This window comes from Parasteatoda tepidariorum, chromosome 5 (genome assembly GCF_982258835.1).
Source record: "Parasteatoda tepidariorum strain Cologne lab strain chromosome 5, Ptep-v5.0, whole genome shotgun sequence".
Lineage (NCBI taxonomy): Eukaryota > Metazoa > Arthropoda > Arachnida > Araneae > Theridiidae > Parasteatoda > Parasteatoda tepidariorum.
This window is the reverse complement of record NC_141759.1, coordinates 60,853,564-60,997,742: the sequence shown is the minus strand read 5'-3', so window position 1 is coordinate 60,997,742 and position 144,179 is coordinate 60,853,564. Positions and strand designations below refer to the sequence as shown.

Genomic DNA, 144,179 nt, shown 5'->3' with positions numbered 1-144,179 from the left:
TCACTGTTAAAATGAAGCAAAAAGAAGTTAATGTGTCTATAGATAGAACAAAGCCCTATTTTTCGGACAATTCTACAGAATCTGAAAAGACTTCAGGAACACCTTTACTGGTTGAGAAGAATTTTGGGCCTATTTCATCGTCTACAATTTCTAAAGCTGCTACAAAGCAAGGCAATGGAAACAAAAGAGTGAAGCTTGTTATTCACCCCAAGTGACTAGATCTGGACGTACAGTGCGCATTCCAGCACGTTACACATGAGGTTCTTCATCGTTCGAGTAACTCACTAGGGGGGGGAGTGCTGTGGTGCGCAAGAGCAATAACATAACAAGCATTTATATTTAGTTTTATGAAAAATAAAAACAACGTTGCTAAGACAACGCAATAATAATAATTACTATATTGACGTTCCAGACATTGGGATGTAAAAGTATTAATGGATTTATATATTTTATATTAACTTGTAAATAGCTGTGTATATTAAATGTTGTGATGTCTCCAATTTACTTCGTTTTTATTTATCCAAAATCGCACATAGTAGGAAGAGAGAAAACCTTCCCTTACACATGTACAAAGTGATGCATGCAGTAAAAATAATTTGTTACAACAATAAACCTTTACTTTTAAATGTTATCTTTTTAAAAAATTATTCCTCAGAAAAATTATTTATGTTCTCATATAGATATTAATAGAATCATAACGGAAATAAAATGATATGAGATCTTTCATACTATTTGTCAAATAAATTTGACGTAAGCCTTTAATTTAAAGAAATAAATATTGAACGTGAAAAGTGGGGTTAGTAAATATTATTTATTTATAGTACATTTATGCACATTACATTTGCTTATTATTTATTATAGTACATTCATAGTTGTTATTTATAGTACAAGGAGTTTGAGTGAATAATTTCAACTTTCGCCGAAAAAAACTTTTTTATATTAAGAAACGACAATTATTGTGGTTGGTGAGCGGCAGCGAAAAGGGCACTTAGCACCTAAGGATTATATCTAATTATTATGTAAACATATAATTTTTATTAGATTAAAACAACATCTGTGTATACAATAAACCATTAATTTGAAAGGAGTAAAGAAATTTGTAAAAAATTTTTATGTTTGAAGCATTTTAATTTCAAAATAAAATTATGGTTCCATGATTTTTATAAATCTTTATTACATAAAATATTATTGTGCAATCTTGATGCACTTAATAAACGTATAATTAATATAATAATAACGATAAATTTGGCAGTAACAAAAAGCAAATGATAAAAAAAAATCCGGTTTTTAAAATATTTTTAAGAAAATTGTTTCGCGTATTTTACACCAAGATATGCAGAGGAGAGGGGTGCAGACGTATTATATGAAACTACAGTAGACAAAAGAAGTATTCTTGCTTTTATGATGAAAATTTGATTGAGATCTTGACAGTTCGGGGAAACAAGTGTTTCACATATTTTACTATATAGCTTTATTTTGGTTAGTGTTAGTAATTTATTTTTATGAAAGGTTATCTTTGTTGTTGTTGTAAATTCAATCAATTTTAAAAAACGAAATCTATAAACTTTAAATACACACACACACACACACACACACACACACATATATATATATATATATATATATATATATATATATATATATATATATATATATATATATATATATATATATATATATATATATGTAATATAAAAATTAAATACTTTTGTATTAATAAAAGAATTAAAACTCTTTCGTTTTCATGAAATGTCTTTGTTAAAGAATAAGCGTAGAGAGATTCTATTTTGGGAATTCAAGGCTGAAAACATACCATTGAAATATAAATAGATTTATATTTCAAAGGAAGAGTTATTTTTAGAATCGTTCCCTCGTTCTCTTCCATATAAGGAAGCAGAAATGATTTTCCTTAATGCGTAAGGTTACAAGGAATGTACGAAGTGTGCCTTTTTACCTCAAATCTGTGTTGGTATAAAACGTAAGAACGCATAGTTTTGCGTGTCCTTTTCATCATGATTTGATCCTGATAAGCTGTTCCGGAATTGTCCGGAGTCTTGTCCACGCCCCCTCCTTTGCAGGAGTGGGGACGGGAACTGTTATCAATACCAGCCTACCTTTAAATAAACCTGTTTAGAACGTATGATGGCTTAAGACTGCAATTATTTCAAGCTAAATACAACACTGATAACAGGGTTGTAGCCCTGTTATTACAAGTCGACCGGATTATTACAAGTCGGCAGCATAGTTGCTTGCTGAGGAAACCTTTGGAGGATACTTAAGATTTTCTATCTCTGGAACTAAGCGTAACGGAGGCTGACTGCTTCGTTGAAATTTTCCCAATTCCATCAGCCCCGGAGGAGAAAAAAATCGGCATTGAAAAAAAACGTTGAAGGAAGGAAGGGCGATTTTCCACCCGTACTACTTGTACCTCGTTGCGCCTGAAATGCTGATGTAGTGTGGAAGGAAGGGCGATTTTCTCTCGCCGTTTTCAGAAGAGGCGTTGGCTGGAGATTGTCCCCTGAAACCAGTGAAAGTATCCCATCCAATGACCCTACAGTTCCTTAGTGCCTCTAAGTTGGATGAAGCATCATCCATGGTACAGATTCGACACCGAGTGATCATACAATTCTTACTACTTAAGATGTGAAAAAAAAAGTGAATGTGCGCGAATCTTAATCATGAATATTCATGAATTACTACGATTTAAGTGCGCGAAAAAAAAAGTGATAAATTTTTTTTTCTCTCTTCAACGAAACAGAGGACGGTCAAAGAAAAAGTGTGGGAAATGGAAAGGATTTACTGTAGATATATTTTTTTTCTCTCATTTTTTTCTCTCATTTTTTTTTCTCAATGTTATGATTAAATATTTTAGTAATATTAGATATGAGTAGTAATCTAAATATTTTATTTTGAATAATGGAATAGAGTATTATTATGATTAGATTGCATTTCTAGTGTTTATATTGTTTTTTTTTAAAATTATGATATAATACTGTTTTTATAGTGCATTTAGAATGTTTTTGAAAAAAAAAATGTGGTTCAAACGTCAATTAAACTAGTGACGGCAAACTAAATTAAGTTTTTAAACTGTTGTTTCCAAATGATTTTTCTAGATTTAACCTCGCAAAATTCAAAATTTTTCAGAACTTTCTTTTCAACCTAACGATGAAGAGTTTTCAAAAAATTTTAAAGAAATTTGTACTTCTTTTACTTCTTCGGACTTGGTCAAAACTAAATATTCCTATTTAAAAAATGTGAAAACTTATGTGTTACCCAAACAAACGGACAGTTAATACTTTACAAAATTTGTGAGACTCCCTTATTACGATAGGCCAAATTTTTAACTCAGCAAAGTTTTATACTTGATACTGATTTACCATATGCTTTAGTAGGGTTGTAGACTTTCAGGGATTTTTGTTTTTTATTGATTGTGTCGGGCCAGTTGTTATTCTATTTGGTAAGACACTGATCATCTCTGCTAATTCTAAAAGTGACAACTTATCTTTGCACATTAAACAGCAGAATTCTCAAAATGTTAAGGTTAAAAATGGTGAAAAAGATGTTTCAAAAAAAGTAAACATCGAAAAAGAAAAGAATGATGTTTCAAGAAAAAAAAGTAAACATCGAAAAAATGAATGTTAAGGATGTTTCAGTAAAAGTAAACATCAAAAAATAGAAAGAAAGAATGTCCAAACAGTTCAAATGATTCGAAGATAGATGTAGGTAATGGATGCGTTCATTATCAGGATAATATCGACGAAAAAATATGTAAAGGGTAACAATAACAATAACAAAAGCAAAAACAAAAAATAAAATAAAAATGGGAAAAAGAAAGAATGACCAAGAAACTAATTACAAAATAAACAAAAAGAAATTTAAGTAAACAAAATTTTGAAAAAGTACACGTATCAAAGCTTAGGAAATATCACAAACCACAAATGTTGAAATTAAATTCTGAATAAATGACACTTGTTGTCCAGTTCGTTTCCATAAAAAGTTGTATATTCTTGTGAGAAAAATTTTTTTGAAAATTTTAGTAGATTAGTTTTATGAATATGCTTAATTTTTCTTTCTGTTTAATTGACTAAACAGATAATTTGCATAATCATGTTTTTCATATTTTTGTCTTTGTAAATAATTGTTTTTTTCTTCTTCACATAACTGAAAAAATGTTGTTTATAGTAAGGAAAAAAGGACAGTCGTACCAACCTAAAAATTTTAAATTTAATGTATTCTAAATTTTTTTATTTTAGCTTACCAAAACTTTTTTTGGGGGAGATGTAATACAAAAATTAAATACTTTTGTATCAATAAAAGAATTAAAACTCTTTCGTTTTCATGAAATGTCTTTGTTAAAGAATAAGCGTAGAGAGATTCTATTTTGGGAATTCAAGGCTGAAAACATACCATTGAAATATAAATAGATTTATATTTCAAAGGAAGAGTTATTTTTAAAATCGTTCCCTCGTTCTCTTCCATATAAGGAAGCAGAAATGATTTTCCTTAATGCGTAAGGTTACAAGGAATGTACGAAGTGTGCCTTTTTACCTCAAATCTGTGTTGGTATAAAACGTAAGAACGCATAGTTTTGCGTGTCCTTTTCATCATGATTTGATCCTGATAAGCTGTTCCGGAATTGTCCGGAGTCTTGTCCACACCCCTCCTTTGCAGGAGTGGGGACGGGAACTGTTATCAATACCAGCCTACCTTTAAATAAACCTGTTTAGAACGTATGATGGCTTAAGACTGCAATTATTTCAAGCTAAATACAACACTGATAACAGGGTTGTAGCCCTGTTATTACAAGTCGACCGGATTATTACAAGTCGGCAGCATAGTTGCTTGCTGAGGAAACCTTTGGAGGATACTTAAGATTTTCTATCTCTGGAACTAAGCGTAACGGAGGCTGACTGCTTCGTTGAAATTTTCCCAATTCCATCAGCCCCGGAGGAGAAAAAAATCGGCATTGAAAAATAACGTTGAAGGAAGGAAGGGCGATTTTTCACCCGTACTACTTGTACCTCGTTGCGCCTGAAATGCTGATGTAGTGTGGAAGGAAGGGCGATTTTCTCTCGCCGTTTTCAGAAGAGGCGTTGGCTGGAGATTGTCCCCTGAAACCAGTGAAAGTATCCCATCCGATGACCCTACAGTTCCTTAGTGCCTCTAAGTTGGATGAAGCATCATCCATGGTAGAGATTCGACACCGAGTGATCATACAATTCTTACTACTTAAGATGTGAAAAAAAAAGTGAATGTGCGCGAATCTTAATCATGAATATTCATGAATTACTACGATTTAAGTGCGCGAAAAAAAAAGTGATAAATTTTTTTTTCTCTCTTCAACGAAACAGAGGACGGTCAAAGAAAAAGTGTGGGAAATGGAAAGGATTTACTGTAGATATATTTTTTTTTCTCTCATTTTTTTTTCTCAATGTTATGATTAAATATTTTAGTAATATTAGATATGAGTAGTAATCTAAATATTTTATTTTGAATAATGGAATAGAGTATTATTATGATTAGATTGCATTTCTAGTGTTTATATTGTTTTTTTTTAAAATTATGATATAATACTGTTTTTATAGTGCATTTAGAATGTTTTTGAAAAAAAAAATGTGGTTCAAACGTCAATTAAACTAGTGACGGCAAACTAAATTAAGTTTTTAAACTTTTGTTTCCAAATGATTTTTCTAGATTTAACCTCACAAAATTCAAAATTTTTCAGAACTTTCTTTTCAACCTAACGATGAAGAGTTTTCAAAAAAACTTAAAGAAATTTGTACTTCTTTTACTTCTTCGGACTTGGTCAAAACTAAATATTCCTATTTAAAAAATGTGAAAACTTATGTGTTACCCAAACAAACGGACAGTTAATACTTTACAAAATTTGTGAGACTCCCTTATTACGATAGGCCAAATTTTTAACTCAGCAAAGTTTTATACCTGATACTGATTTACCATATGCTTTAGTAGGGTTGTAGACTTTCAGGGATTTTTGTTTTTTATTGATTGTGTCGGGCCAGTTGTTATTCTATTTGGTAAGACACTGATCATCTCTGCTAATTCTAAAAGTGACAACTTATCTTTGCACATTAAACAGCAGAATTCTCAAAATGTTAAGGTTAAAAATGGTGAAAAAGATGTTTAAAAAAAAGTAAACATCGAAAAAGAAAAGAATGATGTTTCAAGAAAAAAAAGTAAACATCGAAAAAATGAATGTTAAGGATGTTTCAGTAAAAGTAAACATCAAAAAATAGAAAGAAAGAATGTCCAAACAGTTCAAATGATTCGAAGATAGATGTAGGTAATGGATGCGTTCATTATCAGGATAATATCGACGAAAAAATATGTAAAGGGTAACAATAACAATAACAAAAGCAAAAACAAAAAATAAAATAAAAATGGGAAAAAGAAAGAATGACCAAGAAACTAATTACAAAATAAACAAAAAGAAATTTAAGTAAACAAAATTTTGAAAAAGTACACGTATCAAAGCTTAGGAAATATCACAAACCACAAATGTTGAAATTAAATTCTGAATAAATGACACTTGTTGTCCAGTTCGTTTCCATAAAAAGTTGTATATTCTTGTGAGAAAAATTTTTTTGAAAATTTTAGTAGATTAGTTTTATGAATATGCTTAATTTTTCTTTCTGTTTAATTGACTAAACAGATAATTTGCATAATCATGTTTTTCATATTTTTGTCTTTGTAAATAATTGTTTTTTTCTTCTTCACATAACTGAAAAAATGTTGTTTATAGTAAGGAAAAAAGGACAGTCGTACCAACCTAAAAATTTTAAATTTAATGTATTCTAAATTTTTTTATTTTGGCTTACCAAAACTTTTTTTGGGGGGGATGTAATACAAAAATTAAATACTTTTGTATCAATAAAAGAATTAAAACTCTTTCGTTTTCATGAAATGTCTTTGTTAAAGAATAAGCGTAGAGAGATTCTATTTTGGGAATTCAAGGTTGAAAACATACCATTGAAATATAAATAGATTTATATTTCAAAGGAAGAGTTATTTTTAGAATCGTTCCCTCGTTCTCTTCCATATAAGGAAGCAGAAATGATTTTCCTTAATGCGTAAGGTTACAAGGAATGTACGAAGTGTGCCTTTTTACCTCAAATCTGTGTTGGTATAAAACGTAAAAACGCATAGTTTTGCGTGTCCTTTTCATCATGATTTGATCCTGATAAGCTGTTCCGGAATTGTCCGGAGTCTTGTCCACGCCCCCTCCTTTGCAGGAGTGGGGACGGGAACTGTTATCAATACCAGCCTACCTTTAAATAAACCTGTTTAGAACGTATGATGGCTTAAGACTGCAATTATTTCAAGCTAAATACAACACTGATAACAGGGTTGTAGCCCTGTTATTACAAGTCGACCGGATTATTACAAGTCGGCAGCATAGTTGCTTGCTGAGGAAACCTTTGGAGGATACTTAAGATTTTCTATCTCTGGAACTAAGCGTAACGGAGGCTGACTGCTTCGTTGAAATTTTCCCAATTCCATCAGCCCCGGAGGAGAAAAAAATCGGCATTGAAAAAAAACGTTGAAGGAAGGAAGGGCGATTTTTCACCCGTACTACTTGTACCTCGTTGCGCCTGAAATGCTGATGTAGTGTGGAAGGAAGGGCGATTTTCTCTCGCCGTTTTCAGAAGAGGCGTTGGCTGGAGATTGTCCCCTGAAACCAGTGAAAGTATCCCATCCGATGACCCTACAGTTCCTTTGTGCCTCTAAGTTGGATGAAGCATCATCCATGGTAGAGATTCGACACCGAGTGATCATACAATTCTTACTACTTAAGATGTGAAAAAAAAGTGAATGTGCGCGAATCTTAATCATGAATATTCATGAATTACTACGATTTAAGTGCGCGAAAAAAAAAGTGATAAATTTTTTTTTCTCTCTTCAACGAAACAGAGGACGGTCAAAGAAAAAGTGTGGGAAATGGAAAGGATTTACTGTAGATATATTTTTTTTTCTCTCATTTTTTTTTTCTCAATGTTATGATTAAATATTTTAGTAATATTAGATATGAGTAGTAATCTAAATATTTTATTTTGAATAATGGAATAGAGTATTATTATGATTAGATTGCATTTCTAGTGTTTATATTGTTTTTTTTAAAATTATGATATAATACTGTTTTTATAGTGCATTTAGAATGTTTTTGAAAAAAAAAATGTGGTTCAAACGTCAATTAAACTAGTGACGGCAAACTAAATTAGGTTTTTAAACTTTTGTTTCCAAATGATTTTTCTAGATTTAACCTCGCAAAATTCAAAATTTTTCAGAACTTTCTTTTCAACCTAACGATGAAGAGTTTTCAAAAAAACTTAAAGAAATTTGTACTTCTTTTACTTCTTCGGACTTGGTCAAAACTAAATATTCCTATTTAAAAAATGTGAAAACTTATGTGTTACCCAAACAAACGGACAGTTAATACTTTACAAAATTTGTGAGACTCCCTTATTACGATAGGCCAAATTTTTAACTCAGCAAAGTTTTATACCTGATACTGATTTACCATATGCTTTAGTAGGGTTGTAGACTTTCAGGGATTTTTGTTTTTTATTGATTGTGTCGGGCCAGTTGTTATTCTATTTGGTAAGACACTGATCATCTCTGCTAATTCTAAAAGTGACAACTTATCTTTGCACATTAAACAGCAGAATTCTCAAAATGTTAAGGTTAAAAATGGTGAAAAAGATGTTTCAAAAAAAGTAAACATCGAAAAAGAAAAGAATGATGTTTCAAGAAAAAAAAGTAAACATCGAAAAAATGAATGTTAAGGATGTTTCAGTAAAAGTAAACATCAAAAAATAGAAAGAAAGAATGTCCAAACAGTTCAAATGATTCGAAGATAGATGTAAGTAATGGATGCGTTCATTATCAGGATAATATCGACGAAAAAATATGTAAAGGGTAACAATAACAATAACAAAAGCAAAAACAAAAAATAAAATAAAAATGGGAAAAAGAAAGAATGACCAAGAAACTAATTACAAAATAAACAAAAAGAAATTTAAGTAAACAAAATTTTGAAAAAGTACACGTATCAAAGCTTAGGAAATATCACAAACCACAAATGTTGAAATTAAATTCTGAATAAATGACACTTGTTGTCCAGTTCGTTTCCATAAAAAGTTGTATATTCTTGTGAGAAAAATTTTTTTGAAAATTTTAGTAGATTAGTTTTATGAATATGCTTAATTTTTCTTTCTGTTTAATTGACTATAAACAGATAATTTGCATAATCATGTTTTTCATATTTTTGTCTTTGTAAATAATTGTTTTTTTCTTCTTCACATAACTGAAAAAATGTTGTTTATAGTAAGGAAAAAAGGACAGTCGTACCAACCTAAAAATTTTAAATTTAATGTATTCTAAATTTTTTTATTTTGGCTTACCAAAACTTTTTTTGGGGGAGATGTAATACAAAAATTAAATACTTTTGTATCAATAAAAGAATTAAAACTCTTTCGTTTTCATGAAATGTCTTTGTTAAAAAATAAGCGTAGAGAGATTCTATTTTGGGAATTCAAGGCTGAAAACATACCATTGAAATATAAATAGATTTATATTTCAAAGGAAGAGTTATTTTTAGAATCGTTCCCTCGTTCTCTTCCATATAAGGAAGCAGAAATGGTTTTCCTTAATGCGTAAGGTTACAAGGAATGTACGAAGTGTGCCTTTTTACCTCAAATCTGTGTTGGTATAAAACGTAAGAACGCATAGTTTTGCGTGTCCTTTTCATCATGATTTGATCCTGATAAGCTGTTCCGGAATTGTCCGGAGTCTTGTTCACGCCCCCTCCTTTGCAGGAGTGGGGACGGGAACTGTTATCAATACCAGCCTACCTTTAAATAAACCTGTTTAGAACGTATGATGGCTTAAGACTGCAATTATTTCAAGCTAAATACAACACTGATAACAGGGTTGTAGCCCTGTTATTACAAGTCGACCGGATTATTACAAGTCGGCAGCATAGTTGCTTGCTGAGGAAACCTTTGGAGGATACTTAAGATTTTCTATCTCTGGAACTAAGCGTAACGGAGGCTGACTGCTTCGTTGAAATTTTCCCAATTCCATCAGCCCCGGAGGAGAAAAAAATCGGCATTGAAAAAAAACGTTGAAGGAAGGAAGGGCGATTTTCCACCCGTACTACTTGTACCTCGTTGCGCCTGAAATGCTGATGTAGTGTGGAAGGAAGGGCGATTTTCTCTCGCCGTTTTCAGAAGAGGCGTTGGCTGGAGATTGTCCCCTGAAACCAGTGAAAGTATCCCATCCGATGACCCTACAGTTCCTTAGTGCCTCTAAGTTGGATGAAGCATCATCCATGGTAGAGATTCGACACCGAGTGATCATACAATTCTTACTACTTAAGATGTGAAAAAAAAAGTGAATGTGCGCGAATCTTAATCATGAATACTCATGAATTACTACGATTTAAGTGCGCGAAAAAAAAAGTGATAAATTTTTTTTTCTCTCTTCAACGAAACAGAGGACGGTCAAAGAAAAAGTGTGGCAAATGGAAAGGATTTACTGTAGATATATTTTTTTTTCTCTCATTTTTTTTTCTCAATGTTATGATTAAATATTTTAGTAATATTAGATATGAGTAGTAATCTAAATATTTTATTTTGAATAATGGAATAGAGTATTATTATGATTAGATTGCATTTCTAGTGTTTATATTGTTTTTTTTAAAATTATGATATAATACTGTTTTTATAGTGCATTTAGAATGTTTTTGAACAAAAAAAATGTGGTTCAAACGTCAATTAAACTAGTGACGGCAAACTAAATTAAGTTTTTAAACTTTTGTTTCCAAATGATTTTTCTAGATTTAACCTCGCAAAATTCAAAATTTTTCAGAACTTTCTTTTCAACCTAACGATGAAGAGTTTTCAAAAAATTTTAAAGAAATTTGTACTTCTTTTACTTCTTCGGACTTGGTCAAAACTAAATATTCCTATTTAAAAAATGTGAAAACTTATGTGTTACCCAAACAAACGGACAGTTAATACTTTACAAAATTTGTGAGACTCCCTTATTACGATTGGCCAAATTTTTAACTCAGCAAAGTTTTATACCTGATACTGATTTACCATATGCTTTAGTAGGGTTGTAGACTTTCAGGGATTTTTGTTTTTTATTGATTGTGTCGGGCCAGTTGTTATTCTATTTGGTAAGACACTGATCATCTCTGCTAATTCTAAAAGTGACAACTTATCTTTGCACATTAAACAGCAGAATTCTCAAAATGTTAAGGTTAAAAATGGTGAAAAAGATGTTTAAAAAAAAGTAAACATCGAAAAAGAAAAGAATGATGTTTCAAGAAAAAAAAGTAAACATCGAAAAAATGAATGTTAAGGATGTTTCAGTAAAAGTAAACATCAAAAAATAGAAAGAAAGAATGTCCAAACAGTTCAAATGATTCGAAGATAGATGTAGGTAATGGATGCGTTCATTATCAGGATAATATCGACGAAAAAATATGTAAAGGGTAACAATAACAATAACAAAAGCAAAAACAAAAAATAAAATAAAAATGGGAAAAAGAAAGAATGACCAAGAAACTAATTACAAAATAAACAAAAAGAAATTTAAGTAAACAAAATTTTGAAAAAGTACACGTATCAAAGCTTAGGAAATATCACAAACCACAAATGTTGAAATTAAATTCTGAATAAATGACACTTGTTGTCCAGTTCGTTTCCATAAAAAGTTGTATATTCTTGTGAGAAACATTTTTTTGAAAATTTTAGTAGATTAGTTTTATGAATATGCTTAATTTTTCTTTCTGTTTAATTGACTTAACAGATAATTTGCATAATCATGTTTTTCATATTTTTGTCTTTGTAAATAATTGTTTTTTTCTTCTTCACATAACTGAAAAAATGTTGTTTATAGTAAGGAAAAAAGGACAGTCGTACCAACCTAAAAATTTTAAATTTAATGTATTCTAAATTTTTTTATTTTGGCTTACCAAAACTTTTTTTGGGGGAGATGTAATACAAAAATTAAATACTTTTGTATCAATAAAAGAATTAAAACTCTTTCGTTTTCATGAAATGTCTTTGTTAAAGAATAAGCGTAGAGAGATTCTATTTTGGGAATTCAAGGCTGAAAACATACCATTGAAATATAAATAGATTTATATTTCAAAGGAAGAGTTATTTTTAGAATCGTTCCCTCGTTCTCTTCCATATAAGGAAGCAGAAATGATTTTCCTTAATGCGTAAGATTACGAGGAATGTACGAAGTGTGCCTTTTTACCTCAAATCTGTGTTGGTATAAAACGTAAGAACGCATAGTTTTGCGTGTCCTTTTCATCATGATTTGATCCTGATAAGCTGTTCCGGAATTGTCCGGAGTCTTGTCCACGCCCCCTCCTTTGCAGGAGTGGGGACGGGAACTGTTATCAATCCCCTTATGCTTCCCCTGTAACTTTAGTCTTTAAAAAAGATGAAAATAAAAAGAGTCGTTTATGTGTTGACTTTAGAAAATTAAATCAAATTACAAAAACAGATTCTGAACCTCTACCTTTAATACAGTCTTTAATTGAAAAATTATCTAATAGTTGTTATTATTCTAAAATAGATTTATCACAGGGATATCATCATGTTCGTATTCATCCTGATGACACTGAGAAATTAGCATTCGCTACTCACAATGGTCTATTTGAATACTTAAGATTACCTTTTGGCTGGAAGAATGCGCCAAGCATCTTTCAACGTAAAATTCGTAGAATTTTAAATAAACATAAAATTAAATTTGCTACAAACTACTTTGATGATATCATTATATTTTCTAATTCTTATGATGAACATTTAACCCATCTTAAAAAGATTTTTGATATTTGTAAACAAGAAAACTTGAAATTAAAACTTTCAAAATGTTCATTTTTGCAAAAGCAAATAGAATTTTTAGGATATGAAATAAGCAATGGAATTGTGTCACCCGATAACCATAATATTGAGGTTATTAAAAATTTAATGCCCCCAAAAAATGTAAAATCATTGCAAAGATTTCTTGGATCAATAAATGTTTACAATAAATTTATTGCTAGTTATGCAAGTATTCGACATCCTTTAAATAACTTGTTAAAGAAAGATGTAAAATGGGTGTGATCAGAAAAATGTCAACAATCTTTTGAACTTTTAAAAAATGCTATTATTTGTGAACCAATTTTGAAAACTTTTAATCCTAATCATGAATGTCATCTTTTTGTTGATGCATCGTTAGTTGGAATTGGTGCTGTGTTAAAACAGACAGATGAATGTGGTGTATTGCATCCTGTAGCTTTTCATTCTCGTTCCTTAAGGGACTATGAAAAAAACTATGCAATTACAGAACTTGAATGTCTTGCTAGTGTAGATTCTTTAAATAAATTCCATCATTATCTTTTTGGCCAAAAATTCACCATACATACTGACCATGCTGCTTTAGTTTGGCTAAAAAATGTTAAAAATTTAAAAGGTAGATTATTTAGATGGTCATTATTGTTAAGTATGTATGAATATGATATTAAATACACAAAAGGTTCTACTAATTTTGAAGCAGATTGGTTTTCGAGAGATGCAACACATTCACTTGTCAAAATTGATTGTAACAATAATAATGTTCATGTTTCACATTTGTTAAAATTGGATGAAATTGTTGAAGCTCAAAGGAAAGATAACTTACTAGGTAATTTTGTTGATGTCAATAATGTTTTATGTGTACGTAAGAAAAATTTTACTAAAATAGTTGTTCCATTTTCGTTAAGATTAGAACTTCTGCAAATTGCTCATGATAAATTTAATCATCCAGGAGTGCAAAAGATGATAAACTTGATAACCCCTGTTTATTATTGGAATAACATAACTTCAGATATAACAAAATTTTGTAAACATTGTCATACGTGCCAATTAAATAAAAAACCGCGACAAAAAAGATTTGGATTATTACAATCCTTACCCCCTCCCCTGTTAATCAGTCTTTTGACTTGCTAGCAATAGATTGTTGGTGGATTGAAATACTATAATTCAACAAAAAAATATTTAACTTTAACTATTGACCCCCTCACAAGATACATTTGGGCTTTTGCATCAAAATCCATTACAAAGAACAATTTACATCAGAAACCTATACAAATTTTTTACATCAAATTTTTCAAAATCAAATTCCTAAATTCTTGTTGAGCGATAGAAACGCTGCCTTTACTTCTTCTCACTTTAAAAATTTTTTGAAGCATAATAAAATTCAACAATTATTGACAACTGCACATCATCCGCAGTCTAATGGCAAGGTAGAACGCCTTGGTCAAAAAATAATTACGAGTTTAAAATGTAAAATCAATGAAAAACCTACTAAAACTCCCTGGCCTACTTTGTTAAACGATATAGTTAATACTTATAACTTAACTCCCCATTCTGTAACAAAATTTCCACCTGCATACCTCATGCATGGTAGACTCCCCTATGAAAATCCCTTAAATGAAGGATTCTATCCACCTGTTGAGGAAGCTAAAAAAATAGCAATTCAAAGAACCGAAGAATATCATGAAAGAAATAAAATCTATTATGATGCTAGATTTTTAGATATAGATTTTAAAACGGATGAATTAGTTATGTTTGAAGAATTTACTTATCCTAATACGAGGAAGTTGTCACCTCCTTTTAGTAGACCGTATAAAATTCTTCAAAAAATTTCAGAAACTAATTACAAAATAAACAAAAAGAATAATTTAAGTAAACAAAATTTTGAAATAGTACATATTTCAAAGCTTAGGAAATATCACAATCCACAAATGTTGAAATTAAATCATGAATAAATGACACTTGTTGTCCAGTTCGTTTTGCATAAAAATTTTGTATATTTTTGTGTGAAAAATTTTTTTTGAAAATTTTAGTAGAATAGTTTATAAACATGTTTCATTTTTTTGCTGTTTAGTTGACTAAACAGATAATTTGCATAATCATGTTTTTCATATTTTTGTCATTGTAAAAAATTGTTTTTTTCTTCTTCACATAATTGAAAAAATGTTGTTTGTAGTAGGGAAAAAGGAACAGTCGTACCAACCTAAAAATTTTAAATTTAAGGTATTCTAAATTACAAACTTTTTTTGGGGGGGGGGATGTAATACAAAAATTAAATACTTTTGTATTAATAAAAGAATTAAAACTCTTTCGTTTTCATAAAATGTCTTTGTTAAAGAATAAGCGTAGAGAGATTCTATTTTGGGAATTCAAGGCTTTAAACATACCATTGAAACATAAATAGATTTATATTTCAGAGGAAGAGTTATTTTTAGAATCGTTCGCTTTTTCACTTCCATATAAGGAAGCAGAAATGATTTTCCTTAATGCGTAAGGTTACAAGGAATGTACGAAATGTGCCTTTTTACCTCAAATCTGTGTTGGTATAAAACGTTAGAACGCATAGTTTTGCGTGTCCTAGGGAAATCTTTCATACGGACAGACTGCTCGACACACCCGTGCGAGATGAAAGATTTCGCGGCGGACGTCGCGAGATTCAGTGCTACAAGAGTCAAGGCTTCGGCCACACACAGAAAAACTGCACCGGACAAGTTGCGTGCATGAAATGTGCAGGAGCACATTGGACATATCTTAGCAGTAAGCCAATCAGCGAGCCTCCAGTCTGCATCAACTGCCACGGCGATCACCCGGCCTGTTTTTCAGGCTGCGGTGCCAGAAAAAGGAGGAAAACACCACCCAAGAACAGGAAACACAGGAGTGCTGCCGACTCTGCCTCTAGATTTCTTCGAATCGTCAAGGAGTTACAAGAACTATTGAAGGACTCAGAATTAGTCAACCTGATACAATCCCTTCTCCCATCAACCAAGGACTAGAGTGGAGAAACTACATGATGAAATACATCCCATATCTTCACGTCACATAGTCACAGTCGCCTTAGGGCAAATTCTAATCCGATGAAGGAGTGAGATGCCCGCTTGCGCGGGCAGGTACTCCGCATCACTTCATATCAAGCCAAGTTTTGCGTGTACTTTTCATCATGATTTGATCCTGATAAGCTGTTCCAGAATTGTCAGAAGTCTTGTCCATTCCCCTCCCGTAGGGAGTGTGGACGTCAACTGTTATCAATACCAGCCTACATTTAAATAAACCTGTTTAGAACGTGTGATGGCTTAAGACTGCAATTATTTTAAGCTAAATGCAACACTGATAACAGGGTTGTAGCCCTGTTATTACATATATATATATATATATATATATATATATATATATATATATATATATATATATATATATATATATATATATATATATATATATATATATATATATATATATATATATATATATATATATATATATATATTCGAACTAAATTCATTAATAGGACTTACTCATGTGTCTAAATAAATAAGTGTTTTACCATAGTACCATAGTTACCTCTAAGCTTTCACTTTAGATGATATATCAGACAAGTAAATCATCATCAGCGGATGTTATTTTAAATCAACTTTGGTACCCATGAACTATATTCCCTCCTAACGCTATATTCAAGCCTCAAAAATTGATCGAAAACATAAGTAACCAATCAGAAGCTAGCATTCTAATCACATGGCAATCGAACGCTCCTAGAAAATATATACGAGTACTCTACGTATATTTCATTTGAATCTTTATTTTAGACCAGTACGTTTAATTAACACGCTAAGTGTTGTAATTCATAGATCAGGTTCAACAAATGAAGAAAATCATTATTTATTTTTAATGAAAAAAGTCATATTATGGATTTTTTTTAAGATTTAAAGCTTTCTAATTACTTTCATTTTTATGCTTAAAAGAAAAATAGCGTTTTACTAGAATTCAATATCCTAAAATTGCGAAAATGTAATGACACTTGGTAATGATGTAAAAAATATCTTTATGAAGATATGGTAAGACAATTACAAATAGCCTAATTTGATACTTTCAGGTGTTGGCTGCCATTTCAATTTTAAAATATCACGACTAAATGATTTTAAATCAAAATATAGATACTTAAATGGTTACTATACATTATGACGAGGACGAATTTCTTATTTTTAAAGGATGGAGAATTTTAAGAATTAATTTCCGAATGAAATAATTAGTTACCTGTCTTTATTAATTTGAAGAGAATTAATGGAAACAGCGCATATTTTATTGAATCAAAAAAATAGCCGGATAATATTGAGAACGAGAAGTTATGAAACATTGTTTTTTCAGGGACACTTACTGCTCCGATTTCAGCAGAACTTTTTATGAATTGGTAACGAATTAAATAGCAAAACTTGTAGAACAAAGATAATTATACCCATTTTTTAAATGAATCACCACGAGATGACGGCAATGACGTTGTTTTGCAAATGATACTTGAAATTTTTGATATGTAGTGGAGGAGAAGTTACTTAAAATGTAATATACTGAACAAAAAATAGCTTAACTTTCATTATCATTCCAAATTTTTTTATAAAGTGGAGCAAGTTACAAACATAACTTTAGTCATAACTACTCGTTCGGCCACAAGAAAGAAAAGAACAAGTTGAAGATAATATACTTGTGTTTCGAATTAGACTGATTGTGTCAGCAATTAGAAACTCGTTTATGTATTTGAGCCTAAACTAATTTTTTTTTAAAAAAACGTTTATGTATTTGAGCCTAAAATAATTTTTTTTAATAAAACGTTTTTGTATTTGAGCCTAAAATAATTTTTTTATTAAAGCGTTTATATATTTGAGCCTAAAATAATTTTTTTTAATAAAACGTTTATGTATTTGAGCCTAAAATATTTTTTTTAATAAAACGTTTATGTATTTGAGCCTAAAATAATTTTTTTTTAAAAAATTAAGTAATTACGTTGCGAATTAACGTTTGTCGTGATTTTTTTTTATTCTTAACTACTGCAGTGTAAAATTTATTCAGCAACTTCGTAATAAATTAGTAGCATTTTAGAAAAATGGGGGTTGACGATATGGGGGTTAACGATATGCTCATTAACAAAACTTAATAAAATATAATTTTTGAAATGTTTTTATAGTAAGGCTTAAATATTATGAAAACAGTTAGACATATTTAAAATTTGGTAACTTTTAAATTTTCATGATAACGAAATCAATTTTATTTTAACATTGTCGTTAAACATTAACCCTAGCTTATGAGTATTTATAATACTAGCATATATATATATATATATATATATATATATATATATATATATATATATATATATATATATATATATATATATATATATATATATATATATATATATATATATATATATATATATATATATATACTAGCTGACCCGGCAAACGTTGTTTTGCCATATGAATTATTTCTTATTTCTAGAGTATGAAAATATATCTTATTTATTGTAAGTGTGTGCGTATGTGGTATATGAGTGGGAGAGGCATGGAGCGCTGTGAACGATGACGGAATGTGAAAATAACAATAGACCAAATAATTTTTTTTTTATTTATTGTAAATTTTTTATAAATTATATATACAACGAATTCTGAAAATATTAGTCAACAATATTAATCTCTTAGTGCAATGGAGTGTACAATAATTTTTGTCATTCCATCTTTAGCTAACACAAATAAACTGGATGGTTTGCCCACTCGAGAGCTTGCCACGTATGTTCGTGTGAAAAACATGAAGGGCTCAAATCTACGACACAAACAGACATTGTTTAGCCTAGTCATTGCAAGTGCCAATCTAATGGGGAACTGGAAGCGTTTAAATTGAATTGGCACATAAGTGGGTATAATAGGGATTCGTGGAAGAAACCCCGGAATTTGTCATTTAAAATAATAACTTCGATAACGTTGTTCATTAATTTTTCAACGACTAATCGCGCGACGTTGCACAGCCGTGGTGGGTTCAAATTACGAAGCAAAATATCCGGAGATCCAGATTTGAGTACTAAATTATGCGGTGGTATGCCTAGTAAATCCAATTAGTTTAAAACTGCTGGAAAATTTGCAGCTTCAATGGGATCGCAAACTGCATCAACGGATTTATATGTCACCAAGTTACCTGGCAATAACTGTTGTATCCTCAGATTCATTTCGTTGACGTCCACATTTTTTGCTGCTAAAATCGCCCTTTCTGCCAGCCATTCATGATGAATGTATTGTGCGTGTGCATCAAGAAATATTAGGTTAATGAGAGCATCTTGTGAATCAATAATTGTGCAGAAATCGTCCGGTAATTTTGTGCATCCAGTTTCATCCTTTTAGTAACTTTTCCACCACCGATTTCTAACAATTGTTTTGAGAATGTTTGAGCAGATAGATTTTGAAGCATTTGGACACGTTTATTTACTTTTAGTTGAACTTTTTCAACATTACGCCACAGTGGAGATGATTTCAAGTGAGCATTGATCTCATCAGCGTACGTTGAACGCGGAATGACGGGAAGTGCTTGTCTGAAATCACCTGAAAGGACTAACAGAGTGCCGCCAAATAATTTGTCATTATTTTTATATCTTTCAATGTTCTGTTCAACGACTCAAGTGAATGTTTGCGTGCCGTAGTGATAGATCCCAGTTAATAATTTTACAGTGCTTCAACACTGTGGCCATAGACGATTACTTTTTTAAGTTGCACACTGCATCTGGATTGTTTTGAATATTAAGTGGCAACTTAAATACTGAATGAGCTGTTCTGTCTACATCCAATAAAGCTTCCGCAATGCCAGATAATGAAACGGCCAACGCTATGCCATTATTTGATCGTATTTCAGCGAGAATTAGCGAAATAATAAATGTTTTGCCAATTCCACCTGGTGCATCCAAAAAAAATCCACCCTGTCCTGCCGAAACCGCGAGCAATAGTGCGGTTATAAATGTTCCTTTGTTCCCCATTCATTAGTGGAACATTGCGAGTAACAATTGCTGTCATTTTTATCGTATTGTATTGAACTTCACGATTCATGTCAGTGCTTAATAAATCAGATGCACTTCGATTTGGCGAAGGCATGCCAAAATGACTGAGTGGCAAGTTGGCAATAATAATGCAAAGATCCTCAATAGCAATCAGTGCAACATAGCATCGCTGAATGCTATCGTTAGATCGTTGCAATGCGTGCGATGTTGATACCGTATATCATCAGTCATTGAATCTTCGTGATTATCCCATAACGTTTCTACACGGTTTCAATTCAAGCATACATTCCCTCTGGTTGTCGTCTTCCAGCAAGCCGAGTGCAAGGCATGCATCTTTATACGTTGGATGCTGATGTCCATCGACTTTACGTATATCTTGAAATGACAATGAGCCGTTGACATTAACCAGCAACAGTCGAAAATAAAAGCACTCAGTCTGCCTTGGAGTGACTGTAAATATTCTCCCCAAGGCGTTTGATTTGAATAATAGCGGGACATGCATCAACCGGACATGCATCAACTTGCTTGCGGGGTATCCATTTTTTTTGTTAGAGCCCAATTGAAATAATGTGGTACTTCTGAGTAGAGTAATGTCCATGCAAAGGCACCAAAAGCATCCGCACGATTACACAATTCAAAAAAATTCGGTGAGTGTAGTTTTTGGTGGATTTATAGCTCGGTCAATCGCTGTCTCGTTCGTGAAATATAGGCTCTGACCGTTTTCAAGATGGACGGCTAAATGAATAACGGTTGGATCCCGTTCATGAATTGGGAATCCAAAGATACGCCAAATAGCTTCATTGGAGCTGATGTACCGGTCAATTTGGTACAACGTTATTTCGTCGTTGTTATTCACTGGAAGAGCAGTCACATTGGTTTTTTTCAACTCGAAATACTGCCATATCACTGCCTTTATTCACATACTTGCAAATATATTTGATGCTCATCTTTTAAGGACGAGCATAAGTATTAGAGTTTAATATGACTTGTTGCAACGTGCTTGGCTATTGTTTTTTAATTGGGTATACTATAGCCTGCGTCACGGGTTGTGTTATTCCTACTAAATTTAACCCATGAACGGCATTTTCTGCGAGCCTAACTTCAAGCCACAAATAAACAAACGAAGTGTTTGATCGTTTAAATAGCTGCTCGCCAGATTTTATTGCATTATAAAGAAAAGTAATTGATATTCGATTTTTGATTAACAATTGATTTATGTGGATAGAGGCATAGAATTTAGCATTGCGTCATGGTAAATGTTATTCCTACTAAGTGGAAATAGTTGTGTTTTTTTTATATTATACCCAATTGGGTATAATATGAAAAAAAACACAACTACTTCCACCTTACTAGGAATAACATTTACCTTTTAGTTTAATTAATAAACTGAGTTTTAAATATGTTTACTAAATTCGTAAACTTAGGTAAAACAACAAAATAAATTATTTCCAAAGGAACTAGACTAATACAATTCCAGCCTGGCGAGTAACGACTTATAACAAGACACATCGTTTGATGCTTACTTGTTGCTAGAAATCAGGTTCGCAGAAAATGCTGCTTACTAGTAAATTTAGTAGGAATAACACAATCTGTGACGTAGGCTATAGTATACCCAATTGTTATGTTTCTATGTCTAGCTTGTATACGAATACGTTTAGATAAAGATATATTTAAAATATACGTTAAATTTGTCCAAAAAATGAAAAAAAATTAGTTATAAACATATTCTCAGACCTACTGAATATACATATAAATTTTCATCAAAATCGGTTTAAGCACTAAAACTGTGACAAGAGATTTATATATATATATATATATATATATATATATATATATATATATATATATATACTGTGTTTAAAATATTTGAAATTTAGCTGCAGAACATTTATATTATTGTCAGAACAAAATATTGAAATCAATGCAGAAAAGAATCTTATTTAAAATTTTGTCTGTAAGGTCCTGTATATTTTTGCGAAAACAAGTTTTTCAAATGTATAACATAGTTTTTTTATGGCTAATTCATTAATACTAGAAACTTGAAACCAGCGTATGCTCATTTTTCTGAATTTTTTTATTTTTTTTTTTTATGAAAAGCTCTGTTTGTAACGTTTACTTACTTATTTTACTTACTATTTATGCTCATTTCGCATTATCTATAATCAGGGACATACAGGCAATGGAATTGTTTTAAACAAAAATCTATTTTATTATAACAACGTTTTGAAAAGAGTAATTGATTTCAGTCCAATTTTGATCATGTATAATTTAGGTAAAAAAAATTATATTTTTACGTCTCATTCTAGTATGCAATTATATGTTTGTGCAAAATTAATTGAGATAAAACATAACATTTACAAGTTTTTTTGGTTTTAAAATTAAAATGTTTGTAAATCTTTTGGCTAAAATTAGGGGTTTAGTACTTAACACCTTTAAATAATTATGGAATTATAGAGAACATCCGATGTGTCCATGCAAAGTTATTTTTGCATTATAAGAAATTACTGACAACTTTCATAATATTGAATGCTTTCCTGTGTTCACTCCCTGGAAAAATTTCTATGTTGCATTTGGGTTTTGTTTCAGGTGTTTCGTTAAGTAAAGTTTCAGATACTAAAAGAACAAAATTATTTGAGTATTTATCCATTTAATTTCAGTGAAAAAAGAGGTGGAAGAAGAGCTTGAAGTAAGTAATTTGAATATTTTTAAATAATGTTCTTTGTTGTGTAAATATATATAAAACAAGACAATTTAAAAATCAGTAATTTTATTTTAGGATTTTAAGGGGAAAAAATATTTTTTTAAAGTTAAAATTTCCACTCATCTCAAATATAAATTTCTTACTATATATAAAATTCTAAAGATGGTGTCGCAGTTTTCCATTGTTGTCGGTGCATTTTTATTGACCAGAAAATCACGTGGTGTGATCCAGTTTTTCCTCATTCGTCTCCTTATTGTTTTGGTTGTAGTCAGCATAAAATTAATAAAAGTCATGCTTTTCTATAAATATTTTTGAATCCCTAACTTAAAGTTATTTTCCTGTACTGCTATTATTACGCTTTTAATTCAAGAGTTTAAAACTAAGAGAATTGCTGTTTTTTTATTAGTATTATAATGTAAATCTGCCTTACATTTTAAGATAAAGTTATTTAGAAAGGTGGTCTAACAATTATTATTTTTGAGCAAATAACATTAATATACTGTTATAAATTACAGTTAAAGAGATCTGTTAAATGATTTAGAACTTAAGGATCAGCTTCATGCACAATGAGATGCAGGCAAAAAAAAAGTATTTAATGTATCCTACCGTTTGGTAAGTGAAAATATTAAATTAAGGATGTGAACTCATCAAATTTGTTTCAACAATATAACGTTATAACAACATAAATGTTATTTAAAAAAATGATTACTTAGAAAAATCAGTTCTGTTTACCATTAGATCTAAATATCTAATATATATAATTCTCTTACGTGGCTCCCAAATTTTGGCTGTATTTCTTTTCCGCCGGTGGCAACGTTTGCTTTGTTTTGCTTACGCTACTATTTCTGTTACACGGCGAATCGACCCATGATTGCCGCTAAAAATGTCACACGCCAAATCTATCTGAGGTGACTCAACATATAGCGCTTTTAAAGACGGAAACTGAAATAACCAGAGAGCATCAGCTGCGGCAATCTCATACTATTAAGCTAGGCAGAAGTGAGTAGTCTTTGTCGATAGATCTCTATTTTAGTATTTTGTCGAAAGTGCTTTTTTTCACGAATTTATATATTACGAATATATTTGACGATTTTTGATTTACATCACGAATTATACTATAGCACATTTCTAATAGGTTTAACGCATTACATGTCATTTATTTGAATTCAAATTTATTTTAATTTTTTTTTTTTTTAATTTAAACGACTTAAAACTCATCATGCACCACAAAGTATAGCATGAGGTAATAATTTATTTTAATGACTTAGTATTTACTAAAAAGATGTAATTTTTTTATATGGATTTGAATGATTGTTTCGAATTCTTAGAATTGTGTGCATTTGCAATGTACCTAAGTTAGTAGCGAGCGAAGCGATCTTGGTACGCGAAGCAAACCATATAAGATTGCGTAGCAATTTTCGGAGGTTGGCGAGCGTTAGCGAGCAGGGGCCGCAGCCCACTAGTAACTTTATAATTATATAGTGTAGTTTTTATTACACACTGGTGTAAGAAATTAAGAAAATTAGCAGACTTGGTCGATTATCTCTAGAACTACTGGTCCGATTTTAATGAAATTTAATGTGTACATACATTGATACAATACAAAACAAATAACCATTCAAAAATTGAACTGCGCAAGCATGATCATGCGTAACACTCGTTGGAGTCGGAAGGTATGAAACAGCAGTTGCAGAACAAACAACAACAGAAAATGGGTTAATAGGGGGTATGGTCCCCCCCTTACAGAGATACAGGCCTTGTAGCATGATTCATACTTGAAATAAGGCAGTTTATCATTTCCGGTGGCAATCGGTTACAACGTGGTTTTCATTCTCTGAATGGTTCTTGGAGGGGGGTAGCGAGTTGCAATTGCACTCCAGAGCAATTCTCTCTCTAGAAATTCATAAACAAGAATAGCTCTAAGTAAGTGGCCTCGCATTATCGTCCATAAAAATGAACTCAGGGCCTGAAAAAGCGAACATATGGCTCAAAGACCTCATTCCTATACCTTACACCGGTCACAGAGCCTCTTTCAAAGACATGGAGAGGTGTGCGGCCATCCAACACGATGCCTGCCCAGATCATTAAACCTGCTCCGCCATAATGGTAGATTTCGCGAACATTGGAGGGTAGGTAGCGGAATGTAGGTAGGTCTCCATATGAACTTACGGCGAGAGTCGGTGTTTAGTCCTAACCGGGACTCATCAGTGAAGAGAACGGTCGTCCATTGATCCATACTCTAATCTCCATGCTCTCTGCACCATGCTGAACGAACTCTCCTGTTCGTAGAAGTGTGCGGGACGCAAACAGCAGGTCTTCTTGCAAACAACCCTCTCTCATGAAGTCGTTAGGAAACAGTCACCCTTGATACACGGGTTTCAGTGGCTGCATGCAAGTTACGAAAGAGCTGAGAAGCTGTAGCACTTCTGTTATTCCTCGCTATAATGGACAAATGGCGATCTTCTCTGGCCGTCGTGGCTCTTGGACGATCTTGCCCAGGCTTTCCGGTATTCTGGAATTGTTTCCATAAGTTACATACGACGCTGGGTGTACAATTGATTTCTCTACAAATCTGGACCTGAGATGGGCCTGCTTCTAGCCTACCTACAATTCGCCACCTCATTCCATCTTCTAAATGTTGAAGGTTAAGGTCCATCTTCTAAATGTTGAAGATTTAACCTATTACTGCAAAATATCACAAGAAATTCGCCGAGGTGTGCTAGCGAATGAAATGCTTCTTAACTTACGCGCACTTATAAAGCCTGTTTCTTTACTGGCTCCGCCTACACACCCGTGTCCGCTTACGTACAAGATGTATTTGATGTACAAGATTTGCATTTTTGTCTCGAAGCTGTGGTTTTACATTCAGTTCAGTGCTTTTCAAGAAATTCATTGAAATATGCAAATTCATTTAATATATTTCATCAGTGTATACAATTTTGGAATATGAATTATGTATGATAATTGCGAAATTACAAATGGCTAGAGAAAAATAAGATGTGACTAAAGTTAATAAATTTGGCCAGATTGTTTAAATTGGTTAGTTTCTAAGTAAAAAAAATTAGGAATACATTTCAAATTAAAAACAAACACTTGGAAATGATTAATGATATAAAATTTATCAAAAAACTCGTTGTATAAAAAACAGAAAAAATTATCTATAAAAGCTAAGTAACTCAAGTATTATTTCTTAATTAAATTTGAAATATTTTTTCTAAAAATTAACTGGTCACAAAATAAACTTTGGAATAAGAGGGAGGAAAATGGATAGTAGCAGAATTCGGTAATAAATTTTAATGTAGTATTTCTCTATTTCTGAGTAAATACTGCCTTGAGTGACATTATAAAACTTTTGTTCCTTGTTTTACTGCTTCACAACAGTACAGGAAATGAAGTAAAATTATATTGCAGAATTATTCTACTACCAGCTAAATCCCCTTGCTTACTCCAAAAATAAAACACAACGTAAGATAATACCAGAAAATACAAAATCTAATATTATATGACATCAAAACCAATGCAAAATAATGTTATGGTAATATTAGTTTGTTTAGAATCTAATGTTACATAATGCAGAGAAAACAATGGCCTTTCGTATCCTTCTAATCTTAGAAAAGTGTGCAAGATAACGTTAGATTTAATTGGTTTTCTGATGTTATCTAATATAAGGTGCTACTTGGAAACATTTAAAGTTTGAGTGAAATACAATTTCTAGTACATTGTATGGAATTAAAGCAGAACTCTTTAAAAGAAACTGAACATTTATGAAACTTTTTTCAGAACTTAAGAGCAAGAAAAATTGTTTAACTGAACCTTAATGTACTTGTTTAAATCATGCATTTCAGCGTTTTAAATAAACTTAATTTTATGAAAACTGAAATAGCAAAAAGTAACATTTTCTACCACCTTACCCACTAATATTTGAAGTTTGAGTGAAATACAATTTCCAGTGGTATTAAATTAAAACCAACTGAATATTTATTAAATTTTTATCAGAATTTTATCAGGAATTTTTTTTACTGAACTTTAATATATCTCTCTTAATCGTGCATTTTACATTAAATTAAATTATTTCATACACTGAAGATTTTAAAAATTAACAGGCAACCTATTTCAACTAATTATTTGTTATAAATTGGGCTTAGTTGTCAAGTTATAGCTAATGATTCCATTATTAAGTTTCATAGTATCCCCTTTACTTACATTAAAAAGAACAAATTGGAAAAATATCTGACCAGAATGTTTAAAGTCAGATTAAAATAGGCAACAAGTTTTTTGTTGCATTTAAACAAGTATTTGATCTTATCTAATTCGTCCGTAGAGGTTTCAAATCTGGAATCATTTTTGTTTCGTAACGCTACTGTTTTTTTTAATGATTTTTTTTTGTCTGAATGTACAAGTTTATAAAAACGTATAGGTGTATATACATACATATAAACTTGTCTCCGTTTTTAAAATATAATAAAGACACAAAACAAATGATGACCAGAATGTATTGCATCATAAGCTATAATGTATAATTATTTGCTTGTTACTACCACTCCCTATGTAGCAGAGATTAGGGATCACTTAATATTCACTCGAAGGAATTTTAAACAATCCTGTTTAGGAAAATATTATTAAATTGCATAAAAACTGCTGCTTGTTCAGAAGAACAGATTGCAGATTTGAAATTAACGACGCGAAAATATCTAAGATCCGTTCATAAATATCCTGCGAAACAAAACAAAACATTTGTTCCCCAGTGTTATATGTAACTTAAATATTATTTGATTCATTTAAAAAAAACTCATTTTACATCAAATTAATAGTAAGTGGGAAAAAATGTGATTTCAAAGTCATGGATAATTTAAATTCTGATTGATATTTCTATTAAGCATCGTAAATGTGAAATTTTTTTTAAACAAAAACAATTATGCACATTCATCTATTTCATACGGAAGATTTAAATCATCCTGAATAGAATATATTTAATTATTTTTAAAAAAATTATTTTTTTCAAACCTATCAAGAAAGTAAAATAACATTACATACAATACGATTGATGATCACAATCTTTATTTTATGATTTAAGTATAGTTGCCAACATTGATGATTTTGTCAAGCATTTATTAAATAATATTTTTGGCAAAAGTCTTAAAAATATAAAACTACTCAATGCAAAATAAAGATTTCTTCAAAAATAATCCCTCCAAAAATTACATTTTGCGATTCAACTGACAGAGCATTAAAGACGCGAAGCTCTCTCTGTAAATGAGTTAATAGCATGAAGGGTTTCAAGTTAATAATAAATGAGTCTTTATTTTCAAAAGTCAATTTGAGGTTAAAAGGTTGCTTTTTTTATTTATACTTTCTTATGATTTTAATAATTATGGTTGTATTTCGATGTTTCCTCAAATTATCGTTAGAATCCTTTCAGCACCACCGGGCATATATGTCCCACAGACGTAAACATCACTGAGACATACTTGTCCCATTTAAAAAATCTGGTAGGACACATGTATCCCATCCAAGCCTCAAACTAACATTTTTTATTTTATTCTGGCAGAATATTGAAGTTTTGCCTTATTTTTGATATATTAAAGTCGTAAATTGTCTTTTTATTAGAAAAGATAAACTAGTTTTGATAGGGCTTAAAACATCACCCAAATTCATAACCTTTTGCTAATATTAGGTTCATTCAATCAAAAACTCTTAAGAGCATCGGACTCAGGAGTGAAAGCGAGACGGAAAAGAGGAAAGGCTGGTAGTAAAACCTTTTCAGTTATAGTTAGTTCTTGGGAGGAGTTTACTTATTCTTTTTTTAAATTATTCAACAATATCTACCTTATCTTGGAAAAGAAGCAGTTTAATATATATGCTAAAATTGTAAAAGAAATCTTGATAGTTACAGATATTTTATTTTTTTCGAAGAAAGAAAGGCTGGGATGAAATGTCAGTTTTTTCTCTTTTCCGTCTTGCCATATAAAGGCTTTCAGCCATGATCGGATTTCTACCTTTTTCCCAAAATGACATGGCAATAAATAATTTTAGAAAATACTTTATAAGTCTTTTTTATTTCCTAAAGTAGTATCCATCTGTGGCATCCATCCTCCAAACGCTTTTTCAAGCTCAGCAGCAGCTAACAATGTTAGCATATCATTTCCTTTCTTACCAACAATTTGTATTCCTAGAGGCAAACCATGCTTGTCGAATCCTATTGGACACTGAGTTACTGGCAGCCCTAATATATTGAATATACCTGTAAAACTAGAACCTCCATAGCAAACAAGTGATTCATTATGGTACGGAGCTGTATGCGGAAACGTTGGAAACAAAAACAGAGAATTTTCGTCCAGCAATCTTTCAAATTCATTCTCCAATTCCCTGTTCCAATTATCACATTGAGATATAAGATTTATGTCGTCGGATGAAATCCATTTTCCAAAACAGGCAGGTAGAATGAAATAAAATGTGAACTGACATTTTCTACATAGCAGTTTAATCAATTCATGTATTCCATTTAAATTCTTCATTTTTCCTTCTGTTGCAATTTCTACTAAGTTGGGAACACGGCTATAGTAAGAATTTAGTATTATTGCCATTGATTGGTTTATAAGTGGTACTTTGATTTCTTTCACTTTCGTGCCATATTTTGTGTTGAAATGCAATGCCGCCTGCAAGGGAATTTGCAAACTTGTAAGAAAAAAGCTTTAGATTAAATATTATCAAAAGATACATAATAAAATATTTTGAGATTTTGTTTTTTAAATAAATAAAAAAAAGATATTGTCAACAATGATTATGATTTATCAAAAATTATGGAAATGTTAACTAAGCATAAATGAAATTTATACAAGGTATGAATTAGATACCATGAGAAAAAAATCAGTACGATATTATAAAAAATATCGCATAGTATGTCTAACATAATTCAAAACATAACTTATTAGTGTTCAATTTAAGTTAATTAAAAATTCGGCATAAAATCTAATATATATAATTCTCTTACGTGCCTCCCAAATTTTGGCTGTATTTCTTTTCCGCCGGTGGCAACGTTTGCTTTGACGGCGAATCGACCAATGATTGCCGCTAAAAATGTCACATGCCAAATCTAGCTGAGGTGGCTCAACATGTAGCGCTTTTAAAAACGGAAACTGAAATAACCAGAGAGCATCAGCTGCGGCAATCTCATACTATTAAGCTAGGCAGAAGTGAGTAGTCTTTGTCGATAGATCTCTATTTTAGTATTTTGTCGAAAGCGCTTTTTTTTACGAATTTATATATTACGAATTTATTTGACGATTTTTGATTTATATCACGAATTATACTATAGCACATTTCTAATAGGTTTAACGAATTACATGTCATTTATTTGAATTCAAATGACTTAGTATTCACTAAAAAGATGTAATTTTTTAAAAAAAGAAAGTTTTTATATGGATTTGAATGATTGTTTTAAATTCTTAGAATTTTGTGCCTTTGCAATGTACCTAAGTTAGTAGCGAGCGAAGCGAGCTTGGTTTGCGAGGCAAACCATATAAGATTGCATAGCAATTTTTGGGATTTGGCGATCGTTAGTGAGCAGGGGGCACAGCCCACTAGTATGTTTATAAAGAGCTAAGAATCATATCAATATTTTATTATAGAATGCCAAATAATGCAGCACCAATACGAGCAATTTTTATTTGTAATAAACGGGCGAAGAGTGTCTGAATAAGTGTTGAATTAATGTCTTCTATCGAGAAAATCATGTTTCATAACAGATTTAAAAAAATTATGAGATTTTAATAATAGAAATAAAAGAGAGATTATTGTTAATACTGTTCAATAATCTTTGAAATTGCAAGTCAAACTTTACATAACAAAACGTATATCCTGATATTTGCTTTTTAGTTTAATAAATTTAATTTTAATTGATTTGACTAAGACTCCACGAATCAAGAATTTTAAACAGCTGAAAGATCTATTGCTAGAGACAGGAGGCGTTGGAGGGATATGCTAGAGGCCATAAGTGCCCAAAGGCACGTAGAGGATAAGTAAGTAAGTAAGAAAGAAACACCTATATTCTGAAAGCAGTAAAAATTATGAAGTCAGTGGAGACAAAACGGGCAATATTTTCACGCTAAAACCGCGATGGCTCAGGGGATAGAACGTTCTAATGAAAGGACCCAAGTTCGCATAACAGCGATGAATTTCTGATGTGAATTCTGATCCCAGCTCGCACTGAACACAGTGCTGACTTATAATATCCTTAGTGGTAGACGGATCATGGGATAGAATCCTTTGGCCGTCGGGCTAATCGCCGGAGGCTTTCGTGATTTTCCTCTCCTTGCAATCCAAATGTGATTTAATTTCATCAAAAAGAGTTTGTCCCAATGCTTGTTCAAGGAGTTTCCTTGCATTCTGGGTTGGTTTCAAAATTACAACGCTACGGAGTTGAACATGTTGAACATTGATAGTCGCAAACTTAGAATCGGGTCGGCTGTTCAAGTCCGGTAATAAAATAAAAAATTTTCATGCCGTGAACCAAAAAAATTCCATCTGTAATTGCGCTTACAAACTCGAACTGTTCAACGAAGTTCATTCAAAAAAGGTTGAAATTAAAAAAGGATAGAAGTAAGGACACACAAGCGATATTATCACAGTAAAATTCCTAAGTAAAGAAAGTAATTATCACGGCACATTTTATCGACAAAACTATCTTTTTCCGTCAGAATAAGTGATTAAGTTTATGCTGAAAAAAGCACTTGCTGACCCTAAAACAAGCAAAATCGTGGGTTAATTTGAATTTAAGGAATTATGAGTATGGACAGTGGATGTAATTGAATGATTACAAGGAAATAACAACAGTTAGAATTTTAAAGTTCCATTTTGATAGAATATATCTATCCTTATCGGGTTTTCTTGTAGGTCTAAGAAAAATTCAGCAAGATTATTAAAAGAGGATTCATTGACTGATTTTATTGATTGCTGATACTGAAACAAATAAAATAGTGGATTACTTTGAACTCAAGGAGTAATGAGTTTTGACAATGGATGTAATTGAATGATTACAAGGAAATAACAACAGTTAGAATTTTAAAGTTCCATTTTGATACAATATATCTATCCTTATCGGGTTTTCTTGTAGGTCTAAGAAATATTTAGCAAGATTATTAAAAGAGGATTCATTGACTGATTTTATTGATTGCTGATACTGAAACAAATAAAATAGTGGATTACTTTGAACTCAAGGAGTAATGAGTTTTGACAATGTATGTAATTGAATGATTACAAGGAAATAACAACAGTTAGAATTTTAAAGTTCCATTTTGATACAATATATCTATCCTTATCGGGTTTTCTTGTAGGTCTAAGAAATATTCAGCAAGATTATTAAAAGAGGATTCATTGACTGATTTTATTGATTGCTGATACTGAAACAAATAAAATAGTGGATTACTTTGAACTCAAGGAGTAATGATTTAAGACAGTGGATGTAATTGAATGATTACAAGGAAATAACAACAGTTAGAATTTTAAAGTTCCATTTTGATACAATATATCTATCCTTATCGGGTTTTCTTGTAGGTCTAAGAAATATTCAGCAAGATTATTAAAAGAGGATTCATTGACTGATTTTATTGATTGCTGATACTGAAACAAATAAAATAGTGGATTACTTTGAACTCAAGGAGTAATGAGTTTTGACAATGGATGTAATTGAATGACTACAAGGAAATAACAACAGTTAGAATTTTAAAGTTCCATTTTGATACAATATATCTATCCTTATCGGGTTTTCTTGTAGGTCTAAGAAATATTCAGCAAGATTATTAAAAGAGGATTCATTGACTGATTTCATTGATTGCTGATACTGAAACAAATAAAATAGTGGATTACTTTGAACTCAAGGAGTAATGATTTAAGACAGTGGATGTAATGGAATGATTAATCGGAAATGACAACAATAAAATTTTGAAATTCCATTTTGATGTAATTTATCCGTCATTATCAGGTTATCAATAGACCTGAGAAATATTCAATGAAATTATTGAAAAAGGATTCATTGATTGCAAATTTTCTTTACATTTCTTTATATCTTCATTTTTCAAAATTTAATTTCCTTAAATAAAAAGAAATACCTATTATTCTCAGTAAAACATCTTTTATCCATTATTAAATAATATCTTTAAAAGAATACGTTTTCTTGGCTATTCTTCTGAAATTCCCTAATGCACGAGTGTTTACAAATGCTTTTATAAAATAATTTTATTTAATTTTATGTTTCAAATGTTCTGCGAAAAAAAAGCGTAATTTTAAATTATTTTGTCTCTCATACTTTAAATATCTTTAAAAAGAATAGAAATGAGTACAACTTGTTTTTAGTGTTATTTTTCTATTATTTATATTGTAGTTGCAGCAAGTATTTTCATTCAAATAATTTTGAAATATAGTTATCGAAGATATGAATTAAAAATAATAAGCAAATTATAGTTATTAAAATTAAATTTGTTATTACAAGCAAATTATAGTTATTAAAACTATAATTTGTTAATTATAACTGTAAGTATCAAATTATAGTTTTAAAATACTTTTAGAAATAAGTACTTACGTTTCGTACTGCTTGCTCTATTTTATTTTCCGTATTAAATATCCAGGCATGTTCTATCTTCCTCTGGTAATAAATTTTTAGGTTTTTGAAATCAACCTGTATGGAAAATTAAGGATTGTTAGCTTAATATAAGTCATTAGTTATAAAAGAGAAGTAAAAGACGAATAAATAAAACGTTTTTTTTATTCGTCCATTTTTTTAATGACTTCACTCACTTAAAATGAAGGAGTTAATTTCCCTTCTCATGAAAAAGTAAAATTTTTTGAACTTAACTTTAGTTGAATACATACTCTTTCAGTCAAATATTTTATTTGTGATAAATCTAACTTGAGTTACAGATATTTAAACCATACTTGAGTTTGTTTTTTTTTTTTTTGCTCAAACATGATTTGGTGAGTAGCAACATACCAGATAATAGATACTGTTAAAAGTAAATTCCATTTATTTATTATTTAATTGTGCGTGAGCTATAAGATAAAATTTTTCTCATTTTATTTTGAAAAAAAAACAATCTGAATTTCGTGTTGCTATGACGATATGATGGAACATCTTGTGTTAATAAAAGCGTTATGTTTTCTTTCATAAAATGTTTATTTTAATTGCGAAGAGGACTACAGAATATTAAATATTCTGCCAGAGTCTCGCAACAGAGTCAGACGCTATTCTCGCTTCGATTTTATGTTTTGTTGGATATTTAATATTTACTTGCAATTATGCCTTTGAAATTTTTAAATATGGAAGAATTAAAAAAAATCATCGTATTAGAAGTAGTATTTCTGAAAAAGATGCTATTTTACTTTTTGGTAAATAAATATATTTTGTTCTAATTTTTAAGACACTGTTATTTTCAATATGTTATTTACACTTTCCATTTAAATTGACTGTGTATTGCATTTTTAAATAAGATACTAGTCATTTACCTTATTTTTCAAGAGCGATTTATGAAAATTATTCATAAAAAAAATGTTTTAGTTTATAGGCAGAGCCCTACAATTTACGTAGGAAATGTAAAAAGCCTGGTAAAATCCTAGAATAACTCACTCATAGGGTGATTTTTTGAAATCTCGCCAAGTTGGCGATTATTACTTGAATTATAGTCGTGTTTTTATTATTAAAAAAGCAATTTAAGTCATTAAAATTTATTAAAATATTTTTAATAAAATAAAATAAAAATCTATTTGCCTATACTCTGATGAACCAGATCTACCAGAAACCTAGTTTGGCGAGATTACAAAAAGTCGCTTGGCGAGATTTCAAAAAATCGCCAAGGGGTGAGCTATTCTAGGATCCACCCAAAAGCCTTATACTTTACAATTGGGTACTTGCACTTCAAGATGAAGAAGACCTCCCATACCCACGTATGTGACCTATGAAGTCAGCACCAGCTAATATTTATCAGCAAAATGGCTTATTAAAGTTTAGCTAAGTTTCTCCATATAAGTTAAAATGTTAACTAACGATAAGTTAATTAGATACAGAACCGTATTGCACATCGAATTAGTTGAAGTATAATTCTCCCTCGTCTACTTTTTTTACTTAACTTAGATTTATTATTTGTTTATATATTTTAATATAACCATAATATATATATATATTTTTTTATCAGGCAGCTTCGATCCATAACTAGTTTGTTATTGTTTCACATGGCTTTGTGCCTGTCTTTGCGTTAGGTCTCTGTGTAAATATATAGGGAAAGAATAGAAATTTTTCAGAAAGAATCCTTGTGAAAGAAATTAGAATGTGTCACTTAAGAGAATTGATACTTCACAGGCTTGGCTTTCTCCAAATAGAATGGAAAAAATAGTTGGTCACGTAAACAAATGCCATTGTTTCAACAACCAATCAGTATCGACATACCCCCATTACGTCACCTGCAGGTATCCCATTGTCACAAAATCGTCGATAATTTGTATAATTCTGGAAAATGTTTTTATTTTCCACTTAAACTTGACAAACAAGACAGGTAAAATTCAATTTACTGTAACTGATTTGCAATTGACTGCAATAACTGAGTAATTTTTAATGACATCTAAATAGTTCAAAAAAAGTGTTTTTGTTAGTAAGCAGAGCACTACAATTTGCACAAAGATTTGCGGAAATACAAAAAATAGTGCGTGGAGTCCCTCCGTGCGGAAGAAGTGAAACTTCGTAATCTGGAAATGAAATAGGAAGGGGTAGAAATTGATTTTTAGTGAAATCATATTATTTCTTTAAGACAAACTTTATTAACATTGCTTACAATTCACAATTGATCTCATCTTATAATTATCATTTTCGAGTGGAGAAGTATCCAAATCTATAACATTTACAATGGAATTATGATAACTAAAGTAAGATACGAAATGTTTGAGTTTTATTTTTTCAATATTTCTTGCAAAAACTGCATCAATGGTAGTTCCCCTTTTGGTTGTTGGATCATTCCTACCATTTATCATTTCCAATCCAAATTTGTCTTTAAGGAAGGTTAATGATGTTTCAGATTCAGGTAACGAGAAATTCACATTGAAATCTCCTGCGAGGATCACAGGCCGCTCACAATAATCAATTTCTTCACCAGTAACGTCTGCCAGAGCTTGTGAACCTGCAGTGGATAGTGGCAATAAAGATTTTGTAATATATAATTTAATATCCCTCATGGCTGCATTTGGTGAAATATAAATCGCAATTAGAAAAGAGAAAACCTAACAATCAATTGATATTCACAAGAGACATACCTTGACATAACCTTAAATCCGTCGTATTGTCCGTGGGATTGTTTTCACTCATTTTTTACAATAGTTATCCACTAAGTTTAAAATAAAAAATACTACCCTATTAAATTATATGTGTATCAAATCAAACTAAAAAAATATTTATAAAAAAACAATACTTTTATGACTTTTATTATTTTTATGCTAGTGAGAACCAAAACAATATGGAAATGAATGAGGGAAAACTGGATCCTACCACGTGATTTCCCGGCCAATAAAAATGTAGCGTTAAACGTTTAACGCAACCTTGTTGGAAGTCGCATAAGAAGTATCACTTCAAAAAAAATCATAATCATAGTCAATAATTTGCATAATTTTTATTTTGCTGGAGAATGTCTTTATTTTCCAGTTAAACGTGGCTGACAAGACAAGTGTTCTGGGTGCAGCAGCAAAATTCAATTGACTGTGAAGTAAATGTTTCCTGTTATGACCAACTTCTTTATGAAATGCAAAGTTTGTAAGAATGTATAATTAATAAGTGAGTAATTTTTAATGACACCACTATAGCTCAAAAAAGTATTTTTGTTAATAAGTAGAGCCCTACAATTTGTGCAAAGATACGAGAGATGTAAAAAAAAACATCATAATTTACAATTGTCTGCATAATCGTCGATAATTTGCATAATTTTTATTTTACTGGATAATGTCTTTATTTTCCAATTAAAGTTGACAGATAAGACAAGTGTTCTAGGTGCAGCAGCAAAATTCAATTGACTGCGAATCGTATGTATCTGTTGCGACAAAATTTTTACGAATTGCAAAGTTTGGAAGAATGTTCCAGAATTAAATTCAGTAATTATTTCACTTAACCTTATTTTTTTGTTAATTATCACTGTGATGATGAATATGGTAGTAATGTAACGTTTTTAAAATGGTTGTACTCTTAAGTGGAATATTATAATGAAACCAAGAAGGAAAATAAGTGTTTTTCATTCAAATTATTTTTTCATTTTTAGCCATTGGCAAAATGGGTCTTGTTTTGGGTTTGATGGCGTGCGCACCTTATTTGGACGTCATCACACTTTTCAACTGTGTTCAAGAGTAATAGTAAGCAGTGCGCATGCGTTGCTATGGAGACAGTTGCTGTTTGATATTTTTTTTTTTTTTTTTGAATTTTTTTTCTTTTTCTTTTTACTAGCAGGCATTTTTTATGTATTTACATAATAATATTTTAAAGTTTTTTTTTACATTCTTTTTATTATTAACTTATAATTATTGTCTTGACGGTGATTTTAATATAAATATGAAAACTGACGAAGGAAAAGTATTTTGTGACGTCTTGAAACACTTATACAGGCAGGATTTGAAAACCAATCGAACGACAAGAGGACAAACATCATTTGAAACAGTTTTTGCAACCCATGATTTAAATTGTTGTGGCGTTTATCGGAGTCAATCCAGAAAAGAAAAAAAGCATTTAACCAATGGGTAACCAATGATCGTTAAAAAGCGATCAGAATTTTTTTGAATATATTTTCTTGTTTTTAATTTTTTTTCTCATTCATCCGAAACCTGTTTAAAAATTGCCTCAATTCTGCCGCCTAATTTATAGGGCCCTATTCAGATGCACCAAGCTACTACAAATGTGATATTTTAAAGTTAGTTTTAAATGCAGCTTTTTCATAATAGTTTTATCAAATTCCTTCCTTTATACAAAATTAATGTTTTAAGTCAAAAATAAAGTAATTTTGGTGTTCATGTAAAAACGTTATTGGCAAATATGCTTACTAAATAAACAAGTGGGCGACCTTTGTGCTAAAATACAAACTAAGGTAAACAACGTTTAGGAGCACAAAAATATTTATAAATGCAGACAGCTGTTTCGGATGCTCAAAGGGCAACCTTCATCAGTGCAACAGGACAACTATTGCACTGATGAAGGTTGCCCTTTGAGCATCCGAAACAGCTGTCTGCATTTATAAATATTTTTGTGCTCCTAAACGTTGTTTACCTTAGTTTGTAAATATGCTTACTAGTTAAAAAAAATTGTGTGTATTGAAAATAAATACTTCATTAGTATACTTGTATCCTTCTTTTTAGATATATCTCCGTAAATGTGTATGCAGTTTTTTCTCCTTTTTAATTCTTTTCTCCTACTTAAATATATTAACATATTTTTATGATTTCTTGCAAAATTAAGATTATTCTTCAGTGCGTTAATTTCCGATCCTTTCCTGATTTTAATTACAATTTGTTTATTTATTATTACTCTATGCCAATCATAGACGATGCAAAAGTAAATTTTAACTTCTCCAATTTAACAAAAACGAAAGCTATTTATTTTTAAAGAATTAGTAAAAAAAATTCAAATTTTCTGGCTAAAATTTTCTTTTTTAATGAAATATTTAAAAGTTTTATACAAATCATAATGAAAAACATAATGATTAATATTGATTTCAGTATCGAAGGGATATTTATCATAACAATGAAAATCCGCTGTGACAAAAGAGCATTTTAAATTTAGGTAAAAGTATATTTAGTTCCTTTTACGCAGATTTGACAACAATGTCCCTTTTATACATTTTTTTCTGACGCTCCAATTACAAGCAAAGATATTTTTTGGTATTTTTAGTTATAAAAATACTTAATAATATTTACTAAAAAAATCTGTTAGATTACCGAAATTATATTTGTACTAAAATATAAAATCCAAAAATAGTAGTTTGAAATGAAATTTTCATTCATATTCAAAGATTTATCTGCAATTGATTTTGTAAACTAAAGAAATTTTAATGATGAATAACAATTTCTCTTAAATCTAAATAATAAACAAAATATTGTTTGGAAGTTATCCGTGTTTGGAAAATTTTACCTTTAGCTCAGAAGAAGACACCGGTATTTCATACTGTCTTTTCTAACCATAAATTATTAAAATACTAAACATAATATTTTTCACTTATTTTGACCTAAATTAATACAAAATAATAAAATACAAATATATTTAATAAAAATTCAGCGTCTAAGGGATAAGCGTGTGCAAATATGGTAGCACTTATAGTACAGACCATATTTCTTTAAGTATCACATTAACAAAGAAAATACTAAAATTGAAATTCCGTAAACAATATCAATAAAATATTTAAGAATAGTTATTTTTATACTTCCAAAAAAATTAAGGAAAATATCTCATTAATGTTGACTAAAATTTTATAACCTGTAAGACGCACAACACTTTGTATTACAAGATTTTTTTTCTAATTGCTAAACTAATGCAAAAAAAAAGCTTATACTCCATTCTGCAGTTCTCATTTGAGTTTTAAAAAAATTATTACATCTTTTCAGTACAAATTTCATAGTAATAAGTTCTTCAGAAAATCTACACATAGGACCAGGTGTATGAAGTCTCTTCATGATTGGGAAAAATACCAATTTGCTTCCTTCTTTTGGAATCAAGTCTAATACAATATGAAGTATATGAAATGCTTATTGCAAAATGGGGATAAGCCACTGAAGTTACATTTCTGAAGTTACATTTTTGCATCTAATTGCACGTACTTATTTTATTATGTATATGCTTAAGAGTTGTATTCTATCCTCCGGTACTCATTTGAATTTTAAAAAAATCATTACCTCTTTTTGAAAATGCATCCATTTTTTGCTTTTCAGTAAAATCTTCATCATAGTAATAAGATCTTCAGAAAATCTACACATAGGACCAGCAGTGTATAGCCTCTTCAAAATTGGGGGTAATACCATGGAGATTCCTTCCGTTGGAATCAAATCTAATTGAATAAAAATTTATGATTATAAAGTATATGACGTGTTTGGGGGCAATATACTGATAAGCCACATTTCTCTTGCCCAAAAGCTTCATTTTTGCATCAAATTGTTCTTTATATTGTTTTCAAACAGTGGCAAGTTTCTAGAATTTCAGTTAGGTAGTTACAAAAAGCACAGAAACATTTTATTTTCTTGAATCCTGTGTTTTCCCTTCAGAAACATTTTCTTGAATCCTGGAATGTGGCTTAGCTTTTTATTAATTTAAAACCACGTGATTCTAATATGAGAATATCATTTCTTTCGAATGAAAATATCCTCCGCCGCAACTGAATGGAGCTGAATTCGAATATGTGAGTGCCCAAGGACGCTTGCGGTTCTTTACCCATTCATCCTAGTCTTGACCTTAGAGGAGAAATAGGGAGAATAAATTAGAGGAGAATAAATTACTCCTCTAAGGTCTTGACCGATAAGGTGGTGGGAATGTAAATGACTATGTAGTTATGTGCAATGTGGTGACAAGAACATAGCTTAGAAAATTATATAAAATAAAATTCTATTAAAATTCTTTTAGGAGTTATAATTATTGGATTGTTTTTTACACGAAAAAGAAAGATAAATAGTGATGAATAGTTTATTATTAAAAATAATAAGAACTTATTTTACTCTTTCCGAAAACCAACAGAACTTCAAATATTTAAGGTTATTTTGAATTTTTTTTTCAATGGTAGTGAGCTAAGATGGAACTTTTTGAAACAAATAGATTTTTAATAAAAATTCAGAAAACTTAAGCATTCATCTATATGACTTTACATTTGTAAAAATTACTCAGTGGTGGACAAAATCCCTTTAATTCTAATTTATTAAAACATAAGTACATTGCCCTTGCTATAGCTAGGAAAATATTTGCAGAAACTACGAAGAATCCGTAGTAGTTGGAGTCTTTGCAGTTGAGTTTACTACCATTTTTTTTCTTTTTTCCATCTTACTGTTAACACGGCAATTTTATACGACAAGTTTTCATTTTCTGCTTAAGTTGCTATGTATTGATTGCGATACAATTTTTTTTCATTTATAAGCACAAACTAGGCCACCACTTAATATTCGAAATTATAATAGTTAGCACCCTAATATATATATTTAAATTTTTGATGTATAATTCTGCCGAAAACAATGAAAAATGAATATTGTTTAACAAGGATAGAAATCTTCCCCAAAAAAAATAATAATTCCAGCGGTCATGCAATATTTTTTCTTAGAGTAGTTGGAAAATTACTGAGGGACATTTTTTTTAAAATATGAATAATTGAAAAAATAAAGATATAATAAATAAATTACGAATATATATATATATATATATATATATATATATATATATATATATATATATATATATATATATATATATATATATATATACAGGGTGATCCAGAAATATGCGTCAAAAATGTAAAGGTAGGAAGAGGGGACATAATTTGTATAGGAATGTGTGTCCGGTAATGGCACATTAAAGCACTAGCTTGTGAAGCAGTATGAATCAAAGGAATATGAAAACACAAGTAAAGACAAAAGAAAAAAAAATTTCGAGCACATCTAAAGCAGCAACAGATGCGTTCAACAAGCTCTTCTTCAGATGTGACGGGACTCTCGTACACCAGGCTTTTAATATGACCCCAAAAGAAAAAAATCCAAGCAGGTAAAATCAGGAGAACGTGGTGGCCAGGGAACTGGACCGCCCCAACCTGAGGGAAATGATGAATCCAACTAGCAAGCGCTTTTATACGCCGCAGTCATCAGCGCTCCCTACCGGCTCAGGGCGGCATTACCGCACACACAATCCTATGCAAAATATGCTTATTTAGGTCCCCTCTACCTACCTTTCCATTTTTGACATATATTTTAGGACCACCCTGTATATATATATATATATATATATATATATATATATATATATATATATATATATATATATATATATATATATATATATATATATATATATATATATATATATATATATATATATATATATATATATATATATATATATGTAAATAGTCCCAAAGCAGCGTATTTGAAACAGCTAATATTAAGAGATTTACAGCTTCCTTATTAAGAAAAAGTGATAGCAGTTTTTTTCCGGGTACATACGATGATTGTGGTTCCGAGTTATCCTATACTTTTACCACACATAACACTCATACTTACTTCTACTTGACTTGTGTGCAAACAAACCACAAAAATGAGCTGGAACCCTGAGACTGCCTAGAAGATCATTTCCCAATCCAATGACAGACCCAGCAGAGCTTATTAATGCTGCTTCTCCTCCTATATTCAAAGAAAATTTCATGTTTTAGAGGCAAAAGGAAGAATAAAGTCAACCATGACCTAAACAGAAGTAACCAATGTTTTAGGGAAGTGTGCCACAATCTGGAGAACAAAAACTATGCGAGGCGACTTTCAACTTTTCTAACGTACTAAAATCCTTAAAAAAGAGGAGAAAAACGTTATTTATAGGCTTTATTTTGGAAGATAACTTAGCCAAACAGCCTGCTTTTATTTTAAAAAAATTATTTTAATCAGGGGTTCGGGGTTAAGACTTATAAAAATAAATAGAGAGAAAAGTCAAAAAGTTCTTTATTCTCTATGAATGTAATTGAGAATTCAAGTGCTTGGCATGACGCCAAACGCCAGTTTCAAGCAACCAAGCCATTTAAATTGTAAGCAGCACAGATCCACAAATCTCCCTGGAAAGAATTACGCTAGAAGTTTACTTAGACGAGTGATTCTATGGGTACGTATACTATGGGTGGAATGGGTAGTATACTATGGGGGAATGAAAACTTGCAGGATTTAAGTATTTGCTGGACCAGATGAATTTTCGCTGGTTTGATGATAAGTTAACCGCCACTATAACAAATTTCATGGATAATCTAACGTACTGATATTAACTTCTGCTATTGTTTCTTACCATTATTATTATTTCCTAATGTGACTGGCAAAAGGTGAGCACTCTTTCAAAAGTTTGAAAACGTGGCAATGCTTTCGATGCATTCGATGCCTTAAATAGTTCAGGCGATAAAGAATAGTTCTACTGCAGAACTCTTATGGCCAATTTGATGCTTGAAGAAATAGATCTAAAGATTTCCTTTCAGAAAAAAGATTTGTTCTGATTTGGATCTGTTCTGATAATTGCCTTCTGAAAGAGAATTTCGCATTTCCGGGAAAATCACAGGGAATTTGTTAAAGTTTGTAAAAGACCTATTATGGAGCTAGAAATAACAGTGCAATTATATTTCCTAGAATGCAAAAAATGTCACCATATTTAACATAAAATCCTAATATCAAACGGAACTTTTTTATATAGATTTTTAAGTGCTTATGTCGAATAGGTAATTCATTTTAAGGTCACTGAATTGCTTAAGTTAATTCTAAAGAAAATTTTGCCTAACAGAAAGAAAAATTTACCTGAACTGCCTCCGCACGTCCTGGTTACATCGTAAGGGTTGCATGTTCTCCCATAAAGTTTGTTATCTGTTTCAAGCGAGAAACTAAATTCCGGAGCATTGGTTAAAGCTAGAAAAATCCCACCAGCATCTTTTATAATACTCACAATCGGTGCATCTGTTTCAGCTATTCTGTCTTTAAAAATCAAACTGCCTGCAGTTTCTGGAAAACCTAGATGATTTATTAAGCTAATTATTATAGGGATTTATTGAAAAATATACAAATAGCTGACGAGTGTCAAAATATACCTGTACTGTCAAAAAGGTTATCAACAAACAATTTAACATTCAATATCTCGCTTAAAAACTTAAATTATAAGAAATATGTTTAAAAAATGAAATTTCAAATTATAAGATGATGAAATATAAAAACATCGCTTTTTAAAACATCATAATCATTGTTGAAACTCCTTTATTTAACTTGATTTTATAACCATTGCATTTAATAAACTGCACAAATATTGCCTGTACCTTAAAGAAATTTGTTTTCCTAATGATTGCAGTTTTGATGGATAAATTTAGTATAGTGGCAGACTTATTTTAAAGATTGTCATTGGTTTGAAGTAGGGATACTGCAGAGATATTTCAAACACATATTTCGTGACTTTATTGTGACACATTTTTAAAGTTGAACAAAACTAACATGGCCACACTTAAAAATACATTAATTAAATCAACGTAAAATATTAAACGGCTGTTGAACTGTCCAAAAGGCTATCAACAAACATTTTAACATTCGATATTTCTCTTAAAAACTTAAATTGTAAGAAATATGGTTAAAAGTGAAGTTTCAAATTGCAGATATAAAAAGATCACTTTTTGAAACATCATAATCATTGCTGAAACTCCTTTATTTAACTTGATTTTATAACCATTGCATTTAATGAACTGCACAAATATTGCCTGTACCTTAAAGAAATTTATTTTCCTAATGATTGCAGCTATGATGGATAAATTTAGTATAGTGGCAGACTTATTTTAGAGATTGTCATTGGTTTGAAGTAGGGATACTGCAGAGATATTTCAAACACGTATTTCGGAACTTTATTGTGAAACATTTTTAAAGTTGAACAAAAGTAACATGGCCACACTTAAAAATACATTAATTAAATCAACGTAAAATATTAAACGGCTGTTAAACTGTCAAAAAGGCTATCAACAAACATTTTAACATTCGATATTTCTCTTAAAAACTTAAATTGTAAGAAATATGGTTAAAAGTGAAGTTTCAAATTGCAGATATAAAAAGATCACTTTTTGAAACATCATAATCATTGCTGAAACTCCTTTATTTAACTTGATTTTATAACCATTGCATTTAATGAACTGCACAAATATTGCCTGTACCTTAAAGAAATTTATTTTCCTAATGATTGCAGCTATGATGGATAAATTTAGTATAGTGGCAGACTTATTTTAGAGATTGTCATTGGTTTGAAGTAGGGATACTGCAGAGATATTTCAAACACGTATTTCGGAACTTTATTGTGAAACATTTTTAAAGTTGAACAAAAGTAACATGGCCACACTTAAAAATACATTAATTAAATCAACGTAAAATATTAAACGGCTGTTAAACTGTCAAAAAGGCTATCAACAAACATTTTAACATTCGATATCTCTCTTAAAAACTTAAACTGTAAGAAATGTGGTAAAAAGTAAAATTTCAAATTGCAGATACAAAAAGATCACTTTTTGAAACATCATAATCATTGCTGAAACTCCTTTATTTAACTTGATTTTATAACCATTGCATTTAATGAACTGCACAAATATTGCCTGTACCTTAAAGAAATTTATTTTCCTAATGATTGCAGCTATGATGGATAAATTTAGTATAGTGGCAGACTTATTTTAGAGATTGTCATTGGTTTGAAGTAGGGATACTGCAGAGATATTTCAAACACGTATTTCGGAACTTTATTGTGAAACATTTTTAAAGTTGAACAAAACTAACATGGCCACACTTAAAAATACATTAATTAAATCAACGTAAAATATTAAACGGCTGTTAAACTGTCAAAAAGGCTATCAACAAACATTTTAACATTCGATATCTCTCTTAAAAACTTAAACTGTAAGAAATGTGGTTAAAAGTAAAATTTCAAATTGCAGATACAAAAAGATCACTTTTTGAAACCATCATAATCATTGCTGAAACTCCTTTATTTAACTTGATTTTATAACCATTGCATTTAAAAAAGTGCACGAATGTTGCATGTAACTTTAAGAAATTCTTTTTCCTAATGATTGCAGGTCTGGTGGACGAATTTGTTAAAGTGACAGATTTATTTTAAAAATTGGCATTGAGTTGAAGCAGTGATACTACACAGATATTTCAGACAAATATTTCTTGACTTTATTGTTGAGCCTTTTTAAAGTTGAACAAAACTAATATGGCCATGCTTAAAAACATTTTAAGTCAACGTAAAATTTTAAACAGCTGCATCTCTTTTTAGAGATATGAAGTAAGTTTCTTATAAGGCATCCATTACATACATTTTTGTAACTATAATTAATGGTCGAACTGAGGAGCAGTTAAAAATCCAGAAACCATCCAGTTCTAACGCCAAGAAGTTCAAATTTTCAGTGAATGTATTGTTGATAAAGGAAATTTAAAAGCATTGGAAGAGATTCAAAGTTGGCGAGTTATGAATAGATAATATATCCAAAAATAAAGCCAACCCCGCATTATTAATGTTAAATTTTAAATAATTTGGCTATGCGTAAAACATCAAAAAGATTGTTAGAATTTAATATAACCCTGTAATCGAAACACTTCTGTGGTTAGAGAAATTAAGCAGCTTATAGAAGAATAAAATAAAAATTAGGTTTTGATATTCGGTTTAATAGATATAATGAGTGCATTGAATTAAAATGTTAGCTGTCACATTAATTGTTTAAAAAAGAATAAATGTATTTATATCACTTTTTATAAAAAGAAAGTGATAAATATTAAATAATTGATTTAATTTAATTATAACAGAATTAAGAATAATTTAAAATTCAAATTTATGAAATAAGACTAACATTGTAAAAGCTAGGATGTATGAAATGCCTATAAAGGCCTTATAGCAGCAATCTATTTTGTGTGCCTATTCATATAAACATTGCAATTGCACATTAAAGACACTTGTTTTTCAAATCATTGTAGTAAATCGTTAATCAGACCAGGTAAACAAAATTAGTTTATCCCGATGTATCTTGAAATAACAGTCATAGAGGGGTTTCAGCAATGATTAGGAAAGAAAAACCCATCATTTAGTTTCACTAAATATTATGAAAAAAGTATCATAAATATGCTCTAAATGAATTATATAAAAGATTTATTTAAAACGAAATATACACTCTGTGTAATTAGAATTAAGGTTACGCTATTTCCACACTTTTCCTCTCTCCATTACCATGGTTAAGGAAAATCTTGCTTTCTTCCGTTTCAGTAAGAAATGGATATAAACTGACGGGAAGAAAAGCGGGATTTTTGAGTAACATGCACTACAAAAAATTGATACTTAACTATCACGAATGTTTCTTCGTTTTTATCGAAACCTCTTACTGGTTTATGCTTCGATCAAATATTTCGTCAAAGTCACGAAGTAACTATTGTCGCATCTGCGAGGGAGCGAATTTCATCAGAATTAAAGATATATTTCGTCATCCCACTTTTTTTCAAAAGTAGTGGGCACCTTATGGACATTAATAGGCACCTATTGGGTGGATCAGCAATGCAGGAAGGACATATCAAGCAAAGCGATAAATTATCCCTATGCCCGAAGCGAGGTTCAAACCCGCATTCCTGCCAACATTCACTCTTTTCGAGAATGAACTTTCCAAGTGGCAGTAAAACAATTACCGAAAAACTATCTTCTTCAATAATATATTTATATTTTAATTTGGTTGAATTTTCTATCGTAAGAAATAATATGCTTTTATATATTGGTTGTAATTATTTATATGTAGTGGTAGTCAAACTGATTTAAAATTATTATTATAACTCAAAAAGTTTATTGAAATAACATGAATTTCTCTAGCACTTTAAATATGAAAATAAAATCTTCCGGGAAAACCGAAAGAGTTGGCAGCTATGAACCCGGAATATTCCAGATAAGAGGCCAAGTCCTTGACCTCCATACTGCCGGTCGGCTGAATTCGTCACTTTATTCGGATGGTTTAATCTTCATTTTTAGTTTCATTATTCTAGGTAACAATCTCCCACGATGCACTACGATGAAGTTTCAAGTTGAGGAAACATTTTTGTCATATATTTTAGAGTTCGCGTTTCGTCACAAATCACGTGATTTCGTGACGAACTGATTCTGAAAATTAATGAAATACTGCTCAATTATTGCTGAATCATCAAAAATGAAGATTTCTTTTCTGCGAGTGCGATAGTGCAGAGGGGAAAGGTGTGGAGAGTGGTGAATTGTGATGCCCATTCTATTTGTTAAGAGTATAGCTAAATGTAATATGTATCGTATTCTACCTTTCACTCTTAGAATACATTTAACAGTAAATGGCACTCCAAGAAGTGGTTTTTCTTCTGAAAGCTGTTCAATGGAAAATTCTCCTGATTCAATAAGATCATCCACTCTTCTTGCCTCTATAATTGCGTTATCGAAATTGTCCTGAACTACTGCATTGATATAAGGTTCTACTTCAACTATACGATTAATATAGGTTTGAATAACTTCCTCAGATTTCAGCTAAAATATTTAAAACTTTCCATAAAAAATTTGCACAAAAATAAGTCACTACAATACAAATTGCATAAATAATTCTTTTCAAGTTTTGGAATAATCAGCTGAATTTGATTTTTGAAACCGATAACTTGTGCACTGTACGCAAATTATACATCGTTGAACACAAATTAATAATGAATAAAATATACAAATTATGTTGTAATTAATAATGAATAAAATATACAATACAAATTTTACTATTCTCTTTTATTTCAGTCACAAAGCCCAAAATTTGAATACAACAGATTGTTAGGATTCTAATAAGTAATCTTTAAAAAATAAAACGCATTTAAGTAGTTGTATCAACCGATTTCTCCCAAATTTTATGTATCTTGAATTAACTTGATAGGATTTGGAGCAAAGTACCTGCCCGCGAAGCGGGCATCTCACTTCTTCATCTGGTTGTTATGATGATAGTTGTGACTTGTGGCATGGGTAAATTTTATGTATCGTATTTTATGTTTGGTAATAAAATTTTTATTCCTTATAATCTAATGGTTTCACCCGATATTGAAAATAATAAAAAAAAATATTAATAATCACTTAAAGTAAAATTTTTAGAGGATGTAAAGAATAAATATTCTTTATGTCCTGTTAGAGTACCCGTTGGATTGGGTACTATACCATGGAACTTTTACTGTATATAGAAACATTCTTTGATTTCATTATAAAGTTTCAGAGATACAATATAAAATTAAGAGAAAAATTAACATGAAAGGCATAAACTAGAGATGTACCAGGTGCAAACATTTTTCTGGGTCCGGGTTCGTCCCGGTAAAATCATCTGGCCGGTTCGCGAATTTCCAATCCAGTGGCCTGTTTGAAAATTCACCCAATCCCCTGTTTGACATTTTGTTAAATGAAAATAAAATGAAAAAAAAAAATTAAAGAAAAAAGGATCACAAAATTGCTTTTAGTAGAGTGTATTTTTATAACGCAAGAAGATGAAGATTTTTTATAACTTGTTAGTCTTATTTATCATAACTAAATTTTAAAAAAAATATTAATCGATTCAAATTTTATTTTTAGATTATTAAAAAAAATGCCTGAAAGCAGATCTAAATACGATTCGAAATGAAAAAAATTGTGATTGCCGCAAGGCGATCACAGGCTACCCATTGGCAAAATGGTAGTTGTCTAATTTTTTCTGGAATAGAAACTTTATTGTGTTCTCATCTTGGACATCTTTAACTGTTAATCCTGGACTGCTAGATACATAATTTCGCAGACATATTTAAATGCAGCTCAGACACATTCTGTGTAAATTCATTTGATGACGGAATAGATGATTCTATAGCCGTAATTTATAGCCGTCATAGTAAATTTGAATCCCAAAAAATAAAGTAACTTCGAACAACAAACAAGGGGATAATTTACTTTCATGAAAAACTCTATGGTTCGGATAATTGGGAGAACGGGAACTTTAAGCCAGTCTGGTTGAAAATTGAATTTATTGATCTAATGAGTCAGAAACACGCTTTCTAGTAAAAATTTAGTATCAGGTTACCGATTTTACATTTTATAACCGTCATTGAACAGTCTATCCAATTTTGAGTTTACGATACTGATGTTCAACTCCATAACCTTGCAATTTTAAGCCGAATCCATGCGAAAAAGGAACTCCTGTATCAAGTATTGGAAGAAATTTGCCTTCGTGGAGGACTTTTTGATGAACTTAACCCACATTTGTGTTACATGGAGAGGAAAACCAAAAAAACTTCCCATGGTTAACCTGGCGGTAAATGGACTTTTACCCATGATCCGTCAACCTACTGAGGATATTTTGCGTCAGCACTGCGGTTGGTGTGAGCCGGATGCGGAATTCGTATCGACCAGCCATCGTTGAGATTCGAACTCGGTTCACCTCATTGGAAGGCGAACGCTCTATCCCCTGAGCCATCGCGACTCTTACTACTTCTTTGAAAATAACATTTAAGACAAAAAACAAAGGACATTAGCGTATCGTATCATAAGCTGAAATGTATTGCCACCTTCTTCTACCACGCTCATCATTGTGGAGAAGTAAGACCACTCAGTATTCATGCATGTTTATTAATTTAATTCATGCATGCTTATTTTCAGTAAAAACGTAAATCAACTTATAATACTGAAAATATAATTAAATATTTCCAAATGTTGAGACATGCAAAAGTAACGATGCTTTTTTTTAAAAAAAATCAAAAACTATCTTCAAAAATTAATTTAGGAATTTAAGTGAAAGCAATTGTCAACATGTACTTTTATTTACTAGGAAATCAATTTCTTGCCATATTTTTATTATTAATAGAATTTGAACATTAATGTGTCATTTAAGAGGATACCATACCACACGGGATAAACTTTTCATCGCAAATTTTCCTTCACCTCCTTAACCGATTTAAAATTTGAAATATATATAAAAAAAATGATTTCAGACAGATCTAAAGTAAGCCGTGAAGTTTTAAATACTGAAAATATATTTTTAAATTATCAAAATGAAAATAAATTTTACGGAGAAGATAACTTAGGATTAAGCAATGGAGAAGTTCTCTTCCAATAATTTGTTTGCATTTTCATAATTTGAATTTTTTTAAGCAATTAAAACTTCATGGCTTGCTCTACGTTTGACAGAACTCACTTTTTTTTTAAATTTTTGAATTAGCAATGAAGTCGAAGACTCCCCGAGTAATGAATGCGGACTAGTGCACGTCAAATCTGTCGGGTCACAAAGTCTTCCATATTCCTATATAAAATCAATATCTCTGGTGGTACTGAATCGGAGACTGATCGTTTTCTGGTTCAGATCAAAATTACGAACTGCGAACGAATGAATGGATGTATGAATAAACCCGCCCTATAAACGAGTGTGACGTATGGGTGAGGCAGAAGTCGAATTATTGGACATAGATGGCGCCACTGAATTAACATGGTTCAATGGTTCCGAAGGCTAATTTATAATTCAACGGCCTTTAAAGTCTCGCTCTCTTTTTTGGAGATTTTCCTCTTGACTGTAATTGATAATAAATAATGTGTTATGCTTTTAAAATGTGTTGCCAAAACTTAAAAACAAGCCAAATAACAAGTTTTTTTTTTACTTAACAGAGAATATCAAACAGAAAAACGGGTAGTTAAAAGCAGCTGGATTAGAAAATCGCACCCCGTTCGATTCAGTTTTATTATTTGTTCGGGAAGGTTTTAACTTACCTTTCCTTCCCTAATTTCTTTAGCTAATTGATTTGCAGATTTAAGGAGCAACTGGTTCCTTGCTGGTGGTACTGATTTTTGCTCTCCCCAGAATACAATAGTCAAAACAATTCGAAATGTATAGGCGATTATATAGAGGAGGGTCCTCTTTAGCCACCATGTAATTTCACTCATATCAGTCACCTAGTGGCATAATAAATTATATGATGAAATACATAGTCAGTTAAATCATTGGTATGAGTGTTTATAAGTGAATCATGATAATATTGTAAACATTTTAATATCAAATTTTCAACTGTACGAGGGTTGCTATTTATATTTCTGGCCTAATAATGAAAAAGCAAATATGTAGGATCGAAGTTGGTTTTATTGTTTTTCAAAATATTCTCCATGATGATCAATACACTTTTGCATGCGTTTGAACCAATTTTCAAAGCACCTTTTCCAGTCCGATTGAGGTAACTCCAAAGCATGCGTTTTGAATGTATCAACCGCTTCTTCGGAGTCGAAAATCGTTGTCCACGAAATTTATTTTTGATGTGTGGGAATAAGAAAAAGTCATTGGGTGCCAAATCAGGGCTGTACGGAGAATGACCCATCAGTTCGATCTTTCGCTCCGTCAGAAATGCCTTTGTTTGAGTCGATGTGTGAGAGCTCGCATTGTCATGATGAAGAATGATTCGCCTGTTCTTCTGCTTTTTTCGAATTTCTCCGATGACTTCTGGCAAACAAATGGTCTTGTACCATTCAGAATTGACCGTCCTGCGTTGCTCTAACGCCACTGTTGCCACATGACCGTTAATGCCGAAGAAACAGGCAATCATTTGTTTCGATGTGCTTCTTCCTCGAACAACTTTTGTTGGTTTTGCCTCATTTTGGAAGACCCATACAGTTGATTGCTGTTTTGTTTCCGGCTCATATGCATAGATCTATGATTCGTCACCTGTGTAGATGTTATACACAGCCTTTGATGTACCTTGAACGTATTTTTCCAACATTTCCTTGCACCAATCGACACGAGCCTTTTTTTTAGCGTTTGTCAGATTATGCGGGATCCAACGCGAACAAATTTTTTTTACGCTCAAATGTTCATGCAATATTTTATTGATGCTAGTCATACTAATGTCCAAAGACGCCTCTATCTCACGGTATGTCACATGACGATCTTGCTTAATCAGTTCACGCACAGCATCGATCTTTTCAGGCACAACAACGGATTTTGGACGACCTGCATGGGATTCGTCCTGGATCGAACATCGACCACGATTAAATTCGTTATACCAATTTTTTACAGTGCTGCAGAATGGCGCTTTATCGCTGAATAAAGAATTAAGTTTATCGAAGCACTCTTGTCTTGACAATCCACGTCGAAAGTTATGAAAAATAATGGCACGAAAATGTTTACGATTCAATTCCATTTTTTGAAAGGGAAGAACTTTTCAATTTACTGTCAACAACACAAATGAAGCTATAATGGTAAATCGTCTGCTGAATTTATGTTTAAAAATATCAAACTTTCGATTAAAATCGTCTTCGGTCGCCTAGCAACACTTACTGTTGTCAAGGCCTGAAATATAAATAGCAACCCTTGTATATCGCACAAAATTTAAATAAAACTTGCTTAAATTACAAAAAGATAACTCTTGCAGATCTTGCATGTGGAGATCTAACTCTAAAACAAGATAACAACTCTCTTAATTCTAGAACTATCTTAATTTGAGTTATTGGAACAGTGTAATGACTCTAGCATTAAGCTATCAAAGTTTCGATTTCAACTTAAATTGCAACTTTGTACTCAAAATTCTTTAACGCAATATCTTTTAAGCGTCATACATCATTGAAATTGAGAGCTGTTTGTTTCGCTTTTTTTATGTAATAACAATGCTATGCAAAGTGTTTCGAATGCAATGTAATAACAAGCAAGATGGAAGAAGTTATGAAGTAAAACCATCAATGATTGCGTGAACATGTTCCTCAATTACAACATTTAATTATCTTTTCGTTAAGTTCTTTTCCTCTTAAAATTTTTCCTCTATTTGAAAAGTTAATTGTTTTAGGTAGCACAATGATTAACCTACAACACCTTTAAAGCTATTTATAACACCCTTTAATGTTAATTTTACTTTTTGCGTACTTCGACATAACTCGAGAACTTTTAAAGCGAATTCAAAAGTTTTAGCACACTTTTAGAATTTGTTTATCCAACAATAATTCTTGGCAAAAATTCAAATTTAGTAAATATTTATTATTCTATATTATATTATAAAATAATTGTGAAAAATATTTTAAATTGTATGGTATACCAGTTTTTACATTATTTTTAAGTTTGTAATTTTGCATTGCAAAGCACAAAATCCGCACGAAATCGGTTGAACACAGTCTTTGAAAAATTGAATTTTAAAGAAGTCGTATGTTAAAAAAAATTCTTATCTCAAAGGAAATTAATAGTTTTAAATGGTAATCATTTTATATAAAGAATTAGAATGAACCTCAACAGGTTTTATAGATTTGCTTAATATACAAATTAAATGTGAATAAATAATGTAGAAAGTTTAGGAATTGAGCACAGGTACATTGTGCTTACAACTTTCATGACTTCAGTCTTTAACACCTTGGGGACGGGTGATTCAGAAAATCATTCTCACAAAATCAGGACGTAATTGAATAAAAAAGCGGTAACTTAATCTGTAGTCGTTTCTAATTTGACAGACCTACTTTGCTTTTATTTTAATTAATGTTATTTTAATCATATATATAATCAATGTTAATTCAAAGTATAACTAAATAGTTTCATTTTGAACAAAGTAATGGTGAATTAAATTAATCAAACAATTATAACTCCGTCCACAATTAAGCTGCTAAAGAATTACTTTGATTACCAGTTTTATCTTTTTACCCTGGTTGATACGGTTTTCTGCTGGCTCATATTTGTGACAGTCGGCGCAAAAGTGCTAATTTTGTCTATTTGACTTTGTTATCAGTTTTAAGTAATAGTCATATGTTAAAATAAATTTTTATAGTGGTTAAATAAACCGATTGTTAAATTTACGTGAAATAATTGAAATATTTTTTTTTTACAGTAACAATTATATTCTTCAAAAACTTCTAGCATGGATCTGGTTTGAAACTTTTCACTTTCCACCTAGATATCAACTTAACCCAGTTTGAGGATGAAATCTCTTAGTTAGACTAAAGAATATGTGACTATAATCAAATCATTTAAAGTACGCGTTTGGAAAAGTACAGAACGTTAAAAAAGGAAAGAAAAACAACAGACAACCCCGAATAACTTTTGATCTAATGATCGGATCTTCACGTTCTAGGACTCAAAAATAATGGTATGAGAGAGTTACCTTAAATATGCGAATTAATTAGTAACGGAATCAGACACAAAAACATATTTTCTCTGATTATACGTAACCTTTTTTCGACGGATTCAGATTTCTGACTACCCCAACCCTCCCCAAAAAGTCGCATTTTTATATATATATATATATATATATATATATATATAAGTTCAAAATGAAGAATAAAACAAAGAAAATTAATAGACATATGAAAAAAAAAGGGGGGTGGGAAATAATAAGTAAAAAAACAAACAAACAACAAACAATATTTTATTTAAAAAAAAAAAAAAAAAAAAAAAAAAAAATGTTAATAAAAAACCGGAAAAAAAGCCGGAAAAAAAAGATATAATCTTTTCTTCAGCCCACACGATTATATCCGCAAAACAGAGTGCTTTCTGATATTGTATCAATAAAGCCAAAGCAAAATATATTAATACAATAGTGTGAGGAGCATTCAAAAAAAAATTTTTTTTATAAATTAACAACATAAAAATAGATCATAAAAAGTAAATATAACATGTAAAAACAGATAATAAAATAAAATAAAAAGAAAAAATAAAATAAAAAGAAAAACATTAAAAAGGGGGGACTATAAAGCGAGGAGCAAAATCATAACAACTTACATGGACAGTTATTTTTCAAGAATGATTTTAAAATGTTTTCGCAGAAAGATTGCCAGATTACAAAATATGAAAACAAAAGATGAAAACAAAAGCGCAAATTGAGTGTAACAAAAGGGTTCTAAAGTGTCGTTCTTACTGCACTGCTGAAGTGATTTGTTATTCTGAGTTTTGATTTGTTAGTTACCAAGGATGGGCCCGAAATGGATGTGCACAAGGTAATATTATACTGGATAATTTTAAAAATTGATCATAAATAGTTTTAGAAGATAGATGTTTAATTAAGAAAAAATATAAAATAGAAAAGAGAAACATAAATTACCTGCTTTGCAAATAATTTTAGCCGTGGATTTGCACGATATGGATTAGTACATAGAAAAATTATTTAAATTATCAAAGAAAAAATTTTAATAGATAATTTTTAACACGGATTTGCCCGAAATGGATTTGCACATGGAAAAATTAACAAAGAAAAAATTTTAGCAGATAATTTTAACCACGGATTTGCCCGAAATGGATTTGCACATGGAATTGTATAAATTAATAAAGAAATTTTTAGCAAACAATTTATCCACGGATTTGCCCGAAATGGATTTGCACATAGAAAAACTGTATAGATTAACAAGGGAAATTATTTAGCAAAGGAATTTTTAGTAAATAATTCTAACCACGGATTTGCCCGAAATGGATTTGCACATGGAAAAATTACATAAATTAACAAAGAAATTATTTAGTAAATAATTTTGGCAATGAAATTTGGCCTAAAATGGATTTGCACATGGGAAAATCATAAAAATTAACAAAAAAATGTTTAGAAAATATATCCACCAAAATATACGATTAATTCAATGATTTTATATAAAATTTTATTACATTAGTTGGGTATCCATTGTTTTTTATCAGATTTTGAAAGAGTTTATCGATTTGTATTTTGGATAAATAAATATTACTACATATTCTTTTAATTCTGTTCATTTCATTAAAAGTGGTATTTAAATAGATGCTCCTAGAAACATTAGAATTCCAAGTAACTAGTTTATTAATATTAAAATTAAAATCATTTCTTTTATCGTATAAATCAACAAAGCAGATATTTTCAACTTTCATAATACCCAAATCCAAAAAATTGAAATTAATATTATCATCATTATATTATCATATATAATGATGATATATATGATAATATAATTGAAATTAATATTATCATATATATATATATATATATATATATATCTGATATATATATATATATATATATATATATATATATATATATATCTGATATATATATATATATATATATATATATATATATATATATATCTGATATATATATATATATGGTGAATTTTATGGTGAATTTGCGAACGTAAGTTTCAGAATGTATCGAAACATGTGGATGCTATTTGCTAATCATCTTTATCCAAAGAAAACCATGTAACGTAAATATCTAGCAAAATGAAGCAATTTTTTAAACAATGAATCATACAATATGCAACATATTATTTCAATATCTTATTCTTAAACATAACATATTTCAATGTTTTTTAAATGCCACTAAACATTCAGCAATTCATTGAGTTATAGAAAAAAGAAATCGTAAATTACAGAAAACCTTGTGAATGTGCATTAGAATTACTATACAATCTACATTTTATTTTTCATGCACTTTTTTTTTCTTCAAACTTTCATGCCTAGAAGACTCGATTAAAGCTGCAAAAATCATTATCCCTAAAATTTTGTATATAGCTATTATAAGTTATGTTAATTTGATTTTAGTATGAAATCTTCGAATAAACATAGCAAAAATAGCATAATCTAAATAATATCAGATAAAAAGTTCATGTATTTAAATTCTGAAAACTTATAAATCGATTCAAATTTTCTTTTCCAAAGAGATTAAAATAATTTTTTATTTTATTTATTTATTTTTTTTTTTTTTTTTTTGCTTTTTGGACATAAATGAACTTAAAAATTGTCTATTGCCTAGAAACTTCGAGGTGTTTTCTATTAACTATTAATTAAACCTCTCAGAGCAATCACAAAACATTATTTCAATTTTTTTGCAGTCAGAAATTGGTTGCCTAGCAACCTAGTAAAATTAAGCGTTTCTCTTTTGAATCAGCCAAGGGTTATCTTAAAATATTTATTTGCGCAGGCGACTTTTTTTGGCGGTTTTCTGGACTATCGCCAAATATATAAACCTTTATTGCAACCCAATTTACGACCCAATTGTTTTAAAATTTTGTCTACCCCCCCCCTAATTCAAGTGTCTAGATTCCAAATATGTAAAAAAAAAATATATGTTTATTCAGAGAAAGTACGTTTTTGTGTCTGATTTCGTAACTTAATTAATAGTTAGCACTAATTAATTAGCATATTTGAGGTCACCCCCAGGAACCATTAAGATTGACACTTAGTTCGTGAAAATCGGATCATTAGAACGAAAGTTATTCAGGGTGATATCTTTTTTTTTTGCGGACTGTTATGTTTACAATTTTGGTGCACTTTCAGAAGTCTTTAACTTCAGCCTTAGCTTTTGTCAATTAGAGTGCATTATCAGTTTTTAATTAAAGTCATATGTGAAAATAAATTTTCATAGTGGTAAGTGTAGTGTATCTACCACTATAAAAATGTTATTCCAATTTACAGTATATGAGACTAGTTAACTCGATTTTAAGGAAGGGTATCTTTTCATAAATAAAGTTTGACATTGTCGAACACAACTCGCACCACATTGGTGACTTTTGGACCTGGTGTGAACACGCCTACCTTGGTAGAAACGCCCACTACGATTTGAACACGCCAACTTCGATGGATGGTTCACATTGACAGTTGTCTTGTGACTGCGACATTATCGACCTCCTCGCCTTGTTGCCACTCAGTCTCGATCACACACAACATATTCACTCGACTGCATAAGGCAACACAGGAGCGACCATGAACTTAATACAGCACTCAAAAGTACGGTGATCTTAATACAGCTCTCTCGGCTTCTCACAAAATACCAATGAATCAACAAGTGGTACCCGTTCATCGAATTCTATCACAGATATAATTCTGGTGGGGGAGTACTGTACTGTATCTACCACTACAAAAATGTAATTCCAATTTACTAATATATAAGACTTGTGAACTCGATTCTAAGCAGGTTGACATTGTAGATATCTACTCTCCCCACAGTAACTAATTCCTGTTGCTAAATTTACATGAAATAATTTAAATGATTTTGACGATAACAATTACATACCTGCCAACATTCACTCTTTGCGAGAATAGATTTTCCAAGTGGTAGTAAAACAATTACCTAAAAACTATCTTCCTCAAAAATTTATTTATATTTTAATCAGGTTGAAATTTGCTATCGTAAGGACTAATATGCTTTTATATATTTGTTGTAATTATTTATATGTAGTGGTGGTCAAACTCATTTATAATTATTATTATATTTCAAAAGGATTAGCGGAATAACATGAATTTCGCTACCACTTTAAATATGGAAATAAAATCTTCCGCAAAAAACCGAAGAGTTGGCAGTTATGCAATTATATTCCTCTAAAATTGATATGGGTTGAAGCAATGTACTTTTTTTCTCATTCTACCTAGATATCAACTTAACCCAGTATGAGGACGAAATTTCTTTGTTAAACTAAGAAATATATGACTATAATCAGATAATTTAAAAATCACATTTGGAGAAATACGAAACGCTAAAAAAAGGAAAGAAAAACTTACAACTCTGAATAACTTTTGATCTAATGATCGATCTTCACATTCTAGCACTCAGTCATAATGATATGACAGGGCAACCATAAATTTGCGAATTAATTAGTAATGAAATCAGACACAAAAAAAATACTTTCTCTGATTAAGCATAACCTTTTTATCAACGGATTCGGATTTTTGACAACCCCCACCCTCCCCAAAAAGCCGCATTTTTTAAAACTCGATTTCTCAGGAGCTATCAAACAGATTTCGATCAGATCTTGTATTATGGCGTGTAAAAATACAATCTTTAAGACTATGTAAAATATTTTATATCGTACAATTCAATATTTTTCGACAATTACTAAATATAATCATGAAAAATAACAGATATCTACTAAAATTTATATTTTGCATATTTCTTTTTTATATATATATATATATATATATATATATATATATATATATATATATATATATATATATATATATATATATATATATATATATATATATATATATATATATATATATATATATATATATATATATATATATATATATATATATATATATATATATATATATATATATATATATATATATATATATATATATATATATATATATATATATATATATATATATCGAAATAAATTCATTAATAGGACTTACATATGTGTCTAAATGAATAAGTTTTTTAAACATGGTACCATAATTACCTCTAAACTTTCACTTTAGATGATATCCGACAAATAAATCATGATCAAAGGATGTTATGCCTAAAAAATTGATCGGAAACATGAGTAACCAATTAAAAACTAGCATTCTGATCCCATGGCAGTCGAATACTCAGTACAACAAAGATAATTACGCCCAACTCTTTAAAAGAGTCTCCTCGAGTTAATTACAATAACGTTGTTTTTCATCTGATACTTAGAATTTTTAATATGTATTTGAGGAAAAACTACTTAAAATGTAATATACTAAAGTAAAAATAACTTAAATTTCTTTACTTTTCAAAAGATGTTTTTAATATAACGGAGTATCTCTATTTCTTGATAGTAACTACTTATTCTGACACGATAAAGGAAGAACCAATTAAAGATAATACTCTTGTTCTTCAAATTAGAATGATCGTGTAATAAGAAACTACAGTATAAGAAACTATAACGTATATTTGCTTGAGCGTGGGTGTAGGGGGCTCTCGTTCGGGCAATTTGTTAGTTGGTAGTTACGGATAGTTAAGTAATTGGTCAAGCAGATTCGAAATATATAGTTTTTTTTTAAAGTCACTTTCGATTTTTCTTGTGGTATTTCATGGCTCGAACAGGACCTCCAGGGCGTACCGTTCAGTTTAATTTCTGATATATCGTCGAATAAAAACTTCCATTATTTGTTATGCTTCGCTTTAATTAAAATTTTAAAAGAAATGTTTTGGTTTTATAGAAGTTTTGTTTAATTTATCACATTAGTTTCCACCCACAAACACTGCTTTTTGGTGTTCGTAGAAAAATGTAAATCTTCATAGAAAGTGTTTTCTTCGTAGAAAATGTATTTTTTTTTTTTTTTTTGTAATTTTTCTTCCATGTGGATTTTTTTTTAAATATCAGGCTGAAATTCTTTATTATCGAGAGGTAATAAGACATTAGAAGCTTTAGAAATTTAAGCAACTAAACTAATTTTTGAAAAAAAATTCCTTTTTCTTTTTTTGAAAAAATATTTGGCTTGACAAATACAAACCTTTAATACACAAAAATTGCGCTTTATTTGGTTTTTCACATTATTTCATCATAAAATTGTCACCAATTACTGGGAACAATTTTATCAGCCATTTCTTTTTTTTTGGTGCAGCTTGCATTTCTGTACTCATAAAAAGAGGCCCTGTAATCTCCTCATTACATACCTGCCAACTTTTACGCATTTGGCGTAAAATTTAATTTCCATATTTAAAGTGGTAGTAAAATGTATGTTTTCTATATATTCCTTCCATTTATAAACCTAATTTAAAATCTTTTTGACCACCACTATTTTTAAAAACTTTAAGCATATATATTACTATGAAATATTGTCGTATTAGTCCACATAAGCTTTATTCAAAAACAGCATATATTTTGGCCTAAAATTGCAATTTGAATTCGAATTTACTACCACTGGGGAAAAGCATCCGCGAAAGGATTAAAAGTTGGCAGGTATGTCATTATGTTCATAACCGGTAAAATTACATTTAATTAGTGGAATAGAAAATTTAAGAAACAAATTATTTTTATTAAAAATGAATATGTTTAAGAATTTTATAAAATATGTTTGTAAAACTGAAATATATTTATAAAACTATATACTAGCGAAATTAAACCCTTAAAAGTTTCAAACAGACTCTGAAGACATTAGTCCCCAGTTTTAAAAATTTCCCTGGTTGTGTCCATTTCAATATGAAAATCTTAATTTTAACGAAACACAAACACATAGTAAAGTTTATTTTTATTTTTTGATCATGCAATACAAATACAAAAAAATATTCACTTCGAAATAAATTCTTCCTTAGAATACGTTAGTATCAGAAATACATTTTTCTCTTATAGTTAGTGCGCAAGAGAAGTGGCCACGTAACAAGATGCCAAAGTAAAATTCAAAAAACTAAAGGCATATACAATACCCTACAATACTGGAAAAAATTCTTCTGTTTTTGATCTTCTTACACATTTCTCAGTCTCTTCAATTCCTCAATCTCTTGGAGTTTCTTCTTCTTTTTAAATTTAAAGGTGTTTGGAACATGTGATTTCTCATTTTAAATTTGTAGGTGTTTGGAACATGTGATTTCTCATATTTATCAAAAAAGTTTAAGGCTTAAAGAGGGTTGAGGGACTGGCAGTAAATTACAGAGCTATTGTTTTGAATATTTTCTGCTAGAAAATCTAACAATTAGCTAGTAACTTGCATTGCTTATTTTGGATGTTACATGCTCAGTTTAAATTTTCATAGCAATATAGACATTTTTATATAAAAGAAACTAAACTTTTACCTTACGTTTTCTAACTATTTTCAAATATATTCAGTATAGAGCAATTTTTATTTAATAACACAAGAATATCATTTTGAACTTTGAAAGAAATCAGTTAAAATTAGCTCAAGATAATTTAAATTCGCCTATTTCTACTGCGCATGCGCGGAAAACAATTGAAAGCAGTCAGTTGAAAACATGTTGTGAATCATAAATTATTTTAGTGTGTTTTATTTTTGTGAATATTATTTGGTAATTTATGATAAAAGTCCAAATTGAATATCTTGAATTTTGAAAGGCAGCTCTGAAAGAGTTTTCCACAAGCGTTTCGTTTTGTACCGTAAAACAAGAGTTATTAGAAATTACGCATGCAGTATTCCTTATTCCATCACATATTGCTGTCTGATCAATTATTATAGGGTAGTATCATTTGTTATTAAATTTTGTTTTATAATACAAAATAAAATTTTTGCGAAGAGTTTCTCTTCATTCAGAGTTTTCTTTTAAAAAACATGAAACTCTTTTAAAGTTATAGTAAGATTACTATTAACTAACTCGTATACTAAAGTTATAGTAAGATCACTAGTTGTCATGGAGTTGTTAGAAATTCGGTAAGTTCGTAAGGCAAAAAAATATTTTTTTAATGAAAATGTCTATATGTTTATGGATATTTAAGCTAGATATGCCTTTATTGCAAATAATAACCAAAGTAATTGATTCAGGTTACAAGCTTATTGCTACATAGGATTTTCAAAACACTCTTTTTTCGTTCATAATTTACTTCCTGTCTCTCTCTCTCAGACCTCTTTAATAAGTATGAGAAATACCATGACCTAAACATCTCGAAAGTTTCTCTAATATATCAAAAGATACTTACTAAGACGGATTTGATAAATATAAAAAATCACATGACAAAAATATCTCTAAATTGATTAAATAATTCTTTGGTATTTTTTTAGAAATTGAAAAAATAGTCAAAAACTTCAAGTGTCTTTTTTTATCATTGTTGGATAGTGTATTTTCCTATAAATGACTAGATCTGGACTTCAATAAGAAAAATCATAAAATTGTAAATAACAATTTTTATTAATTAATATGACTTAGATGTAAATCATGAAAGTAACAATCTATCAAGGTGTAAAAGTTTGAGTTCTTTTTTCAAAAAAAGAAGCACAAATAATCAATAAGCTCAATTGTTTATATAAAAGGGATCTCGTAATTTATTTTATAAGCAAAACACAATATCAACGTAATAGAGCAGTGTTTATCTACCTCCACCCGATTTACACAAATGACCGGCAAAATACTTCAATGATTTATTGCGGACCGGTAGTTTAGATTATTAGCATAATTTTACAAATACAGAACTGTCTTTGATATAAATAAAAATATTTTGAGCCTAAACCTATGTATACATAAAGTTTACATTAGTTCTTATACAATTATAAATACGCGGAATGACACCGGAACATGTGCAGGCTGTTTAAAAAGAATGATATTGTTTAAAAATAACATTTAACTCATTTACTTTAATAAAAAGAAATGTTAGTTTGACGAAAATAATTACTTGTCCTTTTCTTTTTTAATTAGTATTATGCAAAACTCTTTCTCAAAGGAAAATTTTAAAAAACCCACAGTTCACGAGCCTTAAATACAAAGGCTGACTTTAATTTTAAACTATACAATTTTGCCAAAAAAGAGTTGCTTAGATTCAATTATATAGAACATTTTAAAATGCACTGAAATGGTGAGACTTCCAACTTAGAAAAAGGAAAATAAATTATTAAAATTAAAAATGCTTATTTTTAAAATTTTCTTTTTAAAATGCTTCATATGTTCAATATTTATTTGAAAGAAGTTGTTCACGTTCATTTTAACTCCGCAAATTACCTTTAAAAGTTATTTGACTTTGGAGGAATCCATCCCCCAAACACTTTTTCCAGTTCTGCAGCACAAGCTATGGTAAGTGGATCATTATTCATTCCACCTATGATTTGCATACCATATGGTAAGCCTTCTTTGTTTATTCCAAGAGGACACTGAGTTGCTGGATGACCAGTAAAATCGAAAGTTCCAGTATAGGCCCAACTCAAAGGAAGACTTGTTGACATTTCATAATGGTAAGGAGCTGGAACAGGATGAGTTGGATAGATGAAAATGGCATTTTCGTCGTCAAGAAGCTCGTCCAATTCCTTTCTCAATTTCCCAAGAATAATTTCATACTTTTTTTGTGAAGTGGGATTGTTTCCGATAATAAATCTGGAAAGCAACTTGTTCCCCATTATCCAAAGTAACGGAGGAAAAGAAAATGTCGATTTTCCAAATAGCAACTTTAAATGCTCTAGAGGTAAGTTTATATGATCAACTTTACCTAATGTTATGAAATTGACTATGTTTGAAAGTGGTGCTATAGCACGACTAATTCCAGTTTCAATAGTTCTTTCTATTAGAGGAATTTCCACTTTCTTTGCAGCTACGTCGTATTTTTTAGTGAAATGAGAAATAGCCTGAAAAGTGAAAATAGATAATAATTAACTACCTTTTAAAAAAAAACTATAGAATTAAGTTGTAAGAAATAATTAAATAAAACTCGATAAGAGATAATTAAATAAAACTATAAAAGTCATAAAAATGATAATTTGTGTGCTCCACTTAATTTAAAGGATCTCTTTATAATTTACAGTACAGTGCAATATGGGGTGAAAAAACATTAAACATTTTGCCTTTTTTTAAGTAAAAAATATAAGGAAATCTATTATTGTTGAATAATTTTATTTGCATCTCCTCTTAATAATTTTATTTATTTATGATTGAGATGTTCAGAAATTGAATTTAACAATTCCATGATGAACGCATCAATTTTCATAATTCATTTTGTTCCAAAACCTTATGCAATTCTCGGGTTGAGAGCCGTTCAATCACCTCCCGTTCTGCCCCATCGTGTCGACCCAATCTAGTACGCAAAAATACACTTTTTAAGCAACAAAAATGGTAGTTTTTTTTCTTATGTATCCATTTATTATAGAAAAACAAGAAGCACTAAAACAGAATTTCATAAAATTCTGACTGTTTGAGGGATAAGCCTCAATTATTTAAATTTTTTCATCATAAGAAAATGAAAACGTCAATGCTGTCATTTAGGAAAACAATACAAAAAAAAATTCTTGCTGCTTATGAAACTTTAGTTTAAGACTAGATCTTGCAGATCACTTATGGGAATGTGACCCTAAAATTATAAAACAAAAAATTAGTCATAATATTCTAATCAATTCAAATGAAACTTTTATTTAATTTGCTTGTAGGATGCTGTCGTGCTGAAATGCGCTTAACATAGTTCCTAACATTCTAAAACTAAATGATTATCTCAATCTTTTGTCAATAAATAAAAATAATTAATATAATCAATAATCTTTTTGTACCATAAACTTGAATTGAGTGCAGAATAAAATCAAATTTTAGAGATTCCCTCTACATCTGCTTTACACATTAACATAGAATTCGAAAACCGTTACATGGTTGCTAAATGTTTTGATTTTATTAAAATCGTTATTATTTCTCACACTTTCTTCTCCACCAACACATTTAAATGTGTAAGGCTAAGAAAAAGAACCTTGGCAATAAATTAAATCCAGTAATAATTTACGGATTCCTTAACTTTCCTTGGAGAAAACTGTTCTAACGTATACATGACTCTGGCATTTTTGATTTCTTAGTGAACGGAGGTTTCCTGTAGGACTTGCCCTGTAACGTATCAAGCTATATAAATAACAATTCAGTTTCTTATAAAAAAGAAACTTTTATTCACAAACAACACTAACAGTAACAAATATGAAATACTCGTAACGGGATAGTTAAAATCTTGTAAAACAAACTAGAAAAACCCGTAACGGATTATAAGAAAACTCAAATTCCAAAACAAAACTAATCTCTTAAAAACCAACAACTCACAAGGGAAACTAGGGAAGTGTGACTCGCCAATTTTGAAATAAACTAGTGGGATGTATGCCTTATGAGGAATAATTTTAGGGGGCAACATTCGTTTCGGCCCATAGAAGGTCCTGCGAGAGATAAAAAATAATTCAATGCATAGAAAAATCGGTATTTTATTACTTCAATGCAGACTATTAGTTATTGTAATTGTCTCATACTCCAATTAATTTTGTGGTACTTTCACGGACTATATAATGCATATTTATTGTCAAAATTGATTTCGAAAATTTTATATATCTGTAGTTTATCAGAAAAACCTGTTAGGTTAATTTAAAAAAAAAAAATTCCAAATTAATTGGAGTATGTGATTGCAAATCAATTAATTAATAATTAATTAACAATTGATTAATAATTAATTAACAATTAATTAATTCTCTGAATGATTTATTAATTAGTAAATTAATTAATCATCAAATTAATTACAAATTAATCGGATTATGAGACAATTACAATAACTAATAGTATGCATTGAAGTAATAAAATACTGATTTTTCTATATATTGAATTATTTTTTATCTCTCACAGGACCTTCTATGGGTCGAAACGGATGTTAATTAATTTATTACTTAGCAAATTAATTAATTATCCAATTAATTACAAATTAATTGGAGTATGAGACAATTACAATATCTAATAGTCTGCATTGAAGTAATAAAATACCGATTTTTCTATATATGGAATTAATTTTTATTTCTCACGGTTCTCACGGGACCTTCTATGGGCCGAAACGAATGTTGCCCCCTAAAATTATTCCTCATAAGGTATACATCCCACTAGTTTATTTCAAAATTGGCGAGTCACACTTCCCTAGTTTCCCTTGTCAGTTGTTCTAAAAATGTCTCATTTGGTCGTAAAAATTATCACAAGCGACTAGGGACAGGACGATTCCATAATACAAACGGACTTAGAAAATTTAGAAGGGGGAAAATGAGCTCGATATCGGGAAAACGTTGCTGGTGAGCAAAATATCGCCTTATTTTAGCGCCAACATTAGAAGTCAAATTTTGGCAGGATTTTCTGAAAAAAAAATTTAACTAGGGCCATCAAAAAAGAAAGAATTGATTATTAGGCTTTACAGAGAAGACAGTCAGATTTGATTTTTTTTTAATCTTCAAAGAACGTTTTTGATGCAGAGAGGTACGTACCTCAGTACTGTTGACAATTATCTGTCGCTGTTGCAGCAATTCCGTACATGTTGGAGGAGCGTGAGGGGGGGGGGAGATCGTGAAAAGAATTCCGTGTATAAACGGGGCAGTGGCACTTGACCTTAAAAAAACACCAGTGTAGGGCAAATTTATACCGGGCAGTGGCACTTAACTAGACCTTGTATATATTTCAGACATTTACCAAAAGTCTAGTCAACTAGACCTAGTATAAGTGCCACTACCCGGTATACCCTGCACTGATGTTTTTTTTAAGGTCAAGTGCCATTGCCCGGTATATATTTGCCCAGCATACCCTACACTGATGTTTTTTTTTAAGGTTCAGTGCCATTGCCCGGTATACCGTACGCTGACTTTTTTTAAGGTCAAGTGCCATTGCCCGGTATATATTTGCCCGGTATACCCTACACTGATGTTTTTTTAAGGTCAAACCATTGCCCGGTATACCCTACACTGATGTTTTTTTAAGGTCAAGTGCCATTTCCCGGTATATATATTTGCCCGGTATACGCTACACTGATGTTTTTTTTAAGTCAAGTGCCATTGCCCGGTATACCCTACACTGATGTTTCTTTAAGGTCAAGTGCCATTGCCCGGTATAATTCTCACATTTCATACTTTGCCTAAAAACATCCAGCATTCTATACAATGCCGGCGTTTCATAATTTTCCGGTCACATACATATATTAAGATCTAACTAACTTTAAAGTAAAAAAAGTTTAAAAGCAAAACAAAGATAACAATAATAAAAACAAAGACATAACGAAGAAATTCAACATATAACATATTTTATGCGAGTTCGAAAATGACAGCAAACGTCGCAAAAAATAAACATAAAAACAAAGGCGAACGGTGACGGTAAACCTCTGAAATTTAGCCAATACGCCAAGGAAGCAAACAAAAAAATTTCCAATATTCTCAGTGTAATTACCCTCTTTCCCTATTTTTACTCTTCCGACGAAACTCGAAGTTTTTAACATTATGGAATCGTCCTTCCCCTAGTCGCTTGTAAATTATCGCTTGCTTTTATTTTTCTTTCTTTATCTCTTAATGTGTTTATTTTATTTTATTCATGCTTTTGCTATCCCGTTATTTTTTTAATATTTTTACTTTTATTCATGCTTTTACTAACCAATTATTTTTTAATATTTTTAGACTTCATAGCCCCATCAGTTAAACCCTCTGGGACGCCGGGATAGGGTTGGTAGGGCACTGGGCCATGTCCAAGATGTCGTGTGCTCGATCCCCGCTGGCCGAAGACTCTCTGTGTAGTAAATGGGGACTGATGCACGTTAAATCTGTCGGGTCACAAAGACCTCTATTTGATTCTTTTTGAAAACCATTTATGATTTTTAATAAATAATTGCATATCTTCGCCACTTTGAAGACAATAGAATAATTGGACTAACGAATGATAATATTTCCTACGTTCATATTTCTTCAAGCACCGTTTCACACCAACTACCAATTTTTCTTCTACCTATCAATTTATCTTCAACATATTAATCATCACCATCAGGATAAATATTCTACTAATACTGTCTTCCTCGACCTCTTTCCACAAACTAATAGTTTTTTTTATAATAAATGCCTTTAAACATCAATGTTGTCCTTTGAATTTATGCCAATATATCCTCATAGACATATATATCTTATTATCTTATATTTCCTCCAAAAGCTAGACATAGTAAATAGTGATTTTACATTTTTATTTCACTGTAAGAATCATTAATAAATAACCTAACATTTTATTCCTTCATTCTTTTTCAAGCTAAATAATTTATAAATAAGTTTATAATTTCTTTAAGTTTTTTTCACCTCTAAAAGAAATAATTTTATGATTAAGAATGAAATTGTTTTAACTTATTTGCATGAGCAGAGCTACTGAATTTAGTTACAAAAGAATTTCTTTGAATATGATCAGTAAAATCTTGTATTAATTTTACTTTACTTTTCTACCCATTTTTAATAGTTGACTAACTAAGAGGCTCTTATCATCCATCTAAGTTTGAGTTCGTGCTGAAGAAGATATCAAAGTTATAAGCAGGTGCAGTCTATTTTAAACATTTGTCTATATCACATTCAACTTGTAGCATATAACTTTTACAATGTAGTGTTGAAATTATTATTTTTAGTAGCTGTTGTAACTCTTACTATTACTAAGGATAATAGTTCTCCCCTCTACCTCTTTTATTTTACTCATTACTCAATTAAATATGTTTACTTTGTTAACTTCTATTTTAATCTCTTAAGTATATTTCTCTTTGTAAGCTATAAGCTAATTCTTTCATTTTGATATCTTCGGTTTTAGCGGGTTGTCGTGTTACCGAAGCGGGGGAGCCATCCCCTCTGCAGAGGATCAAAATTGTGATGGCATGTCTTCGGATTCATCCTCAGGGATGTTTCCCTGACCGTCGCCATTAGCCCATTGTGCAGCTCTAGTGCGACGTAAATGAACTACGTACGAACGTACGCTTCCAGAATTTTCAAGATGTCAACAAACGAAAATGTCCGTTAAAACGATTTTCTAATATTTTCTTTCTGGAACTCTCCTAAGTTTGCAGGAGGGTTTTTTCTCTTTATGGATATTGAGAGAGAAAACAAATTGCAATTTATATGTAACAGTTAACTTCGCTTATAGCTTACAGTTATAGCATGGGCAGACGTTGCATTGTTCGTAATACACACATCATGCTTAGTAACGATGATTCTCAATAGTTGGTAACTTATTAGACAAATCTTATGCAGCATTGATCATGATACAAACTTTGCACATTGGTGTAACTTGTGAAACCTTTATTCAAATTAAAGTACTTGAAATTTCAGTTTTAAGGAAATTGTTCGGATTCCTTAATTGGTATTCTGCTAAAGGAATCAGTTTCTCTTAATCGGGTCCTGTAAGAAATGCTGGATTGGGTGATGAATGTCGCTACGTCAATATTATAATGACAAACCATGTTCTAGGTTAATAACCGGGAAAAATTGAACTTGAAATAGGGAATAAGAGGATTAACAGAAAGAGTTAACGAAAAATAGAACATTACCAATTAATTATTTCCTGATTAAATATTTTACATAGTCTATAAGTTTCTAGGGTGTGGTTTCGTAGTCTAGGGAGTTGTTTTTAAATGCTTACAATATCCAGTGATACAACAGTGGTCCCAGATAATTTCCTTTTACTGTAAAGAGAAATTAAGAAGTGAAATTTTGACTTGAACCAGTGTTTTCTTTTGCTAAGCAACAGTCGTGCATAAATAATAGTTGTAAAATTTCAAACAGTTCAATAAAACAAAAAATTTAGTATCGTTTAGTAAAAAATTTAGTATTTAAGCATTATTAGTTTTCGAAAATTCTTGAGTTTCTAAGATCAACGCATAAGGAGAAAAGAGAGAATAAACCCTTTTAATTGGGCTGATTAATTATTATTTACTAACTTTAAGCATTGATGAAACTATTTCTTTATCGACAGGAAGCATTCCAAAATCCTTTATACTCGTTGAGTAATAAATCTTCAAATTTCGGAAGTCTACCTGAAAACAAAGAGTAAATTAATAAGCATAATCCTAATTATGAAACAATGATAAATCATGGAAAACAAAATTTGAAAAAATGAACATAATTATTATCTGGGCAGTATATATATATATATATATATATATATATATATATATATATATATATATATATATATATATATATATATATATATATATATATATATATATATATATACAGTGAATTCGCGATAAATCGAATCTGATAGGACAGACGAAAAACTTCGACAAATCGGAAGTTCGACTTACCATTAGTTTCAGTTTTGGACTTTCAAAAGATTGTCGGATTATTTAATTAATGCTTATTAATTACAAATCTTCTAAATGCTTATAATATTTAAGATCATTTTTCTGACAAGCCATTTACGATTAGACTGTTTGAAGCACTTTATGATACCCCGGTCCATCGGCTGCAACTTTTCTGTTGTGTTTGGCGGGAGAAACTGCAAGTTTACTGCTTTCAAGTTAGATCACTATGCGCTGTGCATTTATCCATAAAGAGTATCAGTTTTCTTTTCTCAGCGAAGAATTTCCGATCCAATTTTCTTACATAGTCTTCAAATAATACTGATGTCATCCAAAACTTTTTGTTAGACTTGTAATCCAAAGGATACCTTTTTACATTCTTGAAACATCGGGGATTTCGGTATTTTCCAATAGCAAGTAAGGGCAATTTCTCTGTCCTAGATGCATTTCCTCCAACTAGGACAGTCAAACGTTCCTTGCTCATTTTACCTCCTGAGCAGTTTTCAACCTTAAACATCATAGTCTTATTTGGAAGACATTTAAAAAATAAACCCATTTTATCAATATTGAAAGCATCATTTTAACTGTATCCTTGAAGTAAATTTGGTAACGTTTCATTTAACCACTGTTCACATACTTCAAGAGGGACAGCTTTAGCTTCTCCATGAAGAGTGCGAAAGACATTGTGTGTGTGTTGCAAAGGAAGGGACAAGATATCAGCTCCTAGGTTTTTTTTTCTTGCTTCAAAAGATCCAAAAAAAATCGAGTTAAAGGGAGTAAAATTCGAGTAATCGAGAATAATTAACACGAAATTGAAGATAAAAGGGTCGGGACCTCATAAAAAAATCGAGTTATAGTAATATTCGAGTTATCGTACTTCGAGTTATAGCGAATTGACTGTATATATAGGGGAGAGTGGGGTCAATTGTAACATTTTTTACTTAACTATTTTTAACTAGCAAAAAATCCAATATATTATCAGTATTAATTGACAGACGAGTAAAGTAGACTATTCTCTACTAGAAAAAAAATACCTTATTTTAAATGTTATTATATTAGTTATTAACAATTTTCGACAGTCGTGCCCTTGTTACAATTGTCCCCACTTACGGGGTCAATTGTAACAGTTCATAAATTCAACTAAAACATAGTTAATTATACATATTATCATAGTTGTGATACATTTTTTATTGATCAAAATAGTAGTGATATTTTAGGAGTAAAAATAATAATGAGCAGAGACCTAAAGGGTTAAACTTTAAACTTTAAGGGGTTAAAAATTTCAATTTATGCTGTGAAAGGTGACAAATAAAATAATGCACATGCAACATAATATAAATGATATAGGAAACTATTGGTTGTTCTTAAAGAGTTAAGTAATTGTTTGTAAGCATAAGATTATTTATTTTCAGCTGTTACAATCGTCCCTTTACTTATTGTTACAATTGTCCCCAAGACGCCATTTCAGCTTCATTTGTTAAAAACAATGCTAGTTAATTAACTAAACTAATCTTTTTTTTCTGAAATGTTAATTAAGGTGTCCACTTACATATTCGGTTAATAATTTTCATTTATTTAAACAAAATTACTTTGTTGCAATATAATATTCTAATACCAAAAAAATCACTTGCGTAGCGCGAAAATATCTTTTGTGATGTAACTCTTTCAAAAGTACCTAGAAATGGTTGCCAGCAGGGGTGTACATGTAAATTTATTAAATACACCTTGTGCGCCACCTAAGAACCAAATCTAAAACCCGACACTCGAAATTTTTGCTCTGTTACAATCGTACCCTGTTACAATTGACCCCACTCTCCCCTATATATATATATATATATCCTGTCGTAATCAAGAATATGTAGAGTGTTCCAGGATTATTTGGACAAAGCAATCCAAGGTAGGAAACGTCTTCGTTCGCCACTAGGTAGTATTGTTCACAAGATAGATTGAGCATGGTGGGATGATTTACTAGCCACCTCAGTCTCTTGATTTAGGCAGCATGGAATTCTTTCTTTGGGCTGCACTCTGTTCACAACACCTGAGTATTCGTAAATGGATCTGGTTGCAAGAATCGTCTGTGCTGTTGCGGATATCCAATAAAATCCAGGTGTATTTGAGCGAGTCCGCCAATCCATTGACCTACGGTGTAACGTATATGCATCACTAGGAATAGTGGAAACCTTGAACATAATTTGTGTCATTTTCACATATCATCTACCACAGCTCAAGCAATATCTTTGTCCAACAAATATTTCAGATAATTTCAGTCTTGTGTCTGTATCTTGTACCTGTCATACTTTTCCTTGACGTTTTCAACCGTGTGTTGCTATGCAATCCTGAATCTTTGTAATATCCCATACATTTTCTTTAAAGTTTGTCCCAATAATCCTGAGACATCCTTTATAGCTTCAAACTCTCTCAGTTTGTCCCCAAATAAAATTTTTGTTTTGAAAGTGTTGGCAACTGTGAAAATTTGTTGAATTTTACACTTTCTTCGACTCGTAACTGATAAACTCCGTAATTTTCAAATTTTCTTGTTTTTAAAATTTATTAAGCAACGTTTGCAATCATCATAATAATTTGGTTACTCAAACTCAGTTGACTCAGTAACTCAAACTAGTTGATGCTAAGTTTCGGAAATTTTTACTTGTTTTGATGATTAGTTTACCCTCACATGGATACTTTTGACAAGAATTCTGGAATCCGTAATGATAGGAGTTTAAGTTTATACTTATGTTTGGGTAGTTTTAAGTGGTTATATTAACTTTTCTAACCGTTGAAAGATCCTATATTTATTTCAACTGTTGATTAGTGGTAGTCATAAACAGTTTGCTTTTTTGAGATAAAGATAGAAATCAAATGTTTATATAACCACTTTAAATTTTCCCACAATTGTCATCTCTGAGAGTATGATGAAAGAGAAAAGGCCTGCTGGTGACTCAAGTTGCCCAATTAAATCACTACGTCCACATTACAGATAAAGTGGGTCCTAAGATTTCTTGGTTTCGAGTACCCGTTAAAAATTTATTTTTCTCTGACAGGTTTCGGGTTGAATATATTAATTGTCTGAGTTTTATAACATTTATGCTAAATAATATAAAAATCGTATAATTTTTCATTGAACAAATAATTTACGAGATATAGTTCTAGGAAAATTAATTACATAAATAAAGACATATGCTTTCATTTTTACATATTTTCAAACAAAATTTTTAAAAAATGTTTCTAAAAAGAAATCTGGATAAATGTTCGGATGTAGAATGATTAATATAAATTGTAGATAAATTGTAGATTGAGACATCTGCTAATAGTGCACTTGATAACTAATTAATAATTTTATTTATTAAAATTTTAAATCGAATTTATTAATTTAGCTTTTGATAAACGTAAGATATTTTTAAAATATTTGAATAAAATGATGGTGTATTAATGGAGAAGCCCTGAAAAGCCTGATGGACCATCTATGGAGAAGCCCTGAAAATTTCGCCATGAGAATTGTCACCCTCAAGAACTCCGAGGGATCCCGAACCAGATGTAGGCCTCCTACTAGATAGCTCAACGACAACGAAAATGACCTGAAAACCCTCAAGATTAGAAATTGGAAGGGAATTGCCATGGATAGGAGGCACTGGTGTTAGTGAGCTGTTGAGGCCGACAAGGCCTCCAAGAGAGTGTTGCGAACACAAAGAAGAAGAAGATGGTATATTAAATGAAAAATGTTTTAACCATTAACTTTTGATTTTTAATCATCCGATAGTTGTAAAGGTAATTTATATACAATGAGATGAAATTTAATTACAATTTCTTAACTTTTTTGATACTAAATTAAATATATATTATCACATGACCTAAATATTATCCCATGACCAATATTTAACAGTCAAATAGCAGTTTTAAAGTCAAAATATAGTTTTGCAGTCCTTTATTTATGTAAAGATTCTATCGGATCCTGCTATTAGTGTAATCGGACTCCAATCCGGAGGGGCCGGTTTTCGAACCTTCTACTGTCTACTCCACTAAGATCTACGGAGTACTTATGATGTACCGTTCTCGTGAAATCTGTGGAATCTGATGCTCCTTGGCTGGTTTCCTTCTCCTTCGGATCTATGTCAAAAGTGTGGAAATAGCTTCATGAATGAGTGCTGTTGCCATCCATCCGAGAGGTTCTGTTCGCAAAGGCCAATGGCTGGAGCGTTTGGCTTATCCAAGTTTCATAAGAAACAACTACAATCTCTGTATCCTAGCTGTTTTGAACCCCCAAAAAAATAAAGTAACTTCTAGATCAAGTAAAAAACAAAGGGAAAATGTGTTTTCAGGTAAAAGTTTTTTTTGTGAAACTAAAAATTACTTCTGTTACACTGAGTAAAATAAATAAATAAAAATAAATTTCATGGTAGTCTGACGGTATGAAAACTTTAACCAAACTCTCTGGAAATTGAATTTTTTCAGATAATGAGTAAGAAGTAAGTAAGCAAGCTCACTAGAAAAAAATTTGTTTAAAGTTACAAATGGCCAATTTTATTTGTACTTGCTTCTTTTCAATATATACGCGCATCAACCTAAAATGAAATTTGCATTTTTGCATTTAATTATGATTTCCTACCTATTTCTGATTTTTTTAAAGAAAAAAAAACTATGCAAATATGAAATAAGAAACTTTACTTTAACAAAGACATTTACAAATGTTTATTCTTTCTGCTTTCTTAGTTTCGATAAATCGTACACTGAATATAATTACGTTGTTTTAATAATAAAAACATAAATACCTTTTGTCCAAATTTGAGTCTTATTGGGTTTTCTTCAGTAAAAACTTTCATCACTGCTTGAAGATCTTCAGAATATCTGCACATTGGTCCCACAAAAATGTAGGGTAGATGATCAGGGTGGGGTACTGGAAAACTTCCTGAATTCACAACTAAACCTGAAAAATTTATACAATTATCAAAAAATCTAAATATAAAACTAAAGCATTTACACTGAAGTTTATTCCGTATAATTCATTTTACTTTGTTTTATTTTATAACACAGAGCAAGATATTTGAAAACTAATAGTTTATAAGTTATTGGGCATAAAAATGATTTTTTAATGTTATGTCTGAATACCACTTAAACGAATACGAATTTGATTTAAAATCTTAACTAATCTTGACTTCTGAAACACTTTTTTGATTCAGAATGATGTGAAGAAATATACAATATCCTGTCCGAATAACATACCCTCCAACAACTACGGAACTTCCATAGTTTGAAAAATATTTATCCTGGTCGTATCAGAATTTTTTCAATAACTTTTTTATACTTCGAAGTGTATGGAATTTCGTCCACCATAAACATTAAACATATCTAAGGCAAATTTATAATATTTTTAAGCATAAGGTCACTTTGATCAATGACCGAATTCTGAAGTTAAAATTTCATAAAAATGTGTAATTTAAAAATTTAGATCTTAATACACTACAACTGGAAAAAATAGTTCACAGACGTATAACTGATCTATAAACTTACCTGGCCATATTCTTGCATTTTATTTTGTAAGATTATATTTTTATATTCAAACTAGTAGCTAATTTTTTGCTTTGTCTTTTTAATACTTAGATTTACAAATTTAATTTAAGTAGTTTTAGCCAATTTCAAAGTAAATTATGCATATGTTTGAATGCATGATAAACATCCGACTACGTGCTTAACGCTTAACTTCCGGTAAAGTAGGGAAAAAAATATTCCTTACTGCTAATGTTATTCAATTGTCATTTCATTATCGCATGGGAAAATCATCCTTGGAAGAAGTAGATATTTGGCAGGTTTGTAAATGTTTCTTTAACCCCTTAACGATCGGTTAATTTTCAAGAAGATTGTCATAAAAGTGCCTATTTTTTGGCTTTTGTATTTGTATTACGTATTTGATTAGTGCTGCAACTAGTTTAAAATAAACTAACTATCTACAATTACCTTAAAAATATCCTGGTACTGCCATCAGGTGTGTAAAATGAGAAACAAAATATTTTCCGGGCAAAAGAAATGAATTAGTTTTATTCCTGTTGGCGCGTTACTACTGAACACTCCAGCCCGTCAATATCAGGGGAGCGAGAAATAGCTGGCGAAATCTCACCCCGTCATTTTCACGGGAGCGAAAAGGAAGGGGTTAAACAAGACTGCCTACTTTCTACGCTTTTGGGGATAATTTCTTCTTGTGGCAGCTAAGCTTGTGTTTAAATGTATGATAATTTGTAATAAAAATTTGACTGAACCGTTTACCTGCCGGAATCTTATTTTGCACTAATAGAAAATATGCTGTTAAAAAGAACGCGGTTGTATATAAATTAATACGAAATTTTCTTCAGCTAACTACTAATTTTTTGTTAAAAAAAATCGACAATTGTTTGACTTCAGAAAAGATATCTATCACAAGATATATAATTTTATATAATTAATAGATTTTGGTTGATAGGAATATTCAGTCCTTCAAATTGTAAGCACTGAGAATACAATATTTGAGTTGCCAGTCCTTAATATTTTTAAAAGAAAAGAAACGTTCCATAATGGAAATTTAAACAGTAAATTTCCCATACCATTACATAAAAATGATCCAAATGCTGACATAATACGTCACCTTATTTTATATCTCAAAATTATTCAAAATTCTAAAAGCTTCAGCCTACCATTAAAATATTTTGTTAAAAGTGTAACAGATCTTTAAATCAGGAATTTAAAACAAACTATTAAAACAGTATTTTAAAATTTTTATCCTTTTTTTCTAGCTTAACCCGTTTTGTCCCGCATTTATTTATTGAAATGATACAAAAAGTGGTTATATGGAACAAGTGGTATAATATATTTTCGAAATTAATTGTTTTTTCTACTGTTAGGGAATTCAAAAAGTCTTTGATAGATCAAAAAGTACTTGCTCCTTATAATTCTAGATCTAATCAGAAATAACAAAATCATTGTGGTATCTGATAATCTTTTAATTCACCCAGATAAATGAAAATGCTGAAAAAAGTTTCCCACCACAATGAATATTTCAGAAATAAGGAACTGTCCTAAATATATGACGCTGGGCGTTAACCGGTTAAAGTTTCAAATGTATCTGTCAACTTACCCTTTGAAGGTTTGTGAGAGAAAATTCCACAAAAATGAGCTGGTAAACGGACACTGCCCAGCATATCGTTTCCTACCCCTACAACAGAAGCACCTGCTCCTAGTAAAGCACCTTCTCCTCCTTAAAATATATAATGTAATGCATTATGTATGATGATAATATATAAAATATTACGCGAACATACAAGCTGTCTATTGTAAAAAATACTACCATACAACCTACTAATCTTTTCGTGCTGTTGTTGGATTCTTCCTGATGAAATTTCTAATGTAACATATACTACTAGTGGGCTATGCCACCTGCTTGCTAACGCTCGCCAACCCCCGAAAATTGCTACGCAGTCTTATACGATTTACTTCGCAAACCAAGCTCGCTTCTCTCGCTACTAACTTAGGTACATTGCAAATACACAAAATTTTAAGAATTCAAAACAATCATTCAAATCCATATAACAGCATTTTTTTTTTAAAAAAAATTACATCTTTTTAGTAAATACTAAGTCATTAAAATAAATTTGAATTCAAATAAATGACATGTAATTCGTTAAACCTATTAGAAATGTGCTATAGTATAAAATCCTAAAGCGTAACAGCACGACTGAGACTCATTTTTCAATGAATAACTAATAACAATAAAAAAACAAATAAATTCGAGATATAAATCAAAAATCGTCAAATAAATTCGTAATATATAAATTCGCGAAAAAAAAAACTTTCGACAAAATACTAAAATAGAGATCTATCGACAAAGACTACTCACTTCTGCCTAGCTTAAGGTTGTTTCAGTTTTTAAAAGCGCTATATGTTGAGCCACCTCAGCTAGAGTTGGCATGTGACATTTTTAGCTGCAATCATTGGTCGATTTTCTAGCGTTGCCATTCGGGGAGTTGTAATGAGCCTTTTTGTTTGTCGCCGTGTGAGAGAAATATATATATAGATTCTGCCGTGCGATTCGCGATTGAAAAAGCAATGTAAGAGGGGAAAAAATTCAAAATTAAGATTTTTCCAGTTTTGGCATCTTTGTATGGTCACATCTACATATTACAAAAAATAAAAATAATAAAAAAGATTTCAAAAATTTACTTTGTTTTATCGAAATTCTATTTTAGCGTTAATAGCATTAGCAATAGAATGAAAATAGCTGCCAAGCAACTTTTTTGGAATCAATCTGAAGCACTTATGTTTTTGAATTGCATGGCAGTAATATTGTTAGTAGTTGTAGTTGTAGACTGTACTAATGAAGAATACTAACCATACAATCTACACTAGGTGCAAAGACATATAAAACTACGACTACGTAGCGTTGAAAACTATTAAAACTGTCATTTCATATTTTTCTCGAACTGTTGTTAGTTTCTACCCGCAGAAATATAACATGTTGTGATATGTACTGTGAGCATTATAACCTAAATATTTTATTTTTATTGATGTTATGAACAGAAAAATTTTATCCGATGATTCTACAGCACACTGTATTCTGCTTAATAGCCTCGAAAATAAAAAAGGATCGTTCATTAAGTCATGCTAAACCTGTATAAATATTGCAAATTGTGGAAGTTAAAATGCGTCACCACCTAAAAGGTTTTGTTAGATCCACAAGACTTCTAGAGATATTTTTCTATAACAAAATATACCACACTATATATGTTGTGTTACAGCATTAAGATCTTTCTATTTCAGCATTAAGATCTTCATTTTTTTATCATTCTTAATATATGCTTTTCGCTTTATTTTGTAGCATAATATCTAAAATAAATACATAAATTTAGTTAAATTGCAATGCTATCAACTAATTTTGATCATCTAGTAAGGAGGCTTTAGTCAAATTTTAACAACAAAGAATAAAACACATTAAACTTCAACTTATGCCTTGTGTACGTATTGTCAAGTCAAAAAATTTTCCATTATTCACTTTTTTATATTCTACATATTTTTTCATATTTTCGTTTTGTATTTTTATTTTGTTAAATATTGCGTGAAAATTTAGAAATTATCTAACATTTTCAAATGGTAATTAAAAGCTAAATAAGCCAAGTGAATATTAATAATAGATATATTAATAATTAAGACATATTAATAATTTAAGTGATTCCGCATGGATCTCGAACACACAATTGTGGTGATTTTAAGCTGAAATTTAAAGTTAAGCTAAATTTTAGGCATATTTTTTAATCATGAGTTGATAAATTCAATAAGAATTCAATTGTTAATAAGGCTCTGTGGACACTGGACAAACGTCCCTCCTTTTCACAGTTCCTGTTAATTCATAAATAACAGAATAATAAATGAATATTTTACCACTACTTGCACCAGGAGTTCTTGTCGTATCATAGGGATTGCGTGTTTGTCCATAAAGGAGATTGAAGCATTCCAAAGAAAAGCCGAATTCAGGTGTATTTGTATTCGCCAAAATGATACCACCCGCTTTCTTTATTAAAGCAACACAATGAGCATCTTCTTCTGCAATCTGATGTTCAAATAATTTACTGCCAGCAGTACAAGGAAGTCCTGGACATAAAAAAAAAATATTTCATTGGAATGAAATACAAGCAATGGCGTATGCCACGGTTGGAACGGTTTTCGACAAGATACGGTTAAAACCATGGTTTTTAACGACCAGTCAAAAGCTATTTTAAATCGTCCAAAGCAGAAGAGTTCATCTGCCAACTGTCAAAACTCTTCTGATAGTTCATGACAAAATACTGCACTAAAAGATTGAGAATTCATCAATAAATTATAATGTAAAATTAATATCATATTAATTAATGAGAATTTTAGCATTTAAAATATATTTAATAACAAGAAATAAATTAAAACTCGTTGGTTTTATACCTTCTACTTTAGTCTAAAACTAGATTATAGTGTTGTTTCATGTTAACATTGCTCAATAATTACCAAAAAGAGAATGGAAAAAACTATAACAAATAAAAAATTTATGTTTTTAATTAAAGAACTTATTAAATGTAGAACATATTGAAATATAAATTAAAATGAAACAACAGCACTTGTTTTGTCTAAAACTATTATTAAATTTAATTAAAATTATTTACAGATAGTACTTGAGTTTATTCTACATAAATGTGTGTAATCATATGTTTGAAAGCGTATAATGTAATCTTAAATAAAGAATAAATCGTAGAACTTAAATATTTTTGAACTAATATTTAAATTTTTAATGAAATATTATTTAAAGTATCAGTAAAAAATTTTTTTTGATAAGCAAGTTATAATACGCAGGATTGGAATTATGATCACATTCAGAGTTGTATTGACTTTCCTTGCTTTAACCCCTTGGGGACGGGTGATTCAGAAAAGCACTCGTACAAAATCAAAATAAAGTTATAATTCAATAAAAAACGGTAACTTAAATGTAGTCGTTGCTAATTTGACAGACTTACTTTGTTTTTACTTCAATTATTGTTAGTTTAATCATATATATAATCAATGTTAAGTCAAAGTATAACTAAATAGTTTTATTTTGAATAAAGTATTGGTGAATAAAGTGAATCAAACAATTATAACTCCGCCCACAAATAAACTGCTAAAGAAATACTTTGATTACCAGTTTTATATTTTTACCCTGATTGATACGGTTTTATGCTGTCACGTATATGTGACAGTCGCCGCGAAAGGGTTAATACAATTTTAAATTACTTCGAACTTTGACAAGAAATTCTTGGTGTCGTGTCAAAAACACCTAATCCTGATGCATTTTTTCCTAAAAAAAAATTAAGAAACTGATTTTTCTTTTACTAAGACTTTCGTACTAACAATTATAATGCATAGTTGTAATGTACGTGGAGTTACGTAATCAGGGTGACTGGTCCTAACAAATTTATAATAGTAGTATTATTTATTTTGCGTTAATATAAATGGAAACGTAATTTCCTTCAAGATACCGTTTTTAGTTCTGAAATTCTCAGACAGATATATTTCCTTCAAAAATTAACAAGGCTGAATCTAATAATCTTTTTTGAAAAATATTTTACTGAGAGGTATACAATTAAAAACTAAAGTTTTCTGAAACTTGTGCATTTTTGCCAACATTTTAAAAACCAGGCGACGAGAGAACAGGATAAAGTGGTGTTTCAGATTTACTTTTTAATCATTCACCCGTACTGGTGTGCAAAATAACTTCAATCAAATCTAATTGTAAATTTGCAAATCAAAGAACGACTTATTAAACTTAGCTACAACTAGAAGATATTTTTTCAAAAAGCGATGAACGGTGGCAGCCCAATCTAAATAATTACTTCTTAGAAGATATTTATGGTTAATTTTGCAATGTTTTCAGAGATGCCAACCTTCTCCGGACAGCAAATAAATATTTTAAAGTGGCAGTTTATCAATTGTGATTCTTGGTTTATTAAATTCAATTTAGTAGATTTTTATCCACCACTATTTCTAAATATTTCGCAGGCTTATGTAATTTACCACTTTTAAAAAGTTATATCATGCCATACCCTTTAATAACCATGCAAAAATAACCAAGTAGCACATAATTTTAGATAATATCAGAAATTCGGTAAAATCTAACGTCATCTTGCACAACTTCTAATATTAGAAAGATACAAGAGGTCGCTGTTTGCTCTGCGTTATATAATATTGGATTCTATGCAAACTAATATTATTTAGCGTTCGCTGTAATATTATTTTGCATTAGTTTTGATGCTATATAATATTAGATTTTCTCTGTGTTTTATCAAGGCTCAACCATAAGAAAGGATAGCGTATCTTATAAGCCTTTAAGTAATTTAGAAATAGTGGGGAGTAAAAACCCTATAAATCGAATTTACTAAACCAAGAATCTTACTTTAAAAGACTACTACCTTTATCCCCTGTTCGAATAAAGTTGGTATCTCCGTTAATTATAACTTACCTACCACTATTTACTTTTACTCGGACAATAAATATTTATATATTGTTGTTATAATAATAATAAAATAGTCCTGGTGGTATGAAACATTTTACCATATCAAAAACAAAATAGATATTAGTTTTTACAGCCAATTTTTTTCTTTCAAAGTACCAAACAGCTTTGCATTAAATAACAGCACACAAAAACAACCATTTGCCTATACGTAAACCGTGATGTTTTCCATCAAAAACACTCTCCTGAACAGTTAAATAATGTGACCTGTAATTATATTACCCACAAAATACAATACTTAATTTTCTAGGTAATTATGCAAATTCAAATAGCTATTTTAAATGACTATATCTTCAAAGCAATACATGATATCTCTCACCTTTAACTTTTATCAGAAGCTTAATAGTAAATGGCACGCCAAAGAATGGTTTTTCATCAGCCAGTTGTTGCTTGGAAAATGATTCAGAGTACGTAATTTCGCTGATTATTTTATCAACTTCTTTTGCTTCTTCTAAAGCTTCGGTGAAACGATCTTGAACAACAGCATTTATGTATGGCTCAACTTCTAAGATTCTATTTACGTAGGCTTGAACTACTTCTTCACTTTTTACCTTTTAAGTTGGAAAAAAAAACATGGTGGGAAAAACATATATTTTCAAAGAGAAAAAAAATTTATGAAATAAAATGGCTTTTTTTAAATATTTAAAACTTTGTTTTAAAAAAATTAAAGAGCCGGAAAGCAAAATAACGAAAAGGTATAATCTCGCCATCAGCTCTCACGATTATATCTGCAAACAAGAGTGCTTTCTAATATTGTATTAAAATAGCGAAAGGAAAATATATCAAACAATTGTGGGAAGAACACCAAAAAATGAACATATTAAGCAAAAAATACAAAATAAAACAATATATCAAGTAATAATAGAAGAAAACACAAAATGTTACATATAAGACGGGTAAAGTCAAATGTATTTAATCTTATCAGAATCGGTAAGAAATGGTTCAAAATGTTTTCTTAACAAGTTAGCCAAATTATAAAATATGAAAGTAAAAGCGTAAATAGAAGATAGAGGGATGCCTTTCATGGCATGCACAGAAGCGCATTTGATTTATTAGTTATATGCGACTCTCCAGAATGTGGATGTGCTCAAGGTAGTAATATTATACTGGATAATTCAAAGTTTATAATTAATAAAAGGTTTAATTTTGATCATAAAATTTTAACTTGTATGATTTTTAGAGAAATTATTAACATTTATTGAAAAAATTGTTATTGAAAAAAAATTCTTTATTAAATATTCGAAGACCGAAGCTGCCTGAATTGGATTTGTACATGGTAAAAAAAAAATAATTTTAGTTAACAAAGAAATTTTTTACGTAAATCCAATAAATACACTCATTAAAATAAATTTATAGATTTGTTTTATTGAATTGAAATAAATTCGTTAATAATTATAACATACAATTAACTTAATGATTTAATGTAGAATTTAATTACATTAGTTGGATAGCCATTGTTTTTCTTTATGAAATTTTGGAAGAGTTCGTCTAATTGTTTTTTGGATAAATTAAAAGCTGCGAAATAATTATTAAGATTTATTTCTAATCCTTTCTAAAATGGCTGTAGAAATTTTAAACATAAATGGTGTTATAGTACCACATACTGTCATACCAAATGGTGGTAGCAGGCTTGCCTATTTCGGGCAATAGCATATGCGTATATATTATACGATACTCAAGATATGGCTCGAGGGGTGCGTAAGGAAGTAGCAGCACTCAATGATGCTTATACCTTTATTTCTATTATACCTTTACAGAGATGGAAACGATTTTAATAACTTTCTTCTGCTTATTAAACAGAACTATCCAAAGCTCATACTAGGTGTGGTTTGTGAGATTTAATGACTGTCAGGTAGATTATAATTATTACTAAAATGAATAACTTTGAGAATATTGCGGACTTTCCTTGAAAATAGCTAAAATTTAAATCAAAGTACACTGAAGAGCCAAAAAAACTGGTATGCCTGCCTATTATCGTGTAGGACCCCCGCAAGCAAGCAGAAGTGCCGCAACACGACGTGGCATGGATTCGATCAATGTGTGAAGTAGTGCTGGAGATAATTGACACCATGAATCCTGAAGGGCTGTCCATAAGAGTAAGAGGGGGTGGGGATATCTTCTGAACATCACGTTGCAAGGCATCCCAAATATGTCTGGGGATTTTGGTGGATTTCCGATATTCACGGTATACTCGTGAAATGGCCGTACGTGAAATTCCAAATTTCATTGCTATCTCGGAGATGCTATGTCCCATCTCCCGTGCGCCGACTATAACACCACGTTCAAACTCACTTAAATCTGTATAACCTGGCATTGTAGCAGCAGTAACCGATCTAAGAACTGTGCTAGACACTCGTTGTCTTATATACGCGTTGCCGATCGCAGCGCTGTACTTTGATTGGCTCCTCTTCAGTGTACTTTTGCGTGGACAATAGCTAGATGGTGAAAAAGTTACGGTTAATATATTGTTTAAAACTAATTTAGGTGAGAGTATTAGAGGAGATGAAGAATCAGAAAAACAGTTGAGCTGAGCATTCGGCTTAGTTTGTATTAAAGTTCATGTGCTGTGCAAGATAATTTTGGATGGTGATCAAGCTTAGCCCTGCATCAAGCTAGTCGCCGAATGGGGAAGACTATCCGTTGACAATTCCAACTTTTATAAATCAAAATAGTGTTACTTAAATGAATTGAAATAAGCATGTTCTATATAATATTCAATTGATGCTTAATAATCGTAGTGGTAGTTACGCTACAAACTAAATTTATTACTGCAAGTACTTACATTAGTAAATTATTCGGAGCAGAAAATTTAGGTGGTGTTTTATGAGTATCCTAAAATTAGTAGTTTAACAAATTTATTACGCAGTTAAGTAAATTTCAACGTAATTACTGTGTTAAAAAATTAGTTCATTTAAAATTTTTATACATGAAATTTGAGCATAATATTACACTTTAACAGAATTTTTTTTCCTAGGGATTTCCTGAATTGATTATGCATTTCATTTATTATAATGAAGGATATTTTAACTGCATTTTAATATAACATAAATTAATTTTTAACTGTCAGTCACACGTAGTGCGCAAAACAAAGAGTATTTCAACTCTACGTAGTAATACAATCTGAATAATTCGTTGAAAATTGTAAATTTGGCTTTTGAACAATGGTTATTCCTTTCAAACATATTGCATATTTTTGTACCCATCAAAATCCCAATAAGGAAATAAAATTTGAAAAATAATCATTTACTTTTCCTTCCCGTATTTCTTCGGCAAGTTTAGATGCAGATTTGAGTAGAAGAGGATACTTGATTGGTGGAACAATTTGTTTTTTACCTTTATGGTAGAAAGCTAAAATAATGTGGATGAAAGAGTATAACACTCGATACAATGAATGCGCTAACCAAAATACCACACCCATGGTATATCACCTTAGTTTCATCAATTTTTTCAAATCTGTAAAATGTTTAAAAAAAAATTATATTTTAATGACACAATACAATAGTTTTCAGAAAATTAAATTACTTTTCTTAATGTTTAATTCCTTATTTAAATTAAGCTAAATATTTCATTTCAGACGCTGTTTTAACAAAGTAAATGTTCCGTTTAGTTAACCGTATTGTAAGATATTGGCTGGGGCCGCAGTTCCGGGCAAGGGCCCCCATCCGGGGGGGGGGGAAGGTGGGAGCACGATGCGCCCACTTAAAGCTTGGAGTGGGGGAATTTTTACACTAAATAAAACGAATAGTTTGGGGGGGGATTTAGAATTTGCCCAAGAATGCGCCCAAGAGCTTGGGGGGGGGATGTGGGCCACTGGTTCCGGGGGTAGCAGAGGGGACTTCAGCATCTTCACATTTTTTAAAGGGACACAGCCCCTTCTAAGATTGCAATTTTTGTGTAATTAAATTTAAAATTTTTTTAAAATTGATAAATTTTACGTCTGAATTCTTTAAAAAACGTCATCCTTTACTTATCCCCCGCAGAGAAAACGTACGTCTCTGTAGCTGAATGATGGAAAAATATTTTTGTTCAAATATGTTACAGCGAACAGATTCAAAATTACAATTGTGAACAGAAAAAAATACAGTTGAACGGGATATAAATAATTTACCGGTATAAAATTTCCTTTATTAATTTTATTTTAATTTTAAAACCATTCATGTGCAGCATTCAAGGGGATATTTTCCAACAGGATGTCCCTCGCCCTCATATTGCTGTTGTTACAAAACATGCTCTACAGAATGTCGATATGTTAACTTGGCCTGCTAGATCACCAGATCTTTCACAAATCGAGTACGTATGGGACACTATTGGATGACAAATTCAGCGTCATCCACAACCAGCATTAACTATCCTGGTATTGACTGATCAAGTGCAATACACATAGAACTCTATTTTACAAAAGCATTCAATTGAGTATTTTTCAACAGGATATCGCTTGCCCTCATACTGATGTTGTTACCCAACATGCTCTACAGAAAGTCGATATGTCAGCTTGGCCTGCTAGATCACCAGATCTTTCACAAATCGAGTACGTACGGGATACTATTGAATGACAAATTCAGCGTCATCCACAACCAGCATTAACTCTCCTCGTATTGACTGATCAAGTGCAACAGACAAGTGCAACTCCATTCCACACAAGGGCATACGGCATCTGCATGACAGAAAGCATGCCCGATTGCATGCTTACATTCAAAATTCTAGTGGTTGCACAGGTTATTAATGGATCAGTATTTCACATTTTAAATGGTTTTTCTCTTAATTGCATTAACCGTATATTATATATATATTGAAATTCAGCATACCGTCATATCGTTTTGAAATGCTTGGCTTAAGATACAGACGATCATTTAGTACGCAATCGTAGATGATTCAAAAAACGCATGCGTCTTTACGTCTACGTATCATGCATGATAGGACTTCCGTGGTCGACTGCCAGACCACTGTGGCATTTTCCAGTAGATCTTCCTTGAAGTTTCGCAGGGCTACGTAATGGACGTTCATGGGATAAGCCTCCACACGGTTTTTTATAGGTAGTCCGATCAGACGACTATGAAGGATATCCCCTTACCGAACGAGTCATTTAATAGAGAATATAGTTAAAATAAGAAAGTGGTAGGAAATATATGACTAAAAATTTATTTTATTTATGAATATTATTTGTTTGCCTTATTCACTTGTCAACCACTACAGATTCAATTCTCAAATATATAAGATAAATTTCTCTCATTTACTTTATAGAATGCTTTGGGTTCATGCGCACAACTGGTTCACTTTTTAAACAGTCTGCGCGGACTACTTATAAAAGACCGTGCGGAGGCTTCTTGATGTAGGAGGTGATGGATAAGGCATGGGACGAATCGTAGAAGATGTTGTAATTGACGGCTAATAGACATATACTTAGCGATTTTTTCGCAATATTGGAACTGACTTTATGAAACAAGTGGGAGGGTATTTACTCTTTAACAAAGTACACTCATGTCCATAAGTTAAGGATAATTCAGAATCACACGGAAATCAAACTCTAAAATTAAAATTTCACCTGTAGAATTATCACACACATCCTGAAGAAGAATGTGCAAATTACAGGAAACCACTAGATGACGCTGGTAGTACGTCACAATGACGAGAGTGTAAGAGAGGGATATATAAGGAATGGTGGTAAAGAAGTAAAATTGTTCACAGACGCTTTAAAAGCCTTTCAGTGCAATAACCGCATAGTTATGGCACAAAGGAAGCATTTGGATGATTTTTTACGTGGCAGGATCATCGGACGACTGGAATGTGGACGTAAACAGCTGGAAGTATCCGAAGAACTTGGAATCACCCAGAGTGTCATCTCCAGGATTTGGCAACGATTCCGAGACGATGGTAATGTGAGTAGACGTTATAGCACAGGTCGCCCCCGAGTTACAACGCCGAATGAAGACCGGTATTTGGCAGTTACTACCAAAAGAAACAGACGGAGCACAGCATCAGACCTGTCTCGTCAGCTCTCTTCAGCTATCAGTACGACAGATTCAAGGCAGACCGTGTACAGACGCTTAGGGCACATTGGTCTATATGCTCGTAGGCCTGTCAGATGTGTTCCACTTACAGCAACTCACTGTCGCCTGCGATTAGCCTGGAGTAGAGAACGTGCATTGTGGACACAGCAACAGTGGTCTTGTGTGATGTTTTCCGACGAGTCCAGGTTTAGTTTGCAGTCTGATTCTCGCCGGACTTTCATATGGAGAGCGCCAGGTACCCGTTACCACCAAGACAACACCACTGAACGACACCGTTACGGTGGTGCAGGATGGCTCGTTTGGGGAGGAATTATTCTTGGTTCCAGAACTGACCTGCATGTTCAGAGTGTAACGATGACAGGCCACATCTATAAGGATGTCATTCTGGAACAACATGTACGTTTGTTTCGGGGAGCCATGGGTGCTGAATTTCTGTTTATGGACGACAACGCCCGTCCTCACCGTGCAAACACTGTAGACGAATGCCTTCAATCGGAGGATATCACCCGTATGGATTGGCCAGCATACTCACCGGACTTGAATCCAATAGAGCATGTGTGGGATATGCTTGGCCTACGAATTGCAGCCCGTCAACCCCCCCCCACCTGTCTGCCGGACTTTCGGAGGGCATTGCTTTATTAGTGGTGTACTATTCCCCAAGATCAGATTGATAATTTGATACTCAGCATGCCTAGCCGTTGTACGGCCTGTATTGCATCGTCTGGGAGACATACTCCGTATTAACCATCATACTAACCATGTTATATTGTTTTTTGTAAATAGGTTCTTTTTTAAAATTTGCTCCAGGGAGTAAAAATCGCAATTTTTATTAATTATGTCAAACATATAGCATCTTTTTTGCTATTTACCTTTTGTTTAATACATAGACTTTACAAATAAATCAAATTTGTTTGGCTTCTGTCTCTTTCTGTGCCTGAACTTCATTATCCTTAGTTTATAGACAAGAGTGTAAATATTTATCAATCTTAGTTACCGTTAGTTAAAAGAAATCGCAATTTATTAATAGAATGATTATAAGTAGTATGACAGGTGATTATAATAAGTAATAATACAATCAATCTATTAATAGAATGATTTCAAATCAAACAGAATTATCTTAATAATATATTAGGGGGATAGAAACGTCTTAGCCTTGCAAAATCAATTCTTAGAATGTAATAAATAAGTTATCACTCTTTTATGAATAAAAAGAAGGCATAGGAATTCTCAAAATGAGTACATTGGCACTTAAATGGAAAATAAAAATTAAAAACGGATCACAAGTGCCAAATAAAAGTTTAAGCTAATCGCTCCAACAATATACAGATGCAATTGATAATTTTGCAACAAAAGTAAATAAGCAAAAATATTTACACGCGCTTAGACGAAAGACGGTATATTTATTTATTCTTTACAAGATATATATTGTATGGAATTGTACGGTCATTATATTAAGCCCCGTTTTTTTCTGTTGTATTCTATACCTTAGACGTACATTTCAGCATACTTTCAGAAACTGGTAGCAATATTTCTTTTTATAAAGTTTAACGCAGTATAAAATGATGAAAAAAGAAAGAGAGGGTTAATGTTTCAGTCGAATATATTACGGTAGAGTACCCCAGATGTAAAACGTTCACACTGTACCTTTTGGGAAAATGAGATAAAGAAAATGAACTTGCCCTTTTTTTCAATTTTTATTAATTTAATATTTCAATTTTCCAAAACAAAATTGCAATTTAAAAGCCTTTTTTTAATAAACCACAAAACTAATATTTTTAGATTACCCTAAATAAAATGAGACACAAAATCAAGACCAAAATAAAAACCTTCTTATCTGATTACATTGCGTTCCAGAAGAAACAAATAAAAAACTAAAAGAATATTTACCTTTCTAAAAAAAGCCACTCTTCTTCTCAATGCAATTTTTAGTATAAAAATCACAAAAAGTCGCTGGAAGCGAAGGAAAAGTAATATTAAATAATCTCTAAGATTAGATATCTCTATGTAAAAATCTTATCAATTACATTTTTAGCCTTTAAATCAGTCAATGATCAAAGGTCTACCTTATGATAATATAAGGAAAAAAAATTATCTATTGACACAGCAACAAAGCTTATCAGATCTAACAGTCTGATCTTCATCAGTCTACAAGGTAAATTTTTTAAATAAAATGGAAAGGTCGGTTAATGTTCATTTGATTTATGGAGAAATACCGCTGAGGTTCTCTCCAAAATGGAAAAAAATAAATAAATAAAAGTACTTTTATTTTAGTAAGTGAATCAATGGATCACGTATTAAATAAAATCATGTATAACAATTATTTTCACATAATCATTTATAATTTGAATAAAATTATTCATAAAATGAATTATACAAAACTAGAAGTGAATTTGATCATAAAGTAAAAATCATGGCCAGCGCAAATCTTATTTCAATTTTCATTTGGTTTACTTAAATATTTTACACCTTTTGTAAATGACTGATTTATCATTTATTAATTTTTACACGCAATTTTAATTACATTTTTATAATAGAAGATAGGATGTTGAAAAAAAAAATAAAAATGTATTAACGGATAATTTTACTTATGCATAACGGGAAAGATAATCTGACGAAATCAGAAAATGAAAACTTTGATTTTCAAACTTCTTTACGAAAAAACTATTCGAAAGATTTCACTCATTAAAATTTTTTCTTTTGTAATTAAAATTTTTTGACCAGCATTACATTAAATAATAATCCTAAAGATTTATATTTTACATAAAACTATTAAATTATCTTTTGAGGAGTATGTAAATGAAAACAATGAAGAACAAAACAATGTAGAACAAAACAATGAAAACACTTCTATACTAATACAAGTTTGATATTTATCAAAAAAATCATGTTAATAAAAAATCGTTTTTTAACTTCAAAACTGCTTATTTCATGTAATTCCTCATACATAGCAATGAAGTTTAAATATTTTAGATGTTTGAGGCACCAACAATAAATTACCAACTGAAAATATTGTTTTTGAGCATCCTATGCCAATTAATGTAGCCATAAGTTCGTAACTGGTAACAATTATTTTGGTTATATTATGCAATATTTTCACAAAATATTTCAAACGTAGCTTAAATATTTATGGAAATATGAACATTTTTACAAAAGAACATTTCAAACAAAAAAAAACTAATTTTTTTATTTTATTTTATTATATTTCTTTGCTATAACTTCAAAACTATATAATGAAATTTTTTAAAAATATGGGATCAATTTAAAATTAATGCTTTGAAATTTGAAAAAAATTCGTTAGAAACTGTGCGAGATACGAGTAATTCAAGTAGTTCCTTTATACTGCGCATGGGCGAAAAAATTTTTATAGTGAATCGTATTTGATAACTAATAAAAATAGTCCGATTTAAATAGCTGAAAAACTTAAAATAATTTCAAGCGATTTTCTAAGTAGTTTTCATACTTTTAAAAGAAAGCTCAAAATAAGGGGTTTTACACAAATTTAATTTTGTACCATTAAACAAGATTTATTACAAATTATACCCGCATTGATGGGGATCATCTCCCATAAGAGTATGTTTTCTTTCCTTATACAATTACATTTTGATGCAAGAACGTTTATTGCAAGGTATTATCATTTGTTACTAAATTTTGTCTTATGATACAAAATAATATTTGTAGAAAACATCTAATCCTTTTGATCTTTCTTTTGAAAAACACAAAAACTACTTCGAAAATCGCATGAAACTTTTTAAATTTTTAAGATATTCAAAGTGAATTTTTTTTCATTAATTGCTAAATGTGATTCCCTACAAAATTAAGTGAAATTTTTTTAACATTTTTCTTCGAGCATGCGCAGTGTGAGAGAATTACTTATATCTTACTCAGTTTTAACAAATTTTTCTTAAATTTTAAAGCTAAGATTTTGCATATGGTTTGAAATTGTTTCAATTTTTTTTAGTTTTATTAAATATATTTGAAATTATTGCAAAAAAAATGTAATACAAAAAAAAATTAGTTTTTTTTATAGGAATGTCCATACCTCCATAAATATTTAAGCTATGTTTACGAAATTCTGCGAGAGATCATAAACCAAAATAACTGTTATAATTGCAAACTAATTGTGGCATTTTTTGGTGTAGGGTGCTCAAAAACACTATCTTCGACTTGCAATTTATAGTCGGTCCCTCAAACCTCTAAAAGCTTTGAACTTCATCGATATGTATGAGCAATTGCATGATCCAAGCATTTCAGAAGTTTTAAAATGATTTTTGAGTATTTCTTAAGAAGTATGAGGTAGGTAGGTAAGTATTTTATTTACGTCGCACTATATCTAGTGGTCTCGGTCTGGGAAACATCCCTGAGGTTAATTCGAAGACATCCATTACAATTTTGATGATCTGCAGGGTGGGGGTGGTGGCTCCCCTGCTTTGGTAGGCCGATGACCTGTGCGTGAAGTTGAGCACTTTGCGGTAGACCAGTTTAACGAGGACCGATACTGCGCACCCTCGGTCCCTATACAGGCCGATAAAAGAGGCCTCCCACCCGCTTCCTGACAGCAGTCAAATAAGCTTGACTTCGGCATTCTACTGAGAACAGTGTCTTTACGATCAGTCCACTGCGGGGCTGAGAAATATGAAAAAAATTTCGTTAGTATAGAAGTGTCCCTTTCTTGTCCAGCCTCTATATGTGTATTTGTTTATATCCCTGTATTTTTCCAGTTTGTAAAGGAAAACTCAAAATTCCTTTCATTTTTCCCTATTAATTTTGGCGATTTTTGAATTCTTTGTATTTTCCAGATTTTCTCTGTGGAGTGGAGAAATCTTGCATAACTTCTTTAAAAAAAAAAGCTGTTCTCTAGAAGTCATTAAACGAGCGGTTGACAGCAGACCGCCAGTTCTGGCGCTTCGGAACTATAAAAGATCTCTTGGCCCTGAAGTGGCAACATACCGAGCCTTAAGACATCTGCAGTAAAAATTGAGCACTCAAATATATATGTTTTGGTGTAAGTTGGGAATCTGGGCTGTTTTTACAGTGGATATATGATCTTGCACTTGCATTATCGAGATGGGTTTTCATGCCCTTACAATGTTTTGTCATTAGTTTGGTTAATCTAGATGCAACATCTCTAGGACAATCGAAGTCTGTGATCAGTGGTTTCCTGGTGGACCTGTTAATTTGTCTACATTGGTTACTGCATTTGAATCAGCGAGGGTGATTGCTTTATTGGATTGGCTGTTACCACCGGCTTCTTTGGTCAAAAGATCAGCACACTCACTGCCTATTATAGTACACAGTATTTTCCCCCTGTAATGAAGCTGATTTAATAGATTGTTAATAGAGGAGGTGATGTTACCTTCTCCATTTTTAATTTATAGTCAGAGAAAACGACTAACCCTTCTGAAAGGTCTAGAGCTAAAAGAGTTGGTCTAGTAAAAGTTTACGGCTTATTTACTCGCCAGAAATTTGCAGGTGAAATTAGAAGCAATTTGACCTGCACTGATTTGATGTTTGGATGGCTCTCTTCCGGAAAGGTTGAAGAGAATGACAGCATCTCTTTCGTTGAGGAAGCTACGATATATGTGACAGCTAAGTTCCCCTGAGATAGCTTAAATATAATATCTGAGAGTGTTGGGATCTTCATTTTCTGGAGGCTGGTTGCTGCAGTTTTCGAAAATTCTTTGTATTTTTCAGGTGCCTTAGTTGGGAGCATGGGTTCTTGAAGAAAATTCAGGAGGAATATTTCTGTTGGATACGCCTTCTAATGTATCTGTCATATTGGAGAGTAGAGGATCTTTTAAGTCGAGTAGAACAATTCCAGTTGTTGAGAATTTTTTTGGAGACATTATCAGAGTTGCTGCAATGAATCTTGTTGAAGGTGGCCAAGTTGCGCATACTCTCTAAAGGTGCTAAGCCACATTCCTGCACAGCTTTCTCGTTGTTGTTGGAAGAAACGGCACCAATAATAATTTTAGAATGCCTGTGTTGAACGGAATCAAGTTTCTGCTTGACTGTAGTCGAGGTTGGGACCCGCATCGGGGTAGCACATTCCAGGACTGACCCAATGATCGTGTAGTTGATGCTTCTCACAGTTAGTGGTCTTGAGCCCCAAGTAGTACCACACAATTTCCTAAGAATATTGTTTCCTAATAGCTCTATTAGCAGTATGTTCTATGCGCTAAGTGAAGCGAAATTCAGTATCTAATTTAATACCTAGATAAGTTGAGAAATCAACCCTCTTGTATGAGAGTCCTTGATTTTGATGTTGACTTTGGATGTGTTTCTATGTCGTTTGTCAGTTTAAAAAATGCAGTAACTAGTCTTATCCGCATTGATGATCAATTTTAGCTCTTCTGCCCAAGTAAAAATGCCACTCCAAAGTCATGTTCAGGTACATTTATGTTTCTGTGCAAGTGCCAGATAGCGATATCATGGTTATTGCATAGGATATTAGTGTCAGGAAAGATCAATTAATTGTATTCAGATAAATCAAGAAAAGTAGCGGATTAAGAACCGAACCCTGCCCACAACTAATGTTGCTCTGTGAGAGCACTCCATTATACTTTACAGAAAATCTTCTTTCATTTAGAAAGTCGTTAATCCAAATCAGGGCATTGCCTTTGACTCCAGTATGATGGAGAATGTGGACCAATTTTTGGCGCAATACCCTGTCCAAAGCAGCTGAGGTCTAAAAACACTGCTACAGTTTTACGATGAGGTTCATCTTGGAAATTATCAATTATGGACTGGCTCAGGTAGAAAAGTTGATCAACAGTGATATGATGGGCTAGAAAAGCAATTTGACAGAAATGGAATTTATGTGTGCTAAGAGTCAAGTCATGAGTCGATCAAGTTCTGCTAAGTATCAGAAAGGATCCATATCTACCATTATGTGATACCAATAAACCATGTTAAGGTTCTCTATGATTCGCAGTCTGTTCTGAATTAGGCGTAACCCTCGAATAAAATTAGCTTTAAAAGTTGCAGGTATTACAAATTTTTCAGTTAATGTTAACAGGCATAACAGGCACACACGTTTGAATTCTTTTAAATAAAATTAATTGCTCATTAAAATAAAATGAATTTATTACTAAATAAATTAAAAAATACATTTTCTAAAAATTGTTTTTTTTCAGTTAGAAATTATTTTTCTTTTTGAATTAAGCATTTAGTTTCCCCTCCCCCCCCCAACAAATTAAAATGACACTGTCGTGTATCTACTCTTCCCATCATTAAATCTTCATATGACGAATAACTAGTATAAGACTTGATGCTTTATAATCCAGAAAATATGAAATTAAATCTTAAATATACACTGATACTACAAAGCATTAATTTATACAGTTTCTCATGAGTAAAAAGAGAATATAAAACTGGAAAAAAAGTGAAATTATTTAAAATTTTGCACTAATGTTATGAATTTATTGAATCTATTTAATGAATTTAGTGAACTAAATAGTGATTGGATTTACCGACTAAAAAGACATCTTAAATATGCACAAGCAAAAGGTATTTATTGACATAACAAAGAATTAATTGCACAACTATACAAAAACATATAGCAATAAAAACAAAAATTAAAAGCAAGAGTGAAAAAATATTTTTACATTATAATTTAATGAAATAAAAATACTAAAATAATGGTTAATTTTTCCCATTGGTATGAGAAAATGAATTTGGTCCATAAAGGGTGAAAACAACTTTCCAATATTTGATGGAAAAAAAAAGTTCAGTTATGAACAATAAAATCTGCTGAAGGACAACCCACAGAAATACATATATTCTTTATCTGTTTCTGCGACAAATATACATGAAATTGTATACAAAAGTGAAAATATATTTTTACAACATAATTCAAGAAATTTGGGAAAATAAATATACTAAAATAATGGTTACTTTTTCCTATTGGTATGAGAAAATGAATTTGATCTATAAAGGGGGAAAACAACTTTCCAATATTTGATGGAAAAAAATAAAAAGTTCAGTTATGAACAATAAAATCTGCAGAAGGACAACCCACAGAAATACATATATTCTTTATCTGTTTCTGCAACAATTATACATGAAATTATATATAATAGTGAATATTAATACAACATAATTCAGGAAATTTAGGAAAATAAATATACTAAAATAATGGTTAATTTTTCCCATTGGTATGAGAAAATGAATTTGGTCTACAATGGGGGAAAACAACTTTCCAATATTCGATTGGAAAAAATAAAACGTTCAGCTATGAACTATAAAATCTGCTGAAGAACAACCCAAAGAAATACACAAATTCTTTATGTGTTGCTGCGACAAGTATACATGAAATTGTATACATGAAATTGTATACAAGAGTGAAAATATATTTTTACAACATAATTCAAGAAAGTTGGGAAAATAAATATACTAAAATAATGGTTAATTTTTCTCAATGGTAAAATGAATTTGGCCTATAAAGGGGAAAAACAACTTTCCAATATTTGACAGGAAAAAATAAAATTTATACAAAGACTGAAGAAGGTACAAAAAAAATGAGATAGTCAGTTATGAACTATAAAATCTGCTGAAGGACAACACACAGAAACACATAAATTCTTAAACGGCAGTATCAATAGCTTTTTTTAATAATAAAAAACCACTGTAAGCTCATACAAACTAAACTAAAAAATATGAAAATGTACAGACAATATAACATCCATAACATCTAAAGTTACTACACTGTAATGCACAAAAAAAGTATCTCCATCATGAAATGGGGAAAAAAATCTTTTCGTTACAAATAAAAAAAGTTTTTCAATCACATAATGCACCAAATGTAGTAGTCCAGTTCAAAAAATACTCTTTATCAAAACTTGGTTTTATAGTTGGAATTATTGAGAGAAAAGGCATCACAACAGGAGTTAAGCTGGTTGCAAGCTCAAATGAGAAAGATTGGATAACAAATCTTTTACATCAGTATCAACCTGCAAAGCAATATGCAATAAATATAAATGAGAGAAAAAAAAAGAAAGATATAATCATTTTTTGACAGTTACTTAATCAAGAATAATTGCTAACTTTTTTAAATATTTTTTTGCATTTTATGTATAATGTATTTTGCATGCCAGGGTGCGTAGCCAAATTTTTAAACAAAAAATAAGTACCTTTTAAGCCTTCAAGAAATGTTTTTATCATTTTCCAAAAAAAAAAGAAAAATCATAATTAGGTTCTGCAAAGCAATAACAATTATTTTATAACTAAAAAAACATAAAAATAATAAAATTCAAAAACTTTGTATAATCATAATAAAATAACTAGTTTCTGATAAAGATTGCAGAGAAAATTGTGAAAATAATGCATTTTTTGTAATTTAGAATGACAATCGACAAGGCAAAGAAGAAATCTTTTTCTAAAAGATAGAAAATTAAGCACTTTTTACAAACACCAAATAAAAAAAAAGCACCTTTAAGCTCTTTTTTAAAAATGCAACAACACAACCTGCATGTTTAACATGAAATTCTCAAGCTGATTATAGCGTAACGTGAAAGAAAATTAGAAATGCAGATGTAAGCACACATAATAAGCATGTTTATAAAGTGATTGAAATATTAAAATATGTACTATTTTAGCTTGAAATAAAATAGTTAAAAATTTAGTAGAAATCTTAAAGCTTATTTTGTCTGGTACATAATTGTATTATTTACACACATTGATGTATTAAACAATATGTATTGTCAGTAGGTAATAAATGATGTATCAAAATCATGATGAAATTCAGTTAATATGAAATAATTATAATAGTTCTGCCAATTGAGTTAACAATATTCAACTGTACAAGAAGTGTAGCAGATTATTACATATTAAGAGTAATGTATATTAAGAGTAACTGAATCAATTACTTCAAAATGAAGAAAGGAAATATTTCATACACAACAAGAGAAACTGCAAGCCTCCCTTTTTTAAAAAAATAAAATATTAAAACAAAATAAAGAAAAGGCAATATTTACAGAGAATATTGCTGTCATATGTTGAAAGTGAGTATGCCTTTTTAAATAGTTTATATACCAGTCTAAAACAGAAAAGAAAAAAATGGTAAAGCTTAGTGGGTAAGTGTGGGTATACTGGCGAAGTCTATTTATATTAACTTTTTACCCTCAAAAAAGTAACAGATGTTTCAACAATTTGAGAAAATGATCTCATTTTTTGTCAAATCTTAGCATGCATAAACACAATATAACTGAGAGAAAAAAAAACTAAATTTAGTAAATGACTAGTTCTTTATGAAGAGTTTTATTTTGTTACATCCATCTTTATTCGTTCTTAAACAGACCACCCAAAATAACTTTTGATCCAATGATTAAATTTTCATGTTCTAGGACTAAATCTTAATGGTTCGAGGGGGTAACTTAATTAATTAGCACATTTGCTAATTAACTAGAACAGACAACATTTTAAGTTATGAAATTAGACCCAAAAACGCACTTTTTAGAATAAACATATCTTTTTATTGACAGATTCAAATTTCTCACTAATGAATTTAGGGGATAGCAGAAATTTGATCCCTATAATTTGATCAGTAGAGGGGTCAAAAGCCGGGACCCCTTAATGTTACTGTTTTTTTTTTTTTTTTTGTTTGCAATATCTTGAGAACTTTTTAAAAATTTTGCCCACAATTATGAAATTTGTTCTCGCATGTAATTTAAAGATAATTCCAGGCAAGAAATAAATTTTAGTAAATATTCGTTATTTTTATTGTCTATTTAACAATAGTCGAAAAATTTTGAACTGTAAAGTATACCAGTTTTTGCATCATTTTAAATAAATAAATTTTAGCAAATATTCATTATTTTTATTATCTATTTAATAATAATCGAAAAATTTTGAATTGTAAAGTACATCTGTTTTTGCATCATTTTAAAGAATCAAGTCGGTCAAATAGTTCCTGAAAAATCGAACTTAAAATCTCTATGTTTAAATTTTGATTTCTCGGGATCTATTTGATAGATTTCGATAAAATTTCGTATTTTGCCATGTAAAATTACATTCTTTAAAATGATTTGTGGGCAAAAATTTCCAAATTTGCTTAAAAAGTTCTTGAGATATGGCAAAATATGCATAAAATAAGAATAACATAATAGGGTCCAAACTATGGACCGTTTTACCGACCAAACAATTAGGACCCTATTTTTGGTAAGAAATTCGAATTCATTGAAAAAAAGGTATGTCAATTCAGAGGAAGTACCTTTTTGTGTCTAATTTCATAACTTTAGCTTGCAGTAATTAGTTAGCATATTTGAATCAATCTGTCTAACCATTAAGACTGAGTTTTAGAACATGAAAATCTGATCATAAGATCAAAAGTTATTCAGGGTGGTCCGTTTTTTTTTTTTTTTTTTGGTAGTGTCCATTTGTTTTCCAACAGTAATGCCATCAAAATATATCAATAATTCAATTCAAACTATTAATAAATAAGATTGTATCACTAAAATGCTTACCTCTTCTCTAGTCTGATGATGATGAAGTCTGTTAGAAAATGCATTAATAAAACCCATGTCGCTAGTTCTTCCAAACCTTTGTAAGTAAACCTGCATCATTTCTAATACCTATAAGAAGAAGAAAAAATTATAAATGGTTTCATTGGTAATAATTATTTTAGTTTCATAAATATATAAAACACTGAAGATATCAGGAAAAAAAAAAACATCAAATGAAAATTAAATTTTCTTTGTAAATTTCATTAGTTCCTATGGATTTCCTATTGTCTATTGTACACATGGTTTATCCTTTCTATAATAATACCGTCCCACTTTTTATAAGTTAAAAAATTACAGTAGATTGAATTGACCATAGGAAAATTTTTAAATCTAGATTAATAGGATAATAATTCCTATAATAAATTAATCCAGCAGAATATGTAAAAATCAATACAAAACCTTTTTAAAACGAATATCATATCAGTTGTAAATACAAAATAAACTTAAATTTTCTTTAACAAAAAAATATTCAGAAATTAAAAAGCTTAAATAGTGGAAGAGCATGCTTAGAACATAAGGAAACAAACTGATTAAAATATAATTTTTCCAACAAAAATTGTGCCATTTTAAGACTGTTAATTAATTACATTGACATTTTATACTCACATATCATCACAATATGTTTTATACTTATAAAATTGAGTATAGTGGTGAAAAATTCTTAAAGTGTTGACATATAAAAGATAAAGGATAGATTTTATGAAGAGCCATGCAAATGCAAGTTTCTGAAGCTTAAAATTAAATCAGCTGCAGTTAAGAAGAATTAAACTTAGAGTTCCATACAAGTAAGTAAAAAATCCTCAATTTGATGATTTTTTATTTTATTTTTTATAATGTAACTGGGGGTGAAAACTAAAATTTTGCATCAATATACAAATGCAGCAAAATGATTTACCTTAATAACTTCTGTCTTCAACTCATGTGAAGAGTATTCTGCATTTCGTTGAAGAAGCTGTAGTTTAGATTGGGCAAGATGAAATGGAGTGCGACCAGAATAATCTAAGGCATTGATATCAGTACCTAAAAAAATAACAAAGTTCAGACAAAAGAAAATACCCTAATATAACAAACATCCATTTTAAGCAATATTATTTTCATATGTAAAAAGCAAAATGATGGGTAATAACTGTTCGTATTTTGAGTTATTGAAAGATTATAAAAAGTTATGCATGGGGCTTGATTTATCATAAAGCCAGAGAGGGTCAGGCCTAAGGTTTCCTAAATGCTGTAAGTAATTTCTTCTTGTGATTTTCCTTAAGAATTGTCTATTAGAATTTGAGTAATCAAAGATTGAAATAAATACAAGCTCAAATTTACTAAAACATTGTAGTTTACTTATGTTATTAAATAATTTAAATACACTTCATCCTTGTTACTTAAACAATAAGTAAATTTTATTTAAAGTAGCGACTAATGGGCCCCTGACAGTTTTGTGCTTAGCACCCTCTCATTTCTAGATCAGGCTCAGGTTATGCATTCTTACGTCTTTCAGGTTATATAGGTAATCATTAATCTAATACACATGAATACACAGTCAAAGTTCTTAGCACTGCAAAATTTAAACCAGAGGCTTTGCATTTTATGGAATTTTGCGATATATAGATCAATATACATATCATTAAACTTTCCTTTTAAATATGGATACATTAGTCTAAAACAGATCAGTCTTAAAATACTTTTAAATAATTTTTAGATACAAATACTCATAAGCACAAAATATGCAATTAAGTATTTATTATTAGCAAAAATAAATAAATAAATAATAATAAAATCTGCTAATAATCAATTATTGTTAGCTTAGCTTTTGAAACTTCAATCTCTTAGCAAATATTTAAACAAATGATGCAAAAAGTTAACAGTTATTATCTGGTTATAGAAATTTCTAATTACTGTAAATTTCATTGTTAACTCCCACAAAGTCAATGTGGTTCATAAAAAATTGCAGTTTAATTGTGCTATTTGAGTCATTTTTATATTTGGGTAACATTTACTGTCAGTCTGAAAAGTATTGTTATTATTTTTTAAGAAGTTCTAAGAAACTTTCTAATTTTGTATTGACCCCTGTCAAAAAAATAAATAAATAATATCAAGCAAGCAAAATTTTAGTCACATGGGAATTGGTAACCAAATCTTTTCTACAAAAAAAAAAAATTTTAAGCATGCTTAAAAAAAAAAAAATAACTATCAGCCTTACATTTAAGCAAAATATAACTGACAATAATTGAACACTATTAAATAAAATTGAAAAATTAGTTATAACATTTAAACAATAATAAATATAGAAAGTAATATATAGCCACTTGACTCATAAGTGTAGCAATATTGTTTTTTAGTGCTTACATGTGCTTAATCTCTCTACATTCTCATCATTCAGTATTTATATTTTAGTAAACTGTTTCAAAATCTGAAAGTTAAAATGCATATACTAATCCAACAACGATAATAAAAATTTAGTTAATTGCATAATTTTTGGCTTCTGATGTGAAATACTTTTATTTCTAACTGTTTCTAACTGTTCTGTTAATAACTTATAAATAGAACAAAATTTTCATATCAGAAGTTCTACACATGCCTAAGCCCTAAATTTAATTAATATCTGAAGATTTTTTTAAAATTTGACATATTTTAAAGTTTTAATCAAAAACAAAAGACAATTGTTTGTTTACTACTGACATAAAAAAATAAATAAATGTCAAAGTAAATTTACCTGCTCTAAGTAACAAAGTGACCATTCCAATTTGCGTAGTACAGGCGGCTGAAAAACAATTTCAGTTTTTAGATTAAATATTTAAGATACTACATGAATAAAATCCAAGCAAATTAAAATAAAATTCCAAACTAAATTTAAATGCATCACCAATACATAATGCAATGCTGAAAGCTAAAAAATTTAGCTACTGTTCCAAGAGATCAGTAACTAAAAAGATTTCAAGCCCATAACCACTTTTACTGGTACTTTTACCTTATTTGTATTTTAAGCATTTGTAATTTTCTTCATTTTGTCAATGCAATAATGCTGTTTGGCTGATGATGTTGTAGTGAACTAGGCTTTGTATTTTTCCTTACTCTATTTTGCACGCACAAAGAATTTAATCTTTTCCTCATGGATACATGTACTAAGCAGAAATGAACTGAAATTTCTCGTTCTGATTGCTGCAAAAACTGAATTAATGTATAATCTCTTTTTTATTTCTTGACAAAAATCACTTTTTTGCCAGCGAACCACTAATTATTTTTCGGTCATCCAAATCAGATTAAGTGTTCTCAGACCAACAAACCACCAATACTTATGACATTTTTTAATTTTATAATATAAAATAAGAAAAAAAAAATCGACTTTTTATAGTAAGAAAGATTTAAAACAACATTTTTTTTTCAAACTTGTAACTAGCAGAGCTTTAATCATAGTTTTTCTATTAGCATTAACATATTGTTTTTCATATTAAAAGCAACAAGAGATTAAAAAAAAGTTAACTTTAGAACTTTTATTCAAATTGAAATAGATAATGGATACTATTTGGCCATATGACATTTTTTTTTCTTTGTTAGCAAAACTTAATTTACTGCAACTTAAATAGGTCAAGGTAAATAACAACTTAAATAGGTTACTTTCAGAATTTCATAGAACAAATAGTTAAATTGCTTATCAACTTCAATAATCAAGGATCATTCTAGGTACAAAACAATAGATAATTTGAGAGAGATAAGAAACTTACAATATTTTATAGAATAGGAGCTACAACAGAATATTTACAGTAGTATTTAACTTATACATCAGGCACATTTAGGAGTTCTGCAAATGCATGGTTAGATTCTTTCAGGGAGAAAAAAAAATCAGAATGAAACCTCATCATCATCATAGTTGGCCAGACAGCCCAATGTGAGCCAATGCCTTCACCTGAAAATTTCTCCGTAACGACTTCTGATTTATCTCTGATCTCCAATTCTTTTTATTAGTTGCAAGAAAATCAGACTCCACTGAGTCAGTCCATCTCAAGTGCGGCCTTCCCCGCTTTCTTTTTTCCAGTAGGTCTAAAAATCAGTATCTTTTTTATTGTATTGTCATCACTCATTCGAATTACATGGGCCATCCAATTCATTCTATTTGTTTTTGTGTATCTAATAATATCAGGTTGTTTATAAATCTTGTACAGTTCAAAGTTAAATCTCCTTCTCTAGTTATTGTTTTCATGTACACCACCAATAATCTCTCAAAATCTTTCTTTTAAATATTGTGATACAATTTCCCTCCCATTCTGTCACTGTCCAAGCTTCAGAAGAGTATGTCAAGACTGGCTTGACAAAAGTTTTGTAGATTAAGAACTTTGTTCTTCTAGAAAGAAACCTAGATTTAATTAATCTTTTCAGCCCATAGACTATTTGGCTGATAGCTAGAGTTGTTTTTTTATTTCAGCAGTCATTCTGTTGTCAATGGTAATAATTGATCCTAAGTAACTAAAACTCCTTACTGTTTCAAATCTATAAGAATTTATTTCAAGATTGGGGTCTGAGACTCTGTTTCTTGAAAATAACATATATTTTGTTTTCTCTACATTTATGACTAAGACCATTTTTCTTGCAGCCACCTCTAAGGGCAAGAAATGCCTCTTTCAGGGCAGGAAGGGAACGAGCATTTACACCAACATCATCAGCATATGCAAGTAGTTGTACTGATCTAGTAAAATTATGACAACTGGTATTGATGTATGAATCACGAATAACTCTCTCTAGTGCAATATTAAAAAGAAGACAGGAGAGAGAATCTTAAAGAAGAAAGATTTAAAAATTTGCTACCATGAGTGAGACACCTCTGCAGACAAACTCAGGGACAAGTGCTTGCTGCTGATGATAAATGGTAAGCAACAAAAATAGAAAACAATTTTTAAAAAAGGATGGAATTGATTAGGAAAATCTTGTCCCTATACTAATTTAGCAAATAATTAATTCTGCCAAGGAAAAGATGAAGATAAAGTAGCATTTCTGTTTTTAACACTAACTCCTATTTGTCTGGAAAACATTACGGATTTCACTTTTTGAACTATTAGTTTTGATATTGAAAAGTCTAGTTTTTCTAATTTCTTTTCTAGTGAAAGTAATATTAAAAAAATTCAGAAGAGTTTTTTTAAATTGTGTTTTGGTCAAAATAGTATATTCTGAACAAAGAAAGAAAAAGTATCAGGAATATCAGGATATAATATTTTTTATCTGAGAAATCAGAAATATCAGGACAACCACAAACTCTGAGTATAACGTTCAAATAGCTATTAGCATGTCATGCATTTTGTAACTAAAAATAAACATAAGCATAAAAAAATCAGCTAACATCAATAACAAATAAGCTTTCTACATAAAAAGGATGAAATAAAAACTAACCAAGATGAAGTGGAGTGTTTCCAACAGAATCTCTTTGATTAGGATCAGCTCCTCTCTCAATTAAAAGCTTGGCTAAAAACGAAAACACAAATATCAGTCAAATAATTATTTTATTTGATTTATTATCATTTACATATTTTTTAAAATTTAATGGTACAAAATGTACTTTTCTGAAAATCAATATTTTGATAAAGCAAATAAAAAATTAATGAATGAGGAAAACAATAAAATCTGATGTATTTAAAAATTTTTACTAAATAATAACGAGCTTACAAAGTCACAACATCTCAATGTTAGAGATCATTAAATTTTTCATTTAAAAAAAAATACATAAGTTTTAATTTTTCGACCTCAAAAAAAAAAAATGAGGAAGAAGTTAATTTATAAATTATTATTCACATTCACAAGAAATTTGAGCATCAGCAGTCAATTAAACTTATAAGCTACATGCAAATACAATAATCTATTGAACAGAATAAACTGTTAATAATAAATGAATAAAAAAAATTTAAAAATATATGTATAAAAAAATACAATTTATCTTTTTTCTTAACTATTTTATTTGTCTATACAAAAGTAAATTAAATAAAACAAGATTTATGCTCAATTTTATTTAACCTTGAAAACATATTTAGTGTTTATCCAAATCTCAAGAATTTTTAATTATCAGTACAACATTCTTAAGTAATCCGAAATTAATAACTATTTTTTAAATTTTGAGATGTGTTTTGATTAAACTTTACAGTAAGGCCTAATCAGTATATAAAAAATAATGTTCATTATTTGCAGCAAGACAGTTAATTTTTGAAAACCTAACACAGATAATAAACAAATTACTTTTAATTCTAAAGATTATTGCATAGTTTAGTAAAATTTTTTGATAATCTATTCTTCAATATATGTAATAAGAAATATTTGCAAATCAAAATTTTAATATACAGTCAAACTTGGATAATTCGAACGTCTTTAATTCGAATTCGTGTATAATTCGAAGCTTTTCTACTTTCCTAGACACATGTATACTCAGTTAATGCTAAAAAATCTTGGTTATTTCGAAATCCAACTTCTTTAATTCGAAGTTTTTACCCTTTCAAAAATGACAAAATCTAGTTTAAATGCAGTTATTTTTGAAAAGTATTCTGGTTATTTTCAGCTTTTATGGAAATTGTTTTAGGGAGGACAAGGGGGAGGGAAAAAGGACGACGGGAAGGGTATTTTGAATCACGTGATAGGATGCATACATGTCATTGGTCGGAGCGGAGGAGAAAAAAATTGTCACCGGCTAGGCGAGTCTTCATGATCTTGAAAAAAGTTATGTCTACGTGAGTCGTCCTTCAAAGGTCATCGGGCAGTTGATTGACAGGTGTTCCTCCAATAGTGGTGCGTTTTTCTTCTTCATGAGATCACCTTGCATCCGACTCCGGGAAACTGGTGTATAATCACGGCATTAAACACTAGGACTGTAGTCGACATTACTTGAGTTTTCTACATTGTGATTTTAGTTTTGTAGTGATAGTTCAGTACCAGCATGTCATTTAGTAAGCCCCGTGAGCCGTATAAAACCTTATCTTTCGATGAAAAAATTGCTGTAATTCGAGAAGTAGAAAAGGGTGTAAAAAAAAAATGCATCATCGCAAAAGAGTTTGGAATAGCGCCTAACACTCTTTCGACTTTTTTAAAAAATAAAGAAAGAATTTTGAAATCTAATGGAAATCGCAAGCGAGCTAGAGAGCCTGATTATCCTGACGTGGACGAGTGTGTTGCAAAGTGGTTTAAACAAGCACGGGACAAGAACATCCCTCTCAGTGGAACTCTTGTACGTGCAAAAGCTGAAGAATTTGCCATCAGTTTAGGTAACAGCAGCTTCAAGACAAGCTCCGGATGGTTAGATGGGTTTAAAGAAAGAAATGCAATTTCTTTCAAGTCTGTGTGTGGGGAAAGCTCAAGTGTGAACCAAGGTGCAGCAAATGAGTGGAAAAAAAAAGTTGCCGAAATTATTGAGTATACACAGGACAGAGACATTTTTAATGTCGATGAGACAGGACTTTTTTTCAAATGTACCCCTGCAAAGACTCTTACTTTTAAAGGTGAAAAATGTAGTGGTGGAAAGCATAGTAAAGATAGAATCACCTTACTTGTAGGATCAAACATGGATGGCACAGAGAAATTACCATTACTAATGATAGGAAAATCTCGAAGTCCAAGGTGTTTCAAAAATGTCAAATCAAAGCCTATAGAATACCTTTCTAAAACAAAAGCATGGATGACGGCGCATATTTTTGAAGAATGGCTACTTGATCTAAATCGCACATACCAAAGAAAAAACAGAAAAATCATCCTGTTTATTGATAACTGCACTGCTCATAAATCGATACCCACTATGGAAAATATCACGATTGTTTTTTTCCCGCCAAACATGACATCAGTGGTGCAACCAATGGACCAAGGCATCATTAAAAATCTGAAGCATTTTTACAGATGTCTAGTCGTTCAACACCTCCTTACTGAATCTTCCCAAAAGCTTCCCATTACTCTCCTCGATGCTTCAAGAATGTGTTTAAATGCATGGTCCAAAGTCAGCCAAAAAACAATAGCAAATTGTTTTCGGAAGGCAGGATTCATCAGGAACACAGTCCCGAGTGAACTTTTTAATGAAGAAAATTTACCTCTCCCAGTTGCATGGGAAGACAACATTCCGTTCGATGATTACGTCAGTATGGATGAAAATATAGACATTTGTGGAGAATTATCGGATAAAGATATTCTATCTGAAGTTCTAAACAATAAGAATATTACAACAGAAGACAAAGAAGATATTGAAGATGAGGTAGAAGAACAGAGGCCAATTCCAACTTCAAGTGAGGCAGTCGTTCATTTATCAGAATATCGACGCTATGCAGAAGGACAATCTGACGTAAGTGAAGCTGTGTTTAGAGCTATAAATATTCTTGAAGATTTTGTTAGAAAAAATCAAGCAAGCTCTTTAAAGCAATCTGATATAGCTAAATATTTTAAAAAATTGTAACGTTTTAATTTAAAATTAATAAGCAATCTTTGTTTCGCAATTTCCGTTACGAGTAATTATTTTAAGACATAAAAATAACATTGTTTGGTAAATTCGAAGTTTGGATAATTCGAAGTTTCGCAGAGGCCCCTTGCCCTTCGAATTATCCAAGTTCGACTGTAAACTCAAAAATATTTTGAAATTTATGCTAACTTTGATATTTTAATCCAACAAGCAGGAGCATTGGAATTTTAAAGGTGACTTAGTCAACTGGGCAAACTAACTAAAATAATAAGAATAGCAAAGAACAACTTTGACAAATTAAAGGTTTTGTTACAAATTTTATGCAAATAAAAATCACAATGAAAATAAAATACCAATTTCTATATGCCCGCCAGCAGCAGCATAGTGTAAAGCAGTTCTTTGTCTTCCATCAGCTCCACATGGATCAACATTATTGTCTAATAAATTTCTCACTGCAAAAATTAAATAGTTAGTATACCTATTTTATTTTGAATTTAATATTATTTGACTTAAAAATGACACAAAATTTTTAATTTAATGGAAAATAAATGAATAGGAAAAAAAAAAGATATATGTTTGCCAAATGTTGCCATCATAGAGAATATTGATGATAACATGGCACTATGCCATGTTAAGGAATAGTGTAAGAAACATCCAATATATACATGCGATAAACATTTAACAGAACAAGATATTTGATAAAAAAATTAAACAAATATTTGAGTTTATCAATATATAAATATATTAAACTAATGCTATTCAAGGCAAAAATATAAATTGCCACTAGCTTATTATTACAAAACATTACATTATTTTTTTTCCATTTTTCTCATAAAATACAAATACAATGTCAGGTAGGCTGTCACTTCAGGAAAGAATTTTTTTTTTCACTGAGTAGCTATACATATTTATTTTTGGAAAAAAAGAGAAGAAAGTTAAGAAAGCCATATTGATTGAATAAATAAAAACTAGTGGTATGAAGTTACAAGAGGTTGGCAAGGTTTTGTTCAAAACTACTATCAAATCAATTTGTCCAAAACTATCTTAAACTTATCTAAACCTTTCTTTTTACTAAGACTTTGGCAGCAGAATTAAAAGAGAATATTGTTAATATTTTGTTAAGCAAATAAAATAAACACTGTTTAAAAGTTCACAATTAAATAAACTAAATAAATAGACAACCAAAAAGAGAAAATATAATATACTTAGCTCAAACAACATTTTACAAATTTCTCACTAAAAAGAGAATAAAACTTTGATAAGGGATAAGAGCTAGTAGTAAAAACTTAAACATTTATAATTGGAGGAACTTAAAAAAAAAAGAAAAAAATTTAAAATTTGGTTGTTTCAAATACTAAAATTGAACAGTAAGTGTATAATTATATATCAAGTTACAAGTACATTTGATACATTCACAAGTTTAGAAGGAATATTAATTAGTATACAGAAACCATTATCTCACCAATTTTGCATTGAAAAAAAGCAAAAAACTAAAAGTTATTAGTGTTTTTTAAGTTAATAAAAATATTTAAACAAACAAAAACATACCTGTTTCCAAAGCATTTGCACTAGCAGCAGCTCTTAACCTCCTTTCCCCTATGAAGAGAAAAAGGGAGAAAATTTCTTAAGTATTTAATAATGCTTTCAAGTTCATTTCAGATTTGAAAATTTCATGTAGAAAATTCATAAAATAAAATTAATATTTATTTTCAAACTGTTATCATAGTTCACAGCACAGCTGTGTACACATAATGATGCTTACAATTCTTGTTGATAAGACTTGTCACAAAAACCTTTTGTTTTGAGTACAATAATTATTCTATTTCAAGAGTCTATCTGCGCACAATTAATTTTTTAATTAATGTTTTAATATTTAAAAAAAAATTCAGAAATAATTAAAAGTTAGTAAATTAACAAAATTTTTTAATGATTCTTTGGCTTTGTTACTTCTTTATATCCCATATAAGTTATACATGCAACTGTTATTTTAATAATATCAATTCTACAGCAATAAACAATCTAAGGCTTATTTTTATAACAATTCAAATTTATTATTAATTTAAATATTCATAAATTGGTATATAATTTCGGTATTTAATGAACATTGATTATTTGTCTGACAACAGGGGTCTGTCCAAGCCAAATTTACTACCGTTTAGTGGTACCTTCACAAATTCAACTTTAGGAAAAACAGTAGTTTCACAAAATACTTTTTCCTAAAATTTCATTTTTGGGTCTCGTAACTATAAATCCATATTTTTGTGTTGATTTTTTTCAATATAATTTTTTATTTCCACAAATTATGTCTAAATTTTCACAAAATAGGTACCTCTCAGAAAAATCTAGACAGACCCCTGGACAAGTAATTAATGTTTATTAAATACAAAATATGACATATTTTAGAAACCTGCAATAAGTCAGTTAAAAAAAAAAAAAAAGAGTGATAAATGTTCAAAAAGTTTTTTTTATTTTAGTAGGGAACTTTAATGGCAAATAACTCTTTGTATATGTAAATATGAATGTTTCCAATAAAAGTAAGGTACTTTAAGTCACAGAAATTGCAAATTAATCAAACAATTAATTTAATTTTACAGACAATAAAGACTCTTATCTACAACTAAATTTTAAAAAAAAATTATCTAAATTTTATGTAGTAAAAACAGGAAACTGTTTAATTTTCCAGGTAATTTTACTGAGAAATATGCAAATATTTTCAGATAATATAATATACCTATATATTTTTAAAATATTTTCTATTTTCTTTGTTATACCTAAAAAATTTCTTGATACTAATTGTGATTTCCATTTCACATGACTTTTATGTTGCACTCTCATTTTACGAACTTGTTCCTGCTGTCGATAATCACTAAAACCATAGCTACAAGTAGCCTGATCTAATTCAGACATAGATGATTCCTGTAGATCTTTTATATTAAACATACCAGAAGGATGATGTAAAGGATGAGGCTTTTCCACAAAGTCATTAATATCCTACCAATAAGAAAAATGGATTAGAATGCATCATAGATAGTTCAATTTTAAATGCAGTTGAAGATATCAAACTAAGAAATATTGGAAATAAAATTCTTGTTTGCTACTTTTTAATCTTCCTTTAACTTCAAGTAATTTTTATAAACACTTGTCTGGTTTACTATTTAATCGTTACTAAAAGTATAATTAAACAATATTTAGCTATTGTAATTTTAAAAACTTTATTACACTCCCTTTACAAAACTAAATAATTTCTATTTTAATTAAAAACTCTTGATTTTCTGTTTGACAGTTCCAGGTAGGGACCTCATTTAGACTTTAACTGGGGGCCCCTAAATTCTTAGCTACACTACTGATTAAGGAAAGTGTCATTTTCTCATAGTGAGGAATTATAAGTGAAGGAATAAGAAAATGAGATTATTAACTTAGTTTATAACAATAAATAAAATTTAAATAACAAGATATAATCTTAAACTATCTCATACGAAAAAATTAAAACATTTATTAATGCAAGGGGGAAAAAAATAAGTTACAATAGTTTTATTCTCTAACAATGAGGGGATGATAAAGGAGCAAATGAGAAAATAAGCATTATTTGCTTTTGAAGTTTATATCCAAAAATAAAAGTAATATTATACATTTTTAAGCAATCCCATAAAAGAAAATTAAAATATTTTTGGCAAATAATAACATTTATTAATATATTTTAGGCAAATAATTTAACTTCACAAATTTAAATGAGGAAATAAGATTGTCCACTTAACACTCATCCAATTTTTTGTTTATTCATTTCTTTTTACACACAGAAGAATTTCTCCTAATTTGCTGAAATTTGTTTTGCAGTTTTATTAGAACAGGTGCACTATATTTACCCAAATAATAAAGCAAAAGATGTAATATTCTGAACCTTTATGAGCGAGGGTAATTTTTACAAAAATATATATTAGAGTAATGAAAACAAACCACAGAAAATGTGCATGAACTAGTAATGTCTTTTAGTTACTGGTTCGTTGTACTAACTGTAATTCCTAATGTATTTAGCCCAAATGGAAAAAATGAATGTACAAAATTGATTTCGATAATAACTACTTGTTATTACTATTATATGGAAACTTTATTTTAACATGAAAATCTTGTTTGACAAAATTTGCATGATGACATTTTGAATTAATAAAATAAAACCATATTTTATGTTTAGTTCATTCATAAATTTTAGTTATTATATATGTTCCGGTGAATTCTTTCGATAAATCGCGTAATGCATTTTAGACAAAGTATAAACAAAATCTAATTCGTAGTAAAAATTTGAAGTTAATAGATTTCATAATGAAAACTGGCAGTATATTTACCTTGTCATCATCTGAACGGGAAGGAGATCCAACTGACATGCAATTGCTTTCATTACTTTCACTTCCAGTATCAACACCTGAATCACTCTCTGTCATAATTAAATGCAAAAGCAATTACTTAAAGTTAGAGTTTAAACTTTCTTCTTTTGAGCAATGTTTGATTAAAAATATCAAGAATGGAGAATTTAATCGCCTAGGAAGAATTTATAAATAAAATCAAGATAGACAACAAGCAGACAGCAACAACTTCAACTTGGAAGAACGCTTAAGTCATGTTGCCAAACAATTATTAGTTGATTCAGAATAAATCTATTTTACACATTTTATTTAATAAATTTCAGTTAATATTAGTTTTCAGAAATATAATAAGAGTATTAAAATTTTCGAGAGAAATTATCATTTACTCTTCCCAGAAAAATTTATTTTTATTTTTTCCAAGAAATTTAAGTGACACCACCGCTGATTGGTTGAGATTCTCCACGCTGTAAAACCTAATTTTACCCTTTCGGAACTTCCTGTTTGGCAATGAATTGGATTCCAATTCATATTTTGTTGTCTTGTTGTCTTATCACCTAGTTGTCTGCTATTTGATCTTGCGAATTGTTCCGGTATAGATGTGTTGTTTACGTTTTCAGAAATTACTAATTATGTTAAACCAAAGCCATGTTTTATTCTTTGTGTTATAAGCATGCTAATTCTATCATTAACTTTATGCTCAAAATAGAGTATTTAAAATAATTTACATGCATCCGAATTAACATTTTACATCTTAAAAAATAATTATGTAAGTTAATATCCTTAAATAGTCATTGTAAAGATTTTTTAAAGTAATCGTAATCCACACGTTCATTGTGCCTGTATAGCCACTGCCATATATATATTTCCTAGCTAAAAGTTTTTTTTTAACAACTTTTTTTTCTTCTCTGTAGTTTCATCATGATTAGGAAACGGGCCTTGTTAAGCGACATATGTGAGATGAAACGGCGGAAACTTAATACATATGGAGAATCAAATTCTGTTAAAGGTGAAAATATTTTCATTAATTTTGCCTCAAGTATGATGATAGAAAACCTAATTTACTATTTTATCCTAAATTAGTTTTTTCAATTCTTGGAAGGTGTTTTTTGTCTAACATAATTTAAGATAAGTTAAAAATTAGAATTTCAAACTTTTAAATTCAAAGTAGGCAGAAATTTTATTGATTAACATGTGATGAAAGAAATTAATATTGTAAAAACCTGTTTTATTGTCCATCAACTAATGTTATTAATCATTTTAAGATATATAATGATTCAAATCGATGCCAAAAATTTATATATCATGTTCTTATTATATCAATACATGCAAGAGTATTTTTCGTCTAAATTCTTCTTAATGTTTACCTCACTTTTTGTTTATTATGGTAAAGTTCAACTATAATATTTTCTAAAACAATAAAGATTTCTACTTAATCCAGGGTTCCCACGGTCCTTGAGAGTCCTTGAATTTTTTTCTGCTAAGTTTAGGTCCTTGAAAGTGCTTGAAAAACGTCTTAGGTCCTTGAAAAACTTGATAGGTCCTTGAATTTGTCCAATACTGCCGGCGGCCCTTTTTATAAACCACCTGCGGATCTTTCTCGTTCTTTCTGTTTTGTTCCCGAGCTCTCTCACGTGATTTTTAACGCCACCGTTTCTAACCGGGCCTAGCGTCTTGGTGTCTGCCAAGCGCGCGGAGCACAGTGCGCGGACAATCAATGCGTTCGGGGCGAGACTCCACTTCATCTTCTGTTGCATATGCTTAGATCTTCTTTTTTCTTATCAAAACTGGAATACTCTCGAATTTCGTAACAATATGTACCTTGTAGTTTTCAATAAATTTGCCGTTTTACCATCCGCACTTGTCCTTACATTTGCATCATTTCAAAACTTTATTGTAAAGCGTATTCGCAAAGGCACGGCTTCGTATTTGTGTTATGTAGTTTAGACTAGTTATGCCTGGGAAGTGCTATTTTAATCCCCAATGGATGGATAATCAAGCTTATAAAGAATGGATTTTATCGATGCCCGAAAAGAAGTTCAGAGCCAAGTGCCGATTATGCATGAAGGAGATCGATATCGCGAAAATGGAAGAATCAGCTCGTAAATCACACATCAAAGAAAGGTAAAACAAAAAAGCAGTTTCATGCCCTGAGTTCTCTTTTTCCAAAGACATCAACATCTAATTCATCTGGTGTAAATACTCCTTCAACATCGTGTGCCCCATGTGAAACAGAAACTTTAGTGGCCGAGGTAATATTGTCTTCTTATCTGGTCAAAAGGAAGGTGCTTGATGCTGAAATTCTCTGGGGTCTGAAGTGCATCACTAGTAATTATTCATGTAACTCCTGTGAAGGGATTAGTATATTGTTCTCCAAAATGTTTGCTGATAGCTGTATAGCGAGACAATTTTTTTGTAGTGCCGCAAAGTGAGCCTATTTGGGCTCCTTTGGATTGGCACTATACTTCAAAGGGATTCTTATAAATGAGCTGAAGAATGTTGATTGCTACACTGTACTCTTTGATGAGACGTTAAGTCAGTCTCTACAATCTAAGCAGATGGACATTATGGTAAGGAATTGATAATAAAGTTTGCACTAAGTATCTTACCTCCCAATTTATGGATCATGGAACTGCGGAAAATATTTTGTCCTCTTTTTACAAATGCATGGATGATGGTTAAAAGCTCTCTAAAATACTTCGATTATCCATGGATGGACCCTATGTCAATTGGAAATTCTATTAGAAGCTTCAGTGTGAATTAAGAGAGAAATATTCCCACCAGGTCATATTCATTGGCAGTTGTGGATTATACATAACAAATAATGCTTTTAAACATGGTGAAAATGGGATATGTTCCTTCTAATTTTTATTTTCTGAAAGAATTGTTGCTGCATAACATTTTGAAAAGGTTGTGTAAATTATGGATGAATAATTTCAGAAACGATGTTTAATAGAGGAGAGGAGGGGTTATGGAATAGTCATGGAATATGGAATACCTAAGATTTAGCTCTGTCTTTCATGCAGCCTTCATATGGAAATACATAGGATTAAAGGATTTCACCATTAACACCTCATTACCATTAGTTATAGATTGTGCTGAAAATGATTTTGTGAATTAATATGTAAAACCAGTAGGGTTGTTTTAAATTTTAGTCCATAATACATATACTCTTTTCTCTCTATATAGGCAAAGCATTTAGGTATTATATTTGAAATTAATTATTGCCACAACAAGCATTGTTGCTTCTAGTAAAATAGAAGAGAATAATTTTTAAAATTGGTCTTAGATTAAGGTCCTTGAAAATTTTGTTGAGGTCCTTGAAAAGTCCTGGAAAGTCCTTGAATTTCAATCTCATCATAGAGTGGGAACCCTGTAATCTTAATAAAGTATTTTCGGCATGTCAATAGTTGACACATATTTTTCATATTGCTGTAGCTAGACATATGCTCTTTATTTTTATCGACATTTCCTTTAACTGTGTCCTCATGTTATTATCTAGTTTTTCTATCCCAGGTCATTTTCTGCTTTGAAAGCAAATTTTAATTTCTGTTTAAGAAATTATCTGTATCTAAGATGTTTATTTGCTAAAATTGATGTTGTGATGATATTTATATATTTTTTTGACTCACCTATGTTTTATTTGCATGCATCCAATTACTTTCATTATTGTTGTAAACGGTAATAATAAATAAATAAATGTAAATAATATTAGCAATTCAATTTATTGTAATCAATGATTGATTTAGTTATTATAAAAGTTAAACACATAAATCATTTCTTTAACATTTTCTTTATTTTATGATCAGATTTTTTTTCTTTCCTTGTTTTTCAACACTGAAAAAAAGATTCTTAAAAAAAATTAATTTAGATTAAATTAGCAGTTTAACATTATACAGAGGTCTGTTTACAAGAAATTTGGTCTGTTAATGGACCCTTCACATAATGTCTTTTCATAAAAAGAGTCAAAACGGACCCTGCACAACATAATTTATCTTTTAATCAGACCCTTCACAGATTTGTTTATCTTCATTATTGTTTTGTTAATCAAATAAACCCTTCCGGGGGGGGGGGGAGGACGGTTCGTGGCAAACTAAGTTTCCCTAAGTTTAAATTCCAAATGTAGTATTCTAAGGAAATATTTCTCCTTTAGAAACATCGTGTGCGCATTCTTATTATGTTTACAAAATAATTTACCTTTTAATCGGACCCTTCATAGATTTGTTTATCTTCATTATTGTTTTGGTAATCGAAAGAGTTTTATTAGAATTTATCTTAAAACTTCAAAAAATAATTGGTATGAACTATCTAATTATTATAACATTCGAGACATTTTTCGGAGTTTTTTTTTTTCTTCCTGCTTTTTATATCATATTTCTCTGCACTAGTTATTTAAAATCAAATATTATTTTACGCATTCATATTTTTAAGTTTTCTATATTCAGTTATTGTAGGAATGTACCTATTGACTGGTAAAACCATAATATGGTTTTTAATTTGAATATTTTTTCTAATCATAGAGCTTTAAGTTTGTAATCCTGTAAAAGCCACATTCATTTTCAATTTCAAAATCACACGTTTTTTATAATTTTTGAGCTTAAGTGCATGTACCAATACTTTATACCTGTGAGCTACTAGTGACTTTAAAAATGTGTTTCATGGTACTTTTGCTTTTATCATATTAATACTCAAACAGTGATGTTTTCTATTAGTGTATAGTGTATAACTATGAAAAACTTAGTTCCTTCATATGCATTAAATCATGGCTATTAGAGCAGTTTAGTACTTTTATTATCCTGGGTTCTCATATGTATGTTATACACCACACAAAGCTAACTTGTTTCTCAATAGAGTGTTACAAAACATATGTACATGAACTTGCAGGATGCTATAGGAAAGTGCAAAATCAGTCTATAGTGAATAATTAATATAGGTATTCAGAGTAATTTGTCATTAAAAAAAAAAATTCTGCTTTTTTATAACCAGAATGAAATAGCCATCCATTTTTTGATTTACTTCTATTGATGTTGAATCAGTATTTTCACTACAGCCCGAGAATGCGAGAATCTCGCATATTTTTTTCTTTTCTCGCAATAAAAATTGATTACCTCGAGAAATTCGCACACTCTATCAATAAATTTCAAAATGCGCGAATTTTGGAAAAAATTTCGCCTTTTGCCATTTTGAATAAAATCCGTTTCACCTTTCTTCCTTAAACTTTCATTATATTGAAGATCGGTCCTTGTTTATCTAGCTTCCCTATTTATCAGTATTGTTCAGAACCGGTGCGAACAGCAGAACCCCCCCGAAACACGGAACCCCTTTCAGGACACATTTCTTTGCAATCACGTGTTCACCGTAGGTAAGGTTTCTTCATGTAAGACGCTTACATTTTTTGTGCGTGAACGTAAGATGAACAAATACCTTGTTAAGGTGACATCTTCTACTCTGTAACGGACATATGAAAATGAAACAAATGTCGATAGAAATGGTCAAAACGAAACAAATGCGGATATTTTTCAGTCTAATAAATATAATAGCTGATGAAAAAGTAGATATAAAACATTTTCCATACGATGATGCAGCAAAAATATTCAATTAGAAGATGTGAAAAATGCATTATAATTAAAGAAATAAATTTTTTTCCAAGTTTATTTGTGTTTTTTTAATTTTTAAAAATCTTAACTTTTTGAAATCTTACCCTGTTTTTGAGAAAGGGTGAGAAATTCTCTCCCATTTTTTTTTGTAGTGAATACACTGTTGAATTCTGTAGTTTTAAATCCATCCTAGAAGACAATGTATCTCCTGAGTTAGGCATTGAGATTAACTGGCCTTAGTAGAGGATTTTTTGACAGAACTAACTTGCATTTGCATTACATGGTGAGGAAAACCGTAGAAACTTCTAATATGTTCTTGTACTTATGTTCTGCTCTGTGCACTTACTATAGAACTTATTTTCTTCCCTACACAGCACCACAAAGTATAAGTGTAAAAACTTACAGGATGCTGCAGGTAGTGCTAGTTCGATCTATAATAAATAAACAAATGTAGGTGTTCAGAGTAATTTGTAATTTTTAAAAAAAATCTGTTTGCAGTATTTTCATTCACATAAACTTAAATACTTACATGATATGTATTTTAAAATTTAAATGAAATTTATAATTTCTTTCAGATGTGCCAACAAATACGGACAGTGCTCTTCAGTTTTTGGCGTCCATATTTCCTGTTGACAAATTTGAGCGAAGACTTCCTCCAATTGTCATGCGACACCAAATTTATGCATTTGTTAAATCCAGAACTGAAGTTGATAAACATTTGGTAATTGACTTTATAATGTACTTGCAATGATCATTATTATAATTATATTTTATTGCAATCAGCTTAAATTGTAGCATACCAAGTTTGTTATATTTTTTAAGAGTGGGTAAATCAGCAAACAATATGTATAATTGAATAAAAATTATTTTTATATGTTTCATTTAGCAACTCTATATCATTATTTGACAATCTTTTTATATTCTACTCCATGTTATGGAACAAAATTATTTTTTATATCATATCTAATAAAGCTATTACTAAATTTAAAATTTTAAAACAGTTTTTTTTATGTGAAACCCTCATTTGGAATCAGAACATGTTATGTAGTAGTAGAGAATATTTATTTATTTAGCCATATCTTAAAAAAATTATAGTCCATATTGATAAAGTGAAATTTTAAAGCAGTTTTTTTTAATGTAAAAACCTCATTTGGAATCAGATGTTGTGTAGTAGTAGAGAATATTTATATATTTAGCCATATCTTGAAAAAATTATAGTCCTTATTGATAAACTAACTTGTTTATCGCTTCCTATTCTATCAGCAGTCTCAAGTTAATATTTAACAAGTTATTTCATTATGCTTACTTATTCCAATATCAATCTTTAATATTCAAATCATCTTTTATTAAATTTTTGATCAAAAGTCTTAAAAGTATCTTTTTAGCATGTTGTTCAAAATTGATAATGTAAAGCAAAGTTGTGATCAGTGCATTATGTTTTGCAAAATGCAACTGGTATTATGAAAGTCATAACATTTAACGAAATAAAATTGTGTCTAGGGATCTTTGATAATAAATAGCCTATAAAATGTCCTGATTGTGTTGGAATGTGATTATTTAGAATATATATGGTCACTTTGATTAAGGGAAGAGTTGAAACAAAATTTTGTTGTTTATTCTAAATATTGTAATGAAATGTGTCTGTTTACATGAATAAAAGATTACATTCATTCTAGAGTTCATATTTGTTCATTTCTTGGTATTATTGGTAAAAGCAATGAATATTAGTTTAAATTTGTGAACAAAAGTGCACTCTCACAAATCTATATATCTCTATAGTTGAAGGTTGAAAATATAAAGGATCAATGTATAATAGTTTTTATATATTTAAAAGTATGTGGCTGTCTAAGTTATCAAATGAGTTGAGTTTTTTTAACTATTAAATTTTTTTGTTTAATTTTAGAATGAATTGAGAAAGAAAAATGAAATTAGGCTATTTAAAATCGGACAAAATGATGATGATCAAATTGCTGTTGTGTATCTTAAAGACTACAAAGAGCATGTAGAAAAATGCTGTTCAAATAATGAAGCAGTTGGTAAGTGTTTTTTTAATTGAAAATATATTCTATATAAATTTTAATTAATTAAAAAGTTATTATATATTCTATAAAAATTATTTTAGAAAAAATTGGTATATTTGTCATCTGTAAATAAAGAAAATTTTAAAAAATTCTACTCATTCAAGAAGTCTACTATTTAATGCTTTTAACCTATATTAATTTAATTTCTGAACTTGTGGATATCCCTGTTTTTACTGTACTTATGTCTCTGTTCTGTTATAATAACTGGTTTCTACAAACTTTATTTAATGATGTGAAGTTCGTTTCTTCTAGATTCACATTACTGAGAGGAATAATATTAATGCAATTATTCACACAAATCTTTTTTTATTCCTAATTTTTCCATTAATTTACCTAATTATTGGAATATTTTTAACAAACAAAACTATCTATTAGCTGTGTTAGTGTTTTGAGTTCATTTTAAAAAATTTAATTTGTGTTTACTAATATATGAATTGTTTACATATATGTAGCACAATAAAGACAAGAAGGATAAAAGAAAAGAGAAGAAATTTTTTATTTATTTATTGTGCATAAGCTATAAGTATATAGAACTTAAATTAATAAAAATTGTAGAGAAAACATAGAAAATAATATAATAAAGATTAATGAGAAGAAAAGAAAAATTATTATAGTAAAATGTTTTAAAAAATATATTATTATTATGTTATAAGAATTTATGCATATTTATATATATATATATATATATATATATATATATATATATATATATATATATATATATATATATATATATATATATATATATATATATATATATAAATATATATATATATATATATATATATATATATTATATATATATATATTATATATATATATATTCTTATTTTTTTCCAAATTTACTCTTTGTTCTTTATTTTAATAAATTTTGACTTTCATTCATTTATGCATTTGCAGATAGATTTTGTAACATTTTCATAATTGTTAAAGTGAAACATTGTATTTCTTGTTCATTTACAAATACAGTAGAGCGCCGATTATCCGAAATGCTCGGGACCGAACATGGTTCGGATAATGAAAAGTTCGGATAATTGGAAAACTGTTTAAAATCTAGTGTACATGATTATTATTTATGCACTAACTTCCCTTCATTCCTTTTGTAGGCTTAGGACTGGTAGTACTATCTAAAATAGCTTTGACCTACCTAAAAGTTTTTTTTTCTTCAATTTTTAAATATTTTTAATTAACTTTTTTTAAAACTTTTTTTCATTTTGAATTATTTTTATCATATTTCAGTTTTTTATAATTTTTTTTGTCAATTACTGATTTTACCACATTTTTCATTATTTTCCATTGAAAAAGAAATACAGCAAAGATTTCGTTTCAAAGAAGATGCATTTTTTTTAGCAGCCATATATCCCTTATTCATCATTTTGACGTTCTAGCCAATTCATTGCAATATCTAATGAATTGCATGCTTCTATCTTGAACTTGATCACTTACTTCTTCATCTTCGTCTGTGGAGTTTCGATTTTCATTAAAAATCATCAATTTCATCATTATCTTCCGAAAGATCTACTGGTTCAGAAACTTCAGTTTTTCTGTTAAGAATTTTATTCCAAGATTTATTATTCCAAGCACTGTAATCACTAATCATTAAACATAAGTGACAACTACCCATTCCCCAATTATAAAGCTTCAGCACTTATCTATTCATAAACTCCTTCTGCATTCCAACCATTGTAGACTATCAAAATGAAGCTCGCATTCTTGGAAGATAATTTTCAGTTGTAAAGGGGTAGGTAGGTTTAACTGTATCACCTTACATGTATGTATGGCTGCTATAAGAAAACTGCTAAAAAGGTTGTAAATTAAATATGGTCTTCGAATGTAGGGGACATTATTTATTCTAATTAATTTAGAAAAATTGTCAAGATTTTAAAAAGTATTCTAAACTTTTAAAAAAGAAAAAAAAACTAATTCAGACATAGTTCGGATAATAAGGGTTCGGATAATCGGCGCTCTACTGTATTATAATTATGAATACTGATTAGCCTAAAAAATTTTGTCACACTTTAAAAATCAGTCATTATCATATCCAGAGTTAGGTAAAATGAAAAACTTCCTGCAAACTCAAAATCTCAATTAAAAAACTTACTGCAAGCATTTATTAACTCTTGTAACTAGCTTCACTCCTTTTGACCCCATCTTATTTTGCTGAAATTTATTTGAAAATCACTGATTTTTCTTAAAAATGTTTAACTTTTATGGAACTGTATATTGATTCATACCATATGAATAAGTTTGGTAAAAAACCAAAAAAGCTGAAAATAGAAATCCAAAAATGTTATGTGCAAAAGCAGTCTTTAAATAATTAAAAAAGTACCTGAAATTTGTGAAAGAAAAAAGTTTATGTGGAAAGCATTTTTCTAGAGAATGTTATGAGCGTTTTAAAAATTTTGATGTGTAATTTTATTTATTTCTTTAAATTATGTGAATATGAATCTCAATTTGAGATTGTTAAATCACGCGAGTGAATTTACTATTTCATTTGTATATAGATTTGAATATTTCATTTGTAACTAAATTGTAATAAATAAGATAGTTCATTGCCCAACTCCAATGCTAAGAGAAAAAAATTACAGAATTTTTCCACTCGTTTTTGGCGACTGAAATTCTAATATTATTTTCCCAAGTTATCTTTTTTGCTAAATTTAACTAATTTTTTTAGCATGATCAAATATTAGCATTTTTTAAAAACATTCTTGAATATGCACTTGTTCTATAAAGATTTGATTTTATAGTTAATGTCATGCTAGAGCTCCTTTGATGAGCTATGGCTGAAGGTTCCTCCTCAATGATGTAAAGTTAGTACAATATTTAAAATGAACCCTATGCTAGATCCGTAAAATATTATACCACACTAGATTGGATTCAGAACTTTTGGGACATGATTGTATCAAGTTCTATCTGATCAGACTGCCTACCTATACAAAACATATTCATATCCAGGTGTAAATTGTGGATACTAAATATCTTCTTCATTTCACAATGGTGAAATAACTCTGACTATCTTTTTTTTGAAATAACACTTTACTTTCTTAGTATATATTTGATTTAATATTATTTGCTTAATATTATCTGTCGCAACTGCTTTTTAATGCTATCTAATTTATCAATAGTCTGCAGTACTTTAATTTTTTAGTAATTTCTTAATTTTAACCATTACTTATGTTTTGTCTGTTTTAAGAAGAAGAAAATAGCCTGCATATAACATTTTGCGATTTTTTTATTTCTAGCCAACTTTATGAATGTTGTATATGATTGTCCAGATATTAGTTTTAGTAGAAATGTCCTATTGAAGGATTACTTCTTAAGAGAAGAAAATATAACGTAAGTATATCTAAAATGTCCATTTTTTAAAAATATTTTTTTAAAAAATACTCTTTATTATCAGTTGAGTTGAGTCAGGTCTAATTCATTGTCTGGTAACCTTGGTTAGTTTCAGATACTTGGCACCTTTTAAAATTTATTTTCTGCTTTAATTAAGCTAATTCTAAAAGTAAATGACAGAATGATCGAATTGTTGTAAGCCTATAGTTTTTATGTACAGATATGGGTAATTTTTTTTTTTTTTGGATCATTGACTTTGATTCATCCTGAGGACAGAACTTCTTGCACAACTTTTGTTTCAATTGCAAGATCATGCCAGGATTATAAAAAGATCTGAGGACAGGAAGTCAAATTTTTTAAAATGAGTTTTATTATCAACAGTTTCAGATCAAAATGGAGTGGTTTCAAATCAAATAAATTGTGATTTGATTGTGGTTTCAAATTACCATTAATTTTTTCTTTCCTCTTAAAAAAATTTTTTTCATTCTCCTTCAATTCTTATCTTATGTTCATTTGGTCTGCTCCAAAGTTTGCATCTTTGCTTATTTGAAAACTTATCATTCTTGAAGATTTACTTTCCATACTATGATATTTAAGATATGAGACAAATCCCTCTCAGATAATTAGGAGTTTTGTGCCTCTTGAATAATTTTCCTCAAAGACTATTATTTAAGTTTGGTTTAGATATTTAATAGCTATTTTCACAAGTGTTAAATTTAATTCTTTTCAAATTATTTAATTTGTATAATTTATTAGATATTTTAATGCACTGCTTTGTGGAAATATTAGTTTCTAATTTTTCCAACTGTTGAATTTTCTTTTTGATTAATCACTATGTTTATTGAATTGACTGATATTAAATGTAAGTTTTTCTTGTTTAATATTTCCTGCTTTTTTATCATTCAGGCAAGTAAATAGATTTATAAAAAAAATCAATAAATTATAAATGAACAAATAGATTTATAAAAATCAGAGAGTAGTCTAGGATTACAAAACATTTTAATAAATCATACATTTGCAAAAAATTTTTGTGCACTTTAAATTTTTAAGGGAAAAAAATATTCCATGTGAAGTTAAAAATATGGAATAAAAATTCAACTAAAAGAAAAGTAATTTTCAAAAAAGCTAATTAAGTTATTGTAGGTATTATATAGGTTAAAAATTATTTTCAACAATATTTTCTATGCTATGCAAAATTCCGAAATAAATTACTATGCTCTTGTCTTTGAAAATATGAAATATCATGGAAAAAATTATTTTTAGCATTGAATTGAAATGTAAAGAAATCCATTTTTGTGATTCTGCAGCTTTTTAAAATGAATTATTTTTGTGTGGGGGATCCTTATTTTGCTAATAGATCTTTAGTATCAAGGTGTTATTAAATGTTAGTAAAATGTTTCTAATTGCAGTAATTTAACGAATTCAATTAAACAATGAATTGTTGGTGCGTATTTGCCCAAATATATCTTGCAGACTTCCCAAAATGCAAAACTTTATTCAAAGATGGCATTCTTCTCACATTATACTTTATGCATGCTTATTGTTATGCATCATTGTGAACATAAATTTTAGAACTACTACAAAAAAACTTGATTAAAAGAATAGAGATTAACTTTTTATATTGTATTTATTTAAGGTTTTTTTTCTAATATTTATTCTTCTCTAATATTTATGCTGTAACTTTGTATAATTTTTGATAATTTTTTTTGTTACTAATTAATTGTAACATTTCAGGGAGCTTATTCAACAAGGTGTTTTATGTGCAAGAGATGTAGGCAGCTATTGGTTATCAATTCCACGAGTTGGGGAATTTGTTAAAACGTTTCTTTATGGCCGTAGAGCTACATTACAATATGTACGGAGAACTAAATATAAAGAAATCTTGCAATCAGAGCTAGTGCAGAGAAAGCTTCCCAGAAAATGTTTATTAGGAATTTTATATCATGTATATGACATTATAGGAAATGAATTAGTCACAAGGTATATTATTCATTTTAACCAATGTAATTTTATAGTAATTTATAAATAATCGTATTTTAGTCCTTTTTTTTTGCTGTTGTGAAAAAAAAGTATATAAAAGCTTTATAACAAAATCTTTTTAAAAGCTTATTGTATTTATAGTACTGAAATTATGTTCATTCAAACTAGGAGGGAGCTCTTCTGAATTTCTGCTAATTTTCTTTTTTTTGCAATTCTGTTTAAAAAATCAAACTTAAAACAAAGTTACTGGAATATCTTCAAATAAATTTCTGTTAAAATTTCTGGAAAAAAAAGAGAAAAATAACAAGCAAGAGATTTAAATTGCAAGTCATATTTTTTTTATTGTCATAAGCAATTAATGAATTAAGAAATATCTATTGTTTATTATTTTTAATGGTATTTCAAGCCTATTATCTTCAGAAAAAATTATGATTGATTAAATTTTCTGTAGTCGAATCTTAATCCATCGCTCCTTCACTTTTTGTTTTCCTGTATGCATATTTTGTTTTACCAGTATTGTCACAACTACGATTCTCATAATGTTAATCTCTTTTTAAATCCTTTCTGAAATTAATAGATTCTGGCAACTATTGTTCAGAAATTTTACTGACATTTGAAAAAAATTATTCTATGAGAAGAAAAACAGTAACTCCTAATGCTAATAATGAAGATGAAAATTAAGATTTCTTACAATTTGGTGAAAACACCTCAAACATCAAGTTTCTTTTTTATGCATCAAGTTGATGAAAATACCTGTTGAAGCTTGTAGTCTAATGCTAGTTTAAAAAAAATTGCCGAAACTGAAAACGGTATTGTTATTCTTATACCAATGAAACATAACGATAACTAGGACCAACATTTGCAGAACGCCTTTTAAAACCTTTGAAATTATGCAAAACTTTCTCTACTTGCTCTAATTTACAGAAAAAGAACAACAAGCTGTTACAAATGTTAAAATTTATTGTTTGCATTGAGAGGAGATGAGTGTGTTCAAATCAAATATTCAATGTGCAGACACATGATTATTCCGCTAATTTAAATTTTATTACTTATGCAGAATTTCGTTACCAGAACATTTACATACCTGCCAACTTTTACGCATTTGGCGTAAAATTTTATTTTTAAATTTAAAGTGGTAGCAAATATATACTATTTTTTCTTTTATAAACTTAATTTTTAAATGATTTTGATCACCACTATTTTTAAAAAACTTACGCATATATATTATTATGGGTTACTCTCAATTATATCAGCTCAAGTTTTTTCAATTACGATGTATTTCGTTGCTTAAAATTGAAATTTTAATTCCGTTTTAATACCACTGGGAAAAATCATAATTGAAGGAATTAAAAGTTGGCAGATATGCATTTATATCACCTTCATCGGTATCCCCTTTTCTTTTATTAAATTTTCATTCACGCATGATAATTTTTTTTTTACACAGCTGTGTTAGAGAAAAACGCAACTTTGGATAGTAAATGAAAGAAAAAAAAATTTCATAATAACATCAGCTAGAATTAATGAACTAAAGAAGCAAGCAAAAACACATTGCTAATCTTTTTTTAAACTTTATAAATATCAAAATTTCGTTGCAAATTCCAATTTGTTACAGAAAAATTATTTACTCAATGTAATATATTTGTGCCCTTTTTTCATTTGGCAACTATTAGATCTAGTTAAATTTTAATATGATATTAAGACATAGGAATTTCGAATCACCCATTTTAACACTCTCGATACTATCTTAAATCTGTGTTTCTATCCTTTTTTTTTCTTTTGCAGTGAATGCAATTCTATAATAATTTCATGGCTATTATGGATTTTCTCATGGTCTCTAAAATTACAATATTATTACGACACACAAAATTTAAATCTCGCATTTCAGTAATAACTTTTTGATGCGCTTGATTTGTGCCTGTACTATCGTAAATCCATGCAGTGTTTTAATTGTTTTATTAACTATTTTATCATCAATATGTTTTCAGTTATTGCTGTAGATTTTACTGTTTTTTGTTTTATTAATTTTTTTTTTTTTTGCAATGATGACTTTTAAAGTGCAAAAAAGATGGAATATGTTTTTTTTTCCAATATATACATTTTTTATGTGTTGATGAGAAAAAAAATTATTAAATAAAAATGTCTCTCTGTAAATTTTATATATCTATAGACAATAAGAAAAAGAAATTAAGTACGAAAAAAACTAAACATTAAAAAAAATTCAGGTAATTTCTTTTTCCAGCAATCATATGTTAGTATATATTTTAAATAAATAAATTTTTTATTTTTCTTTCTTTGACATTGTAAATATTTTTGAAGTAAGAATACTATTTTTTTGAATTAAAATTTTTATAGTTATTGTAAATTTATTATTTTATTTTGACCCATATTCGTATCCCCGTATCAGTTGTTCAAATTTATTAGTCCCATGAGAAACGATCGATTGAAGTTCCACTCTACTAGTTAAATTTTTGATAACTTAGTGTACTTTTGACTTTCTTTAATGTTTTAAAGTCACCAAGGTTTAATCATACATTTGAAGTATGTGTATATATGTTGCTACCGTTGCTTCTTAATTAAGAAGTAATTTGTGTTATTTACGTAAATGTTACATTTGTTATTATCACATACTATTTGCAGTTAAATGTAGACTTTTATAATTCGAGAAATATTTTTTTAAATATATAAATGCAAGTGTTTTTGCAGAAATAATAATAAAATTCTAAAATGTAAATAGTAATTTTATAATTATAATAGAACAAATGAGTTATAAATGAGTACATAATAATGAAACTACTAGATTAAACCAAAATTTTTTTTTTCTTTTACTAGTTATTTTAGCTATTTTATTATAGTAAATGAGCCTCTATTTTCTTTCGCTAGTTTCTTGAAATTTAATTAACAATATTGCTTGACAATATCAATACATCAATTTTTTTTAGTTTTACCTAGCAGTACACAGTTTAATAAAACTCTCACCTAAATAAAAATGATTCTTTATTCCAGTAACAGAACATATTTTATTGCAGAATTATTTACAATGGAATTTATCTTAAATCATCTTAGCAAAATAAAGACATCCAGGACATTCTAATAGTTTTGCTCAAATCATGTAAATATTGAATATTTTTCCGAAATTTTTAAGTACCATGTCATTTATTGATTCAATGTGACACTGAATCACTTACTATTAATGTCGGCAAAATATTTATATGTATATATATTTTTAATCTATACATTTTTCCGTTTTAAAATTGCAGAAAAATGCTGAACTTAGTATCCCAAATACTCTGGAAAACATACAACCAAAAACAAACACTACCACTTTTGTAAAAAAAAAAAAAAGCAAGAGTAGACGAGTTATTTTTATGAATTTTATTTGCCTAGACAAAACAAATTTTCAGTGTAATAAAATTTCTTAGCATGCAAAAATATATTGACCTAAAATAATATTTTAAAGCAACTAATAAATAAATAGAAAATAATTTAGATTAATAGTGCTTATGAAGAACTAAAAGACAGCATAACCAAGTATTTATTTTAAAAAATATAATTGAATTATATTTTTTACATTTAATTTTCAATTGAAATGGATATCTGTTGCCTGTCACTTTTTTGTATTCACCTCCCCCATGTATTTTAACAACTTGTATCTTTGTGTAACCATGTGATTTAGAGAAACCATTGAAAAGATAAGAGAGAAGATTTAATCTATAACAATAGGTTTTGGTATTTTAATATTGCACATAAACTAAACTTCGCAGGAAAGTAGCAATTTCTTTAAATTCAATTCAGAAATATTTGCCTACTGCAGATAAAAGGGTGATCGAAATCCATGTACCCGATTTCGAATTATTAGAATACTTTTCATGCCAATGGGCACTGTCCATTTTAGAAATGGAGAGGAGATGTTAAACTGTTTTTTTATAAAATAATTATCACATAAAACTAGTTACTTTTCTCAGAATGTTGAGACTGATTGCCCTAATACTTTCTTTTTTTTCCTTTCAGAATTGAATCTCCTACTGGGGCTGTACTGCGGTTGCAACCAGAATTGTTACAAAATCGATAAAGAGATATTCCTTTTATATTCTGACCCGTATACTTACGAAATATATACTAATTTATTTAACACTTTTATGAATTTGTTATGTTGTTGCCATTGGAATTGTATTTATTGTTTACTTCTAGTATATAGCTGTTTGATCTGGTTTGTGAAATTCAAATGTGTTTTTAAATTTTCTACTGATTTTACTTTTTCAAAAGCATTTTGTTTTGGCAGTTGTTTTAAAAATATTTCCTGTTAGTAAGCTTATTTTTACAAGTAAATCTCCTGACATTGTTTCTCAATTACATATTTGTTATAATTATTTTTATTATTTTTTAATGAGTTAAAATTTAAATCCAATGATCGTATTTGTTGCACAAATACTGTTTGTGTGTGAGTTTATCTTATTTATGTATTATAAATGCATTATTGATATCTTAGCTAAATATTGTTATTTTACTATTTATTACATAAATAGCTATATTGTTTTTTATGGATTAAAACGGGTTTGTTAGAGTATAATAACAACCAAATTTAGTGCTACTTTTTGTTTTTTTGTTGTTCATTTTGCTTTTTTCTTTTATACTTGTCTTGAATAAATGTTAAGAATCTTTTCATTTGCTTACTTTATTTTAAAGCATGTATACCACATTGTGTATGTTCTTTTATTTGTTTAGTTGATCATTGGTCAGTTTTTTATTAAATTAAAATTTAAAAAAATTCGAAGTATTTTTTTTTTATAAATTAATAATAACATTGATCCATTTGTTATTAAACTATACCAATCTATATTTATGATTGAAATTTAAGTCAGAATTATTTATTTAATTTTTGATTCGAATCGAAATTCTTTCCTACAGTTTGTGTATCAATAAAACAAATGATAGCAAGATACATAATTATCATCCAACTATTTTTGAAGAAATAATGTTTTCTCATAAAATTAGCATATTGTTTATGAAAATCAACTTCATGTACAGTTTAAAGTGGTTGCTAAAGTAAGAAAATTTAACTTTGATTTTTATCCACTCTTTAATAATAAATATTGTACTTATAACCATCTGTACTCAACTTGCAGTGAACGTTTTAAATTCTTCAACAGCCTCAGAAAACATTTGAATATTTTTTGGTTCATAAGGTTCACCCTGTAAAACAGATATTAGTAGTTTTAGGATTGGAGAGTGATATGCATTAGGATTAAGTGAGGGTGAGCGAAGTATATCAGAGCAGTTTGTCAGTTAACCGTTAAAAATTATTTGAAAGGAATCTAATCAATGTTACCACAACTTAATTTAAAATTTAATTTATAAAAAGAAAATCCCAATTTATTTCAGAGATAGCAACTGCTCCTGATTCGGCATAATATTTTATAAAACAGTAGAAAACTAGAAACTAAAATGCACAAATTTTCTGTGGATTTTCCGAAATTTAGGGATGCCACAGGCAACTAAAATTATAAAAAGTGGTGACTTGTAAAAAGTGAAAAGCAATTAAAATAGGCTACGTTTTCTAGCATATTTCTTTCAGTTTACTATTGAAAGCAAATGTTAAGAATGGTTTCGTTTTAAATATAAATAATTTGCAATGTAAGTCATGATGGTAGCTACGATTCAATAATTACACAGATCAAATAAAAAAAATTAATTTGTACCACTTCTTACATTTTTAGTAACCCATGGCATCCCTGTAACTTTTTAAAAGGCTCAACTTGTCTTAAATGTAACAAAGTGGCGTACTACATATGCCTATGAATTATTAGAAGTAGTAGTGAGTAAATACTCTATAAATGGAATTAACGAAATCAACAATGCATTTAGAGACCACCCCACTCAAAAATATTTATCCGCTGTCTGGGGCAAGTTGGCATTTCTGTAAATCTGTACTGGAATCGTTATATCCTTAAGTCTTTGACACAGAATTTTTATTAAATACATTTCTCATACTTTCTTTTTATTATTTTGCATTAGTTTAAATCAAAATAAGTGATGTATTTCAAATAGAATTTTAATAATTTATGGTTATGAAGTACAATGTTTAAACACGCTTTTTCGGTGTTAAGGGTAAAATACTCCAAGCAGTAATTTTTCAAATTTGCAGTTTTTTAGACCTAAGAAAAAAAATCAAATTACTTTTTGGATGTTATATTTTAGTAATCTAATTCATATAATCTAGCAGATATTTTTTGTAACTGCTTGACTTTTTTTAATAATTAAAAAATACTAAAACGTAATTTTATTTGTAATTAGAGTGTCTGAAAATATATGCATAAAAGAAATGCCAATGCTCCATCTGCTTCATAGGATTATGTTTTAAACATGATAGCTATGTTGCGGGTATCATTGTAACAAAATATAGACAGGGTGTGCAGCATTTTTTAAAATCCCTTAAAGGTGCTTTTTTCATTAGGTGTCTTTAAAAAGAGCTTAATTTTCCCTTTTCCAAAATGAGATGTTTTTTTCTGTACCATGTCGATTTTCGCTACGAATTAAGCAAAAAAATTTGATTTTCACTTTGTTATATTTAACATTTTTAAAATCCATTCAAAAATAAACCATTGAGGCATACTGTCGGTCCGCCTAGTATTATTCATGTTTGGTGAAATACTTCCTTAGCCGCATGTGTGTTTACTGGATTCAGTGGGAAGAATTCTTGTACTCTCATGTGCAACTCTGCGAGATATTCTCAATTTCAGGCCTCATTTTTTGCCCACTAAAATCGAACCGAAAAATCTCTCGAATTTTTCCTGATTACGGGGACTAACTAAACATTGCCAATTTTTTTCCCCTAATAGCACAAGAAAATTTATTTCTCTTGTTAATTTCATCGTTAAACTATAGTTCGGTATGAGGTATTAATCTTGTTAATGTATTGTTGAATATGCTTTTATAAATAACTTTTATTTAAATCTAAAAAATACACTTAATAAACTTTTTAAATATTAGTTAAATTAATTATAAATTTGAATTAAATTTTTTTACATAATTAAGTAAATTAATTATTAATTTACGAAATAGAATGAGCCACTCAATATTGAATGTATTTAAAAGTGTGCATAAATTGTTTTTATGATGACTAATATAATCAAGAAAAGAGTTCGTTGTCAGAAACTAGTTATTTTATCATGCTCATGTAAGTTCTTTGAAAATTATTTTTCATTTTGTAAATATATACGTATATATGAAGAACTTTCAACAATAGGAAGAAAATTTTTTAATTAGTGCGCATATCCTCATTCTGATATATTTCTTAAAGTGCTTAAAATATTTTTTGGGTGCTTATTTTTTATTGAAAAATTTTGCTACTCACCCTCATAGAGATATCTATGCCTATATCCAAAATTCTTTCGTTTTAGTGGAAAGGTTTTAAAAAATCTAATCCTAGTCTTTTAAATTTGATTAGAAAATAACGGGAGTTGTAAGAATGGCTTCGAACTCCTTTAGTCCCTCAGTGTCAAGACACGGGACCCAGCAGATCACCGAAGTCAAGCATTACTGGCTGCGGTCAGTGTGCGAGTGGGTGACGACTTGGATCAGTCTGCGTAGGGACCGAGGGTGTGCGGTATTGGTCCTCGTTAAACTGTTCTACCGTAAAGTGCTCGACTTCGCGTGCAGGTCGTCGGGCTACCGAAGCGGGGGTGCCATCCCCTCTGCAGAGGATCAAAATTGTGATGATATGTCTTCGGATCATCCTCAGGGATGTTTAACAGACCGTCGCCAATAGCCCATTGTGCAGCTCTAGTGCGACGCAAATGAACTACTTTTACTACTCGAACTTCTGTAAATTATTTTCTTGGAAAAAATAAAAGAATTAGCAGCATTATCGGTGCTTACTTGTTTTTATATATATATGCTACCGCTGCCTTACATTTTTTTATGATTTCTTTGTTTTCAAAAGAAAAAGTCACTGACGTTAAAATATATATATGTAAGGCAGCGGTTCCCAAATGGTATTCCGTTGAACCCTAGGGCTCCTTGGTAGTACTTGATGAGTTTTCAAACCACTTATTACATTTAGATGTAAGCTATACTACGTAATTTATTTATTCTTTCGATTGCTTTCCTACAATTATTTCAAGTAAAATGCAAATGATATGGAATCTGTATTTTTTAGAAGAAAATATAATATTTCTAATGAAAATATATCGAACAAATAATGAGAAGGACAATCATTTATTAAATTTTGCATTAGTATTTCTTATAGCGCTTTTTTAAATCGCATATATATATATATATATATATATATATATATATATATATATATATATATATATATATATATATATATATATATATATATATATATATATATATATATATATATATATATATACTAAAAAAAATTCATTACTAAACTAGAGCAAGCACTGCGAATTTAACTGTCGGGATTATTAATGCTAAAACGATGAAAAGTTCTTACTCCTCTAATTGAATATTTTAAAAATAATTTTTTTCATAGGTTATAATCTTTTGCTCGGAATTCATCCGAAAGAGAGTTGATTATTTATAGTACCGTCGGGTTGAAAAAAAATTGGGAACCGCTGTTGTAGTTTAAAACTTTTAGTTAAAAAACGTCAATTTATTGATTTCAGTTCATTGACTGCAGCACAGATGTTTAATTTATAAATATTTTTGATCCACAGCAATTCGATAGTTAAAACTTTTCATTTCCTTGATTTTTTTCTATCAGCTTTTAAATTTTTCTGGAACTTCAACCATCCCGTTTCTTTTAAGTTTTCCAAGATATTTTCAGCAATTACGCATTTTAATAAATTGATTTATTGATGCACGCATTTTTATACAGCTTGATGCAAAAAAGCACCTATTTCAAAATGACAATTATTATAGTTAAACTAAGTAAATTAGTTTATTTACAGTATACTCTCGATATTTCAAAGTTGAATGGACGCTAAAAAAGTTTCGAAATCGCGAGTTTTCGAGTTAACAAGTTCAGAACCAAATATGTTCTAAAAGGTAAAAAAAAAAAAAAAATTCTTATACAGTATTCTAAAGCGTAAAGTCATGGAACATCAGAAATAGTCCTAAGAAAGATATTTGTATAATAGTTGGCAATAAGTCTAAATTCAGCAATGATAGTTTTATGTTTAAAAGCAACACAAAAATAATTGTGCTTTAAATATAAATGAATTCGTTTACAATCAACTCACATTAATAAAGTTTAATAAAAAAAATTAAAAAAACTACCATCGTGGCCGAAATTGCTCATCAATCAAATTTTCTATTCGAAAAATAGCTGCCAAGTAATCGCTTTCCACGTTCTCGGAGCTTTTCGTGAAATCTTTTAATATGTGGGCAGCAGGAACACAATGCCCCTGCTGCCACGTCATTATGTTGTTTGGTTTTACATGGTGATTTCTTCCGAAAAAGTTTATTTTTTACTTCGAAAAGTATTCGACAAAACAAGGTTTTTTGATAACATAGGCACTGAACACTTCGACTTTGAAACACTTCAACATAGGAATTCAAATTAATATTCGATGAATATGTAATGCTAAGGGGAAAAGTATTTTTTTGACATAACAAGGTTTTCGAGATATCAAGAGTATACTGTATTTAAACTAAGAAAATATTTTCTGTTAGCTTAATCATCACTAGTTTCTTTTAAAGCATATATTTTTTTTAGAAGTCTAATTAGTTTTTGTAAAGCATTATTTCATAAACAAATTAAATTTTCATGAGAAATATGTTATGGTGATGGTGAATGCAAATATTTTGCCTATTCAAAATAAACATTAACACTAGGTTTTGCGGACGTTTCTTATATACCTATCACTACGAACACGCGTCAATTTGACGCATTAACGAATACATATAACAGTACTTACAGAGATGCCAACTTGCTCCGGACAGCAAATACATATTTTAAAGTGGTGGTTTATCAATTGTGATTCCTGGTTTAATAAATTCAATTTAGTAGATTTTTATCCACCACTATTTCTAGATAATTCGTAGGTTTATATGACTCACCACTTTATGTTTGCAAAATTTACTTGGTAGTTATTTACCGTTCTTTTTACTTATTTTGGCTTGTCCGGACACCACCTCCCACATCAGAAAGCCTCCACACGGTTTCTTATAAGTAGTCTGCTCAGATCATTTAAAAAGCGAACCACTTGTGCGCATGAATCCAAATTCTATTTTAAAAGTACTTGAGAGAAATTTATCATATATATTTGAGAATTGAATCTGTAATGGTTGACAAGTAAACAAATCAAACCAATTTTCATAAATTAAAAAAATTTTTAGACATATATTTGCTACCACTTTCTAATTTTTAATAGATATCATATCAAATGGTTCTTTCACTACTTGGTTTACCTTCATAGTGGTCTGATTGGACTACCTACAAAAAACTGTGCGGATGCTTTCAGTTATAGGAGGCGTTGGTCCGGAGCAGTTGGCATCTCTGCATTTAGAAAGCGATGCAATTATAAACTATAAGGAAAAAAAATATGAGATATATATTTATAAAAAATTCTAGTATTTTATTTTTCAATACTTGAACTAAGCAACTGAAACCTGCAAAATCTGACACTCTGACATCAATTGACATTTGTTCTTTCCATTATTGCTTATCGGAAACAGATGTTTATCGCTTGTTTCATTTGAGATAACGGATCGAAGTGGGTACATTTCTATTTATTATTGATGTGATGTTTGCATGTTTACTCAAAATTTTGTCTAAATTTCGATCGCGTCAAATTGACGCATACCCGTAGAGATAAATATACCACAAAGAGAATTTCAATATTTCAACGCTTTTGAAGAAAATAGACTTCAATATATATTTACCTCGATCAATGGATAAAAGTCATTATAGGAGATGCGAACGGGTTTTGTAATTTTCCTTATAAAATTCGAAATGCGTCAAAATGACCCGTCCGTAAACCTTGTGTTAATAAATGACAGCAGGTTACAATACTATTGTTTATTAGCTCCTTATTTTTTTCCTTCAAGTTTCTATTGTTTGAACGATGATCTAATGAGTTGAACAAAATTTAAAGTAGCTGAAAGAAAGTATCAAATTAATTTTATTAATTAATTTCATTAAATCTATGACGTCTGCTGAATTAATACTTATTCAGAAAAATTAAAAAAAATGTATAAAAAAATTAATTCTTTAATTTTTTACAACGCAAGTACATAGTAAAGGTTAGTAAGAGGTTGTTACAGCCTCGAGAAATTTTAAAAGTGATAACTGTTTCATGAGTTATCATGTAATTTTTGCATTTTAAAATTTCACGTTGATTTCAAAAATTCAGTTGGTCTGTTGTAACATGGTTACTGAATTTACGAATATTTTTAGTTGGAAGTTAAAGCATTTTGCTTCCTCGATATTTTTCTACCAGTTTATAAATTTTTCTTGAAAATGGCAACCCTAGAATACCATTTATAATTATTTACAACATTTGTAAAATTTCACATGCCTCTGTTACTATATAGCGGCAGTCACATAGTTAACCTCTTTCGAAAAAAAGGTAGAACTGAAATATTTTACTTTAAATTTTTCATTTCCCCCCCCCCCAATTAAATAGCAGCCTGAGTTTACAATTTAGCAGTTGCTGCAGAGCGAAACAAATTGGTAAAGAATTACGATATTTGTCCCTTAATAATGGTAATGAATTTCGGTGGCTTGTTTTCGATTTTTACTTAAAAAATTTCTCTACAATTATACTAAACGGATAAAAGGAAATAAAAAAATTAAAAAAATGGAGACAATTCTTTTTCATAAATGAGACAAAAGCAAGTATGGCTTCAAGGTTAAACAGGACTTTTGGAATAATTAATGTGAGTCACTCAGATTTAAATCTTATACAGTTTGAGTTTTCAAGGAAATGATTACAAACATGTTTATCTTTCAAAACTCATTGTCAAAAAATGAATAAAAGGCGAAAACATATGCTTTGTTTACAGCCAATTATAAGTTTGTTAGCTTTCCTTGTTTGTTTTGAAAATTGAGCTTGTGACTCCAAATACACAAAACATTAATATATATATATATATATATATATATATATATATATATATATATATATATATATATATATATATATATATATATATATATATATATATATATATATATATATATATATATATATATATATATATATATATATATATATATATATATATATATATATATATAAGTAGTTTTGTTTAAGGCAAAAGAATTAGTTTAACAATCTTATTACTTTAAAAACACTTGATTAAGTTATTTATTTATATATTTAAATGGTATCTGTCAGGGTCACGTGATGTAATAACACGCATTTTCTGATGTTGCGAGCTAAAAGCTTGATATTATAGATATGATCATTTTTTCTTGTTTTGGTTTTTTTTTTTGAACGATGGATGAAAAAGAATAATAAAATGGTGAATTAGTTTTTGTAGAATTTTGCGTTATTTCTTTTGTAAAAGGTTACGACTGACAAATGTGCGGGGAAACCCCAATGGATTTCGAAATAAAAGATTGGTAATTGTTTGTTCTATGAATTTCAAGTTGTTTGATGGAAGATAGTGAGTTATTTAGATTGTCTTGAAATTGGTTTAGGAAGTGGCATTTTTTTTTGTAAGAAGGTGCAGTTTAGAAAGTAGTAGGTGAAAAATGGCATTTTTAGGAAGAGCTTTAAAAGTAGATTTGAAGTGTTTGGCGGAAGAGTTAGGAGAAACGGCAACGGAAGACATGAGAGTTACCGAATTAAAGAAGATTATATTGGCAAGTACGGAGTACGAAGAGGAGTTTGTGAAGGAATTATTAAAAAGAATAGTTAGTGGAAGAGAAGAAATAAAGCGCCAACAAAAAGAAGATGAAATTAGGCGACAAGAATATGAAATTAAGCAACAGGAAAGGGAAGACGAATTAAAGCGGCGAGAACAGGAAAGGGAAGATGAATTAAAGAGGCGAGAACAGGAAAGGGAAGGTGAATTAAAGCGGCGAGAACAGGAAAGGGAAGATGAATTAAAGCGGCAAGAAAAGGAATATGAATTGGAGAGGTTGAAGATAGAAGCTTCATTGGTACATACTGGTACTATAGGAGAGACGAGCAGCTCTCGAAATGAAGAAACAAGAGAACATGTACCTGGTGGATTGCAAAAATTAATGCGTACTTTTGATCCAAAAGAAGGTGATATAAGTTTTTATCTAATATTGTTTGAAAGACAAGCACGAAGAGTCCATATAAAAGAAGAAGATTGGGTAACGCATCTTGTTGGATTATTGCCTCTAGAAATGGCGAATTTAATTGCAAGGGAGCCTGAAGAAAAAGCAAATGATTATAAACATGTAAAATGTATGTTATTGAAAAGGTTTAAATTGAGCCCAGAAGCATTTAAAATAAAGTTTAAGAGACATTGTAAAGCGGCTGAGAGCACTTGGCGAGATTTTGGATTTGAATTGGCGAACTATTTTAACGAATGGGTTTCGGGACTAAAAATTAATGATTTCGACAGCCTGAAACAACTTGTCATTGTCGAACAGATAAAAGAACGAGTACCTGGAGACATACAAAATCATTTTATTGATGAGTGGAGTAGAATTTGCTCAGTTGACACACTTGCTGAGAAGTTAGATGAGTACGAGAATGCAAGGAAATATAACCAAACTACTAAATTCATTGCTTCTCAACCATATAGGAACTTATACCGGGAAAAACCAAACATGGTCAGTAGAAGATATCATACATTTGGTGAAGGATATAAACATGAGCATAACAACCATGGCAGAATTGATAAGCGGAGTTCTTCCCAAAATCCAGTCACATGTTTTAATTGTGGACGAGTAGGACACTTGGCACGATTTTGTCGAGATAATAAAGAGAGGAGAAGAAACATTGAAGGCAAAGTGGCCGAGGTTCAAGTATCGGAAGGGCAAGTATCCGAAGTTAAGGTACTCAGAAATGAAAATATCGAAAGCAAAGTAGTCACTGCAAGATTTAACGGTGAAGTCATGATAGGAAACAAAAAATGTAAAGGCGTTCAACCAAAAATAGCTGCCCTTAAGAAAGTTAGAATTTCATATAATGGAAATGAATACGAAGCTGTAGTAGATTCTGGTGCACAAATAAGTGTATTTAAAAACGATATAGTGGGTAAGGAAGTGGATTACAAAGGACATATAATACTACAACCTGCGTTTGGCGAAAGTCTAAAAGCTGAATTAAAAGAAGTGGAAATCGCTTTGGTAACGGAAGGATATATTACGCCTATAATTAAAACGATGATAGCAGCCGTCAATGGGTTAAATGCTGACATTTTGTTGGATGCTGAAACTTATGAGGCATTATTAGAACAAAAAAGAGTATACAATCCCAGTTTTACTGCTGCTATGAAGCTAAGATCAGATTCCCGAAAGGAGCAGTTATATATGAGTGCAAGTGACGGAGAAGAGCAGCAGGAGCCAACAGTAGGTGAATGCGGTGATAAAAAGAATGGAAATGAAACCGAACGATTCAAGATACAACAACAAAGTTGCGATACTCTCCAAGAAGCATGGAAATTGGGGAAGCAAAATAAAGGAGGGTATGTGATACAAAATAATATACTATGCCATGAAGAGCTGTTGGACGGGAATAGAATACAACAATTAGTAATTCCCGAAATTAGAAAAGGTAAAATACTAGAAATTGCCCACGAGTCAGTATTCGGAGCACATCTAGGAGCTCGTAAAACAATTCAAAGAATTAAATTTTCCTTTTATTGGCCAGGGATGGTCAAGGAAATTAAAGCTTATTGTAGCTCATGTCATGGGTGCCAAGGTAGAAGAGTTGTTCGTTCAGTAGACAAAATTCCGATAACACCTGTGTCACGTCCTGAACTTCCATTCCAAGTGGTGAACGTAGATCTAATTGGTCCTCTAGATCCAGTATCAGCACAAGGACATAAATATATCCTTTGTTTGATGGACCAACATTCAAGATGGCCTGAAGCAGTCCCGCTCAAATCGTTAACGGCAAGGAATACATGTGAAGCACTGCTCGAAATATTCTGTAGGACAGGAATTCCAGAAGTAATCGTGGTGGATAATGCGACAAATTTTACGGCAAGTTTAACGCAAGAGTTTTTGAAGGTTTTAGGAGCTTGTCCGCGATTTTCAACGCCATACCATCCGGAAGGGAACGGATTGATTGAAAGATGGAACCAAACTTTCAAAAATATGCTACATCACATTATTAGAGAAGTAGGAAGAAATTGGCATCGACATATACCATTTGTACTATGGGCTTATCGAGAAGTTCCAAATGCAACTACAGGAGTACCACCTTTTCTGCTAATGTACGGGAGAGAACCGAAAGGCCCGTTATCTATATTGAAGTCAATTTGGGCCGGAGATATGTTTTTACCTTTGAATATGAAAGGATCAGCGGAGGAATATTTAAAAGAGTTAAAAGGAAAATTAGAAATAGCAACCGAAAAGGCAAGGTTAACAAGTGATGTGCAACAAAGTAATTATGCCAAATATTACAATAGAAGGAAAAAATACCGGGAATTTGCGCCAGGAGATCAAGTACTTGTGCTAATGCATGATTCATCCAATTCATTATATGCCAGATGGATAGGTCCAGTAAAGGTAATTAGAAGAGTGAAACCGAATTCGTATTATTTGCAAATGCCTGAAGGAAATTTAAGATTATTGCATGTTAACAAAATGAGAGAATACAAAGCGAGAATTCAAACAGTTGGAGTTGTCTATGATATTGATGATGAATTTGGTGAAATATACGAAACACCAACTCTTCCTACAGATGTGGAAAGCTATGAAGCATTGAAAGGATTAAATTTGGATTACTTACCCAAAATGCAACAAAATCAATTGAAAGATCTTTTACATAGACGCAAAACGTTGTTTTCGGGGAAGATAAGGTTAGCTAAAGTTGGGAAACATGCGATAAAGCTGAAAGCTGAGGAGGATACGATGAAACCAAAAACGTATAAGATACCAGAAAACTTAAAGGGGAAAGTGGATGCACAGATCAATGAATTGCTAGCGTTAGGACTGATTGAACCGGTGGTAAGTGAGATAGCACACCCGGTAGTATGTGTTCATAAGAAAGACGGAACAATCAGGTTATGCATTGATTTCAGAAGTTTGAATGCTCTTACCGTTCCGGATGCATATCCAATGCAAAATATGATGGAGTTGAATTTCTTAGTAGGAAAGAAGAAATTCATTACTGTGCTAGATATGTTGAAGGGATATTGGGCTATACCGATGGAGAACGGCAGCAAACACCTCACAGCATTCCGAACTCACCGAGGCCAGTACCAATGGAATGTATTACCCTTTGGATTAAGAAATGCTGCTGCAACCTACCAAAGAGCTATGTCTAAAGTGGTTCAGTCCATGTCTGATTTCACTTGTGCTTATATCGATGATTTAGCAGTATTTTCTGATACGTGGGAGGAACATTTGATTCATCTTGAAGAAGTTTTTAAGAGATTGGAATATTTTAATTTCTCCGTGAACTTGAGAAAGTGTGAATTTGCTAGACAAAAGGTTAAATACTTAGGACATATTATTGGTTCAGGTAAACATGCTCCTGACAAAGAACGAATAAGAGTAATACAGATATTAGAGGCACCCAAAACCAAAAAACAACTGAGAAGTGCTTTGGGATTATGCAACTTTTACAGGCAGTATATTCCAAACTTCGCAAAGATTGCTCTTCCACTAACAGAGCTTACTAAAAAGAAAGTTCCTAATGAGATTCCTTGGAGCGAAGAAGCTGAGAAGGCATTCAAGGAATTGAAGACGTCGCTATGTAAGATCGCAGAGTTACAAGTCCCAGACATAGAGAAACCATACTACTTGCATACGGATGCATCTCAAAATGCGGTCGGATGTTGTTTAGGTCAGTTAGATGAAGAAGGAAATATTCGTCCCATAGCTTTCGGTAGCCAGAAGCTGAATTCAACTCAACAGAAATGGTCTACAATTGAAAGGGAAGCTTATGCTATTATTTGGGCTTTGCAGAGATTTGAAACCTTACTCTGTGGTGCTAAGATTATTTTATTAACTGATCATAATCCCCTAGTATTTCTGACGAGTGCGACACCCCAAAGCCCGAGGTTGCAGAGATGGGCGTTAGCCATTCAACGCCATGATATTGAGGCAAGTCACATCAAAGGATTGAAACTTAGTAATGCAGATGCATTGTCCAGACTGTAAATATAAACTAAAATAAGACTCTGAACATTTTTTCCTATTATTATTATTAGGTGATTAAAGTAAATACCTAGTGTTAAGTTAAACCTAAGATTCAGTGAATATTTGGGTGAATGTGAAACATAGTTTGTTTATGTGTAAAGTGTGACCCTTAAATTATTTGCCATATTCGATCTTTGGATCTAATATGACTCTGGGGGGAAGGTGTCAGGGTCACGTGATGTAATAACACGCATTTTCTGATGTTGCGAGCTAAAAGCTTGATATTATAGATATGATCATTTTTTCTTGTTTTGGTTTTTTTTTTTGAACGATGGATGAAAAAGAATAATAAAATGGTGAATTAGTTTTTGTAGAATTTTGCGTTATTTCTTTTGTAAAAGGTTACGACTGACAGTATCCTCGGCGCTTTATTGAGAAATTTGTTTCTGTGTTACATAAGGTTACTATTTTATTCTCAGTTTTGTAAATATTATTTAATGTGAGTTAGCCTAATAAGATTCAAAACGAAATGATTTTTGTAAAAAAGAAAAATAGTAGTAGCACAATTATTTCAATAGTCGGAATTATTTTTCAAAACTAAGATAAATCTGTCTACCAGCATATATTATTTAATTAAATTCTTATCTATTTTTCGATCTAAAGTTGAAACATAGGACCGCATACTTGTTAACTCTTCCGGATTTTCCGGAAGATTTTATTTTCATATTTAAAGTGGTAGTAATTATATACTATTTTTTCTTTTATAATCTTAATTTTTAAATGATATTGATCACCACTATTCTTACAAAAATTAAGCACATATATTAATATGCGTTATTACCATGGTTGTCAACTTAAGTTTGCTCATATACAACGTATTTGTTTGCTTAAAATTGAAGTTTTAATTCCATTATAATACCACTGGGAAAAATGATAATGGAAGGGATTAAAAGTTGGCAGGTATGAGACAGCTAAAAAAATTAAGT

General features: G+C 30.1%; 4 protein-coding genes across 7 annotated transcripts; 1 reads left to right on the top strand and 3 right to left on the bottom strand.

Annotated features, from left to right (window-relative positions):
• Positions 1 to 28,629: 28,629 nt before the first annotated feature.
• Positions 28,630 to 59,605, bottom strand: LOC107450964 (fatty-acid amide hydrolase 2-A). Of its 3 annotated transcripts, none has more exons than XM_087164050.1 (8): positions 59,469 to 59,605; positions 51,075 to 51,257; positions 47,636 to 47,855; positions 43,115 to 43,324; positions 41,855 to 41,974; positions 39,500 to 39,651; positions 33,180 to 33,275; positions 28,630 to 29,259 (listed from the first exon to the last, which is right to left on the bottom strand). In XM_087164050.1, the coding sequence occupies exons 2-8, from the start codon at positions 51,246 to 51,248 to the stop codon at positions 28,645 to 28,647; spliced, it is 1,587 nt and encodes a 528-aa protein (XP_087020176.1). In that variant the 5' UTR covers positions 51,249 to 51,257; positions 59,469 to 59,605; the 3' UTR covers positions 28,630 to 28,644. The 3 variants fall into 3 exon arrangements, with proteins under 3 accessions (XP_087020176.1, XP_087020175.1, XP_087020177.1); XM_087164049.1 differs by having other exon boundaries at positions 59,422 to 59,514; XM_087164051.1 differs by lacking the exon at positions 59,469 to 59,605 and adding an exon at positions 52,705 to 52,834.
• Positions 59,606 to 61,212: 1,607 nt separating this feature from the next.
• Positions 61,213 to 90,928, bottom strand: LOC107450969 (fatty-acid amide hydrolase 2). The gene is made up of 8 exons (XM_087164052.1): positions 90,624 to 90,928; positions 85,976 to 86,181; positions 83,048 to 83,279; positions 80,097 to 80,306; positions 77,800 to 77,919; positions 75,467 to 75,621; positions 70,335 to 70,430; positions 61,213 to 64,254 (listed from the first exon to the last, which is right to left on the bottom strand). Exons 2-8 carry the CDS (start codon positions 86,144 to 86,146, stop codon positions 63,640 to 63,642), a joined length of 1,599 nt encoding a protein of 532 aa, XP_087020178.1. The 5' UTR covers positions 86,147 to 86,181; positions 90,624 to 90,928; the 3' UTR covers positions 61,213 to 63,639.
• Positions 90,929 to 96,228: 5,300 nt separating this feature from the next.
• LOC107450970 (ankyrin repeat domain-containing protein 54) lies at positions 96,229 to 113,443 on the bottom strand. The gene is made up of 9 exons (XM_043055396.3): positions 112,976 to 113,443; positions 111,407 to 111,626; positions 110,184 to 110,231; positions 108,989 to 109,087; positions 105,608 to 105,679; positions 102,942 to 102,989; positions 101,130 to 101,254; positions 100,196 to 100,303; positions 96,229 to 97,684 (listed from the first exon to the last, which is right to left on the bottom strand). Exons 1-9 carry the CDS (start codon positions 113,069 to 113,071, stop codon positions 97,622 to 97,624), a joined length of 879 nt encoding a protein of 292 aa, XP_042911330.2. The 5' UTR covers positions 113,072 to 113,443; the 3' UTR covers positions 96,229 to 97,621.
• On the top strand, positions 113,343 to 130,646 carry LOC107450971 (winged helix repair factor 1). 2 transcript variants are annotated; one of them, XM_016066920.4, is made up of 7 exons: positions 113,343 to 113,583; positions 113,905 to 113,999; positions 119,163 to 119,308; positions 120,491 to 120,623; positions 123,911 to 124,004; positions 125,739 to 125,984; positions 129,993 to 130,646. In XM_016066920.4, exons 2-7 carry the CDS (start codon positions 113,912 to 113,914, stop codon positions 130,051 to 130,053), a joined length of 768 nt encoding a protein of 255 aa, XP_015922406.1. In that variant the 5' UTR covers positions 113,343 to 113,583; positions 113,905 to 113,911; the 3' UTR covers positions 130,054 to 130,646. The 2 variants fall into 2 exon arrangements, with proteins under 2 accessions (XP_015922406.1, XP_015922403.1); XM_016066917.4 differs by having other exon boundaries at positions 113,450 to 113,759.
• The last annotated feature ends 13,533 nt before the right edge of the window (positions 130,647 to 144,179 follow it).

Bases quoted from the DNA above. Each gene is read 5' to 3' on its own strand.
- LOC107450964 (XM_087164049.1), bottom strand. From the start codon at position 59,454: ATGTTTAAAAAACTTATTCATTTAGACACATAT. The intron at 47,856-51,074 runs GTAAGTTAAAAC...TAAATATTTTAG, and splicing joins AAGAAATTAGGGAAGGAAAG to CTGAAATCTGAGGAAGTTAT. The intron at 41,975-43,114 runs GTAAATTTTTCT...CTTTGAATATAG, and splicing joins GACGTGCGGAGGCAGTTCAG to GAGGAGAAGCAGCATTAATA.
- LOC107450969 (XM_087164052.1), bottom strand. From the start codon at position 86,146: ATGGGTGTGGTATTTTGGTTAGCGCATTCATTGTATCGAGTGTTATAC. The intron at 77,920-80,096 runs GTAAAATATTCA...ATATATTTTAAG, and splicing joins AACTCCTGGTGCAAGTAGTG to GAGGAGAAGGTGCTTTACTA. The intron at 70,431-75,466 runs GTATTTATGTTT...CTTTGTTTTCAG, and splicing joins GACTCAAATTTGGACAAAAG to GTAGACTTCCGAAATTTGAA.
- LOC107450970 (XM_043055396.3), bottom strand. From the start codon at position 113,071: ATGACAGAGAGTGATTCAGGTGTTGATACTGGAAGTGAAAGTAATGAA. The intron at 109,088-110,183 runs GTATGTTTTTGT...TAATTTTTGCAG, and splicing joins TGCAAATGCTTTGGAAACAG to TGAGAAATTTATTAGACAAT. The intron at 105,680-108,988 runs GTATTTTATTTT...TTTCGTTTTTAG, and splicing joins TGGCGGGCATATAGAAATTG to CCAAGCTTTTAATTGAGAGA.
- LOC107450971 (XM_016066920.4), top strand. From the start codon at position 113,912: ATGATTAGGAAACGGGCCTTGTTAAGCGACATATGTGAGATGAAACGG. The intron at 114,000-119,162 runs GTGAAAATATTT...AATTTCTTTCAG, and splicing joins AGAATCAAATTCTGTTAAAG to ATGTGCCAACAAATACGGAC. The intron at 124,005-125,738 runs GTAAGTATATCT...GTAACATTTCAG, and splicing joins TTAAGAGAAGAAAATATAAC to GGAGCTTATTCAACAAGGTG.